The 144,179-nt window shown below is 38.5% G+C and overlaps 9 protein-coding genes and 1 pseudogene across 9 annotated transcripts; 4 read left to right on the top strand and 6 right to left on the bottom strand.

Annotated features, from left to right (window-relative positions):
* Positions 1-15,148: 15,148 nt before the first annotated feature.
* On the bottom strand, positions 15,149-28,466 carry LOC144662034 (uncharacterized). The gene is made up of 16 exons (XM_078522770.1): positions 28,391-28,466; positions 26,404-26,574; positions 25,055-25,181; positions 24,346-24,437; positions 23,877-23,960; positions 22,828-22,970; positions 21,382-21,508; positions 20,825-20,938; positions 20,492-20,668; positions 20,084-20,200; positions 19,209-19,310; positions 18,600-18,679; positions 18,012-18,106; positions 17,129-17,370; positions 16,385-16,477; positions 15,149-15,436 (listed from the first exon to the last, which is right to left on the bottom strand). Exons 1-16 carry the CDS (start codon positions 28,446-28,448, stop codon positions 15,207-15,209), a joined length of 2,052 nt encoding a protein of 683 aa, XP_078378896.1. The 5' UTR covers positions 28,449-28,466; the 3' UTR covers positions 15,149-15,206.
* Positions 28,467-31,824: 3,358 nt separating this feature from the next.
* Positions 31,825-38,293, bottom strand: LOC144662024 (zinc metalloproteinase nas-15-like). Its single transcript, XM_078522760.1, has 9 exons — positions 38,170-38,293; positions 37,594-37,767; positions 36,929-37,055; positions 35,552-35,646; positions 34,790-34,873; positions 33,969-34,111; positions 32,888-33,017; positions 32,647-32,772; positions 31,825-31,898 (listed from the first exon to the last, which is right to left on the bottom strand). The coding sequence occupies exons 1-8, from the start codon at positions 38,225-38,227 to the stop codon at positions 32,666-32,668; spliced, it is 918 nt and encodes a 305-aa protein (XP_078378886.1). The 5' UTR covers positions 38,228-38,293; the 3' UTR covers positions 31,825-31,898; positions 32,647-32,665.
* A 12,635-nt stretch (positions 38,294-50,928) lies between these two features.
* Positions 50,929-52,093, top strand: LOC144663909 (somatostatin receptor type 5-like). The gene has a single exon (XM_078525308.1). The coding sequence runs from the start codon at positions 51,125-51,127 to the stop codon at positions 52,091-52,093; it is 969 nt and encodes a 322-aa protein (XP_078381434.1). The 5' UTR covers positions 50,929-51,124.
* A 1,345-nt stretch (positions 52,094-53,438) lies between these two features.
* Positions 53,439-54,350, bottom strand: LOC144663000 (adrenocorticotropic hormone receptor-like; annotated as a pseudogene).
* A 3,552-nt stretch (positions 54,351-57,902) lies between these two features.
* Positions 57,903-58,956, top strand: LOC144649565 (adenosine receptor A1-like). Its single transcript, XM_078509080.1, has one exon. The coding sequence runs from the start codon at positions 57,903-57,905 to the stop codon at positions 58,929-58,931; it is 1,029 nt and encodes a 342-aa protein (XP_078365206.1). The 3' UTR covers positions 58,932-58,956.
* Positions 58,957-61,561: 2,605 nt separating this feature from the next.
* Positions 61,562-64,880, bottom strand: LOC144649555 (adenosine receptor A1-like). The gene has a single exon (XM_078509070.1). The coding sequence runs from the start codon at positions 64,364-64,366 to the stop codon at positions 63,341-63,343; it is 1,026 nt and encodes a 341-aa protein (XP_078365196.1). The 5' UTR covers positions 64,367-64,880; the 3' UTR covers positions 61,562-63,340.
* A 14,870-nt stretch (positions 64,881-79,750) lies between these two features.
* On the top strand, positions 79,751-102,982 carry LOC144662013 (EVI5-like protein). The gene is made up of 15 exons (XM_078522748.1): positions 79,751-79,911; positions 79,992-80,235; positions 82,373-82,727; positions 86,371-86,487; positions 88,271-88,345; positions 88,430-88,555; positions 88,655-88,693; positions 89,339-89,443; positions 99,006-99,095; positions 99,444-99,541; positions 100,060-100,174; positions 100,711-100,743; positions 101,319-101,459; positions 102,228-102,398; positions 102,653-102,982. Exons 2-15 carry the CDS (start codon positions 80,108-80,110, stop codon positions 102,776-102,778), a joined length of 1,719 nt encoding a protein of 572 aa, XP_078378874.1. The 5' UTR covers positions 79,751-79,911; positions 79,992-80,107; the 3' UTR covers positions 102,779-102,982.
* On the bottom strand, positions 92,749-98,297 carry LOC144662003 (uncharacterized). The gene is given in 2 exon segments (XM_078522738.1): positions 92,749-94,466; positions 94,469-98,297. Coding segments are annotated over 2 exon segments (4,986 nt in total). The 5' UTR covers positions 97,974-98,297; the 3' UTR covers positions 92,749-92,985.
* Positions 102,983-104,414: 1,432 nt separating the features above from the next.
* On the bottom strand, positions 104,415-127,268 carry LOC144644205 (zinc metalloproteinase nas-15-like). Its single transcript, XM_078503640.1, has 17 exons — positions 127,146-127,268; positions 126,431-126,619; positions 125,666-125,789; positions 120,949-121,127; positions 119,301-119,536; positions 118,006-118,012; positions 116,442-116,576; positions 114,682-114,804; positions 114,033-114,167; positions 113,380-113,499; positions 112,117-112,185; positions 110,770-110,907; positions 108,599-108,688; positions 107,827-107,982; positions 106,440-106,537; positions 105,690-105,832; positions 104,415-104,541 (listed from the first exon to the last, which is right to left on the bottom strand). The coding sequence occupies exons 1-16, from the start codon at positions 127,249-127,251 to the stop codon at positions 105,695-105,697; spliced, it is 2,043 nt and encodes a 680-aa protein (XP_078359766.1). The 5' UTR covers positions 127,252-127,268; the 3' UTR covers positions 104,415-104,541; positions 105,690-105,694.
* Positions 127,269-135,422: 8,154 nt separating this feature from the next.
* LOC144649544 (uncharacterized) lies at positions 135,423-136,953 on the top strand. The gene is made up of 2 exons (XM_078509062.1): positions 135,423-135,470; positions 136,580-136,953. The coding sequence occupies exons 1-2, from the start codon at positions 135,462-135,464 to the stop codon at positions 136,925-136,927; spliced, it is 357 nt and encodes a 118-aa protein (XP_078365188.1). The 5' UTR covers positions 135,423-135,461; the 3' UTR covers positions 136,928-136,953.
* Positions 136,954-144,179: the final 7,226 nt, after the last annotated feature.

Below are 144,179 nucleotides of genomic sequence, written 5' to 3'. Positions count from 1 at the left end.
ACAATATTTTTTGTGAAAGGACTAAACTTGCAAGTCCATTTTTATGCAAATCAAACATATTTTCATATGAATGTCTTCGCACCATCAGGACACGTTTTGAAATAGCCAGGGACAAAGACCATCTCAACATCCAACAAAGGCCTTTTAAAGGCCTACTTTCTCTTACGGTTACAAATGAATAACTTTTAAATTGTAACTCTAAATCAATCTTTAATCCACAAAGCATTGCAATTTTCAATGATCATTTTCATTGTTTATCCATTTGATGTAGCTTTTACATTGTTACCTCTCCTTTCCGAGATTTAGTTAGTTATTAATTATCACAAAATTACTAATGTTTTCTGATATTAGTATCGGTAGAGAGAATACCCAGAGAGATAAGTTGCATTACATCGCTAAATAGCGAAAATACTATTTTAAGAAAAATAACTCCTTTTTGAATTTGATTATTTTATCCTTTCAATTTAGAAGTTATGAAAGCGAATATATGATATTTCTTATTTTGCGGCTGTGTGGGAAATTAGCTCCTAAAAATAGGCCATTGTCAAGATGCTTTTTGCCCTTATTTCAAAACGATCCTGGTGCGAAGCCATTCATATGAAAATGTGTTTGATTTGCATGAAAATGAACTTGTGAGTTCAGCCCTTTTAAAGAAAAGATTAACTACTACTGACAAGGCTGGGAAAACATTTTCCTTTTCCGTTCAAAGAAATTTTTAACGACCTGTTAATCATTGTAACGACCTGTTAATCATTGCCGAGTTTTAAAACAATATAAATTAGGTAGAATGAAAGAAAAACAAAACCCTAAATTAAAAGAGCAAAAAACTGTACCCACGTATTGGTATTGGTTTGCAAACTTACTCAATAAAAATGGATATTACCATAGTTTAAATTTCTTACGAAGCTAACTGCTCTCAACTTGATATTTTAAATTGAAATATTTATTGCCATTGACAAGGCTGGAAATACCTTTTCTTTTCCATTTAATATAAGCTTAATAAAAATCTTTAAATCATTAGCGATTTTACAATAAAATAGTAAAATCCAAGTAGAATGAGAAGGAAAAAGAACCCTTAATAGAAAAAGAAAAGAAAAAAACATTGCACACATGAGTAGGTTTTTATAAAGTCGCCATTCGTTGATTTGCAAACTTTCACAGGGAAAATAAAAATTACTCTATATTTGGATTTGCTACAATACTAAGCGCTTCTAACTTGTATGAAAATCTCAATAAATCTAACTGATATGGAGCAATCAAATAAATGAAAAAAAAAACACTTTTTACTCGCAATTATTCAGATGCGTTTTGTGAGACCGTTCCGCCATTCAGTTTTTCTTCCAACTGGAACGGATTGGTTGCCTTTGTGTGATTGCCATAAAATTCACCTCTGTGTATTGTACCTGTAAAATGGCTAAGAACACATCGTTAAGAATCAAGTGTAGGGTGTGAACTTGCCTTCAAAAACTGCAGTGACACATACTATAGAACTCTACTTTTATCGCCCCCCTCCGAGATTTATTATATACGAAAAATGGCGGGAAAAATTGTCCATTAACCAAACTGAAAACCAAAATACTACGATCGTTCCTTTCTAAATGCAGGAAAAATCCACACTAATTCTTTCTTTCATTTGGTTTATTAACGACATTTTTTGCATTTGAAAAGAAAAATAATCCTTTTTGTTGGTGTGATAATTTCTTAATTTTTTTGCAATGAACTATAGAGTATATTTATAGAGATAAGGTGCATTATATTTATTGGTAGCAAAAATGATACTTTAAGAATTATAACATTGCTTTGTGAATTAAGGATGATTTTAGCGTTATAATTTAGAATTTACTCGGTAGAGGCCGTATCAGAGATTAGCTAATTAAGAATAGGAAATGATTAAGATGCTTTTTCCATTGTTTCAAACTGACGACCCCTGGTGCGAAACCAGTCATATGAACATAGGAGTTTAATTTGTTTTGCATAAAAATAAACGTTTGAGTTCAGTCCTTCGAAAGAAAATAATAATGACTCTTGAAAAAGTGAGATAATACTTTTCATTTTCTGTTCGAAAAAACTTAATCAATCATGCGTATATACAAATTTTTGGAGCAGTTTCGTTTGGTCTTTCAGTGAAGATCTTGCTTTCATTAAGAAAAAAAATTATGATTAACGACTTTTATTGTTCTTGAAAAGAAACAAAGCTCTTTTTGTCTGAGTGATAATTTCTCAGTACATTCTTACATGAACTTAAAAGTAGCTTAACAACACAACGATAAAAAGAATATTTGATTGTTTACGCGTGAGCTGGAATCAATATAAAAAGCCTGTTTGGGTAAAACATTTGTGACGACTTTGGTTTGCAGTCCTGAGGGGCGAGACGTGGACGATAACCGAAGAGTCTTAGAAGACACTACACAACATAGGTGAGCAAACTGATATGTAATCAGAACTTTATATATTTCCTGACATGTAGCAATACAGATCTTTAACATTAACATCTTGTTGTAAATGATTTAAACAAATCTTCGAAGACCAATGTGATTTGAGGGCAGTGAACCTTCGAGTAAGACGCTAAAACACCAGGCAGTGACCAGGGCGTGCTATCAGTGGAAAGATTCGTTTTAGTCTTTTATTCTAGACTGTCCTTAAAGATTTAGATTTGATTCATTCTGAAAATGATGCAGTTTTTTCTTCGTCTGTAAAGTTCAAAGCAGATTGTGAAAAAAATGAGAAAACCATGTCTGGGAAATTTAACTAGCCTTCAATCCAAATATAGTGGCATATACTGATGATATAAAACGTCCCTTTTATGAACGCCCGTCCGGTAACGGTAGAAACAAATCTGGTTATACCAAATTGAAAAAAGAAAAAAAAAATGGAAAGCCATTCCATATTAATAATTTTTCTAGGAAAATTGCATTTTTCGCCCGCTCCAAATTTCGGCAAAAGATAATAAAAAGGATCACTCCGTTGTTGAATAGAAATAGGTAGAGAATAACTATCCGTTGAGTGTTGAAGAAAATAGTGAATTTATGAAGCATATTTGCTTTTTGCAATGTTTCGCATTGATGACAGGAAAAGATCAACTCTCTCTGACTCTTGAAAAAGTGAGAAAATACTTTTTCTTTTCTGTTCGCAAAAAGTTAATCAATCATGTGTACATTCAAATTTTTAAAGCAGATTTGTTTGGTCTTTTAGTAAAGATCGTCCATTACGATTTAGACTTTCTTCAAACTGAAAGTAATTGTTTATCTTCAAGAGATTGCAATGAAATTCATCTTCGTTTATAGTACTTTGAAAGAAGCCTGAGAACACCTTTAACAATCAAGTATAGGGTGTGAAACTTGCTTTCAGTACAAATTTATGCCGTGACACGTACTAAGAAACTTTTATTTGATCTCTTTCCACTTTCCGAGATTTACTATACACGAAAGGTAACGAAAAAATGTCAATTAACCGAATGAAAAAAAAAAGGAAAAAGAAAAAGCTAAAATTGTTACTAAGTAAATGCAGGACAAATCTGTTCTAGTTTTGCTTTCATTAAGATGAATAACGACTTTTATTGTTCTTGAAAAGAAAAAAAGCTCTTTTTGTCTGAGTGATAATTTCTCAGTACACTCTTACATGAACTCAAAAGTAGCTTAACAACACAACTATAAAAAAAAAATATTTGATTGTTTACACGTAAGCTGGAATCAATATAAAAAGCCTGTTTGGGTAAAACATTTGTGACGACTTTGGTTTGCAGTCCTGAGGGGCGAGACGTGGACGTTAACCGAAGAGTCTTAGAAGACACTACACAACATAGGTGAGCAAACTGACATGTAATTAGAACTTTATATATTTCCTAACATGTAGCAATACAGATCTTTAACATTAACATCTTGTTGTAAATGATTTTAACAAATCTTCGAAGACCAAAGTGATTTTAGAGCAGTGAACCTTCGAGTAAGGCACTAAAACATCAGGGCGTGCTATGAGTGGAAATATTCGTTTTAGTCTTGTATTCTAGACTGTACTTAAAGATTTAGATTTGATTCATTCTGAAAATGATGCAGTTTTTTCTTCGTCTGTAAAGTTCAAAGCAGATTGTAAAAAAATGAGAAAACCATGTCTAGGAAATTTAAATAGACTTCAATCCAAATATAGTGGCATATACTGATGATATAAAACGTCCCTTTTATGAACGCCCGTCCGGTAACGGTAGAAACAAATCTGGTAATACCAAATTGAAAAAAGAAAAAAAAGGAAAGCCATTCCATATTAATAATTTTTCCAGGAAAATTGCATTTTTCGCCCGCTCCAAATTTCGGCAAAAGAAAATAAAAAGGATCACTCCGTTGCTGAATAGAAATAGGTAAAGAATAACTATCCGTTGAGTGTTGAAGAAAATAGTGAATTTATGAAGCATATTTGCTTTTTGCAATGTTTCGCATTGATGACAGGAAAAGATCAAATTAACGTGTTCCTAATGACGAGAAAAATTCCACAAACAGATTTTTGATGTAAGTTTACGAAGTCATTACGTAACTTTACTTGCTGCAATTGAGAGGAGCGCGTAATATAACCTCTTCGTATTGTTGCTAAAATACTTTTGAATTGACGGCGACGGTGACGACAGCGTGCACCGTTTTTTGTGTTCCTGAAAAGACGCATTGCATAAAGTTCGTCAAACGAAAATTTTACATCAAATGTGCATGCGGAGCATTTAAATAATTTTTAATTCTGCGCTTGATGAAAGTACGTAAGATTAATCTCTTAATACTGGCTTGAAATTGATTCTAAACTGAAGCTAACTGACGACTCATTTAAAAAATTTTGACGTTCATATTACAAGTAGAATTCTAAAAAAAACTAAAAAAGCTGTCAGTTAGATAGAAAAACTAACCCAATTACTCGTGGTTTTTCGGTGTTGTTTTTTCTGATTTGGAAATCAGAATTGAGGATACGAGCCGATACTAAATATCGTATTCTTTTCCATTTTTGTCTTTTTTGGTGGGCGTAAGAAAAGTGCCCACCACATTTAGCAATAAAGAATATAACGAGAGATAAATAAAGGTGTTTTTCATTGCTAAATAGCGAAATGATATTTGAAGAAAAATAACATTGTTTTGTGAATTAAAGATTATTTTAGTCCGTTACAATTTAGAAGTTATTCGTTTGCGGCCATATCAGAGATTAGCTAATGAAAAATAGCAAACTGTTAAGATGGTTTTTCCTTTGTTTGAAACTGACGACCCCGGGTGCGAAGCCATTCGTATGGAAATAGTATGATTTGCATGAAAATAGGCTTTTGAGTTCAGTCCTTCCCAGGAAACTACTAATTACTACTGACAAGGCGAGAGTATGCTTTTTTCCGTCCAAAAAACGAATTAAAAGCAATATTTTTTAGTCGCAATAGAATAAATCATGTGTAAATCCATACTATGGAAGCAGTATTAATTGTTCTGTTAGTGAAGATCGTCCGTGATGATTCAGCTTTTCTTTAAACTGAAAATGATCAAACTGAAAGTGATTGTTAGTATTCATGTGAATGCAGTGAAATTCACATTCGTGTATTGTATCTGTAAAGTGGCTTAAGAACACATTGAGAATCACGTGTAGGGTGTGAAACTTGCCTTAAGTACAAATTAATGCATAGAATGTACTGTGAACGGTACATGACGGTAAAAAATTGTCGATAAACGAAATGGAAAGCAAAAAAAGAACAATAAGAACAAACTTAAATCGTCCCTTATTTAATTTAGGACAAGTCTGCTTTAATTTTGCTTTTATTAAGATGATTAACGAATTTTATTGTTATTGAAAAAATATTGTTCTTTTTATCTGGGCGATAATTTCTCAGTAAATTCTTACATGAACTCAAAAGTAGCTTAACAACACAACCATAAAAAGAATATTTGATTGTTTACGCGTGAGCTGGATTCAATATAAAAAGTCTGTTTGATTAAAAAAAAAAATTGTGACGACGTTGGTTAGTCCCGAGGGGCGAGACGTGGACGTTAACCGAAAAGTCTTAGAAGGCACTACACAACATAGGTGAGCAAACTGATATGTAATCAGAACTTTATATATTTCCTGACATGTAGCAAGATCTTTAACGTTAACATCTTGTTGTGCATAATTTAAACTAATCTTCGAAGACCAATGTGATTTGTGAACAGTGAACCTTCGAGCAAGGCGCTAAAACATCAGGGCGTGCTATCAGTGGAGAGATTCGTTTTAGTCTTTTATTCTAGACTGTCCTTGACGATATATGTTTGATTCATTCTGAAAATGGTGATTCACCCAGATCGATCACCGCAATACATCACGGGACAATTTTATCTAGCATAAGTCTCACTGAATATTCTGCTCTATTTATCCAAGCTTGAAATTCCATATTCATGCTCTGAAATAAATTTTGGTGACTATTCTAGTTTGTATTTACTAATTGTGTCTTCTGTGCTTATTCAGGCTTGGTCTTTAAATATATATGTTGTTAACGATATTTTCTATGACAATATCTTTTTGCAGTTAACCATGAGGCTCTCAGTGGTTCTCTGTGTTGTGGTCGTTATTGCTGTCGTCTTCGCGAGTTTCACTTATGCAAGTAATTATCTGAGAAGATATACACTATTTGTTTGATGACAAGTATATTTCAACAATCTTTAAACCTCTCTTAGGGCCTGCTTACATGATTCCGGAATGACTTTCATTCCGGAACGAGTTCATTCCATCCCCATACATTTCTCTGTATCTGTTTACATGATACCGAGATGAATGTCAAGTCATTCCGGAATGAGTTCATTCCGGTTTTCATTCCGGAATGAAATTTTCGTTCTGGAATGACATTTCATTCTGGTATCATGTAAACACAGAACGAACTTTCGTTCCGAGATGAACTCGCATCTCATGAAACCGCATACGGAGGCCACAGTTTGACTTTAGAGCGAAAAAACGTAATAGCATTTATTGTTTAGCCCAAAGAAGCAGCTCTATGGTCAAATTGCTCGTTAAATTTGCAGATAGGGCCATTAATGAGCACAAAAACATGTTTGCGTGAAACATGCGCCATCTTGTTTTGATCTCGCGTGAAACATGCGCCACCCTGTTTTGATCTCGCGCGAAAACTGGGCACGTGAAAATGCCTTTGGTTGCAGTGGTCGACTCTGTCATGTGAATGCAGAACGAACTTCATTCCGGAACGAGTTTCGTTCCGGAATGAAAGTCATTCCGGAATCATGTAAACAGGCCCTTAGACAGCAGTACGTGTATTACATTCCAAGGTGTTACTCAGAAATCGTTTACTTGTTGATTACGCATTATCGAACGACTTTTTTTTGTTTCTCGCGCCTAAAAAAATACTTAAATTTATGCAAAATGTGGTTCATTTTGGGTGTTTTTATCTTTTTGTCTCAATAAATCTCAAAGCCTAAAAATTTCAATTAAATACGTCCCGATGAAATACAAGCTTAATGGCGTACAGTGGTAGTCTCTTAAGATGACTCGATTGAAATAAATGACGTGCTGTATGCCTTTCAAAAAATTCTAATAACTTCACCATTTCTGACTCGATTTCCCTGAAACTTTCGCATTTTACTCGACATTTATCGAAGATTAATACGCACATTAATATGTCGATGTAATGATTGCGAGTTTTGCGCGATGTTACTTTTATTAAACACATCTATTTGGATAAAACTGCTATTTAAAGAAAATTGAGCGCTAAGATTTCGTTTAAACTACTGCAATAAGCTCATTATAACATCTTATTATGACTCTCTAAGTTTCCGAAAAATCGTCGAAACAGAAACCTCGATACAATTTGATCTTCAAAATATTAATCTCGGGCAAACTTCCAGGCTGGGAACGCTCCAACGCTTCCACGTTTCGCCCAAAAGTACCATAACCGAAGACAAATAAAATTAAATGCATCAGTTTTGTTTGCTCCAAATCACATTCGGCTATTTGCAACGATGAAAAAGTTTGAGCAAATATTATAAACTCACCATTTGCGTCAAAATGTAGAAAGGTCGCCAAATTTACGTTTTTCTAAATTACATGAAAACTAACCGTACGAACTGATTAAAACAACCAGAACATTGAATTGAACATCTTAGACAAACTTTGCGCTACTTTACGTTTCTGGAGCTGCCTTGGATTTGGATGAAATAATGTTTTAAAGTGAAGCACTACTCCAACTCTCTTTTGAACACGGCCATGTTGTCGTTTGATTTCTGCAGCTGACGCTATGCAAATTTCCATGGATTTGATAAGAATGTGAAGAATTTACACGTGGATAGGGGGGGGGGGGGTGCATTTTACCCCATAAAACAGCGGTTATTTGAATTGCAATAAACAGACTACAATGTGTTTATTTCAACTTTAGTACCGACCCTTTCAAATTTCGTGTCGCATAAATTAAGGACACCTCTGACATCAGAACATGAAGCAACTGAACACTGTCAATGCACCCCCTTATCCATGTGAAAATTTTTCAAACTTTTGTCAAATCCAAGGAAATTTGCAAAGTTTTCTTTAAATAGCAGTTTTATCCAAATAGGTGTGTTCAATAAAGTTAACATCGCGGAAAACTCACGATCATTACATCGACATATTGACGTGCGTATTATTTGTTGATAAATTTCGAGTAAAATGCGAAAGTTTCGGGGAAATCGAGTCAGAAATGGTTAAGTTATTAGAAATTTTTGACAGGCATACTGCACGCCATTTATTTTGATCGAGTCACCTTAACATTATGTATTATATATATTTTAGGCTCTTGAGGTTAAGCTATAAGTAAATTTGTTTCGTCTTTTAGTGAATTCTTCACTTGATTGCCATATTACATTTCAGTGTATTTAAGATCACTCTTGAATAATTGTCAGATAACTAAAAGCATTTACTGCGGTCCCCACTACATATCGGTACCTCAAACAAGTTAATTCCACAAGTTTATTACCACAAGTTTTCATAAAAAAGTAACGTTGATGTTGACACAGAAATAACGGTTGAAATATGACGTTTTTTGATGCGATCATAACAATTGTTTTTATCTGTTATTTGTTTTTAGAACAAAAGAAGTGCGAAAGATATTTAAAAAGATTGGAGCAGACGCAATGTCTGAAAGTTTGTAATGGAATCTGCAAATTTGCAAGGCCACCCGGTGGCGGTGGACCAGGTATTAAACGTTTTTAAATCTCCTTTTCATTATTAATATTATTTAAGCCTTTCTTTAGCAGAGAGAATTCCTAAGACCATAAGCTGACAGTGCTGCATGGAAAAACTAATAAAAGCAGTATAGCTATTTCTGAGTAGAAGTGATGGTTCGAGATGGTTTTGAAGTAATATATCAAACACGAGAAATAGTGTTTATCAGGATATCCAAACACCGAGAAGAGAGTTGAAAATACGACGCGCAGCGGAGTATTTTTGACAAAATTCGAGGTGTTTGGATAGCCGATGAAACACTGTCTCGAGTGTTTGATATACTGACTGAAAAAGGGGTCATAGCGGTGCCGGGCAACCGAATGTGCGCAGTAGCTATCGAATGGTTGCTAAGGGCACAGTGAATAGCTTGACAAAGTCATTGTCTAGTTTGCATGTCCTGGCATGAGCTATAGGATAAGTGGAGTTTTTCTAAGTTAAAGGCATAAAATGGTGTTTTTTTCGGGGAGTGGCCAGGGGCTCTCCAAATGCAAATTAGTCTAGCATCCAGGTCTTCTCGGTTGAATAAAAGCCTGGTTACCCATGTATTGTGATCGAACAACGAAAGTAGTAAACAGAGTAGTAAAGAAAATACTTGAGTGGTAAGATATTGGCTTTTAACTTAGAAAAACTCCACTTATCCTATAGCTCATGGTCCTGGTCTTGACCGTGCACAAAACACAATAGCTATTTGCATTTTGTTTGTTCTTTTGAATTTTGCCGGAAATCATAACAACAAACGGTGATAACGGTGTCCAGTCTTACAAAAGTAGGGCTTGCGAATTATACCAATAAAAAATAACTCCAATGATTCTGAAATGATTTACCATTTTTTGGTTGTTAAATGTCAACCGTGACCAATTTTTCGCTTTGTATTCCACGCCGCCAAAACATTCTAAGTGACGTGAAACATCAGGGGAGAAGTCAGTGGCGTGAAACATCAAACGCAAACACCGCCACTATAGGAAATTAACGATACATGTTATTGACAAGAATTTCAAAAATTCGCGTTAATTTTATTTTTTTTAAAACACGTTAATTAAAAGCATAATTTTAAATTTTCAAAAATTTAAGGTGGCTCTGAAACTGCTCCGGAGAAATTTTTTAACTTTGCAAAAAGTTACATCTTAACATGTTGATCATTATTCAAAAATAAAAAAATGGGGGTCACCGGACTCGTTTTTGAGTTATATGCACTTAAAGACTAAATTATGGGTGTTTTCAACAGGTTATACCGTTGCTATGGTTACCAGTGACGTCAAGAAAATAGTCATGATTTGTTTATCAATGATTGACCATTTGTTTGATATCATTTTTTGTAGTGGAAACTGATAAATGTTTGTAGTTTCCGTGACCAAGTGACTAAACGATTTGCGACTCCCTCTGGAGTCCATTCAACAATTTAACTACGAGCCCGAGTTTTCTATGAGCGAATAGTCAACGAGGCACAACGGAGTTGACTATCGCTCATAGAAAACGAGGGCGACTGCAGTCCAAAACCTACAATTTCATGTACTTTTAAGCCAAAACTTAAGAATATGAGTACTGCAGTACTGGAAAGTACTGCAAATTGTTGTGAGCCTCCTTAACTTCAGCAGATTTGTCCTGGATTAACTAAAGAACAATTTTATTTTATTTTTTTTTGCTTTTCAACTTGGTTAATCGCAAAATTTTAACGTTACCTTTAGTATATAAAAAAAGCCCGGAAAGGGAGCGGGGGTTAAAGAAGAGTTTCATCTTTTATGGCGCTTTTGTGAAGTCGAATTCACAAGTCGTACCGCAAGTCACTCCGGCGCAATAAACCCTCGCGAAATGTTGGGAGAACTCATGAAAAGCTTGTAAATCTCGAGCGGTAAGGCAAGTTTTTTTTTGTGTTAAAGAGCACTTCACATTCATCGGATGACGCGTTAAACTAATCACAGCCGTCAAACGAATTAAGCACAGGTTTAGCTCCACTCGTAAAAACCAAGGATCATCGTGAAGAAAACTCTAAAAAGGTTATTAAATTAATAAGAAAGGAAGGGAACAGAAGATGTTTTCAATGATTTAAAACTATACTGACGAGGATATCCAGCAGATTGTGACCGGAGTCAGTCGTCGTGAAAATTAAGGACCGCATAAAAAGTTTGCAAGTTTACAAACTTCACTAATTGGTGAAGTTAAGCTTATTTATAATAAAGGTTGTAAGTTCCAGAAACTCTGCATTGAGAGTTTATTCGCGATTTATTTACTAACGTTGAATACTATGAAGTCCGTATTTCTCTGTTTCTTGCCGAATGAAAAGTTCTTCTTGAAAGCTTTATGGAAATCCATTTATTTTATTTTTTTTATGCATACATTAGTGCTTGAGTAAACATAAAACAATAACTTGCAAGAAATCTTTTCCTGCTTTTTTAAGAACACAAATCGATCAGCCTAGTTAGCGGAAATGGGAACGCCCCCTGGCGTTAGAGGGAAAATTATTCTTAAGTTTAGGCTTAAAGGTACATGAAATTGTAGGTTTTTGGACTGCAGTCGCCCTCGTTTTCTATGAGCGATAGTCAACTCCGTTGCGCCTCGTTGACTATTCGCTCATAGAAAACTCAGGCTCTTAGTTAAATTGTTGAATGGACTCCAGAGGGAGTCGCAAAGCTTTTAGTCACCTGGTACTACGGAAACTGTATAAATAAGCTTCGACTTTACATTAATCTTGCCTTTACCCGTTCACACTTGTATCTAGTTTATTTTTCACCTGACAGTTTTTTCTTCATTGTTCTAGGTGGATGATGAGGTTAAATCTACACACAGTTGCCGGATACCACTCTAGACTTGGCTATGCTGTATAATATATTGTAGAGATATTTATGCTGCCTTTAATAGCAAGTTAATTTGGTTGGTTTTTTGGCGACTCGTTGTGTAGTGATGAATGCAAATCAGTATGGAACTCTCTTCTTTTCTATAATTCTGATGTCAAACAGAGTTTATGATGTTTACCTTTTAAACACAATCGATTTGTGAAAAGGTTGATTGATGCTTGTACTAGATGAAGTTCCTCACAAAAAAAAATGGTTGTAATAGTTCGGTTAGATGGTTACATGTTATATTCGTGGTTAAGGGGTGGATGCCGTCCCCCCCCCCCCCCCCCCCCCGTAAGGTTTTTTCCAAATTTTGAAAAAAGCATTTACCCTACAATGCTGAAACTTTCGGTAGCTGTTCATTCATCCCTTGCGGAAATTTTGATATGTCAACCATGTGTCCATGTATGCCATGGCAACGTCATAAATTCAAGCAGGTCTTAACATTTTTCTTGAGTTTTTCCAGTTTTTTAAAACAGAAGTGCAAGATTTGTTTATTTTTACGTTCCATAAGCATTATAGCTTGATTTCGCATCAATTTACGTTATTTTGTGACTTTCTAAGAAAATAGTAAAATATTAAAAAGCGATCTCTGGTTAAAAATTTGATGAAAAACGAGCTTTCGACTACCAGTCTGTAGACTGGTAGTCAAAGACTACAGACTGGTAGTCGAAAGCTCGTTTTTCATCATATTTTTAACCAGAGATCGCTTTTTAATATTTTACTATGTCTTACCCTGGTTACTAGTCTATTTCTAAGAAAATGTTGAAGTCCAAGATGGCGGATCCAAGATAGCGGATCTTATGACGTCATATGACGTCATATGACGTCACAGCCAATTAAATTTATGTCATCTTGTAGAGTAAGCTAAGGGCTTTCTTCTCAGAGCAAAATAATTTCGCTACGCCTTAATATTACGAAAATTCCGGGGAGGGGTTCCATCCACCCCCCCCCCCCCTTGTACGATGATGGGGGTATGAGTTTGCTTGTACGTCCGAGGGTTAAGATAGTTTAACATACTGACGTACCGTATTTATTCCATTAAGCGCCTTGGGCGCTTATTAAATATTTGGATATTGAGGGTGGGCGCTTATTCGAGGTGGGCGCTTATTAAATTTTCACCATTTTGTAGCAAGTAGTACGTTTATTTTGCAAGAAAAAATGTATAATTACTAAACGTAAAGGTGTGCGAAAGCTGAATTTTAAATATTCATTGAAAGTTTCAGTAAAAAACTTAAAAAAAAAACCCTAGGTCTTCGGGATAGTCTCTTGGTAGTACTTCAACAATAATCAAATTTTCTCTTGTGCTCTAATTTTAGGGGGAGGGGTAGGGGTGGGCGCTTATTCGAGGCTGGGCGCTTATTAACTTTGCCTACCTTCAGGGTGGGCGCTTATTCGAGGTTGGGCGCTTAATCGAATAAATACGGTATGTTAGTTACATAGTTACAATTACATAGTTGTATAGTTACAGAGCATACGTAACTGTGTTGCATTAAGGGCATATTTATTTAAATTAATAAGATTGGGTTGTCTGAGAAAAATTATTATTCTCAAAAGACAGAATAAAACTATTGTTAAAAACAACTACACTCTTGTTATGCTTTGTTTGTCTTTCATTCTCCTCGTTTAGAAGTCTTTAGCATAAAGGGGGCGTTCTTAACAACAGCTCCAGAAAATCAATGATATTTTGTGGCAAGCGTTTTGAAGCGTTATGTAACGCTTAATGCGGGATTTTATGGGGATCCGGAGGGGGGGGGGGGGGGAGACACTTGCTTTGAAAAAACTCATTGCGCGTCCGTAGCTGGAGCCAGTCGCAAATCACTCGTTAAAATTTAAATCCTCTTAACTTGGAAGAAAGAAGGTCGAGTTTCAATTTTTTTACTGATCAGAAATTACTTTTAGTGTTCTTTATAATCTGACGCATGTTATTGAAAAGAGAAACGCTGCTGAAGAAAGTCTGTAATTACGAGTGTTTCTTAAGTCTATGTTATTTTGGCAATGCGAAATTTCATAAAAACGATATGTCACATTAAGCATCTAGACACTTTTTATAAATTGGCAACGATTTTAATTTTCAATTCGTTACGCCGTGAGTTTTAGGTTTTTTTTGTTCTGATCAAGTGACTTGTCAAAAATGGCCGCGTTTTAAAAATCCTGAAGTACTCTTCAATGGAACAAACCTGTGCAAAAAAAATATCAGTGTGAGTTTGCTGATTAAGGGCCTGTTTACAAGGAAGGCGGGTGCCCCGGCTAACCGTGTTGCCCGGCTAACTGAGCTACCCTGAGCGAGCCAACCTTTCATACGTTTCTTTAGAAAACGCATTGAAGCGTTGGGGAAACCCGCCTTGCCGGAGCATTCGGTCTACTTGCCCGGGGCACCCTTCTAGGCGGGATAGCGTTTTGCCATGTAAACGGTTATGCCCGGGCTATCCCGGCTTGCCGGGATAAGTCTTCGTGCGTGTTCAAAAAAAAATTGAAGTTAATGGCATAAAATGTATAAATTCTGGACCCAAACAGTGTTATTTGACCAAAATTAGATCAAATTAGTTTTATCTGTAGGCTGGAAAATATTTCTTTGGGCAACAGCTAATTAATTTGAAATTTTCGTAGGAATGATTATCCTAATTCACGAAACAACAAATTTAATTTCAATTTGGCGGCCAAAGACTGTTGAATTTCGATTGAATTCCCCAAAAAATGGACGCACACACTGCTTGCACATCAAAGTAAAATAGGTTTGAAGACGGCTAGCCTTGATTATTCAGTAAAAAGTCATATTTTTATTCAATCATTTGGAGCTACAGGGTTTTCCCACGCTGAGACACGCTTCAATGACGCTGTCTCAACTCGGGTAAAAGGGCTGTGAATTCTGCATGTAAAGGCGTGCTATGTTTCATCCCTTCTAGCCGGGTAACTCGGTTAGCCGGGGCACCCTCCCTCCATGTAAACAGGCCCTAAGATACACATTATTTGATGATAATACTGATAATACGCGCCGTGCATATTTCACCAGTTGTGTAGTGGTTAAATTTTATATCATCATTTGTCTACTGTCAAAAAAGAGCAGGAAATTATTTTGATTCACTGCATTCTTTCTCAGTTTTCTTAGATGAAGGAGGACAAAACAGACATTAATGTTCAAAGGGACTTTTATTTCAGCAAAGGAATATAGTGCTGGAGACACGTTTATTATTTAACGTACTGGTCGATCCATTCTCTGAACACGGAAACTCGTGCAAAGACCGTGAACATGCGCTGAGCGTTGCAGTCTGCTGAGCCCCAGCTCACCGCGCCCTGAAGTACCCAGAATCCATCGGAATTCTTGCAGACAAAAGGACCTCCACTGTCTCCATGGCAACCACCCAGCCGAGTGCCCGGAACGCCAGCGCATAACATCGATCTTGTTATGCCATAACCATCTACGGATATAAGAAAAAGCGAGTGGGTAAATTACACTATTAGATGAAAATTGGACTGAGACTACCTCGTACGTTGACTCAAGAAATACAAAATAAGGTAGTGCCAGTTCAGGCAATCCAATACCTTAGAAGTAACATGCATTTTCAGCAAGACTTTTAAAGTAAGACTACGCCCCAAATTGAGATGCTGACTTGGCTATTTAACCCTTTTTTTTATAATTGTATCACCTTCTTTCAAATTAACGTGGTAGGTAAGGTGATGTCAGCGTTCGAACGTAGTGGCCCGTCGGGCCGGAGCTTATCCTGGTTTCCGTAGCATGAAGCGACAGGAGTATTTCTACTCCCCCTAGAATGAGATGCTAGTCCATCGCATTGGTTACCCCCTAGCATCGCGCATTCAATTCAAGAATACAACGCATTGTCCCGGTCAGGGCTCGAACCCGGGCCACTTGATCAGGAGACCAGCGCACTAACCATTTTGCCACCGCGCCTCTCATGCTAATCAACATGTGAATCACGATAATCCATCAAGTGAACCCCTTACTTGATGACTTCTTTTGTTCGCGCTCTTTTAGAGCGCGAAAAAAAGTAGTGTTTCTGACTATGTAATGATATTGAAAGGAGAATTTAGTTTTTGATCAGCAGTATAGAGCGGTTTTCACTTGAGTGTCGAAAGTAAATTGCGTTTGCTTTGGTTTTGCATTACTACTCTTAGTGATTGGCTTAAAAATCTCGCGCCACTTTCTTAGCCAATCAGAAGTAAAACCAAAACCAATCGTGACTCGCTCGCGAACGTTTTCCCGCGCTTCATGCCAGCTACATGTATTTGCTTCGAGTTTTTGATTGGTTCACTGGATTGTCAGTGTTCTTTGTGATTGGCTAGAGTAATTACTTTGGTTTTGGTTTTACGACACTCAATTGAAAACTGCTCTATAAAACGTGACTTACTTTTTCTTTTGCAATCCGATTCTGACACTGGAGATATTTTGGCCTGCTGAAGAGTGTGATGTGAGTTACCTGGATGTCTTATTTTACCCCAACCTGCAATTAAAAAAAAAAATCAAAAAAAATCGGTCAGTTAGTGCCAAACCTTAAGGAGTCAAACGCTTTTATTGCAAAGTTTCATACATCATGAATGACTAAAGTCATGCTGTAATATAAGTTAAAAGTTGTACTCCGTGTTTCTAGATTGTTTCTAATTCTTATATACTGTTTACAATTAGTCTTGTAGCTTAATGTAGGTCCACATCAGCCTCTGGCTGCCTTTAGTTTAACCTATTTCAAATAAAGTATGTATGTAGGTACTATGCAAAAGAAAAAACAAAACGAATCAAGTAAGCATTCTAGATCCCTATAGTCCTAAAGAACAGGATTAGACTTGTGGCACATAAAGGTTGGTGCTTTTCCTTACTCCGGTCACTGTAGTATTAGGCGTCTAGGAGTACTTCTTCTCCCCACCCTCCTGAATAAATCCCCGGTGCACAACTGTACGTAACCCCGGATGGAAAAAAGCATTAAAGTGCCTTGCCCAATAGAACACAACATAATGTACAAGCTCGAATATCGCGAACCTTCCATTTCCGAGTTAAACGCACCGTGCATCCCACTATGACTAGAAGTAATAAAAATACCTGTAAACATTGTAAAAAATCATTGAAAAACTACATTTGACCGTAAACCCTATAGACTGACCAGTGATGTAGCAATTGGTCCCCGGTGGAACAATGTAGTTTGCTTCTGGGAGACATGCCGGCGATACGCGGTCATTGATGTTGACAGCTCGCGAAAGCTTGATAAGAGCTATGTCATTGTTAGTTCGTCTGCTGTCATATGCTGGGTGTTTGATAACTCTTGAGGCGGCGATATTCTGTTCTGTTCCCTCGTTTCTGTGTCGGTTGTGATCTCCCAGACGGAGCACATAATATGAGGGACTCCTGGCGCACAAAACGAAATCGGTTGAGAAATACAGCCAAGGAAAAGACACTTTTATTCTTATTAGCACAAACCCACTTCTTACAAGATTTATCATAGCAAGTACTCAAATCACTGGAAAATAATGCAAGAAATTTCGCCGGTGTCATAAAAGAAGTGAATTATACCTACTTAATAGTGCTCTTAATGACTTCAGGTAGACAGTTAGTCCACCACAATGTCCGTTAAGAGAAGAGGTCAAATCAACTGCCCCAAATAGGGATTTTATCTAAGTGATACAACGGGTACCAGTCGTGCACCCCTTCACTATGAAAGGGGTACTAGCTGTCACTTATTGTATTCTTATTTGCCTTACTGTAAGAGACCCATTTCATTTCTAATAGACAGGCAGGTATGTCACGTAGTATTGCAGTGGAAAGACCCCTACCCCATTTATATACCAGGAGAATGGTTAAATGATGATAATGATGACGATGATATAGTTGGCGAGTAGCAGCCAGGATCATCACCTATTCCATTCAGTTACACAGGTACAAGAGGGGGGAGCAGATCCCCGCACCTCCAATGAGTAGCAGGCTTAATGGTAACCATAACCCCTTAAAATTTAGTCCAATTGTTTTTAGTCCCCTAAAATACAACTCACATGCTTGAAATGCAATGCGCTGCCGTGACAACCCATTCTGGTGTTATCAACGTTCCACCGCAGAAAAATCCTCCGCGACTGGTATGCAAGCCAACCTTGAGCGCATTAAAAGGAACATTAACAAAAGAGGCGTGTTAGGATCAAAATAACATTCATTAAAGGGGTTGTGTCACGGCTGATTAAAGTTTATTTTATTAAGTTTTGCCGAAAACTCTCTCTGAAACTTACTTTTTGAAAACAAATTACTTCTCTGGATCGAAATGACAAAACCATAGCTTCATTGCAACCAAATTTGTCTCCTGGGCATTATAATTTAAAGTTACAGGTAAACGAAGCTAACTTTGAAAACTGTTCAGCCCAACAACATTTCAAAAGACTATATCGCAATCCATTTCAATCTTCGTCACTTTTCGCCATCCGTACCTTCTTTTGTATTTGCTGTGTTGTTGAAATGTTCCTTCACTGTTTTAAGAAGCTTTTTTAATATTTTGCGAAAGTTGATGCTCATTTCCCATGCCTAAAATTAGCTTAAATCCGTGACACAGTCCCTTTAAGAAAAAAGCTAGCGGTTATGATTAGTTCACCAACCTGCCACGGCCAGGCACCTGGTGTAGCGTCATCTCCTCCAATCACACGGCTGTGTCCGAGTGGCGAAACGCCACAGGAGCCTGAGTAACAATGATAGGGATGGTCACTGTAAACAGACCTCTTTATGTACACTTTATACAATACATTTACTGAGAAAACTTTATTATTTAGCAAGATAATGCCCCCACGCATCATTACTATAACCTTCAGTTGACTTTGCACTAATGTTTCGAGGACAAATGAGAACGATGCTAATCACTGTAACATAGAGTTGAATTGCTCACGTTAGCTTTTCGACATGCTATTGCATCGACTGCAGCTTGTTTAGTTGAATTCTAAAAGGAATGTATTCGATGCCACTTTAAATTTATAGTTACTGTAATGATTCGATTTAGAGCCCTCCTTCCAATAAGCGCCCCTTTCCGAATAAGCGCCCCCCCCCATTCTGATAAGTGCCCTTATTCTAATAAGCGGTGGGTAGCTTTTAGAAACTGCTTTTGTGTGGCTATGATATTGAGATGACTAAAACCATACCCTTTATATCAGTTTCTGTTGTATGAATGGTTACTGTTAAACAAGACACGTACACCGAAAAAGTTGCTTACTTACTAGCAGGGGGTTGGTTTGTATTTGGAGGAGGCGGAGGCCCGGTCGGCGGCATGTCGGTATCTGGAGGTGGTGGTGGAGGGGGATTGGTTGGTGGCGGGATTACTGTGGAAGAAACAAAAGTGTAAGTTAATTTATTATTAAAGTGGACATGCACGTTAGCGCAAATCTAGTTTCTTGGCATGCCACTCAACCTTTTTAAACTTTTTTTATTGTATTCTCGAAGATGTTAGCTACTAATATTAATAATATTAGCTAAAAGCTACTGTCAAGTTTCGAGAGAAAAAAAGTTTACAGTTAATTCAGTCTAAAACGGACACTGTTGGGACCGGCTCCAACTGTCTGTCTTAGAGAGGTGCCTGTCTTATAGGGAGTTCACAGGAAAATGACTGAGACACGGCAGGGACGGGACCAACACTAGGTGTCCGTATTAAAGAGAGGTGTCTGTCTTATATATAGAGGTGTCCGTTAAGAGAGATTTGACTGTATGTTTTGTTATGTTATGTCATGTTATGCTATGTTTTGTTATGTTTTGTTATGTTATGTTATGTTATGTTATGTTATGTTATGTTATGTTATGTTATGTTATGTTATGTTATGTTATGTTATGTTATGTTATGTTATGTTATGTTACAGGAAACAATAATTTAAATAAACATAACATATTAAAAAACCTCAGCCGGTAGGAGGCTGACCAGTTGGCTATTTCCTAGGTGAGGGTTAGGAATAAATTATGTACTTATGTACTTTTATTGGCTTTTCAGCTGAAGTTTTGTTGATATAGGTTCGTTCACCAATCGTACTCGACGGTTCGAAGGTTCTTTGCCGTAAAAGTCAGATTTATTTGTCCTGAAAACAATTTCCAGTTTCACAATTACCTCCTCCACATAGACCGCAACTCTTTTTACATTTCTGTCTGACAATCTCCAGCCTGTCACAATCGCCACGAGGAACGTGGTAGCTACAATACCTGCCTGTGTCACGACAATCAGGATCTGAAAGAGACAATGGTGTAAATGAGAAGGGCAAAGGGGTACCTTAATTAGGAAAATAGTTTCCTCTAGTCGAATTTTTCAGCTTTTGGTGATCACCAAAGGAAATCGTTTCATAACGATCGTGACCCATAACCTAGAAGCAAATGTACAAGCGACAATTGCATTTTTCTCGTAAATGTAAAGTTTTTACCAAAAGATGTAAATGATCTATGAAGCCCCTATGAGTCCGGCTTTTTAAATGGATGCAAACGGACCTGGATGATTTATAAACCTGTGCACATGAGTACAGACCTGGAGGTACCGGAGTCGGCGGCGCGTCCGTGTCTGGTGGAGGAGGAGGCGGCGGCGCGTCCGTATCTGGTGGAGGCGGGGTTGGCGGCATATCGGTGTTTGGTGGAGGTGGGGTTGGCGGCATGTCGGTGTCCGGAGGTGGAGGTGGAGGAGGGTTAGTGTTCGGTGGCGGGGTTCCTGCAGGGAGGGAAAAGAGTATTGAAATAAAATTGAAGGAATATTACTTTTAGCATGGCCGTTTGATCTCTTTCCATACGACATGGAACTAGCTAGCGTGTATACTAAAGTTAATGTATTTCAGCTCATTGTTACTATTGTCACGCTAAGTATTACCTCCTCCACATAAACCGCAACTCTTTTTACATTTCTGTCTGACAATCTCCAGCCTGTCGCAATCTCCGCGAGGAACGTGGTAGCTGCAATACCTGCCCGTGTCACGACACTGACCTAAAGATAATTACAAAATCAATCAATAAATCAATCAATCAATCAATCAATCAATCAATCAATCAATCAATCAATCAATCAATCATCCATCCAACCACCAACCGACTAACCAAGGAAGCAAGCAGCAAGGAAGGAAGGAAGGAAGCAAGCAGGCAACTGACCAATCAAGCAGTCAGTCCGTCAGTCAGTCAGTCAGTCAGTCAGTCAGTCGGTCGGTCGGTCGGTCGGTCGGTCGGTCGGTCGGTCGGTCGGTCGGTCGGTCGGTCGGTCGGTCGGTCGGTCGGTCGGTCGGTCGGTCGGTCGGTCAGTCAGTCAGTCAGTCAGTTAATTAACCAAGCTTACAACGAAGCTTTTGCTTATACAACACGACATCGACAGCAGTGTAAATTTGTCGAAAAGAAAAACGTTTAATTTACTAGTCTAGCACACTAGCACACACGAACCTGGAGGTGCATTTGTAGAAGGGGGAGGGGGAGGATTAGGCCCACCACCACCCCCAGAACACTTGTACAACAGGTTCATCTGTTGGATGTCGATTTTGCTCAGGTACCGCCGGTTTCCAAGTGTTACCTGCCAAAAAAATGAGTGAAATTATTCTCAGCTGAATGCTCATTTTGAAGGTAGGGTGTGCAAGTGTTTCCTAGCGTGCACCAAAATAAAATAAAATAAAATGACCCATCATTAGTTTAACCCTCGGACGTACAAGCAAACTCGTACCCCCACCATCGTACAGGGGACTGAGGGGAGGGGGGGGGTGGATGGGACCCCTTCCTGAGTTTTCGTACTGTTAAGGCGCAGCGAAATATTTTTTTGCACTGAGTAGAAAGCCCGTAGCGAACTCTACAAGATGACATATTTTTTGTTGGCTGTGAAGTCATATGACGTCACGTGACGTCATTATAGCCGCCATCTTGGATCCGCCATCTTGGATTTCACCATTTTTTTAGAAAGTCACAATAACGGAAATTGATGCAAAATCAAGCCAGGATGAACGCAAAATATTCAAATCGTGCAATTCTCTTTCAAAAAACTAGAAAAATAAAGAAAAATGTTGAAAATGACGATTTTTGACAGGACATGCTTGTAATTATAACGTTGCCATGGCAACGTCAAATATCATGGACACATGATTGACGTATCAAAATTTTTGCAAGGGATCAATGAACAGCTACTGAAAGTTTCAGCATTGCAGAGTAAATCCTCTTTTTAAAAATTCGAAAAAACCTCAAGGGGGGGGGGGTGGTGGCGGCTGCAATGTTTTTTTTTAAATAAAATCTATCTATCTTATCTCACTGGCTTAGAGCGTACAGTTAATTCTGGGAATCAGCACTACCTACGATTGTTAACTAATTTGCTGGCAGATTAGTGAATAATCTGTAGGTGTTCGAATAAGTAAAGCTTGTGGAAATATTTTCAATATAATATACGACGTTTAAACATCATCAGATGTCATTGTCAAGTGAAATGTTTGGCGTTTGTTCTTGCATATAAATACGTATACAATTATGCAGACAATTTTGCTCTGATTGAGTCTGATTGTATATTGAGTGTTGGCTGAAATTCTCTGATATGTAACATTTCATATATCAGGCAGTCAAGTTTACTCTTGCATTTCTTTAAGATGGTGAAATGGTCTTCGAGGTTCTTTGGCTCCATATGGAGCCACTTGTGCTGAGATCCTTTGTCTTTATTTAAAAATTCGGTTTTTGTGTGATATCCAAAATAGTTTAGGTCTCGGTTTAAATGATGCCGTATCCGGGAAATAGGTCCATTTCACGAACAATATTATTAGGTATCCTAAAATACATCACAAACAGTTGACAGTCCCCAATGGGGACATCCAGGGCCTGCATCCATCTTTATGTCGCGCACTGCCTTGTTTTACTAACCCCCTGTTGCTTTGGAACAATAGTCGGCCGCCCATTCCTGCTGAAGGCTCTGGAGTCATAATGCATGACACTGCCGTAGTCGTACGGTGTTCCAAGGGAATCAATGGTTGAACGACCGTATTTGTTGAAGTTGAACTCCATACCTTAAATGCAGATGTAACACTATAATTAGGCGGGGAAACGTTAAGTTTCTTGGTTGGGTTCCCCTACATGGCTTTTGGTTCGGATTTTGTTGTGTAAAATGATGTATTGTCACGACGTTAAATTAAGGGACTGTGTCACGGCTCAAATACTTGCTATGAACCTTAGTGTTTGCTAAGAAATTATTTCTATGGATCTTAATGACAAAACCAAGACTTCATTGTAGCCAAATGTGTCTCCCAGGCGTTATAATTCAAACTTTTAAACAAACAAGACCGTCTTTCAAAGTTAGGCTAACTTTAAATTTTGAAAACTGTTCAGCCCAACAATATTTTAAAAACCCATATCGCAATCCATTTCAATCTTCTTCACTTTGGCCATCCGTACCTTCTTTTGTATTTGCTGTGTTATTGAAATGTTCCTTCACTGTTTTAAGTGGTTATTTTTGTATTTCACCGAATTTGATGGTCATTGCAGGGACTAAATTTGGCTACAATCTTTGACACAGTCTCTTTAAACTAACAGGTACGGTTAGAAAGTTTTGCTATTTTTTGTTAGTAGACAAATTCAGTTGACAAAAGTAGCCGATGGAACACTGTTTTAAAGCTTTAAATAATCACAATTTGCTGAGTTCTTTATTGCCGCTCAGCAACTTTGTTTTGTATGTAAAACGAAACCGTTGTAGTTGTTACCTTACAGTGTCTGTAAAGGAAACCCTAAAAATATCCAAAACAATTTCAAATTGTTCCCCATTGATTCATGACTATCGAATGCCAGACTATTTTACCTAATAAATATTAAATGTAAAATCAGACAATAACGCAAATAAATAGTGTGATGATTATAGAAATAAGGAAGGTGTAGCATAATTTACCGATTGCGTCAAAATTGTATTGCCATTATATTACCTCGCCGAATGTTTTGTCGATAAATGGTGACATACTGATCTCTGTCAGGCCTGGATTGTTCGTGGTAAAAACCAAGTGCGTGACCTAAAACAACACAGGTAAAATGAGGAACCGCAAAACGCCGTTAATATATTGAGAATAAAGCCTATAGAATGCCCGTGCACTGATTCCCTGAAAGCCGTAAATATGTAATTCTTTTTTTTTCTTTGTTTTTTTTTTTAGAGTTATATACGACTCCTAATATCCTTTAGAAACAAGGTTTCTAATGGCCTATCAATAAAACATGAAATAAACTTCTTTCGAAGGGCAGGAACTCCAATGCTTAGCAAAACCACTTTTGCTAAATTAAAGGTGCGGGCAGTGTGGATCATCTGACTTTACCCAACTTTCTATTACGATCCAACAGCCTTTATAAATGGGCTCACTTAACAAAAGTCGAAATGTGGTCGGGAGGAAGTGGTCAACTTACCAATCTCATGAGCTACGATTCCATTAGTCCAGCATCCTGAGGCCAGAGTGATAGCCTGCCTTCGCCCAGTCTGCCCTACCATCGATGAACACCTAGATAATTCCACGACAAATTGGTTAAAGAGAAATCTCAAATCTTATAACAAGTGGACATCGAATTGTTTGAAATATAATGCCTAAATTCAAAATTTTACAGGAAAATGGAGAAATAACCTTTTTTTAAAATAATAACAAAAATTGGGAAAGATTATGGATTTGGCGCCCCCCCCAAGGTAATTAATAACAAAGAAAAGATTCTCTGCTTCCTAACAATAAACAATGGTAGAAACCATTACACGTCAATAAAATCCAAAATGGCGGCGCGCGGGAAATTTAAAAGCGACAATCGTTTCCACTTTTTGTTGCTTTTAAATGTTATTTTCTCTTTTCCTGTTAGATTTCGAATTTAGGTATTATTTCAAACAATTCAACGTCAACCTGTAGTTAGAGTGGAGGTTCCCTTTAAGAATGTAAGGCAAGAAAAATTCTTTATGATGATTTGGTGTTCGCGGCCGAAAAAAGTTCGTGGAACGTGCTCGAAACCTCGTCGCCTATTCCTAAATTTTTTCCTTCCTAATTCTCTGCAATATCCAAGTTTTCGTCTAAATAAAGTCACCAAAACTCCAAAATTGAAGCTTATTTCGAGCTGCTTTTGCTTGTATTAATATTACCCTCCACCCGTTTGAAAGTAAGCGTAGCTTCTTTCGTTTCCTCTCCTTTCTCTGAACTTGATGCAAGTATTGTCAGACCACATTTTCATTCCAGCTCGAATAGCGTTCATTGCTCGAGAACTTCTACCTGTAGAGAGAAAAAAGAAATTGTAGAAAATTGCTATACTTTTATTTAGCCACTATGTAGGACTTGCCATTTTAGCTGATATTGTTGAAAGTAATTAATAACCGAAAGGTAAACTGCAGTGCAGTATTTTTATTCATACATAGTATTTTTTATAGAGAAGTATTTTAATATTAGTTAGCTTTGCTTTTTAAGTGTAGAGCTCAAGTTGCGGCCCACGTAAGGCTAACAACAAATTTTGTAATTGTTTTTTTTTTTTCACACTCACTTAGCAATGTATGCCTCTGATAAAGGTTAGTTTTGTCCAGCCGAAATATTGGGCCAAATAAAATACAAAACATACCCGAGGTGTTTCCTAAAAAAAGGCCCATGTCGGAATCGAGATTGTAAAAACGTAATTTTCTTATAATGAAACGTGGTACAAAGGTTGTAAAGAAAAGCCAACTCGATCTGCGATTTTCAAGAGCACTGTCAAGCATGCTAAAAGCAGAGCTTTTCAGTAACGCCTTTATTTATTATTTATTACTTCGGTTCATAGCATTATTGGGTATATTGCAGGCGAAAAACCCTATTTTTGACATGGACGATTTTATGGCTGCATTTCATGGCTGCAATATTCGATATATTGCAGCGAGAGAACAATACGATTTTGTGGGTCAGTAATTGTTTGCCTGAAGGCTTTTTGAAAAGCGTATTGCGACTTGGGGACAGTTCGTTCCATAGACAAGTACCACTGGAATGGAATTTTCTGAGGCCTGATTTTTTTTGCATTTAAGCGTGATAGGAGCATTCTTCTTGAAGTTCTCGTATTGTGTCCATAACTTCCCTTGACATAATTACAGGCTATAATCTAACAGGCTATAAGCTGAACAAGACTAAGGATATGAACCCATTGGATTAAATGTAAAGTTTAACGCTGGAAAGTTCAATGTAAAATACTAAACGTTTCGGCAGTGCTGCCTTCATCAGTAGTAGTAGTAGTAGTAGTACTACTACTACTACTACTGATGAAGGCAGCACTGCCGAAACGTTTAGTATTTTACATTGAACTTTCCAGCGTTAAACTTTACATTTAATCCAATGGGTTCATTTAAATTAACGCTGCGCAGGACATTTTCGCTTTTAAGGATATGAACCGCTGTCTCACTTGCGAACTTGAAAGGCGTTGAAACATTATACTTCATCCATCTATTGATTTATCTTTTTACAAGACTGATTAACTTACGCAAACTACTGGAAATTTCATAGACCAAAACTCCTTCTCTCCACAAGCCCCTCTTGATGGAGCCCCGGCTCACTGCGTCAACGTCCTGGCCCGCCTCTGCAGCGGCCCTTTGTTCACGAGTTAGGATCATGTCCCCTTCAAACAGATTAGGATCTCCAACTCCTATGTTCTCTATATACATTAAAGAGAGCATCATGAATCGCAAATATAGTCTTGACTTGTATATTGAGAGCCACCATCTTTTACTACTCAACGTGTTTTATTTAATTCTGATAGCTCTAAAAAATAAGATACCTATATCTCACGATCGTGCTTGTGGCGGTACCAAATCAAATATTGAAACTGAGTGGCAATTAATAAAGTAAACGCCAGGAGATATTTAGTTTAAACGATCTTTTGAATCTGCACTAACCAGTGACTTTTTAGAGCATTTTGATAATACGTAAATGAAGTTGGTACGATGACTGTAATATGCTGTTCTTCCAGGCTCAGTATCCATATGTTCCCAATTGCTTTTCTTATATCAATTTCGTTTAATTCGCCTGGGAAGAATTTAAGGCTTAATCGAGAGTTTTTCTTTTTACTCTCACGAACCGTTTATAATTTAATGTGCGGACTCAGACAGTGTAAAGCAAAAGCTAGAAATTTAGTTAGTTTGGAGATGACTAATAGGTTAACAAACAGGAAATCTGAGAAATGATCTTGACTGTACATTTCTTAAGAAAAAAAAATGAAACGAAACAACAAGCCGGTGCAGAATTCTAGCGAATTCATGATCAATGCAAACGTTAGGACACTTTTTCTTGTGAATACCACCGATTCCTGAGTAGACTAGAAGCTAAGGATAATTATAAACCTTAACTTATCACTATAACATATTTCATTGCAAAGCACTATAGCTAGAGCGTATCCCGGTTTCTTTATTTTAGCTAGTCCCCTCCACTTTGTCAAATTGCTCTAACAGTTCTTTGATGCCTAAAACTACCTACGTGGAGAAAGGTAATGACAGAACAAAGTGCCTTTTCTCAAGAAGAGAACGTAATGACCCAGGTCAGAACTCGAACCCGGACAGTGCGATCTAGATTGGTCCAAAGGTCTAACCATTATGTCAATTACCGCGCCTGCCAGATGTCAATACAATACTGAGGGGGACATTGGGGTTTGCGGTGTTGCAGTATTAGCCAATTTTTTATGCGATATTTCGGTTATTTTAATCTTGATTCGCAGTGTTACGGAATTCTCCAAACCCGCGGGATGCGTTTTCTTAGCTTAGCGCTTCTTTTTCCCACCATTTTTAGCCCACCCGTTTCTGGTCATTTTGGAAGCAAGCTGAAACAGCCCTAATTTGTCAAACATTTTAATCTACAATTAGTCTGTTTTGACAATCATTTTAAGGTCGTATCATTGTTTCCGCGGTCCAACTGTTCGATTTTTGCCTTCGCGTCAACGAATCCGCCCGCTATGTAGGCTTACTATGAAATTGCGGTATTTGCCAATTTTTTTGCGGTAGGGCCATCCAAATAAAATGTTTCGTTTCCCATCGCCCGACCGACCCATTTTTTTCGAAATGTAAAAGAAAATCCAGATTCACTAGTCAAAGAGGCAAGTACTTTGATTTACAAGCACACGATCTAGTTTTATTATCAACATTGGTATGATGTGATGTCCTTGTCTTTAATTAACATCGATACATCGATAAGTTTCAAAGGCTGTTTCGTGCCAAGGGCATTAACGCTTGTTCCAACATTCTCAGCGAGATCGACTGAAACAAAATCTTTCGGTTCTGCATCTCCTGGCTTCTTAAATGAACCCAGACCCCTTAAAGTATTCATTCTTTTTTATTTGCCCGACCGACCGACTTACCATCACAAGAGACGGGGCGATGGGAAAAGAAACATTTTATTGGGATGACCTAATATGGCGTGAGGGTGAACACCCCCCAATGTCCCCCCAATACTTTGCAGTAAAATAAGTCATTCACACCTACCTTCTGGGCTATAACCCAAGGCGCTACCCAAACACGCAACAACCATGAACAGCAACATTTTCACAGCGTTGGGTGAAGGAACCACAACGAATGTTTTTATTTTATATCATCGTGAAACACTTGTATACCCAAGACACCTGTGTTATTTTGTTAGCACAGCAGTATAGGACCTGGGTTCAAGAAGAAAAGGCTGACAATCATCATCACAAGAAACCCGCGGCTGCATAAACAAAATATGTGATGGTGTTTACTGAGGAACACGCGATTATTTACAAAGGACATGAAACATCAGCCCAGCTGAATCATGCAACATCACCCCAGCTGAATCATGCAAGTCCCTTGCCCGTGAAGCTTCAGGTTCCTTTGAAATTGCTTTAAAAATTACAAAAACAGTTGTGATAATCATTTCTTATTCATGTTTGTATGTTTTTCTTTCGGGGACATGTGAACACACATTTCGTATGCTTCCAATTTACTTTTCATAACCCAGTTCGTAGAGCATTGCACTGGTCGAGTAGAGAGGAGATAATGAGGTCAAAGCACTCCCCAGCTGAATGCCATGGATTTTTTTCAGGCTTCGTACTCATGGCGACGTCTTTCCCCACCAGGTATCAGGTTAAACCAAAAAGCATGCATCAAAAACTTGTAACTCCCCAAAGTGATTCAATTTCTTCTTACATACACAGAAGCAATATCTAGATGTTTTTCAACTAACTAGTTCAATAAAGTGTAAATTTTTACGTTTTGCTCGAGAAAATTTGGGAGTATTCGAAAGTATATACTTATGTAAACGATTGCTCCCACTGGCACACGCATAAACACGCGCTCTTACTAACGTTGAAGAATTTTATTATTCGAGTATATTTATTTGCGACATGGCATGACGGCGATTGCATGGTTGATTTATATATGATTTTTATATGTTTTGTTCCTCATGGTACAGTAATACCCCATTTACATCAAAACTAAGACACTTTTGCATGAAAGCTGTTTAGTTCACGGTTTAAAATTGTTTTCTTCGTAAAATTTTCTGACTGATGTTGGTCCACTTTAGATTTAGCTTAATGCATGAAAGCACAAGTTAGAGTTTCTCTGAACTTTATGTGAAATTCACTCTTTCAGTTCAGTTCGGTTGCTGATTTTCAATTTATTAAACCTGGTTCAACTAAACGTGTTCTGTTGGTGTGAATGGGGTATAAGTAAACATGAAAATAAGTTTACGAGCCTCCGGACGTTTTCCTTAGCACGAAAACTATCGTTTTCCCTGGATGAATGCTTGTTTGTAGCAGAAGGTACCCCAGCCCCCTCCACTAAGGTCTCCCAGGGTAGGGTTAGCCTGAACTGCCAGTTATTTCCACGTCTCTCGACCCAAACCTGGGTCAAGGAACAAGGGGACGACTAACATTTTAGGTTAAGAGTAGAGTGTGTCTTGCCCAAGAGCACACAACAAGGGCTGCAGCTTTGACCTCTGCCAGTAATCTTGTAGATATGGGAACGAGATTACTCTGCAACCGCAGTAACTGGTCCTGGTAACGAATGAGTCTCGAAAAGAGGTGCCTGCGCGTGCGCACCGTTGTTGCTTTAATTATTGTTATTATTACCCAGAGTGATCGAGATGTTTTTGTTGGCCTGTTAACTCAAACAAAAACAAAGGATTCTTTCACTTTCGCACTTTCGGTCTTTAAAGGTGCTTTTCGCGAATTAATTTCTTTACTGATGATATAAAGGGGTCTCACCCTATAAATCTAGGTAATGTCGACAAAATCTTCTGCAAAATTTTTCATTAAATTTTAAAATACATTACTTTTGTAATCTATAGAAATAGTTGCCATAAGGTAAATGCTCAAACCCGGACAGAAAACACGAAACAAAACCGATGAGGAAGGTAAAAGAGAGTGCAAGGGGGCTTAACCTCACATTTTTGTACCCCCAACCACTCCTCCCCTCCTTAGTTGTTCCCGCCCATTTTGACCGTTTCTGCCTAGCTTGGGAATCCCGCTTCCCGCCCTGTCTTCTCCCACCTCCCGTAGTGTTCCCACTACCTTTACACCCAGGCTCCTGCCCTGTACCCTTCCACTGGACAAAATTGTTGAAATGGGTTTTACCAAACTTACTGTCAGTTCCGTGGAAATCGTGGTTTGAGATGCTTAAAAATCCCCTTTGTTTGCTAAAGTTGTTTAAGTCACTTTTAAACACGAGAAAAAGGAAAGACGCGGCAGACGGGCGCAAATATCGCAACTAAAACTTGGTTTAATCTTATCTAATCGTTAAGCATCGTGTCAATACTAGTCGCTGGTAATACAGTTAAAAATCCGCTGATGGCAACTTCTCGATGCTAATGGCCTCCTTTCTATATGATGGCCATTCAGTTTCTTTGTCACGACCGTGCGTAGATCTAAATAAAACTGAGGGTCTCGATAGGGGTGTACGTTTGTCAGTTGACGGTTAAAATATCGCTTTTTGACGTGTTTTGACAGTTGACGGTTAGTAATACTTTTACCAAAGCAAACTCTCCCTACAACTGTCACCACCTTACAACAGTCAGTTGTTCGGATGGTCCCTGGTTTGCTGTTATGATGTTGTGCGACCGTATTCAGCATAACCCTGATGGCCTGGATGCTACCAGACCAATAGCCCTTATGCATGTTTACGTCAGAGTGGCTAGTTTCACCATCAAGCCTCGCTTTCGAAGTACAAACTTGTAAATTTTATCATGAACGAATTCTCAAAGCAGAAAAGTTGAAAAGAATACCCACGTGAAAACTGCTTGAAGGTGGCAGAGGGTTGAGGATAATTCGCGTAAAAGAGGCTTGGTGGTGAATTTTGAGCATATGACGTTATCATGCATAAGGCCTATTTTTACGCGCCTCTTCTTACTCTTTACCTGGTCTTTAAAACAATTAGAACGTGGAACATCGCCAATTGCAGGTTATAGAGCGTATTTACATGACGTCACGCGGCCATAAATTATTGGTGCTCCAGAATAATGAAACGGTGGCCATGTTGGTATACCGAGCCGATCCTGCGGGATTTGAAGTCTTTTCTATGTAAACGCTTCTTTTTGTTCCAATAAATTTGCATCGATGCCGGCCACGTGAGTGAATACGCTCTATATTTGATACCCTTTCAAAAACTCATTTATATTTCACTAAGAAAATACAAAGTAAATTAATGTTTAATGAGTGTCTTTATATCTGATAAAGACACGGCTAAATTTTATGTCCAACATTCTTGGCCAAAATAACCCAAAATCTAAATATCGGTGCAGCAATGAAAAGATCTACATCAGAGGTTTTTGAAGCCGTTCAATAAACTCGCAGTTCGTGCTTTATCAAGTCTAAAACACATTTGGCTGCTCTTCGTGTTTTTAACTTGATAAAGCTCTCCTGCTCGTTTATTAAACATTACTTTATTGCCGGATTGGCCACACAGTGTTGATGTTATATTTAATCATTTTATTTCATCATCCTCTGTAAGAAGAGATTTCCATGATACAAGCTGGGCCAACCTGAAAATGCACAATAAAGATAACAGTCTCATGCGATGAAAAAATTAATGAGAAATCAAGCCTAGCATTGTTAAGGGATTAAAGGTTAGGGCGCGATTTATTCACACTTTTGTTATGCTCATAATTGATTCAAAACACCATGGACACATTGATAAGAGATTTATGAGTCTAGTTTCAAAGTAACCAAACGCTTCTGTGTAATTTTTAGAAAATTTTCTAATATTACTCGAAGTGTAAACCCTTATTTGCGCTTTTATTCATACGATTTTAAAGATTTACACCACGAATGATTTTTAAAATTTCTTTCAAAAATGTACGAGTGTTTAGGCGTGTGCAACTTGAAAAAACGATCAAATATCAAGAGTATTGTAAATTATGTAAAATTACTCGAGCTTTCTGATGATTTCTCTTTAAGAGAATTATGAACGCGCGCGAATTAATATGCACTAACGTAAAATTTATGATTAAATGCCTACCCACAGCCAATCACCGCGAAGGAATTTTTTCAGTCATAAAAACTAGAAAAAAATGTCTTTCATATAACAATGAAAAATGGCTTTGAAATTTGCACCCTACTGATTAATTAGGTACAAGGAAGAAAAAAGCAAATTAACAAGGTGTTATTGCAAGGTAAAATTGCATCTTGCATCTTAAAAGTAAAAAGACGACTAGAGATCCAAATTTCAAATCACAAGGCTTTCCTTTCAGGTATTTAAAACCGCATAAAATGTTTTATCTTGTAACTTACCCTATCCAAGTGGTTCGTTTTAACACAACCCACAGCTCTTTTTGCACTTCTCTCTTACAACTTGCATTCTTTTGCAGTCTCCTCTGGGAACATGGTAACTACAGTACCTTCCAGTGTCCCGGCAATCTGAGAAAAAAAAACCGTCTCATTTTTTCCAAAAATTCCTCTACCCGTTTCCGAAACACGCTGTATACTATTTTACTTTTATAATATGGCACGTCATTTATCAAAGTAACCAAACCTGTTGGAGGGGGAGGAGGGGGAGGGTTAGGTCCACCTCCACCGCCACCACCACCCCCAGAACATTTGTACAGCAAGTTCATCTGCTTGATGTCAATTGGGCTCGGGCCTTTACGGTTACCAAGCGTTTCCTGCCAAAAACAACGTAAAAGAAAACTGTAATCAGCTAGTGAGTGAAATATTTAATAAAAAGTGTTCACTGCATGACCATGCTGGGGGGAAATTTTAGCCATAGCAATTTTAATTTCCTAATCATTGCACGACCTATAAACTTACGCAGTAAACAAGACATACTTCAGACTTGCTATGCTACTGTTTAATCAATTTAAAGGCGAATAATATAAGGTAATTGTTGATTCACTTGTTGCACCTTGTTGCTGCTGTTGTAATGACGGCACTAAAGTAATTGAAAAAATTGCTTTTAAAAAATATGCTTGTAAAAATGGTTTATGACACCAAAACAAAAGTAGGTACTGATTTCAACCGCTGAACATTTCTTCATGTGATACATTCTACAGTAATTTGCACGTCAATTAATGTGCGAAAATATTAGCTCAGTACAATGAGCGCCAAAATTGTTAAGACACTCGGCACTTTTTGAATACCTAAATGGTCAAATTTTATCCCTCAGCCCTTCGATATTACCCCCTCCCTCCCGAAACAATGTTGGATTTACTATCTGCAAGACTTGCCTCCGTTTGTATACAGCATTGAAAAAGGGGGAGGGGAAGTGGCACACAAGCTGCACCGGATTTAGAGTGGAAACTGGGAATGTTAAATTTAGTATTTATTTCAATCAACTGTCTCATGGACTTGTCGCTCATTGTAGCTTTTAAGCGTGCCCAAAGCGACTACGAGTGTTGTAGCCTGCGTAGCTAGCGGTATTTTTGGGTATTAAAGCGTATTAAAGCGTTTTAAAGCGTTGTAAAGCGCCCACCAGCAAGCGGCGAAGCCGCGACAACGAGCGGGCGCTTTAATACCCAACAATACCGCCAGCTACGCAGGCTAGAGTGTTGCAAACCTTCTTCCTTTGTTTAACACCCACTGCCATTTAATTGTGCGTGCTGCGTTGTCATACCTACCCCCTGTTTCTTTGGTAGAATAGTCGGACGCCCATTCCTGCTGAAAGCTTTCGATTCATAGTGCATGACACTCCCGTAATCATATGGTGTCCCAAGAGAGTCAATTTTGGAGCGGTCGTATTTGTTGAAGTTAAACTCCATACCTGATGGGAAACAAGTGGGAAGACATGTTCAGTATATGCACTACTAATTGTCCAGTAACTGCCATGAATCTTAAAGGAAAGTTATTACCAAGAGCATACTAGTGGCTAGATATCCTAGTCTTCTCGGATAAGGACGATAAACTGTAGGCCCCGTCTCCTGTGAGTGAATGACTGTGAGTGAAAACTTTATTAAAGTGTCAAAACCTTATAGCCTGGGAATAATACACCAAACTAATCAGGGGACACTGCTAAAACTAAAAAAACTACACTAATACTAATATCAATACAATATCCTGCATCTTCGGTATAATTCGCTGCAGGGGACTTTAGAGAACTAAAACACATATCAGCTTATCGCAAAGAGTAGGGCACAAAGTTCCCATTGTTGTGGTCTGGTCTTTGCCTGTTCGGTTCTGTCAAGGTTTGGGGTGGAAATGCTTGGAGACATTAGCTGATAAAGCTTCTACAAATCCGGGTCTTGCATTGTACAATACCATCATTCTAATACCATTTTTATTGACTTTATCTCTTCTTTGTTTATTGGGTATATCTTTCATGTAAACATGTAAAATAACTTTTAATATAACTGGTGTTTAAAATTCTTTAAAAATTCAATAAGTAAATAATTTATTAGATAGGAAAATCCCGATTAGAAAATAGGCTATGGTTAGATCATACCTCCCATAATGTTTTGTCGATAAATGGTGACATACTCATCTCTGTCAGGCCTGGATTGTTCGTGGTAAAAACCAAGTGCGTGACCTAAAAGGGAAGATTCCATTACTGTCTGTTGTATATAGGCCCAGAATCGTTCTGTTAAGATCCAAATGATGAACTGCTGCCAAGAAGACAAGAGGCATTATAGGAAGGACAAATTTTGGCAATTTGAGGTGAAATGGTCTTACAACGAATTCTACTCCTACTTTCGCATCCTACTCATACAGTTGAATCCCGGTTTCTTGAACCCTCGGTTTCTCAAAAACTCCCGATTTCTCGAACAAATTTTCGTTACCCTTGGATAGTACTTCTCTGTAATTCCCCCCCCCCCCCCTGAGGGTCGAGAAATCGGGATTCTATTGTACTAATCATACTTAGATTTTCTTGTCTAAGAATAAAATTTAGACAGGATTGAGAATCCCTTTTATTTCTAAAAAAAAACAAAGAAAAAAAAACTGCAAAATATTTCCATTACCAACTCAACAACAAAGCAGTTAAGAGTACGCATTCACCCAATCGTACATTGCCGGAGAAAATTAAAAATGATTTCAGACAAAACTACGTAATGAGACAATTATGTTACACTGTTGATAGTTTATTCTATTCGTGTGACCTCTGTTTGATAAATTATGTATTACTTTCATACTACAAGAACAAATAATATGTTTTATAAACGGTGATTTCAATGGTTACAGACCACTGTGCTTTATTTGAAGTACTCACCGATCTCGTGTGCAACTATCCCGGGAGTCCAGCATCCAGAAGCTAAAGTGATCGGCTGTTGTCTTCCAGTCAGTTGACCAACATATGAAGAACACCTGTCCATATAGTAACACAATCAGAGTGGCAGCAGATTCAGCGCAACATTCGTTTCTACTACGCCAATAATCGTCAGACTAGGAAGAATAATTGGGACTACTCGAGGTCTGTACTAGCCATCCCCATTTTTAATTTGGTTTTTGCATCCTTGTGTATATGCTTTATATTTGGATATCTTTTTTATTATTGTTTTCTTAGGCATTGCAACTATATTTTACCTCGAGTCTTCCCTCTCCTTTGTTTTTTGTACTCTTACTTAAATATACCAAAGGGTTTATTAGGTTAAAATAGACGCCACTAAGAATAACTCTAAAAGGAAGTTCACACGAGTTTTGTAATACGATGGAACTCAGAGAATATGGTATGTCTACTTTTTGACTAGCGTTTTTGAACCTTGTTTCCCGTGACAGTATTTACACTTGCTTGAGCGCATATTTCCTGTGTACACCGATGCAACTTATTTTGCGAAACTCAGGGCCTGTTTATACGGAGTAGAGTTGTCCCTGGCAGGAGGGTTAGGCTCTCCCCTGAGCCATCTTTTGCCGAGTGTTTAAACTGAGAAAAGTTGTCCCTGTTGACCGAGCCAAAACTTTGCCCTCCAGTTTAAAAGACTGGCCGGCGAGAATTGTTTAAAAAAAATCTAATATGGCGGCCTTTTCTAAAATTAGAAAGATCAAGGCCATTGTTTGGAGGAATTTACAGCAGACTTCAATTTTAAATTATCCTCCATTTTGTTGGCCGATTGAAGCGTTTGGGCAAAGTGTCGACATTGTCCTGGTAGGTGGGGCAAAAATTACCAAACTGTTTATATGGAATAAATTTGGCACTCTCCCCAGGGTCACCCTACCTTCAAAGCGAGTGACCCTCCACCCAGGGTCACCCTGCCCCCCGAGCCAACTTTGCAATTTCTCATATAAACAGCTTGCAGCTATTTAAAAAGAAACATATGAAAAGCTCTCTCTCCCGGGGTGGCTCGGTATGGAGGGCAACCCTCTAACCCTCCTTCCAGTGGCAACGCTTCTCCATATAAACAGACCCTCAGAATCAAACGAGCGAGAAGTAAAAGATTTCATGGGCTTATGGATCCGCGATGGATAGATCGATAGATCGATTGATTAATGGACTGACAGACTGACTGACTGACTGACGACGGACTGACTGACTGACTAATTGATTGACTGACTGACTGACTGACTTACTGTTTGATTGATTGATTGATTGATTGATTGATTGATTGATTGATTGGTAGAGGTGATTGATAAATGCGTCCCTGTAACTCACCCTCCTCCGTTTTTAAAGTTGGCGAAACTCCTGTCACCTCCACTAGCTTTTCTGAATTTGATACAGGTGTTTTCACTCCACATTCTCATTCCAGCATTAATTGCACTCATCGCTCTGCTATTGCGACCTAATTAAAGTGCAAATTACATTATTTTAGTGAAGTCACTAAAAATAGCCTAGAAATACAAGTTGAAACGACTACGAATTCAAAGGTTTAGTAAGGGTGCATAGGGATAAAGAAAACCCGAAACTGAATACAAGTTCCTTATATGTCAAATCCTCCAAAATAAAGAAAATTTGAGATGAAGTAATATGGCAAAAACAGGATGTTCACTAAAGGGATGCATGCACAAATGCAGCAGTTTCTGAAAAAATCCCATTTTTTAGGGAACTTAAGGACTTCGGAACGATTAAGCGTTATTAATTGTCCTCCATAAAGGAAGGCACGGCGACTTAATGGTTAGTGCGCCGGATTCCCGATCGAGCGGTCCGGGTTCGAGGCCTGACCGGGGTCATTGTGTTGTGTTCTTGGGCAAGACTTTTTACTCTCAAAGTGCCTCTCTCCACCCAGGTGTATAAATGGGTACCGGCGACATTATGCTGGGGGGTACCAGCAAGATAGGAAAAGTGAAAATTAGTGGAAATTTGATGAAGATTCGACTTACTCAGACTGCTGTCGATTCTGTAAACTAAAACTCCTTCTCTCCACAGCCCTCTGTTTATGGAGCCCCGGGACACTGGGGCATCCACGTCTTGGCCAGCTTCTGCGGCGGCCCTTTGTTCAGCTGTCAGCAACATGTCCCCTTCAAACAAGTTAGGATCCCAAGCTCCGATGTTTTCTATATTATAGTAAGGAAAACTTCAGTTTAATTTTTTGTCAATAGTCTCCTATATATTTCTGTAAAGAAAGGAAAAATATTAGTTCTTTTATAGTCATAACTCCCTCATATATTTTGAACGTCTTTTATATAAACGAAGCAAACACGCATTTTTTAATAACTATAGTTACCAGCGCAGGTTACAGATTGAAAAAAAAAAAAAACTCGGACGCAAATTGTACAAAAAATTTCCGAATATGGTAGCTTTCTGAAAAAGACAAAAACAAAACAAGCTAAAGCTTGTTGGTTGGTTTTAGTTGTCCAAGATGGTTAGATTCAGTGATTCATTCTATTCAAATGAAATTTTTGATTCAATGTTCTATCAACAAGATTAAAAGTAGGTAAAAGATTTTTTCCAAGTACCTTCAGGATTGCTAGAGAAAGCTGCCCCGAGCAGGGCGGCGGTAATAATCAGCCACATATTACTGCTAGTTGCTTTCAAGCAAGTAATAAAAAATACTAGATAATATCTACTTTTATAGCTAAGAAGTGCCTTTTTCACCCGTGTTGGTATATTGTATTAGCTGCCAGAAAGCTTTAAGTTTGTGCAACAAAAGTTTACAGTTAAGAGACTGTTCAAACAAGGCATACTGGGTGACTGATATTTCATTCCAGCAAATATTTGTTTTTCTGGCTAGCAAAGGCATTTTTTTGGCCTTTGCTGTTACAACGTGATGAAGGATAAACAATTTCAATTTCTAGATTCTCCGAACTGTTACTATGCGAAATATGGAGAGATCTTCATGGAGAATTCATTCGTTAATACTGGAAAAGGGCAAAGGAAAAGGTATAAAAATAAAACAGAGCTCTTTATTCATGGGTGTCATAAAATATACTGATACTCGAAGCAGTTTTAAAATGATGTTTCTCAACTTGCGTGCTGATTAAACATAGCACAGTCCAAAACATATTGCAAGGTGTCGACTATATATTTATATAACCTGCTGATGAAACAACAAGCTCAGTCAGCCACAAAGCAATATTTATTTTAAGAATAAATAAAGGATAGAGAAAATGGTAGGTGTCTTCCTGATAAAAAAAATCTGGTTTACTTGGAAAATATAAGTTCTAGTTGTATGGACATAAATAAAATAGTCTATTAAAATTTTCAGCGTGAAAATGGTCGATAGCCACGTTTTAACTTCATATAATTTCAGTTTTTAGCAGAAGTAACAATATGAGGCATCGTCCCTTTCATAGAAAAAAATGTTTTCCTTTTGCCCTCAATGTCAATTTGGTATGCCGCAAATATTCAGCGAAACGGCACATAACTTGATATAGAGATTGAGCTTGTCATAGTGGCTATAACTATAAATCTGTAACCTTTTCTGGATAAAAAAAGTGCGTGATGCATTGTCTGGCAAATTCACTAGATAGAATATTCGGTTTAAGGGACAAAGTTTCACCGTTCGAGACTTCAACCGCCGACTGCCGTATGGTAAGACACAGGCTGGACCCTTTGAAACAGGGCCGTTTATATAAATAGGTAAAACCCAGCGACGTTTATTGCTTGCGACTCTTTCGACCGATGAATCTATGATTTCACTTTTCCTTTCTTTTTCTCAGGGCTTGAGAATAAAAACATTTCTTAGATATGGTGGACTTTGGCTTGTTGTGTTTGCATATTCTCTAATCCGACATTTTAAAAATGTATAGCAACCAACAAAAGAAGCAAAAACTACTGAAAGAAGCAGGGACACATATAAGGGAGCAAAACTCTTGGGGCTTTCTATGTCTTGGTAGTTAAAATAAAGCTTACAGCACATTTAGCAATTAGCAAGATTCTGTGTTTCTTTAGTTCAAGATTTTGCCTCGCATTTTAGACTGTTTTATTGCCACAAACTGTAACAAAATAGCAGTAAACCTTTATGTAACATTGTGTTTTTAGGACTCAAGATCAGGAGAACGTTTTTTTGAGAGAGAGACTCTTCTGACTCTTCTGAAAACAGCTTGCAACGAGAACAAAATATTGTGACTATTTCGATGTTAATGCAGTTCACCTCTGTGGGGGAACCTCTAAGACAAAAGTCAATTTGGAAGTATAGTTCGTGTGCCCGCCAAATTTATTTCAAATTATAAGTTTTCTGTTATAGACAACTCTGATATCCTGGGCGAATTTTTTTTCTTATTTTCGGTAAACCGAATCAGAGTTTTAGATATACGCAATTATTCTAAAAAAGCAAAACGGATCATTCATATGTTATGTTTGTTGCTACCTTTAAAATATGGAAATATGGAAGTTTTCCAACCGTAAAATTAAAATCAGCAGTTTATGAATATTTTTTACACCTTTCCTCAAACTCGTCAAAATAATACATCGAAACATGACAGTCAGGTTTCAATTTTAATTTCTTGTTGTCTCTTCAGAGGGCAAGCTTAGTGTTTAAGCAAGAAATCCAGTTTTAATCAGTTTAACTACCGATATCGTAGTGTATATCAGGATTCAAGATCGCCTGATGTACATGTGTTCTTTATAGGTCTGCGGAATATCTAATGGACATCCGTGGGTTGGACACATAACTGGCTCTTCTTTTTTCTTTGGTGCAAAGATGTCTTTCTTGGCCTGTTTGATGACCATAACGCAAAGAACAACGTAGATGACGAAGTTTATGAAGTAGATAATGTAGTCACTGTGGATTTCCATCTCGCCTGAAATAAAAAGAAAGAAAATTAAACCGGACGGAGACGATAATTGAGTTTTACTCTTCTCGCTCGAAGATGGGTCGCTGGTGTGTCGACCGGCGCGTTCCGATGTCGGTTGATGTGATCGGATTCGTTACCTTACCCGTGGATAGTTCGTTGCTCGGAAAGTAAAATAAAATAAATCTCCAACGAATTTATAAAAGAGAAAAACAAATTAAATTTCCAAGCTACACAAGAAACCTTTCTTTAGAAGATAACATTTCAAATGCAGCTTCTATAATTGGTGTGCCATACGCTTATAACATAAACAACTTTCTACTTTTGAAAGGTGTTTTAACACGTTAAAATGCAAACAAGGAAAACGCAGTTAACGAAAACAGTAGAAACAAAAACTTACAATTTAAAAGATGAAGGACTTGAACAATTCTTTAAACCAGAGCTTTTTTGAAAATGAAGACAGCTGAGGTTGAAATTTATTCGCGTCAAATGCACGTATGCTAATGCCCATAATTACACAACGACGTCAGGAGTAACAGATTAAGAATAGTCTACAGGAGATTGGACAATAGAAGTGAACAATTTCTACGCTCTAGCCATAAAACAAAAGTCTCCTCCCGAAAAGTCGACAAATTAGCTCCAGCAAAAGCTGAAGGAAATTAAAGCAAATTTTAATTGACTTTTTTATATCAAGAAACGCTCGGGCCCAGATGGTCTCACGTTTCGAAGACGAGAAGTGAGAAATAAAGTAAAATATTTGTTTAAGCTGAAGACATCTCTGGCGGTAAAAGAATACGAAGCACTGTGTTATCTATCTATATTTCTTAGTGTCAAAAAGAGAGTCCTGTAGGCTTAAGCGTCTATTAGTGCACAAAAACGAAGAAAAAACAAAAATGAAATGATCTTGCAAACATTAAGCTAGCAATTTTTGGACTTATTTGTTTAACTTTGTGTATAGGCGTACCAAAACGCTCTCTAAATAAACTATTTTGATTTTAAAGTAAACACAATTAAGCTGTGAGTCGAGTAATCTTCAATCTGGGGGAAGTTTTCGAATTTGCCTCGCCAAATCGGCAACGATCATATGAATATTCAAAAGCAAAACACTACTTTCCTATTCGGAAATCAAACGCAGTTTTATAATTTCGATTATAATTGCAAACGATTTTATACCTTTTTTTTCTAAGAATGCTTAAAACGTAACGAACGAACGAACGAACGAACAAAGAAAGAACGAACGAACAACGAAAGAACGAACGAAAGAATGAACGAAAGAATGAACGAAGAAACAAAAGAACGAACGGACGGGTGGGGATGATTTGGACAGTTTTTGTAAAACTTTAAGATAAGTCGGGAAAAATGACTAAATATGCGTTAAGTTTGAACTCGTTTTCATAAAGCTCTCTTTGGTAATAAAATGCGATAAAGGCTGACGAAGGCTTCAGCACAAGCAGAAGGGTTTGAAAATAGTCAGCGTCAAACAATTAACTTACAACCAGAACGAGAGCATTGGTACATATATTTATTTCTTTCATTTCCCCCACTTAGCTTCTTCTACAAGTACAAACAATTGAAAAACCTTTTTCTTTTCAAATTTGACATTGAGGTTTGAAAGTCAGAGTATAGTTCACATCTAAGAATTAAATTCAGTTTACAGGTGTTCACGACAAGTGCATGTTAACGACGCCGCCACAGCGACCAGTATTACAAAGTTTGTGTTTATATACAGTATATATTCACTGCAGTTTCCATTTTGTCAAACTGGAAGAAGTTCAAAACTTTACAGCTACCCTGTCAGATTGTCTTCTTAGTTTTTAAATCCGGAGACTTTATCTTCTTTTCTTCTGGAAAATACGATCGCCAGATATCTTTCACGAGTGGCCAGCATTCTCGAACCAAGAACACTCCAGCAATAGTGTAAAATACGACGATACAAGTCACCATCAGGCGAACTTCCCAAGTTACTTCGTCATCCGAATAACGAGACATTATTTACTCGGTTAACTTCTTGTACTCTCTTAAACGCTGAATTTAGTAAGACAATAATCGAGTGCACCAGCGAACTAAACTATAGAAGCCGTTCCCAAGATCAAAGATTGTCCATGTCGTTGCTGTTTTCGAAAGTTAATGCTTATTCCACAAAAAATGTTGTTTTTGAGGTTTAAGCGGCTCAGTTTCTTCCAAAAGATATCCCAGGCGATTCGGTTATCCTTGTAGTTAGGGTAAGCCTGCAACCGCTGGATAAATTCTAAAATTTCATCTGTAATATCTGACTCTTGTCAGCATGAAAGTTGTTTCCCTGCATCCCTCTTAAGATATACTCATTTGTTTTAACCAATCAGGGGAAGCATTTCCCTATCATCTAAACAAAGAGCAGTTAGAAGTGTTGGCTGCCGTGTGAAGCGTCCCCCTTAGAATGCAAATAATATAAATTTAAATTCAAATTTTGACAATCGTTGGTAACAGGCAAACATCTGTTTCATAAGTTTATTGTTTATATACAGTTTCCAGTTTTCTTAAATATTGCATCTCAAAAGACCTTCTAATTATTTCAACTTTGATATGGTTGAGTATTGTTAAGAGTCTTTCAAAAATGATTCATTGAAAAAATGTTAGATATATAGAAAAATGCTCTTAATTTGGGACGCTATTAACTCTTAAAAGGGGTTCATATTTATTCTTTAGGCGTGTGGTAAGGGTAAAGGTAAAGTCTGCATACGAGCGTAATGGCGGTTTCCGTAGCATGAAGCAACCAGGAGTATTTCTACTCCTCCCTGGATGTGATGCTAGTCCATCGCGTTTTCCACATGGGAAAGGGGCACAGATAGATATATAGATAGATAGATAGATAGATAGATAGATAGATAGATAGATAGATAGATAGATAGATAGATAGACAGACAGACAGACAGACAGACAGACAGACAGATAGATAGATAGATAGATAGATAGATAGATAGATAGATAGATAGATAGATAGATAGATAGATAGATAGATAGATAGATAGATAGATGGATACTTACGAAAACTACATTAGTTGAATAAGGTTTCTTTTTTTCAGTGGAGTCATTTTAATTGATCGTTCTTTTGATAATGAGCTCACAAAATCAACTTTTATTTCACTAAGCTATTCAGCAGAAAGTAAAATTCCAAATTTACCAATTAAAAGTTCTCGAGTGAAGCGAGTAAGAAATGTGAGGGTAGACTAATAACCAATGATGAATGTCAAACATTGTTAAAACTTGCCCATAAGGAAAAACTCCTGGAAATGATGTTTTTAATAACAATTTTGCAATGTCTTTGGGTCATCAATCGCAGAAATCTCGGTTGAATATCTTAGTGACGCCTTTGAAAAAAGAGAGATGTTTTATTGGCAGAGGCAGGGTGTATTGACACAAGGATTGTTGAAATTTTACCAGAGATAATTCACAACGGCTAGACAAGAAAATGTAAGAAAAAGTTTCAGGTCGATACGTAGGGGACGCAGTTTTTAATTTTTATCTTTATTTAAACTTTAAAAAGGTCAAAAAAGTAAATAATTTCGTTTTGGCCGGTACATATATTTTCAGTCTTGTAATTAAAAATTTGATCTTACAGTGATATTTACCGGTAACAAATATTTGAGCCTCATTAGTTTTGTCATTCGAGTTTATCATCTGTTTAACAAAAGAACTCTGTTGCAATAGTTAATCAGTGTTTGGCTTATACATTGTAAAACTGTGCATTTAAAGTTTCTATAATACCAAAAATTATGATGTTATCCAGAGGAGAAAAAGGAAATTCAGTTTTTTAAACCGCTCCTAGGTGAGCAAGTCAGAATCTAGACTTGTTAAGGTAGATGTTTGAGCTTTAAGATAACACTTTTATATGCAAACAAAATCTACAGTTTTGTGTGGATGTGTTTCTCTTGAATTTATCAATTAATGAATATTATATTATTTATATTTGGAATTAAACAATTGTGGTAAGAATAGCTAACTCCAGGCGCTTAGTCAAGCAACAAGCTATGGTAAAAAGAAATTAAAATGTCCTTCAAGCATATATTTTTTCTACACATTTTCGTTCACGATCTTTGGTGGAGCGTGGTCCGCGTAGAGTTATGGAAATCATCCAAAGGCAACCGCTATATTACTGCAATTAAGATCGTGGGCACTGATTAATTACTTCGGGGCGTAGCCAGCTTTCTGGATTTGTGGGCCTAGTCGCCTCTGGGGGGGCTGGGGGGGGACGGGGGGTCCGGGGACATGCTCTCGATAAGTGAAGACTTCCAAAAGTGCAGTTTGGCAAAAACTGTATTTTGACATTTTGTTACAGAGAATGGACCAACTTTCACTCATTGCTAAACATATATACGCACTTGCCTTAACGACATATACCTATCACTTGACTACTCAAGATGTCACCCGAGTTTCTACGTGCTTGGGTCTTGATCAATTGCGATATTAAGCTATATTAGTTGCGATATTTATGATGCATATTGCTTTCCATTTCCTCTTGAAAGTGCTTTTAAGCCTGAATTGCTCTCTATTACACATTTTAAAAATGCGATAGGGTAAGAAATTTGTAGGCCCGGGCTTAAAAGCCTATAGGCTAGCTAACCCCCGGAGTCTAGTTTGAGCATAGAGTTCCCTGGATAGCTGGTCCCTTTTAGCGACTTTATACGCGCGGAAATATCACGTGCATCAGCCTTTAGATCAGTTTATCGGCTGAAGCATTAAGATGAAGAAAACTGGTACTTATGGTATTATTGTGTTTAAGGGGGGAAAAGACAAAAAGGCGGGAAAGAAGTTTTTCTTTTAACACAAATGCTGCGCGGGGAACAAGTAATCATCTTTTCTTAAATGCGATGGTTTTGACCAAATGTGAACTAACTCCTAAATTTCCCGATCTTGTGCGGTTCAGTTGCTATAAGTTATAACTTTCCTAAGAATTTCTGCCCATCAACGACCACCATGCCTTGACAAAACGGGAAGTTGCCTAAAGGAGGAAAAACTGTTCTTCAAGAGTACTTAAACCACCTAGCTCGCCACTTGACCTATATGAATGACTTGACCAGCTGTCAAACCAAGAACGGGAGATCACTTTCTTCCTAGTCGGCTCTCGCCTTTGGAAGCTTTACAACGAACGGTTTTGTAGATTCAGTACTTTCCTAACATTTCCTAAAAAACATTTCCGTTTGCCGACCGACTTCCTTTTTCCGCATTTGCCCGTTGTTGTAACTTAAATTATGTCTGAAATCACCGGTAGAACAAAACGGTTGTGAAATTAAACCATGCGGACGTTCCTAAAACCAGCAATTTTTTAAAGAAATTAAACCACACATTGCAAAATGATCAAAGCAGTAAAAACATGCTCTTATTTGTAAATTAATCTTTCGTGAAAAAATGCTATCTAAGAATTCATTTACAATGTCCTATTATTACAGGCGGGCACTTTGTCCAAAACAAGAAGAAAAACACTAACGACTAAATCGTTAAAACCAACAAGTATGACAGCTATTAAAATAAGGTCTGTTTTGACAAGAAGCGCAAACGGAAAAAAAGAACTGTTGCATATTATTATATATTTCAGTCAAGCTGAGAAAACAAATGAAAGTCAATCGGTGTGGTTATGTTTCCTCTGCACCCGTCAGAAAAGTGGGGTTTTTTCACTGTGGTCTTCTGAAATGATATTTGTTTTCTTTTTAGTATTACTAAGATAAAGTGATGATTTTCAGCTTGATTCTTCTTACTAGTTGGCTTGGCAATGTACATGACATCGTAAAGAGATTTAGATGAGATAGTAAATAATAAAGATGGTAAAGTTTGAGCTCGGTGATAAATAATAAAGATGTATTTTTCAACAATGACACGAGCATGGGACAAGAAAAATTCTGAGTCCCGACGGGCCATCTACTAGGGCCATCTACTAGGTTGATATGTGACGTGTCACATATCAACCTAGTAAATGGCCCAGCTCACTACGAGTCTCTCGTAGCTCAGTTGGTTGGAGCCCCCAACCGGTATCTGGGAGGCCATGAGTTCGATTCCCGTCGGGGACTCAGAATTTTTCTTTCTCCCATGCTCGTGTCATTGTTGAAAAATGCGTCTTTATTTATATTAGATTTAGATGAGATGTTGATGGCCCTCACTACCAGGGTTCACCACACCTTTTAGAAAGGCTAAGCGGGTTAAACAATTTTAAAACTTAAAAAAACTATGGTGGCCGCCATTTTCTTTCGTTATAAACCATCACTGCGCATCCCGTAAGCTCACTTTTCAGCTCGGGCTGAAATTTGAATGCGATTACATGATGTTGTTCAGCACGTCTGCCCGGGTTGAAATTTCCAGCCCAGTTAAAAAAAAACGGGATGAAAATTTCTTCATGTAATCGCAACACTTTTTAAGAAGATTTCTTCTGGAAGCCGAGCTGAAATCTCAGCCCGGTAAAACCGGGCTGGAGATCGCCATGTTATCAAGCCCCAAAACTCCATCTCGCCTCCTGTTTTGCGCTGGCGTCCAGTTATCAAGCGATTCTTTCCTCGCTTTGAACAATTGTAAAAAATGAGGAAGGCCGTGAGCAGTCAGTATGCTAGCTGGTATCATGTCAAGTAATTTGGTGTAGGCTTGTAGAAAATAATAATGGAAAAACAAAAAACAAAACAAAAAACTATTTTCTCGAAGAAGCATTAATAATAAAACAGATAATTCAATAAATTTGAATTCTAATTAAATTTTAAAACGTTTTCAACTGGTACCTGTCCTTTTAACAATAAATTCTTTGTCAAAATTATGATTTTACTGACGTTTGGTGCAGTATTGAGAATATTAATGCATTTATTCCACAGAAGAATAATTCAAAGTCAGTATTCTCTCAACTGTACAAACTAAACTTGAAAATAAACAGGTTTGCTGTATACAGTAATTACTGGTATAGTAATACTTTTCACGTTGATGAAAATAAAATATTTTGTCGAATGCCAAGTTTCTAAAAAACACGAAGCCGCGCACAGTCTGTGGTCAAAACAATCCTCAACTCCTCCAAGTATAGCAACAGATATGATTCTTCCCATCGTCAATATGGACGTCACACCGTTGGTTCAATTCCTTGTTTTTGTCTCGTATATTGGACTTGTATACGGCCTTTCTGTCGAACTAATTGGAACTAGTCCACTTCGTATGATGTGGAAAACTGGTGAAACTGTACGTCCTCCTATTGAAACCGAAACTACAGAAGAAAATACAATTTCTGATTGAGGTAAGAATGGAAACTTTAAATCGTCGGTCCTTTTCGACGCTATTTATTCAAAAGTTCGCGAAAATGTTTGTTTTTGTTCAGTTGTATAGATATATCACACAACCTTTTAGTAGTTGCATTGCCGGAGACTATTAAGTTAGATTTTTAAAACTGTCGAGCTTGCTGTTATTCGTAAACACAATTCAAACGATTTCCGAAATAGCATAAGTCTTCGTGAGACTTTCATGTAGCGTCCATTTTCTTTGTAAACGCGCGTGGAGAGTCGGAGCCGATATGAATGATAGGAATGATAATGCATTTATATGCGCATCCATTTTCATTGCTATAATAAAGGTCTGCTTTTAATTAAGAAAAATAAAAACCTGAAAACAACATCATGGAGAGAAGGGATTTATATTTGTCAATTCATAAAATATTTGTGATTTTGCCAAAGCAAAATTAGTAAAGCTCTTGAAATTGAGTTATGAAGCGCTCGTACTAGCAATCGCTATAGCAGGCTGAGAAAGATACATTAATTTGTATAATATACGAAGAACATTTTTGTCTAAAGTAAGAAACACCCTATTTTCCTTATACTTTCACCAGCGTTCGATTTGTTTTCATTGGCAGGAAGGGTTTATCGGCCTCGATTTAATATACTTGATAAGATCTTTTACTCGCCTATGTTTACCAATACGCTGAAAATTAACTTTAATTTAGAGAGAGGCCTGAAGGGGTAGAATAAGAACTGTGTTTTGGGCAAATTTTCCTTGGAAAAATTGGATTTAGGTCACTGCGTCTGGGAATCACAAAACAATGGGACTGGGATTTAGGCAAAACTGTTAGGGCTGGGAAATGGGATTTGGGCAAATTTGGGCTGGAAAATGGGATTTAACCCCTCTTCCCCTTTTCAGGTCCCTCTTTAGAGGCCAAGAACGTTTACCACTAATTTCCATATATATCTTTTGCTTATACTTTTCTCTTGGCAGGTTCTGATCATTCGTACCAAAGTTTCAGAAAGACAGGAAAGACACACAACGGCCTGATAAATATAAGCAAACTACACTGAAAGCAATTTTCCTCCACCCGGCTGTGAACTACTTTTCAACTAATCCTTCATGCAAGGACGTTAGGACGTTAGGATAAGGAGCTTATTCTGCCATCAAGATGAAGATTCATAATAAACAATGTTTTTGATAGCAGCAATGCACTGACAAGGGGAAATAAGGGATCACTTTCAGAAAAATTAAATATCGATTATTAACTCGAATGATCAAAAACTGAACAAATTGAAAATATAACACAAACAGCGGTGATAAACATGAAAAATCGCATTTTTATAAACTTGACGTTTCGTATGCTAAGCTACATACATTTTCAAAAGTAAGACCGTTAAAATTTTGGCAACTATTTATATATTGTTATGAAAGGGGTCTGGAACCGAGACTGAGACAATTGATCTTCAGCAGTAACTTAATATTTACATTTAGGTTAATAAAGTAACAACCTCTCACTGCCGACATTGGCATTTAAAGAAGGTTGTAGTTCATGAATGTATAAGGTCTCTTTAATCTTGCAGTGGAGGTCAGTTTTGCCTGACGCAAGGATTTCAAAGTGATCCCATTTGATGTTATGGCCTGTGGTTTTTATGTGATCAGCAATAGCTGATGGATGGTCGCATTTAGTGAGGGCCTTAAAGTGTTCAGTTTTTCTGTCATGCAATCGTCGTTTTGTTTTCCCAATGTAAACATCGTCACAGTCCCAGCAGCTAGCTTTGTAGATGACCTTAGATCGTTGAGAACGGTTGAGGCGGTCTTTGTACGGAAAGAAGGATTTGATGCGGCGTGTGTTCTGAAAAATGATCTTGAGGTTGACGAAAGAGTAGAAGTCGGATACACAAGATTTTTAAAAGTGACTAAACGCCTTAAAAGGCGTTTAGTGATTTGGATGCTCGAAAGACCTATGTAGCTTAGCATACGAAACGTCAAGTTTATAAAAATGCGATTTTTCATAATGTTTATCACCGCTGTTTGTGTTATATTTTTAATCAAGTTACGATGCATGGCTTAAAACCAAGAGTCTATATGAACAAATTGACTTTATTAAAGTGTCAGTGTATTTATAGTACTACTGTGCAAGAAAAGTAAGCGAGAAATATAATGTATTATTTGCGACTTTAGAGGATACCATGAAATGCTCCACAACTCACCCGAGACCCTTGTCCCCATTATATCACTGGGATTGTTCCTCTGCGAAATTTTTTTTAATAAAGTTTCTTTTGTTGGCAATGAAAAGCGCCTTATTTCCCCTCAGGAAAATTAAAAAAAATAAAAATTTCACTGCATGAATTTCTGCGTATTCAAACGGTTTCTGAAACTGACTGCAGCATTAAGACTCACGACTGTTCTAAAAAGCGCTCATTTCAAACGTGCATGAGTCCTCAGCACAGTTACAATAAATCTATTAGTCTGAAAGGTCATTTCAATGCCCAATTTTTATCGTGAGTTCAGCTGGGGTTGAAAACAGGAATCAGAAATGGATTCTGATGATATTTTTATTTTTTTTTTAGGAAATTTGTTCATTGCACCTGCCGTTAATTTATCCAAACTTCTGATTAGTTTTCATTGCTCCATTCAAGCATCAAACTGTCATAAAATATAAATAACTCTTATGAAAGGCTTTTAGCTTGATCTGTCAGCCGTCCTGCGCGCTGCCATTGAAACTTTGATTTCTCTTCAGAAAAGGGCAAATAATAACTGTCACATTCGCACGCTCGTGCTTACTAACAACATGTAAATACGAGGATGGCTGATTTTTTCAAGATCTTCCAAACTCACTAAAGTACTTGCATCAAGCTATGTCAACACAAAATGGCACTTTTGTATTTCTTTAATTCAATAAAGCAAAGAAATCTAGCGTGACGTCATAAGCCTGTTTTTGTCTTCATACACGCCAACAAGGCAACCAATAACAGTGTATGCTATAAAGACAAATTTGCCTAGTACAATTCACGGTAGAATTATTGTGAAGCCTTGATATAAGGTTTTATTTATTTAGTGAAAGGTTAAGTATTTTTAAAGTAAACTTTGTGCACTGCTCCAGTATAGAATGGAAAGCAAAACTGCGAAATTAAAAAGGGGTAATGATTATAATAAAAAAAATTACACAATGGTTTATGACAGCGTCAAGGATGGCAAAAACAGCATAAAAGGGGAATCGTTCAATCACTGTATATCTACGACAAAGACTTTTCAATTAATGAGGACTGCTTGTGGCCGTAAAATCCAACTCTTTTTTTAAAATGCTGTGGGCACAACCAGATGGCCTTTTGAACAAGAGAGTAATTTTACACTGAACATTGGAGGATTTGAATTTATTCTACTTACATCACTTTAATACCCCCACTTGGCTTCTTTGGTTGTTCGAGTAACGTTGTTCTTAAACCACAGAACAAGTCGGAAAATGTCCTACCCACCGTACTCAGCCATGGATTTGATCGTCTTGCCGATCCATGTTTTAATCATACTGGTCGGAACTTTTGGAAACTCGTTAGTTATTACGGTCGTGCGAAGAACCAATACCATGCATACAACCATCAACTTTCTCCTAACGAATTTAGCCGTAGCCGATCTCCTCACACTTCTGTGGCTTATACCAGCAGAGGTCTTCAAATTCTTGGATCATCCCGGCGGCAACCTTGGCAATTTTCTCTGCAAGTTTGTAACCCAAAACAGCCTGCCGATGCTGACATTATCTGTATCAGGGGTGACACTAACAGTTATTTCCCTCGAAAGGTACCACGCTCTACTTCGCCCAATGAGCACAAGATTTCGACTCAACACAAACAACGTCAAATACGGGATCGCTGGAGTTTGGCTGTTTTGTATTTCCGTTTTAATACCGTTTCTTTTCTTCATTGAGTACGAGGAACAATCAAAGACATGTGTAGATAAATGGGACGAAATACCGGGTGGAACTTTTTATTTTGCGTTTCTTGCTATGCCGATGGTCATTTCCCTGTTTATTGTGTGCTTCTGTTATTTTAAACTGATAAAAGAATTGTATTTTAGCAACACCATAATGTCAGAGTCAGCAGCATCGAGCGAAGACGACGCTCGTTCCAAGCGAAAAATTGTAAAACTTCTGTCGATTTTAACATCCGTATTTCTTGCTTGTTTTGCGCCTTACATATCTTCAGTAATAATTTATGCCGCAACGGCAAAGAGCCCACTGCTGTTTTACAAAATCTCTCTTACATTGCTGTACAGTAACTCGTGTGTTAATCCAATAGTTTGCGCATTTCAAAGTTCAAACTACAGAAATGGGTTCAAAAGTGTTCTGTGTGGCTGGAAGCAAAATGGGAGAATCTCGGAACTAAATGTGGAAGATCTTCAACGCGCCTTTCGAGGCAATATTTTTAGGAAACATTGAGAACGTTTTACAAGATCAAGGTTGTGTTTTACAGGAATATCAAAACGTTTGAGTCAGGATCGTACATTAGAGGAATAATCCTCACTCTTGAGATTCCGGAAAATATAATCCAAATAACATAAATTTTTAATTATAACTTACAACTGTACTGAAGAAAAACCCGGATTTTTGCTAAGATACGCTTCATTATCAGAAGAGTTTAAATAAGTGGCAGGTTAATTAGCAGAAATAAAATCACTAAATGGAAACAAAACAAGCAGAAAGAAAGGCCTGTCTGCGAGTGAATAATAACATTCAATACTTAGCAAACGTTTTAAGGCAGGTACTTAACGAAGATTCGAGAAGGCAGCTCAAGAACGTCCTGTGATAAATGGTAAGTTAAGGGAATTTTATCCAGGAAATAGGAAACGTCTGCACGAAGTAGACACTAGGTAATCCAATTTGAAAGAGCCAAATTTGAAACTTAACTTCCGTGTTCTCAAGTTAGACCATCTTATTAATTTCAATTCTTGCTATCGTCTGTCGCCCCGGCTTCCTAGTAATGGGTTCCTGTATGTTTATGATTAATGTTGGGTTGGTTAAATGCTCGAACTGCACACAAGGACAGAGAAAGGAAACGTTTAATGAAGATACCCGAGCCGATATATAAAGCCGCCAAGTATAATTAGTTTTAATTATTCAAATGAGATATCATGAAATATATCGTCACAAGTTACAAAGATATAAAATAAACAAATTTAACCAAGCCAAAAAATGCAAGTGGCGTAAGGACGGACGGACTGACGGGCATCGGAAATGGGTTTACCAAATTTTCTCAGGTATGGGGTTCCGCTCCTAAAGCGCCAATCGGAAAATGAGTGTCGAGATAAAAATGGATTCTCTTAGCAATTAAATAGATATAACATAAACGCCTCACAGTTATTCACACTGTCATCTATTGATTGATAGCTTGAAGAACGCGTGGTAGTACCAGCCGAAGGCAGATCAGTAATTCAGTTTGGTAAATATGCATGCCAGTTTTACGTTTGAAGGTTTTTATTCGTTTACATATACGACAAAATTTAAAAAGATATATTATTTGTGGATTTAAATAGTCGTTAATATTGCTAGCAATAAATGGTTTCGATTCGCGTGGCTTTTACTGAAAACGACTCGCTTACGAGAGATTTCCCGGAAGATACCCTTTAGAATTTAACCAGTAATCGAACCCTACTTGAATAGTATCGCTTTGCAAAGAACTTATAAAGCGCTAGATATCTCGATTTCATGTTCATGAGCCGTCTTTAAGAAACTAGACTTTACAACTTTTTACATCTTCTGTTCATTTCTGTTACATACAGGACCGTCATTCAAATTCATTTGACTTCAGGTGAAGAAATTTCACAAAAGCGCTTTTGAACTGTGGAAGCCTCCATGCGTACAAGTACGGGTAATACCTGAATTACAAAGAACGATTATAATCCCCAAATCCCGCAACCAGTGAGCCATCAAGCAGCTGCAATGTGCGCAAAAATTTAACAAGTAGATCATAACACAGGCGGGTAGGTAGGAAGCTAAAAAGGCGAGAAGAACAATCACCAATGCCTTGGCTGCTTTGCGTTCCATTTTCGTGTCAACGAAGTTGTTTCTTTTTTCTTGTTTGTCGGATTCGGTACATTCAACTGCTCTTCGATCTCGCCAATATGTCGATTGCTCACGCAGGCGATTAAGGATGCCTACATGAACAAAGATGAGAACCGCAAATGTTGACAAAAACGAAGGAATACGCGATGAATCCGACTTTGAAGTATATAAAGGAGAAGCCCAACGCCGCTACCTAAATTGACACCGATGTCACAATGGCGCGTTTGGACGTAACCATTGTTTTATACTTCACTGATGAAACTACGGCCACATATCTGTCCATTGTAAGAGTAGCTAGTGTTAAAATAAAGGCTGTACTTGAGATAAAATATAGACTATGCTGAATTTCAATGTCTACAACGTTTAGTTGAAGTGCTTCGTTGATGTGAAATGCAACTGCCAATGGGTCCATGACTACTCCCACCAGTAGGTCCGTTACAGCCAAACTCAGCAGGAAATAATTGAATGGTGTTTTCAAGTTTCGGAAGGGATCTTTTATGATGGCTAAACAGACAAGGAAGTTGCCTGGAACGGTAACCAGAGCGAGAAAAACTGAAAACGATGCTGTAAAGTAGGAGAGACTTTTTGGAGAAGGAACGCCTGCACATAGATCGTCGGGCGCCGGGAATGTCATCGTCCGAATTGGCAAACCTCCTTTGTTTTGACACTGACTTATATCACAACTCTCTGCTGGGTACGATTTCACTCCTTTTTGTAGCCGTTTTTTACTAGTTGTAGTTTTTTTATTATTTATTCAGGGCATATTTTGACATCAGCAGCATTTGCTCTTGATTGGACGATCCTGATTAAATAAAACTGTTTGTCACCTTGTCGAAATATATGTTGAAAATTATTTGTTACAGCTTGTCGAGCCGGCATGTTACTCTTTAATTAGAATCCAAACTGTAGATGCACCTGCGGAGATATTATATCCCTAAATCCTTTTTGCATGTGTGCCAAGTAAAAAGGTTTTGTTTTCGTGGTTGTTTTTGTTAATTTAGAAAGTAAAACCTTCTTTAACAAAATTTTGACAAGTTTTATGTTAATCGTGTAGAGCACAGCAAATAACGCGACTAAATGTGTACGTTTACCTGTTCGATTGTTTTCTGTTCAATCCAGGCTTGTAATCAATAAACTTTAATCCGCGTTGCTCTAGAACGGGTTACTGAGCTTACATATTCGTCGAGAGTGTAAAATTACTGAATGGATTAAACTAGCTAAGAATTTTTCTATTAGAATACAGTTGCGTTAAACCTGCGTGACATCTATTTTTATTTTATTTTGACTTCTTTCCTTATTACTCTAAAAGAACTATTTCAGCCAAAATCATTGTTTGCTTCAGTTTTTTGTTTTTGATAAAATTAACATGGAGACAAAATTAAAGCAGACCGTGTGGCGCAAATGTCATAGTCAGGTACCCTGGAGTCCAAAATGTGACACCCACGGGCATTTTTGTCTGATTTTTGGCAACATAGCTATTTTTACTAAATCGAGTACGCTGATTTCGAAAATCAATGTTGCCAAGCTTAATTCTTGCGTTAAGATGATGTTTTGATGCATTTAATTATGACGTCATGGTCCAAAATAAGGAATTTTCTTTCCTTTAGCTATTTTAAGCATAATTCATCTAGAAATTCATTTAAAGCATTGTTAGTGTGCTGTAAAAATGATTTCAAGAATTTTCTGAGAGTTTTTCCGCTGTTTCTGTGAAAATCAAGCCCTTTTGTGACAATTGACCACGCCCTCTCAGCAAAGGAGACGTTTTTGAATATTACAGTGATCTTAGTGGGAGACGGAGATAATTTCATACTTTTCTAACAATGAAAACATAGTATACACCTGTATTAGTCAAGAAACTGAAAGAACTGCGCTGCCCTCGTCGTCCCTACTTTTTCAAGATGTAACAGGGCAATCAATTCACTGTAAAAACAGAAGCATTTATAACACAGATATAAATTTATTTTCTCACGTTTCACGTCTGGTATGCCGAATTTTGTAATAAATTTCCATTACGTTATGTATTATCCATGAAACGGCCTGTTTTGGAAAAACGAGCAGATTAAAGCCTGGTTTACACTAGCGACAGAAGCACAAGCGCAAGCACAAGCGCAAGCATAACAGCTCTTATTTCATAGTGAAAACGGCTTCGGCGCAAGCATAAGCACAAGCGCAAGCACAAGCACAAGGATCAAAATTTTTCCTTTTCTTGTGCTTGCGCTTGTGCTTGTGTTCCTGTGAAAACGAAACATCGCATAAGCACAAGAAAATTGTTTACGTCTGGCCGTGTCTGGCCAATTAAAGCACTCGTTCCAGCATTTCAACAAAGTCGCAGAGGCCGCGGTTGATTTTGATAAACGTTTTGTCGAGGCTGTTCGGAGGAGGGGAGACAAAAACACAAAAGACACAAGTGTGGGATCTAGAAGGGAAAGAAATAAAGATATATTCTTTTTTTAAAAAATTATCTATAACCCCAAATATTTCTTTTTCCTCCATTTTGCAGTCGTTTTCGCTTCTTTATCACAAGAGTAGAAGAAACAACAACACTCGACGCCTGAGAGTTTCTGCCGCAATATTTGCCGACAGTACGGAGTCGAGAATGGAGTCTTCTATCTTGTAAACATCATATTCTAATGCCAATGTGCTTATATGCTTATGTAGACGTTCGTTTTCACTTGGCACAAACTACTTATGTTTGCGTTTGTGCTTGCGCTTGTGCTTGCGTCGCCAGTGAAAACCAGGCTTTAACTAAGGAGAAAATAACATAAATAGGACGTCGTATCTTTGAAGTCCCAAGCATTTTTTTTCCTCATTGTATTTCTGCAGATGAGACCTATCATCCACGAAGTAACGCTAGACAACGTGCAGATCACAGTACATAGCAACGCAAATTTCTCAGTTTCATGACCAATACAGATGCACGAATTATGTCTTCTTTTTTGGGTAATTGATGCAAGAAAAGTTTTAAAGTATACATCAGTTCCCACTCATATCAATAAATATTCAGTAAAATCTGACCTTCATTAATGTTCAACTGCCAAAGTCTGATTTAATTTCCTTTGCGTGTTACTTTTTTGGAAATCACACATTGAGTTAATTTGACGGAAGATGTTATGAGTTTTTTATTGCTAGTGAAATCAATATGTCACTATACAGAGCCTTTTGTCTTTTTTGTATTTTCTGGGTATAAAAAATATAATAATAAATTATATGTTAAATTTAATGCACTATATTGCAAAATCTTAAATATGAGTTTTGATAACAAGTTCAAAGACAACGTGAAAAGAAAAAAACAACTGCTTTTATTATTGATGTTAATTAAAAGCGAGTTCAATATTGCATGCCTCGTCTTTTAAGAATACGTAAAATAATAACTTGAACAAACAGGTTACAATGCACTTGTAATTTGCTGCGCTCTACATGATCAAAAAACATAACACTCAATGAGATTTTGATTTCGTAATAAAATTATAATATGAAATAAACATATATATGAATCCAAAACTTATGCAGAATCTTTTGCTTCTTGTTTTTTGGCACACATGTGAAAAGAAATAGATTTTGGGATATACACATTATACTAGTCTGCATACTTGCCCCATCTAAGATCATGACAACGAATTACAATTTTCTAATTTTTAGGAAAACTGCATGACATATTTGCTATACAATTTTCCTTTTCTTCTTCAACGGCAAATACGAATGTAATTATACGGTAACAACCGACAGCGATCTCGAAAATGTGCAGATGGTTTGACAAAAACAACAAACCAACAAAAAGAAACTATATAACGGAACAAAACCAGAGAACATCTCCACTCTGAGCCAAACCGGAAAACCAAAGCCCTGCAGAGAATCATGCCGGCCACGAACATGTCCCCTGAGATCTGTTAGGTAAAATAAGGATGATGAACCACAGGAGATTCGCAAATATTACTTTATTTACGCCATAGAATTGACCGTTCTTGCTACTATCGAGGAAGCGACTTTTGGTAATTGTGGACGTGCTTGCTGATGATTCCAATCTTCAGATCTTACGTTTAAAGAAGGTCAATTGCAAGTCACTTAAAATCCTATCCAGCAAGCAGGGAGTTATGGGAGAATTCAGTATCAACATAAAATATTAAGAGACTAAGGAAATTATAAATTCTTATTTACAACCCTGAAGGTTCAAACTCGAATACTGACGATGACCTTCCCGACGCCCAACAGTCTCTGTGCAACCGTTCGCCCTCCAACAAGTCTCTCCTACTTCACAGCATCCTTTTCAGTTTTTCTCGCTCTTGTTACCATCCCAGGCAACTTTCTTGTCTGTTTAGCCATCATAAAGGATCCTTTCCGTAACTTGAAAACTCCATTCAACTATTTTCTTCTGAGTTTGGCTATGACGGACCTTATGGTGGGAGCACTTTTGGACACAGTTTCAGTGGCGTTTCACATCGACGAAGCACTTCAACTTAACGTCGTGGACATCAAAATTCTTCATATGTTTTATTTTATCTTGAGTACAGCGTCTATGTTAACACTAGCCGCGCTAACGATTGACAGATATGTCGCGGTAGCTTCACCAGTGAAGTATAAAATAATGGTCACATCCAGACGAGCCATTGTGAGTTCTGTGTCAATTTGGGTTGCAGCTTTGGCCTTCTCCTTCATATACTTCAAACTCGGTTTTATCGTCTACTCTTTCGTTTTCGCCAACACCGCTGTCGTCAGCACATTTGCAGTTCTTATATTTGTTCATGTAGGCATCCTTAAACGCCTTCGTGAGCGATCAAAGTATTGGCGAGATCGAAGAGCAGGGGAATGTTCCGAATCCGACAAACAAGAGAACCGAAACAACCTCATCAACACAAAAAAAGAACGAAAGGCAGCCAAGGCATTGATGATTGTTCTTCTTGCGTTTTGCGCTTCGCTCACACCCGCCTGTGTTATGATCTACTTGTTAAATTTTTGCGCACATTGCAGCTGCTTGATGATCCACTGGTTGCGGGATTTGGGGATTATAATCGTGCTGTGTAACTCGGGTATCAACCCATATTTGTACGCATGGAGGCTTCCACAGTTCAAAAGAGCATTTTACAAATTTCTCCATTTAAATCCACGAGGTAAAATAAGCGACGTTCCCACTGGTACACATGGCGTAGACAAGCCGAAAAATCAAAAGCCCGAGTATCGTGCCGGTCATGAACATAAAAAGATATCCAGCGTTAAATAATTATTGTTTCTAAACAGGTCACAGGGTCACGAGAGCACAAAAAAAATCAAAGGCCCATTGGCCTGTCTCGTACTGAACACGAGACAAAAATTGCTCAGCTACTCTAAAAAAACTTTTAGTTCGAGAATCCCGGATTGAGATTTCTGAATTGGTGAAACCGATGGTTTGCTTTTGTCTGAACGCGGAGAAAAGAAAAAAAAATATTTAGCTTGAATTATTAGGTGAACAGGTCAAAGCAACAATTTGCCACAAATAAAGCAATTCTCAACATCATATGTACTTATAAATTAAGCACAACATTTTAATTTGCGTAACCCTTTCACGGCTAAACGCGCATTAGGCTCTATTTGTTGGCGCGGTCATTGAACAAATGTGACGTCGTCAGTGTGAAAGTCAGTGGATTTTTGTGAAAAGCAGCTGATACAGCTAGGATTGACCTTTATACAGGACTGTTCATTTTGAATATCGGTTGCCTTCTGAAAGAGCTAATCAAAGAAAAACACGATCCGTTTTAAGTGCAAAAACGGTGCTTAAAAACAGGCCAATACACCTGTAATTGATTAAGATCGCCTTTTCAGGGTTTTCCAATGATTACGTCAAAACCTTTTTCAGCCACAAGAAAGGATGTGAAGAATAGAAAGTAACGAGAATAAGAAAGCCGAAAAACGGAAGGAAAAGGAGCAAGAAAAAAAAAGCGGAACGGTTCATTGTGCATTTTGTACATTTTTACATGGATTTTTACATGAAAGTATTTACGCTACAGTAGTGAAACGTATATTGTACATAAAACTATTAGTAAGAGCTAGGTGGAACTGAGTCGAAAAACGGTACGTTTAGACAGAACAGCGTGTAAAAACATGATCATCTTGGAACTGAACTTCAAGCTAGCCACCCGAGAGTAGAATTAACAATATACATAATGGAATGCATGCGTGAGCCGTTGTACAAGAGCGCTGTAAACAAGTATATAATGTAGTGTAGCTGGATGATCAAGTTTTAATGTAAATAAGTACAAAACTTTGACAGCAACCTGTCTGATGAGATTCTGAATTATACTAACTAATTGAAAAATACACCACTTGATCTATAGAAAAAAAAAAACAATGAAGCACTGATAAATAGCTGTTATTGAGTTGAGCCTGCGATAATATATTCTTTTGTTTTAAAAGAAGGTAAGCGAAAACGAGTTAAAATAATGCAGAATGACTCTTTCGCCTGGTTTGTAAGTCAAACTGTAGAGAGAACTGCAATAACAGGTATTACACAGAGAGCTGATCAAGACACAAATTCAATCCGCCTTCTTGAAGTCTGACGTTTAAAAGTTCATATTGTCCTCATATTCGTGTTAATAAACATTTACATATAGATAATTTGATAAAGTGTCGGTAATGAAATAGAAATAGGAATAAAAAAGCAAAAATGTGAGTTTTGTGCAAGCTGTCAAAACTGGTTGCCATGGACACGTCAGATGTGGTGAACATGAGACACTATCGTCCAAAAATTTCAGGATACTTAAATCTTTATTAAGGGAAATTATACCAGTTAGGGATTGTGTGCAATAACTATCAGGAGAGGGGGGGAGTTTTAAAACGAGTTGAGGGGGGGGGGGAGAGTGTATAAAGTAATGCACCGAAAGAGGGGGCAATGTGTAAATTATTCAATGAAAAGAAGGAGGTGATATTTAATTTTCAACAAAAAAACACGTTTTTTTTCTTCTTGTGTAAAATGTATGGAAAATAAAAGACTGAGAGGGCATCGCAGGTGATTTTGTCGCGTTTTAAAATATTTTTACTTTTATCAGTCCTTCCATTTTATACCTTCTTGTCAAGTTGGTTTGTGTAAAAGCTCCTGAACCCTCAAACAGACTTTATCGCCGGGCTAGCGTAGTAAAAATGGAAAGTGTTTTCAAATCGACTTTATTCTAAATTTGGTGACACAATACAGCTTAGTGTCATAATCGCCATCTTAATAAATAAAATAAGTAATAAAAATATTACAAGCTTATAAGCTTATATATTTTTAAAGATATAAGAATAAAATATAAAAGATAAAATAGTTTCAATTTTTGCGATGCAGGCCGGGGTTTGCGGAGGGGGGTTGTACTTTAGTTATTAGATTTAACAGGGAGGGGCGAGATGCTGTTTCAGCCTAAAACGTATGACGAGCCCAAAGAACGTCTGCGAAGGAAGCTACACTAAAAGTGGTCACACTTTTGAGCTCCTTGTTGCAAAAAGAACTCCAAACGTTTTAGAAAAGGCCCTTAAGATAATAGCGGGATTGCTGTTTATAATATTGGGTCGGGTTAGTCAACAGTTGAATCCCTAATCATATTTCAGACCCCAATATATGAATTTTCCATATTTGGCCCTCCTAAAGTCAAAACGACCAAAAAACTTCATCAATAAATACAGTAGAGTACAGGAAAGGCATTGTTTTCTTAATATTCCCCTTGTGTTTCAAGGTCCTATAATTTATCCGTTGAAGAGCTGTACAATCTTTATATTTTCGCCATTTCACAAAAAATTGACGCGCAAAGAATGACCTTGCGTGACTATTTATTTGAAAACATTGGATAACTTGGGTAACAACACGATATCTTGCAGACTACAGAACTTTGCATTAAAAGACAGTTTTCGCAAATAAAATTTATTACACATTTCAGGTTTACAGTTCAGCAAATTTTGAAGAGATAGGACTGGAGACGATTAAGTTGAGCAAAATCACCGCACTGCTAAATACTTTTTCTGAAAAAAAAAAAAGAAAATAAATTAGCACCGATACAAGGCATATAATATCCCCTACCAAAGGATGCATAACCATGGTTACCGAGACAAGAAGGTGAGAGACGCATGGTGCAGAATGTATGCTTTAGGTTTATTTGCTTTTACTTTCAGTAAGACGTTGAAACACCATCTATTAATATTTATATAATCGTATTTCTATGCTTCTCTTTACGACCGTAACGCGATTCTTTTTCTCGTTTATATCATTTTGAAACGCTTTTTTGTCTATTAAAATGAAGCCTTTATGCGGTTCAACACAGTTACATTTTGTCAGGTTTCTTGCACTACTAATATTTTTACGATCAAAAGAAGTTCCATTACGATACAAGACGGGGTTTGCGTTGCGTTTTAAATATATCTGACGAATTATAAACAACAAGCAGCAGTCAAAATAAAGTAAGCACGAACTATAATATTTCCTGTACTTAAAAATTAAAAAGTTCCCAAATAGGATTTGTCATATCCACAGGAAATATCTCATTGGCCTGAAACGTAAATATCGAGATGTAGACAAGATGTCGGACACTGATAAAATGGAACACATGCAAGTCGCCAAGTTGTAACCAGAAAATACGCCTAGTTTAGTTTAAACAATTGCAATTTTAACAACAAAAATTACTTACACTTAAACAAACTTTTTACAACCAGAAAATCTTATGATCTTTCTAGAATTTCCTAATTCTTCTTTATTGACTATGCAGCTATATTAACATATTTCATATATTATCACGACATATATGAGTTATTCACGGCCCAGTAGCACTGGATAAGTAGCATACCGAACTGGTAAAAGGATCAATATTAAGAAAATAATTTATCCAAGAAAAGATTATGGTGATGATATAAAATAAAACAAGATAATTTACTAAACGCCTATATCTTGTTAGCGACAAATGCGAACAAAAAGTCAATAGGCTTTCAACGAAATAAAATTTTCCCTGAAAATAATACATTTACTATCATTGTTTTTAAAAGTGATATAAGATGACGCTCGATCATTCGATAATGAGTATCAAGGATTGTCGAGTTTTTAGAGCAAATTGATTTTATTCTTTAGTTCTTGGTAATTAAGTGAAAATGCTTAAGTCCCATGCCAATATTGTAATTATTCTGGATGAACGGAAAGCAAATAGATTACTTCCCTTACGATGAATGTTTGTAATTGATTTTGTTTGGCAGAAAAGGCCCCGCGGCTGCTCGCTCCAAACGAAATACTCCATTTTTACGACTGCAAAACGTAAACGAAACTATCCTTTTAATGACTAAAATCAGGACTGTAATAACTAGACCTTTGCAACAAACGAGGCAAGATCTCGCTAAAGGGTTCTGGGTGTATGCCCTCCAGAAAATTTTGAAATGTAAAAGCTCTGAAACTCTTTCAGAGACATTTATCTTGAGGTATTTCTTAAGCAACTAGGGATTATTTTCCCAACAAAGCATATTCTGTTTTTAATTTTGACACATTTAGGCAAATGCCTTGTCTTGCCTATTGCTAGTTACGGCCCTGCTAAACTGTCTAACACTCAAAAAGTCCAATATATGATTTGAGCCAATGTCAGTTCTGTAGAGAAGCTGCAGAGCGATCTTGAGTTTACCCTTTCGTGACTGAGCACAGTTTAGGAACTATTAAACGCTGGATATCTTTTCACCCTCATTGTCGGCAAGATTCTCAGGCGTTTGGTCGTCCGGCCTGCCTACGACATGAGTTGATGTTGTGGTAATGTCACTCACTTTGCCTCGAGACTTCAGGTGAAGAAATTTGTAAAAAGCTCTTTTGAATTGAGGAAGCCTCCATGCGTATAGATATGGGTTGATACCCGAGTTACACAGCACGATTAAAAACTGCAAATCCCGCAACACGTGGATTATCAAACAGCTGCAGTTTGAGCAAAAATTTAACAAGTAGATCATGACACAAGCGGGTGTAAACGAAGCGAAGAAGGCGAGAAGAACAATCATCAATGCCTTGGCTGCCTTGCCTTCCCTTTTTGTGTTGACGAGATTGTTTCTGTTTTCCTGTTTGTCGGATTCGGTACATTCCCCTGCTCTTCGATCCCGCCAATATTTTGATCGTTCACGCAAGCGTTTAAGGATGCCTACATGAACAAAGATGAGAACCACAAATGTGCTGAACACGGCGGTGTTGGCAAAGATGAAGGAGTAGAATATGAAACCGAGTTTGAAGTAGATGAAGGAGAAACCCAACGCTACGACCCAAATCGACACCGATGTCACAATGGCGCGCCTGGATGTAATCATTGTTTTATACTTCACCGGCGTAGCGACGGCAATATATCTGTCCACTGTCAACGCGGCGAGTGTCAAAATAGACGCCGTGCTTAAGATAAAATAGAAGATGTGTAGGACTTTGATGTCCACGACGTTAAGTTGAAGTGCTTCGCTGATGTGAAACGCCACTGAAACTGGGTCCATGATCGCTCCCACCATTAGGTCCGTTACAGCCAAGCTCAGCAGGAAATAATTGAATGGTGTTTTCAAGTTACGGAAGGGATCCTTTATAATGGCTAAACACACAAGGAAGTTGCCTGGAATAGTAAGGATGGTGAGAAAAACTGAGAAGGATGCTGTGGAGTAGGAGAGGCTTGTAGGAGGAGGAAAGTCGGCACATCTTGTAGATGTCGATAACATCATGCCATCGCCAAGTGTCGAAATTTTGTGGTGTTGTAAGGTGTTGTAAACTAGTCCTTTGATGCTTACTCAGAATAGAACACCTCTCTGCTTGCTATTAGTTCAGTCACGCCACTAGATTATGGTCTGTGTACTGTACTTTGCAGAATTGATGTCTATACTTTGCAAGTCAGTCGTTTGATCCTGAACGACACAAACAATCCCAAGCTGTTTGTTTTTCCCGTGTGATAATTAGAAGAAAACGGCTTATTCCGCGTCACTGCGGTTTGTCGACTTGAGACTGGTTAAGTTCAAGATGAATTTAGATCACCTATGGTTCATCATGCATGATAAGAGGCGGCTTCACACAAAGACGCTAATATCAGCTAAGACTGAAGATATTACCCGACTACAAGCTTGAGTGATTTCTACTGAGTCGCGATGTCGAAATATAAGTAGAATATTTTTTCATTACTGTCGCACCAGCTGCATCAAGCCCCTCGGAGATCGTCGTCAATTACATCTCCAGTCCTTTCAAGGGAAAAAAAAATAAACAAAAATAAGTCAAACTATGTTCCCCTAGGAGAAGAAAATCGTAATTGGAAAACAGGTGGGATCGAGACTACACAAGGACTATAGACCGAAAATATTTTAAAACTGTTTATTTGTGCCAAGGGAAAAAAAAAGATGCGGTCCCTTTATGAGATTCGACCAGCAAAAGATGTATCGTATTTATTTAGAAAGTTAAATAAAATAAACACATATTTCTGACAGGTTTTACATCATTCGTGCAGAGCGCGACTGAATACACATTCACAGAAATAGAGGACGCATCAGTAATTACCGATCCGGCTTGTTAGTTTTGTATTTTAGTTGCGCCTGGCAATGTATTAAATTTATTGTTTTAGGTGAAGTTACAGTACTATCTCAAACGCTTATCCGTAAAAAATACACGCCATGTAAGTGTTGCCTAAGATGTGAGTTTTTAGTAAATTAGCATCCTGTTTGGTCTAATTTTTTCATTAGTCAGTCTAAAACACATTTCTTAAATTCTAGCATGTTCGACTTTCTAGGATTGTTATGGAGGGGAAATAAACTCAAGATCGAAAAATACAAGTCACATTAATTTTTTATACCTCATTCAGTATAATAGTTATAGTGATTAACTTGGCCAAAGTGCCGCTTTCCTCAAGTTTGCTTTCAATTCTATAAGCTCTGAAACAGGCGTCACACATATTCCAAACTCCTCTGATATTCAATTTCAAAAACGCAGTACTATTTTTATTCCATGACACTTCTCTGCTATTATTTATCTTTCTAGCATTTTCAAATAGCTGCATCAATATTAGATGTAATTTAAATGTTTTTGTTTTGTTTCATTTAGATTACGAGACACATTATCTCTATTAGGCGTCAATTGTAAAGAGCTCGCAGCAAATTTACCCATTTTAATGTTTGCTTTGCTAGTTTTCCATAAAATGGAAAAGAGTTATTTTTCAGGCATCGTATTTAATTTGACAGTTAATTTTTGTATTTTAATCAGACGGTAACCGCAGACACTAGGAGAGGGGGCTTATGCTATTAATAGGATACTCAGATAATTATTTTTTTTAAGTTAATTTAAATTTTCCCGGAGAGAAATTTCCCGAGAGCGAAACAGTCAACCAAAAGTAACTTTTGGTTATTTTCATACTATTCCACTAAATTTACAATAATGCCAATACAACGGATCCCTTCCATCCAAACATCCAAACAAACGTATTGTATTTTCAAAGTTAACTACATATACAGCCTAAAATTGTAAATGAAGGGATCGTTTATACGTTGTTCCTAGTCATGTAACATGGTTACCAAGATGCCAGAGGGGCGCATCTGTTTTTACGTTAGCACTTCACGGATCTTTCTTTTAGTAGATAGCGAAAACTTCAGTTCTACAATAAATTTTCTGCGAATAATCTACCGCTTGAAATTTAAGGGAATTGATAGCAATTTACAACGTCGTATAAGTTGAGCGGCTCGTACGTTGTTCATGTGTTCGCGTTGCGTTTGTGCCAAGACATTCTCCGGAAAAATTAAAAAAAAATAGAACTGCCTTTCATTTAGACAACGTCTGCCTCGATTCAAATACTTGAATCACTGAATCTTACAATCGGCTCCTTTCCTCCAAAAGCCCTTACATGCAGGTTTTATCGTTAAATTACGTTTTACAGCAGGGACTATGTTACTAATTTACATGTTCTGACTAGTTATAGCGGAACACACACACACACACACACATGCACACACACACCAAAAAAAAAACAAATACTGAAAGCCTACCTTTCTCTGCGAGAGTTACTACTTCAGTCCATAGAAAGGGGTGCATGCAGATGGAAATACAGTTTGACTTAGTAAAGGGCAGCTTTGTTGTTACATTTCGATCCCGATCGACCACGAGCTGGGGAACTAAACAACAGGCAAGGAGATGTGGTTACTATTTGTAAGAAATGAGATTTTTTTAATTGAATGCCGATCACTGACAGCCAATTTCGGGCTTACAGCTCAGCGGCATATTTAAACAAGATCAAGATGAATCGGCTCAGCTGGTACATTAGATTTATATTCAGATTTCAAGTATCTAGCTATCGAGAACACGATAAACGAGACAGATTTGTCAAGTTTTTAAAGTAATACAACCACAAGATTAAAGTTATAAAAAATCTAATCAGAAAACATCTGATGGCAACTTTCTAGACGCAACACATCTTTGCGTGATTCTGGCTAGAGGAGAGAAAACGAAACAGTTGGTGTTTTTTCCTACATTCCCACCAATTTGGACGGTGTTCTGCAGTTTCCAAAACGTAATTTGCGTCTCTTGTTTCCAGTCACGATAGGATTCTTTCTGAAACGTTTAGACCAAAATCAGAAATTAACTCCCAGCTGCACTGGATTTCACCGAAAAGCTCTTATAAGCTGTCTTTCAGTAGTGGCTGTTTTGGTTTTCACGAGATTATGTATCGGAGCTTGAAGCAAGGCAAATGTACTACATAGCCGAATGTGGCATTTAACACCTAGCTACACTGTACTTAACCTGAATTTCAGACGTCTTTCTCTGTCTGAAATTCAGGCTACACTGTACTTAATATTCTTCCGTGCAAATAAATCCGGCAGTTAATAAAATTTTGTTTGAGTTTAATTGGCTTTATTTCATATCCCGTTTGAAATAAATGATATTTTGCCTTTACTTGCTGCGAAATTAGAAATACGTACTATGCATTTTATTTTTGTTAAATTTGGTTACTCAACTGAACAAGTTCCAGCTGAGGCATAAAAGTCGCCACAGTGTCAGTTCTTACACAAAATCGAATTATTATTTTGCACTAAAATAAACTATACGACATTTAGTTCCAACAGTTTTAAGTTTAAGATACCCAGTTGAGTGTGCATGTGACCGGCTGCTGTACGGTTAAAAGCACAAACTTTTGGCGGGTTATTGCGACAGGACTGCTTTTGACTGATGGGCGTTTGGTGTCATTTATGTTTCAACGATTCGAAGATCTCGATGTCTTGCTATGTTTCTGGGGGTGATTAAATCAACTTTCCTGCAAATTCTAAGTGTTATACAATCACATCGATCTTTTGAATCAAAACTCCTACGGGCAGCTAATCTGTCGACAATCTAAACTTGTTATGACCTTATATGGACGGCGTTTTCTGCTACTGCGGACGGCCAAATTTATCTCGAGCTAAATTAACAAAAGAGTATCTGAAAATTTTCATATATTAACAAGTATTTATTAGTAGTCGTTAATGTTGCAAAAAAAAACAAAAAACAGGCTGGGCGGATATTTGCACAGAAAATTTGACGTCTCTTCAGAAATACGCACCCGGTGGATTTTACCCTGTACGGACAGCCAGGGCAAGCTAGAAAGCTTGCGTTAAATTTTGGAAACATGCATGAGGCCTTCCAAGGGGGTAGCCATGCCGCAATGTCACATGTTTCTGAGAACCGAAGTCGTCTAGCCAACAGCTGTAAATGTCGCTGTCATTTTATTCACTATTGTGTTGCTGTCGTATTGTGTCGCTCTTGCATTTCAGTGCCATAATGATGTCACTTGTCGCTGTGAAAATGTTCCTGTGTCACCAGTATTCAGGGTCATGTCGTTTGTCGCTCTTACCCCTTGGAAGACCTCATGCAAAACCGACCATAAAAAGAAGCAGATATTAGTACAAACCGGAGAGGTGCAGCACTTGTAAGTAATTACTTGACATAGTTATGTTTGATAGTTCTCTATATACTTTAGTGTCAACGGCAAACGTTCTTTGCCTGGAAGAAATGTTAGACGACATGTCGTTGATATAAATTAGAAATAGAAGTGGACCTATAAAGATTATGTCTTGGAAAACACTCGAATTCACACAAGACCCGGATGAGTAGGTGCCTTGAACAGCAACACGTTGTAGACGGTCAGTTAAAAAGCTTCTAAGGGCCGGGCCAAACGTCGAACTTCACATGAGGTAAAGCTCGACCGTTGGGTCAAACGTCGGAACAATTCTTCGAACCAACCGTTGAGCCAAATTCAGAGCAGCGAGAACAAACATTTCGAGACTAAAATACAGTATCATAAAATTCTAAATTTATTCATTTATTTCGTTTCATTAAGATCAACTAACACGTTCTATTCGTCTGCTTCAGACGGATAGAACGTCGATCTTCACACCGAAGTCTGAAGCAGACGAATAGAACGTGTTAGTTGATCTTAATTCAGTCTGACGAACTCAACTGAGTCAAACGTCGAACTTATCATGAACGTAATTCGCTCAGCTTAGTTCGTCTGATGTGAAGCTCGACATTTGGGCCTAAGCCAGCGCAGCAATGAGCCGTTGATCCCGAGACATTTTAATTTGAGCAAGAGACGTTCATGGTGTACGGAGTCAAAAGCTTTAGAGAAGTCTAAGAAGATGACATCTGTGGGTCAGCGGTTTGTTTGTGATATAGTGTATGTATGTGACACTAATAGCAGTTTTTTTTACATAATTTGCATTGTGCGCATTACCCCATCCTCTCACAGTTCATCTACAATGCATTAGAGCAATTTTTAATCGAGTGTCAAAAGTAATTCTCTTTTGCTTTTGTTTTATTTTAATGCCTGCGTAGCAGGCGTTTGTGTACTTTTTTAGTGCGTTTAAAAGAGCGCGCGATTGCGAGAAGGCCGCGCGCCTTTCGCGATTCGCCGCATACGCGCGCTCGAAACTACATCGGCTGCTCTGCAGGCGAGACGTAACTTGGGGTGACCGTGCAATGGGGCGACATGACCTTCTACCGTCGCGCCACCTCGACCAATCAGAGGTAAATAAAACCCAAGCCATCGTGACTGGCGCTCACACACATTATCCCGCGCTTCGTGTCGGGGAAATGCCAACTGCTTCCAGTTTTGGCTGAGTTCAATGGATTGCCTGTTTCTCTTGTGATCGGCTAGATTGGTTCCTTTGGTTTTACATGCCGTCCTTTCACGAGAGAGGTTTACTGTGGTAACTGTTTACCTCTGTTTGGTGACGTAACTGCAGTTATTAGAGAAGATTATTTTATCTCGCTAAATGAGGTTTTGACAAACCAAACAATGCGGATCATGTGTACACAAGTGAATAGTGCTTTGCGCGCGCGCTGATTGGTTAACTCGGCGGTACCGAAAGTGATGTATTGGTCCGCCATCACTATTCACTTCCAGATGACACCCGCAGTCGAGTGAAGATCGATACCTGCGATATTGATTGACACCTCGATCGACCCGCGATCGAGCGGGTCGATCGAGCGCTCCATGTTCGACAACGGTCGAGTGTCGATCGATACCAGTGATAAGACACCTCGATCGCCATCTCCGTCGACAATGCGGTCGCCACTCAAGTTAAAAACCTCATATAGGGACAGTTCACTTAAGTTCTGCACCAAGTCTCGTGTTCCCGGTCTATCGACAAATCGCTCGATGGCGGTTAACGCAGTATTTGTTTACTGAGTTCACTGAATTCTTTTTTACGTACATGGGATACTCTTGAAATAAATGTATCATTATTGTTTACTACAGATAGCGCTTCTCTCGATTGATGAAAACGCACAGAAAATGAATCAACGTACGGGCCGATTTTCAAGCTGTAGTTTGAATAAAAAGAAGCCAAAAACATGCCTTAATTATGGTTGTAGACAACTGTTCTTACATTTAAAGAAACAAATTTGACCTTGAAACCAATAAGTTAGGTGTTAAACTCATCCTACCTGACTTTTCTCTGGCCAGTATTTCTCTGACCTTTTCTCTGGCGTAAGTGATCCTATCTTTAGAGCTGTTATTTAAATCAAGTAATAGTAGGGCAGATGCTAAGATGTGGTCTTTCTTATACTTCTTGATAACACCTCGAATTAGGTTATTGGCCTTACACCTGTTACAGGTCTCACATGAATTGTGACCTTCGAGAGAACAAGAGAAAAACACCAAGAACAATACCCTTTGCTGCAAAAATTAGCTATAGCAACTGCTGCACTAGAAGTCAAGTAAAATCACAAGCTTACGACTGTTTTGTTAAACTCAACGTCTTTATTCACGGCTTCTGGTGTACAAACAATCTTTGTTTCACAGCTTCGATTCTGTGCGTGGACTTACAACTTTGAGCACAGCGAACACGATGCGAGTCACGTGACGCTCGCTGTAGGGTACCCACGGGGGTACAATTACAAGTCAAGTTTTTCGGTTTCCTACAAAGTCTACCCCTAGCCTGGCCCTGCGGGTGTAGCGGGCTGTAACATTCTCCCCACCTTGTCCTCTATCGGAGAGGACAACACTGCGATTTGGCTTACTAACAGGAACAGTACTAGTTTCACTATGAACAATGTTTGTTTCATTCTTCTCCCCACCATGCAAACGAACTTCTTCAGGAATCACTTGTGGGGCTGTTGATTCTACTTCTAATTTGTGTAGACGCTGTACCGGTCTGCGTAGAACACTCTTCTCAGTTCGTACTGTTGCCGTTCGCACAAGTTTATCCCGTCCAGGGTGAACTTCTTGAACTATAGCCAACGGCCATTTTCCACGAGACACATTATCATCTGAGATCAGCACAATATCTCCTACTTTTATGGGGGCTTCTTCTTTATGCCACTTGTTTCTCACGGTCAACTGATGCAGGTACTCTTGCTTCCAGCGCTTCCAATAGTGGTTGAATAATCTCTGCACGTAAAGATACCTCTCCATAATTTTCTTACTGGACATCTCAAGGCTGTCTTCATTAACATCAGGTAGTTGGTTAAGTGATCTGCCAATGGCGAGATGGGCAGGTGTAATTGGCGATGGATCTCTGTGATCATCACTCACTGCAGTCAGAGGTCTTAAGTTGATGACACCTTCTATTTTAATAAGCAGTGTGTTCAGTTCAGTGAAGGTAAGAAGTGCTCTTCCTAGGACCTTACAAAGTGGTTCTTTGACTGCTCTACAAAATCGTTCCCACCAACCACCTCTCCATGGCGAGCGCTCAGTGATAAATTTCCACTTGATCCCCTTTGATGATAACTCAGACTTGATACGATCTAGATCCATTGCATCCCACATAGATTGGGTTTGTGTCTTGTGGTTGGCATACAACTTCTTGATTTCATTACTTGCTGCTACAAATGTTTTTGCGTTGTCTGACCACACTGTATCGCACAGACCTCTGCGATTTGTCATGCGACTAAAGGCTTGTAGGAACTCATCTGTTGTCAGGCTGTTTGTTAGCTCTAGGTGAACCATGCGAGACGATGCACAGGTAAATACACAAATGTATGCTTTCTTCACACTTGATCCCTCTTTCACGTAAAGGGGCCCAGCGAAGTCAGTACCAATGTGTGTAAACGGTAGTGAGGGTGTAACTCTCTCCTCAGGAAGCAGTCCCATCTTCTGATCACAAGGGCCAACACGCTGCTTTTGACAAGTTACACATTTTCTGATTATTCGCTTGACTTCACGTCTTCCTTGGGTTAGCCAAATTCTCTGTCTCAGGGTTGACAATATGGTTTCTGGACCAGCATGGAACATCTGTTTGTGGACATCTACTATCATCTTTGCGACTTCAGAATGTCCATGTGGCAGGATTACTTGATGCTTTGTTTCTTCAGGAATGTCAGCGAAATGCAATCGTCCACCTACTCTTACTACTTGATCAGCTCTGTCATAGTAAGGGTCTAGCTTTAACAGGCGGCTGCTTTTGGGCAGTGCTTCTCCAGCTTTCAGCTGCTCGTAGTCTTCTTTATATACATCTTGTTGTATCCACATACAGCACTTCAACTCTGCCTGTTGCATTTCTTCAGCTGACAGCTCAGTCACGGGAGACTTGCATTTTGCTTTGAACACCTTTACAGCTCTTAACACGTAAGCAGTTACTCGGATCAGCTTCATCCATGTTCCGTAGCGAGACATATCGATTAATGGCTTCACGGTGACTGATGTGAAAGCATGGGTTACTCTTCTTTCCTCCTCACAGGCTTTTGGTGGACTATCTTCACTTTGATGTTGGATGGGTTGATACTCAAGAGGTAAGGACAGCCATTGTGGTCCATTCCACCAAAGTCCACTTGACATCAGCTTGTCACAATTCGATCCACGTGTCAACAGATCTGCAGGATTGTCCTCGCTAGCACAGTAGTGCCAACACTCGGGATCCCATGTCGACTGGATTTCTGATACTCGATTTGCTACAAATGGCTTCCATTGTGAGCTTCGTCCTCTAATCCAGTGAAGCGTCACCATACTATCTGTCCAGCATACAACACGGTTCATCTTGATTTGCAAAGTATCTACAACGAACTTCAATAATCTAGCATTGACCACTGCTGCTAGTAGTTCTAATCTTGGAAGTGACACTTCCTTGATAGGTGCAACTCTGGATTTCGACATCACTAGCTGAGAGGATGCTTGTCCCAGCTTGTCAATAACTCGAATGTACACTGCTGCTCCATAGGCCTTTGGGGAGGCATCTCCAAAACCATGTAGCTCGACGGTAGACTCCGAAGTGACACTTGTTCCAAACCATCTAGGTATGGCCACCTTCTTTAGCTGCAACAACTCTGACTTCCATGATGACCACTCCCTTTTAATGTCACTGTCCAATGGGTCATCCCACTCTAATCCTCTCCGCCAGAGCTCTTGGAAAAGGATCTTTGCTTTCACAGTGGCAGGCGAAATCAGTCCCATTGGGTCAAACACTTTGGATGCTAAACTTAAAAGACTTCTCTTTGTCATTGGATCATGGGATGAAACCATTTCGTTTGGTGCAATGAATCTGAAGCAATCAGATGTCAAGTCCCATGAAACACCAAGTGCTTTGAGTGGTTCACATGAATCAAACTTCACTAGTGGCGATGATGCTCTTTTCTCTGGGTCTATGCTATCCATTACGAGCTCTGAGTTGCTAGCCCATTTTGTCAAGTTAAATGCTGCTGTCATCATGATTTCTGACATCTCTTGTTGAAGCTTCATTGCAGAGTTGTCTGTGTCGGCTCCCGTTAAGCAATCATCTACATACATGTTATGTAGAATTTCCCTCACAGCATTAGGGAATGTCTCTGCATACTTATTGGCATGAGCATGCACTGTTGCGATGGCAAGAAATGGACTAGAGTTCACTCCAAATGTCAATCTTCGCATTCTGTAAACTTTAGGTACTTCATCTGTCCTTAGATCCCTCCACAAGTACCTGTGAACGTCTTGATCCTTTGGTGCAAGTTTAATCTGAAGATACATCTTCTCTACATCTGCTATCATGCCAACTCTGTGCGTACGAAAACGAATCAGGACAGATGCAAGGTTTGGTTGTAGTGCAGGACCAGGAAGGACACACTCATTGAGAGATGCACTGTCTTGCTCTCGGGCAAAAGCATCAAATACGATTCTACACTTTGTGGTCTTTCTGTCAGCACGGAAAACAGCATGGTGCGGTAAGTATCGGACAGTTCCATCTTCACTGCTCAAGTCAGTTACTTCCTCTGCAAAGCCTTTCTCTACATACTGGTTGATTGCAGTGGTGTATGCTTCAGCTTTCTCAGGGTCTCGTTTTAGCTTCCTTTCGATACTTTCAAGTCGTTTCACAGCGTGCGCATAATTGTTCTCAAGTTTTGGACGATCTTTCTTCCATGGCAATCGAACTTCGTAGTTTCTTCCATCAAAGTTCAGTCCATCATTGAAGTCAGTGACTGCATACTCTTCTTCTTGTGACATAGTTGGATTCACAGTTTCAGTTATGCCAATTGCTTCTAGTTCCCAAAACCTTTTCAGACTTGTGGTGATCTCTTTATTCTCTACTATTGTTAGCATGGATGAAATGTGCTCTGAAGAACTGTCTACAGGTCCTGTAAGTATCCATCCAAGGTGAGATTCTACAGCTACCAATGATTCAGGGGTTTCTCCTCTCTTACAAATTCCAGTTACGAAAGAGTAGTAGTGATCTGCACCGATAAGAACATCTACTTGAACTGAATTGCGTGGGTAGGAGTCTGCAAAAGTCAAACCTTGCAGGTGAGGATTGTTCTTAAGATTCAACTTGACAGGTCCCAAGGGATTACAAATCTTGGGTATAGTAAGAGCTTCCATTTCCACAGTTCCTGTTGGATGTCCCTGAATTGGCGAAAGAGTAAATCGCACTCTTTGAAATCTCTTGGTTTCACTTGTGTCTCCTCCCAGGGTTGCAACACTTAATAATTCTGAGGGGCCTTGCAGACCAATGGATTCTGCAATGTTCTTTCGGATGTACGACCGTTGACTGCCAGAGTCAAGTAGAACACGAACTGTAACCTCTTGGCCATTCACTGATAGCTTAGCTAACGCTGTCTGAAGAAGTGTCTCCTTCAGAGATGAAGAGGGTTTTGAAGCAGCCAATCCAGTCAATGTGGTATTGTTAGGATTCTCAGTTCTTGCGACGAAAGGCTGACTATGCAGTAACTTGTGATGACGTTGACCGCAATTTACAACAGAACACTTGGGATGACGACAGATTTTAGAGAAATGCTTGCTGTTGGTAGGCTTTAGACAATTGAAACACAACTTGTTTTCTTGAACTAATTTCCATCTTTCATCTACTGGTTTGCCATTAAACACTGGGCAGTTAAGTGACCCATGATTTGCTTTGCAAAATCTACAACTTGGAATTGTTGGTGGTTTTGCCTCACTGAACAAAGCAGATGCAGTTGACACTTGTTCTCGGTCACTCACTGGAATGAACGGTGGCTTTCTTGCTTTGTCTCTTTCCTTATTTGGACTACGACCTTTTGGGCTAAGATTTGGTTCTAGGTTCCTCTCTCCTGCCTCTTTGGATACAACTTGTCGATTGAGGAACTTAAAGAACAATTCAAGACCAATCTCATCTTCAGGGGTGTCTGCAAGCTCCAATTCCCACTTTTCTAGTAACTCTGATGGCAACTTGGTCTTAAACATTGGCAACAAAATACAACCATGACTCATTGGGTTTTCTCCCAGAGCTTCTAAAGCCCTAGTTCGGTTCTTTAAAGTGTCATAAAGATCTCGAAGGGATGCTGCAGTTACAACAGATTTTGCATCCATCTTGATGACTGATTTGACAAGGGATGAGATTACCACACGTTTTCTTCCATACCTATGCTTGAGACATTCTACTGCCGGTTGATAGTTCGCCCCAGTAACTTCAAACCCTTCAATTGATTGCAAAGCAATGCCAGTCAGCACTGAACGCAGGTAAGTGAATTTCTGGACATTGGGCAAATCATCATTGTCATGCACTGCAGCTTCAAACTGATCCCAGAAGTTTTGAAATTTCAACACATCACCATTAAACTTGGGCAACTCAATTCTAGGCAGTTTAAGATTAGATGATTGGTGACTTTCCTTTTGTACACTCCCTTTTGAGGACTGTTCATTTGAATTGGACTCCTTATTTAAGTATTCATGGGCAGCATCAACAGCTCGATCTATCATATCCAAGAATTCCCTCCAACAGCTTAGCTCATCGTCAATTTCCTCGTCTGAGAGTAGTGAAATTATACGATCTCTCAACTGAAGATATGCCATGCGAAACTCTGTCAATCTCTCGATTCTAATCTGTATCTTGACCTTATTGCCTTCACTTTCGCTCAGCTCTGAAATATCACGAATTAAGGCCTCAATATCCCCCTGCAATACTTTCGCTTTACGTCGAATCGAAGTAATTTCCTTCGACTGTTCCTTGCTAACGGATGGAGGAAGTTCTTTGCTAAGTTTAGCGAAATTCAAATCTTCGTGTGATTCTGACAGCTCTGATTTCACAGCAGTCTTTGACTCATAATATGCGTTTACTAACCTCTGAATCAAGACCTTTTTCTTTCCAGCTGTCGATAATCCCTTTTCTTTGAGTAATCCACGTAGTTGCTCCACTGATTTTCGAGATAGCTCGTCTTCGATATCACTGTCACTTCCACTGGCGGCCATCTTGTTGCCCACGTGGTTTCGAGTGTTGACTGCACGAAGTCTCACAGAAGTCAGTCAATCCACAGCAAAATGTTCTTGCGATCTTCTAAATCCACAGCTCGAAGGACCATTATGTTTTGTTAAACTCAACGTCTTTATTCACGGCTTCTGGTGTACAAACAATCTTTGTTTCACAGCTTCGATTCTGTGCGTGGACTTACAACTTTGAGCACAGCGAACACGATGCGAGTCACGTGACGCTCGCTGTAGGGTACCCACGGGGGTACAATTACAAGTCAAGTTTTTCGGTTTCCTACAAAGTCTACCCCTAGCCTGGCCCTGCGGGTGTAGCGGGCTGTAACAACGACATCTCCCATGGGTGACTGGCTGCATAGTCACCGCGATACACTCTTTTTTTATAAGAATCTAGTTTATAAGAATATCGAGGCTGAAATTTGTGATTTTTAAAAAATATTTTACGAATAATTTCGAGGCTGAGATTTTGAAAAGAATATAGTTTTGAGTTGAAAATTTGTAAATACAATACAATTTTTAGTTAAAACAAAATCAGGTATTTTCATTTCCGTCTCTTTATCTCTGTGAGGAATGCTTTGTTTTAAGCCAAAACGGCCAAGTGTCTGACGCGACATTTTGATCTTGCTGGCTGCAGCGAAAAGCAATGGTACATGTGCACAATGTAACACGATACAGATCTGGACACCAAACGCTTGTAATTGATACCTCAATACATACTAAAACAGAAATGTCAAACGGTATTATCTAAGAATGTTCACAAGAATATTTTCATCCTAAAATTGAATGAAAAATAAGAATATTCAGCCTGGGTCGGAAAAACAATATTCTTATATAAAAAAAGAGTATCATGGAAAAAGAGTTTAACGAGCTGGAGTGCTTAACCGACTCCCAAATTCGAGTTCGTTTTTCTTCTAGCACAACTGGTACTCTGCGTTTTATTCTCAAATCATATTTCTTGTTCATATAGTGATATAAACATCACGACCTGTGCCTTCCGCTTCCTGAACTTCCGTTTTATTTACTTCCGTTGTTAAGTTAAGTGACGTCACGTTGCTATGGGCCACGTGAGCCATGTGAGATGCGAGGATTTTCAATCGAGGTGATGAACACAAAACAATTGGTTCATTGATTGTACTGGTTTACCATAGTAACGCAGTGTTTGCCGAAGACATTTTTTTTACTTTGTATATTTTAAAAAAGACAACTGAATTTTCGCGATCAGTCTGAAACAAAATTTTGAAAACGACCTAGACAATAAAAAGAACTCTATTCAGTTATTTGTTCTAAAGCCTAAAAAAACCTTATTATGGTTGTAGACAACTGTTCTTTTTACATTTCAAGAAAAATATTGACCTTTAAACCAAGTTAGGTATTCCACTCATCCTAACTGACTTTTCTCTGGCAAATATACAGCGAACCGGCGTAAGTGATCCTATCTTTAGAACTTTTATTTAAATCGGCAAGTGATAGTAGGGAATATGCTAAGATGTGGTCTTTCTTATACTTATTGATAACACCTCCAATTAGGTTATTGGCCTTACACCTGTTACAGGTCTCACATGAATTGTGACCTTCGAGAGAACAAGAGAAAAAACACCAAGAACAATGCCCTTTGCCGCAAAAATTAGCTATAGCAACTGCTGCACTAGAAGTCAAGTAAAATCACAAGCTTACGACATCTCCCATGGGTGACTGGCTGCATAGTCACCGCGATATCATGGAAAAAGAGTTTAACTAGCTGGAGTACTTAACGGACTCCCAAATTTAATTTCGTTTATTCTAGCACAACTGGTACTCTGCGTTTTATTCTCAAACCATATTTTTTGCTTATATAGTGATATGAACATGACGACGACCTGTGCCTTCCGCTTCTCGAACTTCCGTTTTATTTACCTCCGTTGTTAAATTAAGTGACGTCACGTTGCTATGGGCCACGCGAGCCATGTGTGATAGCTCTAAGCGAAAAAGTAAATAACTAGGATATTATGACATCGATGATCTATTGAACCAAAATATAATAGTGTTACAAACTATATTTGCAAAACTCGCGCAGTATTTTTTTAGAAAGGCTTTTTACCTTGCAATCATCGTCAGAGCTGGAGCTGTCATCCATATTTGTACGGACACGACGACAAAACACGTGATGGAAACGGTGGGTCATTATTGGTAAACAACAACCCATTTATTCTACCACCACCCCTCCGTACCTACCCCGTGTAAATGAATTTCTTTCTGATGCGATGTAGCTAAATTTGATATAAATAATTTTTAAAGAAACCAAGAGAGGATAACACAATAGGCTATTTCCGAGTTACCCTTCGCCTCTGTTTCAAAACGAGTCTAAGTGCGAAACTATTCATATGAAAATGAGTTTTACCCACTGGTTCATTTTCATGCAAATCAAACTCATTTTCATTTGAATGGTTTTGCACGTAGACTCGTTTTGAAACAGAGACAAAGGGTAACTCGGAAATGGCCTATTTTATCCCCATTATTCCTTTTTTTGTAATTTTTTTAAAATATATTTTTGCCGTGTTCCGAAATGTTCCAGAAAGTTTCATGTTCCTGAAGTTATCGACGACCTGCCAGATGAGGCGTTTAACTGTCGATCAGGAACCTAGATTGGCTTACTTTTGATTTTGCCGTCATTCACAGCGTTTTACGATTAAATTTTTTTGCATTAGTTCTATTCAGTTAAAACACCTAAACACGGGGTCACACTTGAAAATCACTCCAATTTACACTGAATTTACCGTAGCCTGCGAGCAGACTCCCGATCTAATCGGCGAGCCGAGAAGGGACTTGGGGAGGAATAAAAACCCTTCACCCCTTTCCCTTCTCATTCTCGACCAGAGAGCCTGTTCACAGGCTAATTAATAATTGAAAGTGGTGAACTGGAGCTCTGTTGGCATAAAAGAGATTGGGTCCTAGTTATTTTGGTGTTAGAAATCCGCTGCCAAGAAGTAACGCTGGCTTGGAAAGTATTCACTTGGACTTTCTTCTCGTCTGCCGTTCAAATCTGTTTTGGTTCTTTTCTGGCCGCTCGGTGTCTCGTTTGCTGAGTATTTCACAAGCACTTCGCAAAGAAAAAACCAATGGTTCAAATATTGAGGATATGAGGTAGTAATTTTTGAAAATGCGACGTTCTTAGAGGAAACATGACCTGCTAAAGCACCGCATTTCGCTTTCATTTTCTGCAGTAAACCAGGGGATCGCCGGCGGCCGTGATGTGACCTTTATAGCCCGTAATTCAAGTTCATGGCAGCTATCTCAGTTTGCCAGCGAAGTTGCCAGATAAACTGCTGCATTTGTCACTATGGCTAGCAATTTAAACGGAGATTCAGAGGATGAAAGCAGTCAAGAGAGCTTGAAACCGCCTCCGCGCTCAAAGTCGCGAACAAAATCCGTCGACGAACTTGTCGCCAAGTTGGAGGAGCAAAATAGGTGAGTTTCTCGCATGTACGGTCCATTAAAGGTTTCTTCTGGTGTGTGAGGACAATATACACTGTAGTATAAAGGCCAATACATGTCACTGAAAAAAAATGGAAGTCAGTGTGTTTTTGTTTTGCTCCCCAGTTGCCTTTATAGATGTGGACTGTCAATAAAAAGACAACCTTTTCGTCGGCTATTGCTTTCCATTAGCGATTATTCCTACTTTGAGATGTCCCTTTTCAAAAGCCCTAATTTTGCACTTTAAAATTGAGAGCAGGGTTTCTGCGATGCATAATTTATCTTCGGACCAAAAGTTCATTCATTTCACTTTCATTAATTGTTTTGTTTATTTGTCCATTTCAACAATAACATGCACAGCCTAGAATCTTTGGGCGAGCTCATTTTCGTGACGCTATTTCCGGCACATTCTCTGAAGATATGTTTATGATTTTAGAGGCCTACAGTAAGCTCCCGTAAAGCTATGCAATTTTTTAAAAAAAAATATCAACAAAAGAAAAGGAAATATATTGAGAATAATTTTGTCCCCTCTCAAGTTGTTAATTAGATTATAAAATGGACAATTGAGGTCCACAAATTTGCATTTTTCGCATTGTACATTAGGGAATAATCACGACTTTGAGCTGCTAGGCTGACAAAATGTTCTGTCAAAAAATGAAGCTCTTGTTTGTGAGCACCCAATAATTGCTTCAAGTTGAGCATGTGTGAATAATAATAATTTTAAATAAAGTATTAGAAGAAAAAGAATAAAATGAAACCTTGATGGATTAAATTGAATTTCTTTCAGGCATACACATATTCCCACAATTTAAAATTTAAAACGATTTTTGTTTAGTGTTCCATGTGCAAAACATTGTGCATGAGTGCACTACATGTGCTTTGTGGCATTATTTTGTCTTGTGCTGTGCAGTTACAGTATTGAGGCCTTCGAAGGGGGGTAGCCGTGTTGCAATGTTGCATGTTTCTGTGAACCAATGTTGCCTAGCCAACAGCCGTAAATTATGTCGCTGTCATTTTCCCCGTATTGTGTTGCTGTCCCATTGTGTCGTTGTCCCATTTCAGTGCCGTAATGATGTCGCTTGTCACTGTTAAAATGTTCCTGTGTCGCCAGTATTCAGGGTCATGTTGCTTGTTGCTTTTACCCCTTGGAAGCCCTCAGTATTCTGTACATTGGTTGCAAAGCTGTGAATTTTTTGGCAACTCTGCCGGTGTTTAAATATCTGTGGGATGTAAAATTGCAGTAAGGGGGTTGCTTATTTATATATAACTACCCTAAGCATCAAATCCTGATTTGTCCACTTTGTAAGTGCCACAATTTTTTAATTACCTGTAACTCTGAGAAGCAAAGACCTTGCTACAGTGTATATATGTATGTATGCCCTGTGAGGTTGTGATGGGCAATATATATATTTTTTTCATATTATTGTAGAAAAGAGTAAGATTTCTGCTAATGATTTGCTCTGAAAAAAAAAAAATAATTAAGGTGAAAAATTAGTTTGTAAATGTAAATGAGCTTGCAATTTAGAGTAGGACAGTCCCCTGGGGGCTAGTGGAGCTTTTACACAAGTTGGTCTGGCAATCCATAATTCAGGCAAATAAAAGGACTTTATTTGTAAGATGACCTTTTATATTAAATCAAAGCAACTCACTTTTGAGAATTTTTTTTTAATCAGGAATAGAAAGAGCCTATCAAAATAATCTACTATGGAAATTTTCCACAGGTGGCCCAGACGTTGTATTCAATCAACATGACATATTGTTGTTGGCGATTGCATAACATTTTAAGCCGTAAGACAATGTATGAGAATGCTTCGAAAATTGCTCTAAATACTACCCGTACATGTGGAAAATAATTGAAGTATTAGTACTATTCACCTCTGAGCAGCCAAAAAGAAATAAAATTGCCACGCAATAATATTATTACTTCGGCTAACAAAAGTAATGTTTTTTTTTCTTGGCTGCTATTTTATTTAGCTTGTGTGATACTGAAACAAAAATATTTACCTGGGTACCAGTGAAAGTGGCTAATTGTGGCTTGGTTAATATCCACCACTCTATTTACCTCCACTTTGGTGAATAATTGCTAATTAGAGAAAATGAATATTTCATTGACATGTAGTTTTGTCATCAGGCTGTTAACCAATGATTCTAAGGCACTGACAACAATACCAGATTCTCCCTCCCCATCCCTGGGGGCTGGCAACAAGAGATGGTCAACATGCAGTACAGGAAGCAACTCCATAGATACTACAGCTGATTCTCCAGAAACACCAGAAAATTATGACGAGGTATGTGGTGAAGCAGACAATTATCATCAGTGGGGACAACTCATCGGCAACTGGTCTGATGCTCAAAGGAAGAAACCTAAGTTTGTTAGGGACATGGTCAGGAGAGGTGTTCCCAATGCTTTGCGTGGCATGGTCTGGCAGCTGCTCTGTGATGCCAGAGATTTTCCACTGAGAGAACAGTATCCTGTGCTCATTAAGGTAATTTTTGAATAGCCTCAGACTTAATACTATATCATTTTGGCTGTGAAAGCACATGCTTTGACTTAAATAACATATTAATCTCTATAAAGATTGCCTAGGTACGAAAAAGTGGTCGCCTTGGGAACAAAAGGATATTAAATAGTTACATGCATGTATGTGTATGGGGACTGACTGGTTATATAGCCCACATTATTTTTAAATACATGCTATAAATACTAGTTACAGCATGTGTGCAATGTTTTTTAGTTGCAAACCACAAAATGCCATGATGATGAGTGACTCCATTTTTAAGTATACACAAAAGCCTTTTGGCCAGTGTTTTTGTTTGTTTGTTTGTTTGTTTTTACAGGCCTTCTGATAGGGTGTGGCAAAAAAGCAGAAATCATGCAGCATTTTTAGTGCAGATTATGCAGCAAGAAAGTACTATTATGCGGCAAATTATGCGATTTTATCTAAGCGAGTTTAAGCTTGATTTACAAGGTTTCAGGAGATGAAAATCCATTTTGTGCATTTCAGAAAATAATATGAGCATAAAGGAATGATAAATATCGGTATTAGAATGAAATAGATTATTTTCACCTCATTTGCATTTATTCCAATGTCAAATGGCTTTCCATGTACACTACATGACGTAGTAGAACGTTGAAGACTTTTGGTGACATAATATATGAAGTGTGACATTACCCCATTAATGAAGGCGCACATGTTAACGTACGGTGTTGAACGATCGAACACTGTACAATGTTTTTGACTTCATTGAAGGATTTAAACATTCTGAATTCAGCCATTTTGCCTTGTGTGAATGTTGTTATGGCTAAATTGAAACTGAAAAAGGAAGTTGCCTGCCAGAAGTAATGTCGTTCATTTGGAAACCATATCAGAGGTTTTCCAAGTTTTTTTGACAGGTAAACCACCTTGAAACCAGGCGGTGTGCGCACTGGGATCGCTATGCATTGTGGATGTAAAATTTTCAAGATGGCGGCAAAGCTGGGAAAATTTAGTAAGTTACAAGCTTCGTTTATCGATAGAATTATTTCTTTTCTGAGCTCCTTTTCTACAGTTACAAAAACTTATACTCACTAAGATTGCATCTCTGTCAACAAAATAAGCAATGTATATTATTTTCAGCAAAAACGCGGACAACGAAAATTCGTCCCGTATGAGCATGTAATTTGAATCTGTCTTTTCTTGAGCTATAATTTTTCGTACATTGCACATTGAACGAAGAAATTGGTATAAACTGTTTCTACAATGCTTGTTCTAAGCCAGGGATAAACGCTCCCAAACGCTCCCCTCGTTGTGTTGTAGATTTTCCGATTAATAAGACAAGTTTTGGTGGCAAATATGGGTTCGAAGAGGTGACAGATACAAGAAGTGATCGCATGGTGTGACTCGTTTAATCATGAGATAGCGACGAACCGTTTCCTCCAACATTGTTTAGATTACCGCGGTGCTTAAAATGTTTTACATCGGGGCATGGCTGATAGAAATCAACAGGCTAACCCAAACTAAATAAAAAAAATGTATTGGCTTCTTGTGAAACTGGCAATTTGATGAAGTTATCCGAGTTCATTTTAGTCAAAGGGAACGATTTATCGTTATTATAAGTCAAAGATGTGTTTAAAAGCTGAATCAAACTCTGTGGGGAAGTTCATTCAAGGGTATTTTGATGTTGAACAAAATTCCCAGATCATTTTCTTAGCTTCCAGGTGTCTAAAATAAAGATTGAATAAATTGAATGAAAGTCTGTATGCTTGACTTGTGTTCATTGTTTACTTGTATAAGTGTGCCCATTGAGATAGGTAATTGTTAAAAAAAAAAAAAAAATTTGAATTTAAGTGACGGCATGATAAAGATCCTTAGATGACAACAGAGATACTCAGGGATTTGCTTATTTTGGTAGGCAGAATGTATACTGAGTGCTAAAATGTCACCAGGTGAACCAAGGGCAGGGAAAACAGCTATTGCTATAAATAACTGGCATCAAAGCAAGTGCAGTCATTGAGATCAGTGCTAATATGTCAATGATGAGAGAATACATTCAGATGAGAGAAATGACTTGCAAAAAATTGCCTTAGATCACTACATTCCAAGATCCAGGTGCTGACACCATTTTATAATTCAATAAATGGGAGAGGGAAGGAGTTAAAAGGCATGAAAGAAGACTTGCATCATAATTTTGATCTGGTTGCTATTTATTACACCTGCTAATGTAGGCTGATCTAAAGCTGAAAGGTTATGAGTATGCTATTCACTGTTTTACAATTCGGGCAAGCATGTGCTCTTGTGTGCGAACCTGTTTCAGGAGGTATGTAAACATGGGAATGACTTGTAGGCTTTTTGAGACACGTTTTGATAGCCTAATATAACCACGAGAGAACTAACTGAACATAAACTATGAAATTCCCCCAAACTCTCCTGGTGACTCCATCAGGCTGTATAAGCACAAATCCATTGCTGTTTCATGGCTATAACAAAACAGTTAAACTACTTTTCATAAGAATTGTACCAAAAACTGGCAATGACAAATAAAATACAGTAAAATCAGTTTTTCTTTTATTTATTTAAACTTTCTAAACACCTGTTACAAGTATATGAAGTGTTCTAGTTAAAAAGAAAAGCCCATGGGAAATGTGCTAAAATTTCTAAAATGTATATGCAGGAGGAAGTCAAACCTCAACCGTAAAAACAAAAAAGAACGCAAAAGAGCAAAAACCTGGAAAAGCTAAATAAAGATCTTGTTATAACATTTTGTACAACTTTTGATCAGTTTGTATAAAAAAAACAAGAAAATAGTAATCTTATCATGAGACTATTAAAAAAGGAGCTATAAACCTTTTTAACGCAATATTTCTACAGTTGAAAGCTCAAACGATATATTTCGTGGCACTGAAGTGACTGACGGAAGAGAAGTCAAAATTAAAGGCCATCACCTTGAGTTGTCACATTGTTTTGGGATCACTAATTAGGAGAGTCATGCTGACTGATCGTGTGATCGAACAAAGTGATATTGGGCCCAGGTATTGAGTCGTCTTGCCGTATCGACCGCTATCGATGCACCGGCAGGGCAGATAATTTATCCTTCGCTCACATGGACCAACATGCGAATGTATCAAGAAGCGAAGACTGTTTTCGCAACCAAACTCGAACTTGTTTGTTCATTAACTTTCTTTTAAAGAAAACATAGCAAATTCGCTGATTTTCGCAGCGTATTTAACGAATACAGCTCGCCTTCGTCGCCTGCCACGAGATGTGCACTTATCCACGACTTGACACAAATGACCAGAATTTTAATTTCGACCATGATGCATAGCGATCCCAGTGCGCACACCGCCTGCCTTGAAACAACGTTGAAATTGTCTTAGAACTTAGTTAAAGCAAGTATTTCCTTTATCTTTTCTCAAATTGTGCGATTTGGTACAAATTATGCGATTTTTGATGAATTATGCGAAAAGTTGTGATTTTAAGTCAATTCTGCGAAATCGCAACATCGCATAATATCAGAAGCCCTGTTTTTACCACGGTACAACTCAAGCAGTAGACCAACTGGTGTACATTGTACATACAAGTTGTGCAGTGTTGTAGATTTTGTTATTGTTTACGTCAACTTCTTATTCTTGGTAAATTTGTTTATTTGTAGAGTAATTCAGCCTGTGAAAGAATGATCAAACGTGACATCGCAAGAACATTTCCAGATCATTCCTTCTTTAAAGATAAAGATGGCATTGGGCAAGGAACCCTTTTCAATGTTATCAAGGTAAAAATAACTGAATGCTCGCTTAAAATGAAGAATTCAATGAAGTGCATGTAGCTGTTAACTAACTACAGTTGTCTGGTCCAATGTAATGGTTTCATTAGAATGTTCAACCAATAGTTTAAGCACTAGTGTGGATTTTACAGGTACTTGAGGGATATTAAAGGGGCCATGTCATGCAATTTTAGGCAATTTCAGCACCGACTAACTGGACATATCTAATTAACTGAAATATCACAATTACGCAGGGCGTAAAATTAACTTTTTTCCACAGTAGCCACTTGGCTCCTAAATATACCAAAATGGTAGCCAATTCCAAAAATTTGGACGCCATTTTTTTTTTAAAAAGAAATAAAACACTTCTCATTCTGTCATTTTACTAGATAGACCCTTTAAAATAGATTATTTTCATCACATTTGCATTAATTTCAATCTCGAATGGCTTTTTGTGCTCAAGAACTGGGAAGACTTTTGGTGACATTACATGAGGTACCAGAGGAAACCGCTGACCGTATCAAAATAAGCGCATGTGCTACGTACGCATCGAACACTACACAATGTTTGACAGTCGTTTGGCGATGTTTTTTACTTCATTTATGGATTTAAACATTTTGAGTTGAGCCATTTTGCCTTGTAAACTTCAATACAATACAAAGAGCAAAGATAGAAAGCAAATTCATTGTGTGACTGTCTTGTGTGGCTAAGTTGAAACTGAAAAAGGAAGTTGGCCCCCCAAAATAACAACGCTCGATTGCAAACCATATCAGATGTTTTCTTAAAGTTTTGGACAGGTAAATAACCTTCAAAACCAATATAATTAGCTAACATGTAAGATCTTAAGATAAAGCAAGAAGTTATTGTGTACTTTGCTCACCCTGTGCGATTTATTTACGTGTTATGCAGTTTTTGATGAATTAAGCGATCCGATGCGATTTGAGGTCGATTATGTGAGTTCTGGTCGCCAATTTGGCGACCAGCTTTCAGGATTTGGTCGCCAAAGTGAAAAATTTAGTCGCATTGGCGTCTGTATTAGGCGCAATTTGATGCCCTGTTACGGCTTAAAACTATAGAAGAACTCAAAAGAAACACAGAAAGGCCAAAAAAGGGCATGGATTGGCAAAATTTGAGAAGATTAAAACGGATTGCATTTGGGTAAACTTGAAAAAAGTAGGCCTGACTTTTTTAAAGTTTTTAAAGTGTCATTTACAATGCTTGGAAATCATCCTTGTTTGTTATGTGGACATGATTGCTAATAAAAGACTTTTGCTCTGCCAATTTGAACTTTAGAGCTCTTAATAAACAAAAAAAAAATAGAATTACCTTAAATACCGTGACCTAGCCCCAAAAAAGTACTGGAAAATCTTGATATTTTAAACACACTGTATTAACTATTATAAGAGTCGATGGCAAGATTGACAAGTATCAAGGTTAATTTACAGTACTTTACATGTATTTACTTGAAATTGGTAAATTAAAGGACCAATCATTCATTCAGCTCTTACACTGTATGTTCTTGCTGTAACAACTATGCCACTACTCTGTATAATTGTCCATAGGTGAGGTAAGTCTGTGCCCATTACTAGGGTACTATAGAGGCCTGTTAGACCAGAGCTTATCCTGGTTTTCACAGCATTAAGGGACTACAGCGTAGAAGTATTTCTACTTCCCACCTAGATGGGATGCTAGTCCATTGTGCTAACCCTTAGGCCACCACACTGTCCATGCAACTTAGAAATCCATAAATTATTCACAGCACATTGTTGTCTTTTAATCCTGTTTAATTCAGGCATACTCTGTTTGGGATAAGGAAGTAGGATATTGTCAAGGAAGTGCATTCATTGTTGGCATATTGCTAATGCAGGTAAGGACACTACAGTATTAATCTGTTTCATTCATTTGCAGCTTTGATTGCATAGTTTTCACACTATTTTTTCTTCTGTTATAGATGCCTGAGGAAGATGCATTTTGTGTATTTGTAAAGCTCATGCAGGATTATAGAATGAGAGAAATATTTAAGCCAACAATGGCAGAGCTGGGACTTTGCATATTTCAACTAGAAAGCATGTTGCAGGTACATGTATATTATTCACAAGATGAGAGTATTGCCAAAGAAGTATGATTTGAACTACAGCTGTAATTGTCACTTACCATGTTTAATTTTTTCTTCAAGGAAAGCCTGCCTTTGTTGTATTCACACTTCCAAGCCCAGGTAATTACGTGCACAGAATACATATAGTAATACATTAGATCATATATGCATGGATTTTGCGCTATAGAAATAATAAAGTTATGTTATACAAGTACACCACACGATACCTTAGTGCACTACAGTGGTTGTAATAACCATTTTACTCATTCAAGTTTTATACAAATGAATGTACTGTTCATAAAATGAATGTACATTGTACATCTACCCCCCATTCAATGGGGGGGCGCCCGCGAAAAAAAAGAAATTCCCAAAAAGGGAGCAAAAAAAAAAAACTTGGAGGGTGGCTGATAAACAAGCCAAACCTCTTATAAATGCGACAACCCAAATGCAAGAAATCTTTACTGCCATTTCTCAGTACTACCAATAAAAGAAGGAGGAGCTCAGGCAAAGATCTGAGCATTTTTGGAAGAGGGAATATTCGGTCTGGTGTGTAGATGTAACTTAAAGTAAACTATGGATAGAAGAAGGTGATAAGCAACAAGAAAAGATTAGAACATACCTTTTAGATTTATTTAAATTGGAAAACGCCTTATCCAAATTCCAAGAAAAACTATGGACATTCCCTTAACAGCTTATTATAACCAGTTATGTTGTCCCTGAAGGCACGGCTAGTAGAATTTAAATGATAACAATCTTTATTACCAGGGATTCCACACGGCTATGTATGCTTCATCATGGTTCCTGACGCTGTTTGCGTCTGTGTTTCCTTTGAATGCATCATTTAGGATAATGGATGTCTTCATCTGTGAGGTAAGAGGCAGGGGTTTCATTAATATTTTAAATAGCAGGAGAATAGTGTAAAGTAGCCGGAGAATTTTTTTTTAAAGAGCAAAGCTCTTTCACGGAACGAGCATAGCTCGTTCCATACTAGGGGGGTCTGGGGGCATGCCCCCCCAGGAAATTTTGGATTGTTGAATCCTCTGAGATGCCATTTCCTGTTATCTGACAGCAAATTTTAATTCTCTCTAGCTAGCGACTAAACAAACAATGCACACCTGAAAATGGTTCTAAAGTGTTGAGTTCTTCTTTGCATTAACAAGCAAGTACTGTTCCACAAGAGCTCTAGCTCTTCTTCTCCAAGAGTAATGTCGTATACCAAATAAAATCTGAACATTCGAATAAAAGCTATTTCTCAAAATGCTGCAAACTGATCAAGGAAATTCAACATTTTTCCTCATTAATGATTGGGTTAATATTCATGGCAATTCCAGCGATTCGTCTTCTTCGTCTTTGTTGTTGTTGTTGTTGCCGCTGGTTGAACTTGCATTTGAGCGCTTTCCACTACCACTGCTCGTAGGAGCAAAAAAATGTGTTATTTTTGACATGGTCGGTGAGAAATCCTTTCTCTTTCTCTCTGAGACAAGTATACACGTTGTAATAATAAAACCTATAAAATAGCACCGCACGAGACGTGAGAACAGATTCCCGCTTTTTGATCAGTCGGCGACAACCGGGCGACAACACGCCAGACGGAAAATAATTGAATGCATTCGCTCTCACCACAAAAGTCACAAAACTTTGCGTGTTTAGTTTAAAAAGCAATTTCTTGAATGAAATGAATTACAAAGTATTATCAATAAATATTTCATCTTTGTTCCCTGTACAGTAATAAATAAAAGTTAACTTTTCTCAAATCATAATTAAAACAGAAATGACCGAAATTTGCATTTGTCTTAGCGGTAATTTGACACTCATATAAGATATCGTAAACATCTCCAATTTGCATACTAGCGCACATCACAAAAATAGTTTTTTCCGAATTGAAGTTTATTGCTTTTGGCTTCTATTTAGTCCAGTTTTCTTTCGTGACTTTGTCGATTTCAGTTGTTCTATTTTAAGCATTAACTTCTATTTTAAGTTCACTCTATATTAAAAACAAGACTGTCGCGCGTAAAATAACCCGCTAACCAAATTATCCACACAAACCGTTGATAAGTTTTTCTTTTATTAGTGTACCAAATTTAATGATTATTATTTTAGTATAAAGCCAGAGCTTAATCAATGTCGGAAGACGTTTAAATTACTCATTACTGACAAAGAGGTTTTAATGTCCGTGACATGTCTATTTCAGCAAGATGTATATAAACAATTTTCAACGCCGTACATTATTCACATGAACGAAAAATAATTTTTTTGAAAGGCTCCACATCTGAATTAAAAAAATGGCTAAAGGCATTGAAATTTAGCCGGAGAATTCTACGTAGTAGCCGGAGAATTCTCCGATCCCCGATGCCTAATGAACACCCTGAAGAGGTGATTGGTAATTGCGGATTTGTGTATTGACTTCTGCTTACAAATGGTATACAGTACAGTGTACAGTACCGCTCAAATGTAAGTTACCATCTCTCGTCTCGTTTCTCGCGAGACGCGCCTCGTTTCTCGCGAGAGTCAGTGAAGCGTTCAGTATGGAATATATTACTCGCAAGAGGCCGTTTTGTATCAAAGATTTCTGTCTGTAGTGCGTTGCCAAATCGATGAAACTGAAATTAAATGTATCAACAAAGAGCTCAATTGACCCGATCATTCGCAAGGAAAAATCAGTTTAATAATCTCCGACATTGACTTTGCTTGGGCTCGAAACGTGTTTTTTTTTTCAACAACAAGTTTTCGTTCATGTAACTATGATGTAAATCGTTGAACAACATGTAAAGTTGCGTATACGGTCCGGAAGGTTTCTTTCACATCTGCAGATAAGATTTCTTTAAGAACAACAAACATGCTTGTGTAAATATAATCTTCCGAAAGAATGTCGCCGGCCGCCGCCGCGCCGTCGAAGCGAAAGTTATCTGAAACATATTTAAACGAAATTGTAAACCTTGCAAAATTTCCGATTCAACAGATCAAACGTTAGGAGTTTTGGAAGGTAGGGAAAATGTTTTCTCACATCCGACAGTGTATTCCCCACAGGAGATGTCTTCAACCAAATCAAAAAGCGCTTGATATTTGCGTACTATCAAGCCAAAAAACATTTCTGGGACACTTGTTGAATGAAACTTAAGTCTTGAATAAAACGCTTATCGATAATCGAATGTTATAAAAGCAAAGATGGCCAAAAGCGGAAAAAATGAACCGTGACTGTTTATAGAAATAGTTACGTGACCGTCCGCAAATTCAGCTCACGTGCGACAATTGCGACTTATTGTTGAACCCAAGCAAAACTAAACTCATGGTGTTTGGCAGCAGGCAAATGCATTTCAGACTGGACACTCCCAGCCTCACTTTCATGGGAAGAGAACTCGTACCAGAACACACCGCTAAAGACCTTGGGGTGATTTTGGACAAGAACCTAACCTATGACGAACACATTACCAAAACTGTCTCCTCCTGTATGTCTTGTCTCGGTCAAATTAGCCGCACAAAGCACGTTTTTGACAAATGCACCCTACTAACTATTATAAATGCCTTAGTTTTTAGCAAACTTTTTTATTGTTCGAACGTATGGGCGAATACATCAAAAAGTAATATAAATAAATTACAAGGTATTCAGAACTTTGCCGCTCGAATTGCGACCAGTACGCACAAATATGATCACATCACACCAGTTTTAAAAGAGCTTAAATGGCTACCAGTTGCGACTCAGTTATATTTCAGGAGCGCTATCATGGCCTTCAAATGTCTAACATCCCGCGTGCCGGAGTATCTGTCTTCCCAGTTTAGTAAGCGAGGAGAAATAAGCGGACGTGCCACAAGAAGTTCACAAATGCTGAACATTCCTCTTTTCAAGTCTGCCAGTGGTCAGAGGACGTTTTACTACAGAATAGTCAGTATCTGGAACTCCATGGATAGCTCTCTAAAAACTCTCGCGCCAGTAGTTTAAATGGACACACACTCGGTCCCGATGAACCGTAAGCTTTACCTTTAATGTAAGCGAAATCTACTCGTAACGAGAACTAGATACAATCAAAATGGCGGACGCCAAGGAACAGCACGCGTGGGCTTTTATACCACAATAAACGCCGCTGGCCGATTACAGCGAAATGCCGCTGAACAACCAGCCTACTGGCGTGGCTTCTTCTTTCCTTCTAAAATAAATAATCGTGCAAACAAAGAAACTCTAGTCTAGGTGACGAGTTGATATGAAATACACACACAGAGAAATTACTACTGACTGAGGGACAGACTCTGAGCTACGAGTTAGACAAGAAAACAAACTTAATCAGTGAATTGACCAGCTAAATGTCTAAATGTCTAGAATCGTCCGGGCTACTTTAATTCGACTACATAGCCCTGAAGATGCTGCAGGATGTCTAGAATTGAGCCGCTAAATGACTAAATGTCTAGAATCGTCCGAGCTACTTTAATTCGACTACATAGTCTTGAAGATGCTGCGGGAGACGCCGCTGCCGGGTAGGGCGCTTGTTCACCGCAGGGCTAACAATTGGAGAGAGGGCAGGGATAACCTCGACGTCATCTGGCGAGCCGGGTTGGCTATCCTCACCATAACTCGGGACATCTTCTGGTGGTACAGAAGCGGAAGGTGGAGACAATATCTCGATAGGGATCCCTGGGGCAGGCGGAGGTAACGGTTGGCTTTCTGGGGGAGGTTCCTCGTCAATAGGAAGTCCACGACCATCAGCGGGTAAGCCCTGGTCGACACCAACAACGTCAGGATTGCAGTCGCTGGAGTCTTCGTCGTTGAGGTACCTGGGCGTGTGTACACTGAAGGGGGCGACCTTATAGCACTCATTCTTCTTCACACGGTACGAAACGTTTCGTAGCTGTGAGCCAACGAACTTGCGAACATTACACCACTCACGGTCAACTGAGACAACGAGGTAACGGTCACGACTTTGGGACTTGTTACGGTCACAGTAGAGGTAAACTAAGTCACCAACAGATATTGAAGGAGAGCTACGCAAGACACCACGGGGGGCTTTCGACGTTTCACTGTGAGGATGGTTTTCCAGTCTTTGCAGATGTTGCTCGCGTATTAGCGCCTGATCTGTTAGGGGAATCTGAGAGTTGGTAAACTGGTCTCGTTGAGTCCACATTTCTCTAGCAGATAGGCCGCGGGAGCGGATTCTTGAGTTCAGGTTGGCAGTGGCTACGGACAGAGTCCTAGGAGAGACAGGACCACCTTCCGGTTGCAACCGCAGGAGCTCGTGTTCCAACTCTTGGATTGCTTTTTCAGCGACTGGATTCTTGTTCTGATTTTTCACGCGACCAATCTCAAGGCTAATCTTGTGTTGCAATAGAAGCTGGTCACTCACAAGGGCTTTGAAGGCGGGAGCTGGATCACACCGAATGACAGCGTTAGGTCCATCAAGGGGTCGCAAGCCGACGCATAATTGGATTAACCCATCACGTAAGGTCCCATGCTTCTCGTCTACCACGAGGAGGGTTGAAGTATAGGAAGTGACGCACTCTCGGAGTACCAAAATAAGTTGGCGAGACTGCTTCAGGATATCGGCTGCGAAAGATACACCCACTGCTGCCGGAGGATCAGAAGTTGACTGTTCTATAACAGCGTGCGGGGCGTGGCGAAGTGCAGCGCATGAATGACAACCAAGGGAAACACGCTCTATTGCCTTGTCCAGGTCAAGGGCGAAGAAGTAGCGGCTGACAACCTTCTTGAGTTGGAGACTTGATGGGTGAGACAACCTGAGGTGCAAGGCTGTCAGTAAACCATCTAAGACCTGTCTGGGCACTATGATACAATCCCGAGAAGGAGCCAAAGGCTCAGTCTTTTTCACGACTAAGAGGCCATCACTGGAGATAGAAGCTACTGACAAGTACCTTTTTACGTCCTTAATGTTAGTCAGCTTCTTGGAAGACGAGTCCCTTGTATTAGGTGAGCATGTGTTCGACGTAAGTCCGCGCACTCAGATTGGATAGACAACCAAGTATTTCGACTTGTGAAAGGAAGGTTTTTCTGACCAGATAAGACATCCTGGGCAGATAGGTGTCGAACGACAGACTCCTCAGCTTGGGTGATGAACTTGCACACCTGACAAGAGGGATCAGAGCAGTCCGGTGCATTGCGGCTTGCAAAGTCAGAAGGTAAAATTGCAGCACCAGCAACATGCCTCACGTTGGCTTGGAAGCGGCTGACAGTAGACAAATAGGTCGACACTCGTGGGCTAGCAGAAAACTCTCCCCTGCACATTTTCTCGAAGGCCTGGACACAAGGCTTACTGTCGGTGAGCACACAAGCCTTGTGCCTGGATTGTATTATGTACGGACTGAAGTGTTTTATAGCAACCCCAATTGCAAGAGCTTCAACTTCACACGGTAGCCAAGACACTTGATGAGCACGTAATTTGGCACTAAAGAACCCAGCGAGGGCTAGGTTGTCACCCCTCGAGATGTAGAGAGTGGCGGCGATTCCGGGTCTCTTGACAGCAGCGTCTGTCACAATCCATAATTGGTCATCGGGCTTTGGGAGAGTGATTGTGCGGCTGGACGCAAGAGAAGCTTGGGCAGACTTGAAGGCCTCAGTAAGATGTTCGGACCACACGATGTCATCCTGAGACTGTTTCCCAGCTACGGCCTCGTCAAGGGGGGCTAATAGAGAAGAACAATGTGGAACAACACGAGCAAGGACCTTGAAAGCACCAATGAAGGACTTCATGCCACTAACTTTACTGGGAGGACTGCAGGAGGACAGAGTTGAGACGCGATGAGGGTTGGCGCGAAGAGTGCCTTGGGACCAAGTCCAACCCAGGATAGAAGTAGTTTTTGGATTGATGATGGTCTTCGACGCCGAGAGGCGTAGGCTAGCTTTATGAAGAGCTTGGAGAACAGAAGCCCAATTTCGGAGTAACTCGTCTGGGCTGTTGCCCCCACAGTACAGATCATCTGCTATCTTGGCAACGATACCAGCCTGGAGGAGGTCACCCAAGACGCGACACATGAGCTCTTCCAGTGCGGTTTCTGAGCCAGGTATACCCATGGCCGACCGGGCATAAACGCGTACTCCTCGGAATGGGGTAGCAACTCCGCAGTACTTCATAGACTCACGGGCGAGTGGGATCTGATAGAAAGCGCTGGTTAGATCTGATACGATGATGTGTTTCCACTGGGCTATGCAGCGTATGGTAGAATCCACGTCTGGGAGCAGGGAAGGCTGGGGTTTGCTATAACGACCCACGTCTGCGAAGTCAGTGACGAGTCGAAAGCCACCCGACGACTTTTTGACCAAGAAGGACGGGTTAAGATACTCTACAGAAACATCTATGTCTTCAGGGCGACGGAACACGCCAAGGTTTTCCAATTCGTCGAACTTCTGTTGGAGCTCGACGAGTTTATCTCGGGCGTACAGGGGAAGGCGACCTTTCCGTTGAGGAGGCTCGACCGGGCCCATATTTACCTTCGCTTGAAGAGGACCAAAGGTGCCATTGTAGCCGGTAATTGCAGGATCAAAGACAGTGTCGTACTGGACCAAAAGGTTACGGAACTTGCTTGTGATGTGAGGGGGGAGGAGATTGTCGGGGTCCAGTGCCACGCCCTGGGAGTACTTTGACTCTGAAACTGGAACTGAACACACCTTGTGGTACGGAAGGTTGCCAACTGGGATGGAGGACTGATCTTGAGTAGTTGGAAAGAAGACAGGATTGACTTGGCAAAAGTGTTCATTTCGTTTCAGGACATAAGGCCTATCTGAGAGGTTAGGAATACGGACTCTACCAGCGACGCTTGTGATGAGACAAGGAGGCGGCCACACATCAGCGACTTTGGCCATACGGGCGTTAGTGGCGTCAAATCGAGGCTCTAGTGCGTACTCAGCATCAGACATGGAATCCTCAGCAAGAACTATTTCGATAAAGTCGCCGGGCCAGATAGTTGTAGAAGTAGAGGGACCACGTAGTACTTGTGCACGGCGAACAGCATTGTCAGTCAGAGGATGGTTGACAGAACCGTAAGTGAAGATGGTGCCATCCCCGAGGATAACCTGGCGTTTGGCTGGACGAATGGTTATGTCATTCGTTTCCATAAATGGGGTACCAGCCAAGACATCTACGTCCAGATTCTCCACAACAAGACCTTCAAATTGAAATGAATGGCTCCCACGTGTGAGGCTCAGGCGTGTTTCCCCCAGCACTTTTAGAGGAGAGGAGCCATCCGCTTGATGGGCAGACTGAGAACTGTGCGAAATCCCTGCACCGAGCCTCTGAACAGCAGAGAGCCTGATCATGTTACCAGTAGCGCCGCTGTCAATGATGACTCTAGCCTGATGATGGCCGACAAACGTGTCAATGTACGGAGACTGACGTACAAGAACCCTTCTGGATGCATCAGACGTAAATGAATCACTCTGCTCAACCAGATTTTGATGACACGGCGGGTCAACATCATTAGAAAGAGAATCCAACTCAGCACTGTTGTCATCTAGAATTGAAACAATCTGACGAGCTTTCAGAAGGTACAAACGGTCCTGCTCGGGAAGGAACCCACATTCGCTTAAAAAGTGACCGTGTGAGGTACGACCAGCCTGTTTACAGAGGGGGCATTCTTTCGTCTTTGGAGAAGAGCGACCCTGGAACCTGGCAGATGATTTACTATAGATCGGTGTACTCCTCCGGAACGAGGACTTCTGAGTGGAAAATGAGGCTCCTGTGCGCATGACTTTTGTTTCTTCAGCAGAACGGATTTCATCAAGAAGTGAGTCCAGCGCCTGGGAGATCTCAGGCTTTAAGGACGCCAAAGTGCGAGATCGAAGCTCAGTTCCATATCGTTGCTTAACAAGTTTAGGTAAACCAGGGTTGATCAATCTAAGCCATGTTAAAAAAACAAAGTTCTCCAACGTTGGAGACAATTCCTCTTCCTCCTCAAGAACAGAACCGTGATGGAACAAGGTGTGAGGTTTAATTAAACTGACCTCCACAAAAGCCATAAGGCGCTGGAAGAGATCTTCCGGGCGCTCATCGGGGTTCAAATGAATGTCATCCAGGTCTAAAAAATGACCCCCAGTAGTTTGGAATCCAAAATGAAGTCTAATTGTCTGCCAAATGTCCCCAATACAAGTAGAATTCTTGACAATCGTATTACGAGAGATAATTGGGCAATAATTAGCAATCTGGCCTAACATGAGTTCGAGCATGTTTACCTTTTGGATGGCCGTTCGCCTTTGAGCAGCTGGAACCGGCTCCCCATCGTTAGTGAAACCGCGTAAAGGGCTCGCCCTAGTCTTTTTCAGCCACGAAGACCCTTCGGCCAAAAATGGCGCGAAATTGGAGTCCAAAGACAAGGTGTAGAGAAGATTTTGTTTCCAACTCTCGAAGGAGGTTAAAGTTTCGTTCTTTGAGAGGCACCACTGCTTGGGGGCTCTGTTAGAAGACATCGAAGCTTACAGGATAAGATGGTATTGACAACCGACTCTTGGCTGCTCGGGAATCCCGACGAATCTGTCGTAAAAGTGCGTTAAATCTGACGAGGACGTGACGATTCGAATCTTTTCCGCTGCCACCACGCCAGTAGTTTAAATGGACACACACTAGGTCCCGATGAACCGTAAGCTTTACCTTTAATGTAAGCGAAATCTACTCGTAACGAGAACTAGATACAATCAAAATGGCGGACGCCAAGGAACAGCACGCGCGGGCTTTTATACCACAATAAACGCCGCTGGCCGATTACAGCGAAATGCCGCTGAACAACCAGCCTACTGGCGTCGAGAAAGTATCTGCTTTTAAGTTTTATCTTAAACGTAAACTTATCAAAGATTTTATAGATTCTTAATCCTAGTTAATTAATTTTAAGTATGAATATCATCATGTACATGTAGTGGTGTTTTAATTGTTGCTTCAGGTTCGGGGCTTAGGCCTGAGAATTCAATCTTGTGTAGGTACATGTAAGGCCCTAAACAATGCACTTTTCTTTTCGGTCCCTTTCTCCACTAAGGTTTATACTTTTATATAGGGCAGGGCTGCAAATAATTTTTTTTCACTTGAAAGGACATATGTCCTACTAAGACACCATCTTGGTCGGACAAAACAAAATTGTGGTCGGACAAATTTTTGTTCATCTTGCCGAAAAATGACAAATGATCAAAAAATTGTCCGGACATTATGTCCGACCACACTTGGGATTTTGTCGGACATGAGCAAATTTTGGTCGGCCAATGACTGTTGACCGACGGTTATTTCAAAAAACCCATATAGCAATTCGTTTCAATCTTTATTGCTTTTGGCCATCCGTACCTTCTTTTGTATTTGATGTGTTATTAAAATGTTCCTTCATTGTTTTAAGAGGTTATTTTTATATTTCAACGAATTTGAGGGTCATTTCCCATGCCTAGATTTAACTAAAATCCGTGACACAGTCCCTTTAAGAATTAAAGTTTGATTGGTTTGTAATTTTGATTGCCATTTAGGGAAGAGAAGGACTCTTTCGCGTCATCTTGGCTATGCTGACGCTGGGCCAAGAGGAGATATTGGAACTGGACATGGAAGGAATGCTAAAGGTACATGTGTATGTTGCTCAGTTGCAGATTTTCAATTCACAGTTGTCACATTATCAGGGCTGCAAATAATTTTTTTCACTTGGAAGGACACATGTCCCACTAAGACACCATCTTGGTCGGACAAAACAAAGTTGTGGTCGGACAGAATTTTAATACATCGTTAAATGATTCACGATCAAAAAATTGTCCGGACATCATGTCCGACAGACCACACTTGGGATTTCGTCGGACATTAGCCAATTTTGGTCGGCCAATGTCTGATGACCGACTGTTATTTGCAGCTCTGTCATGATTGTAGTTATTGCAAGCAGGGCTGTCTCATGTTGTTCTTTCATGTTTGGTTGTTAGTATTTTCAGAAAACAATGCCTGACAAGTACGAGAAAGACATGAATGTTCTAATGAAGGCAGCTGCTGAAGTTAAAGTGAGCACGAAGAAATTAAAGAGGTACACTTCTATTAAAATTGTACTGTACCTTCATCACAGTCAACTTCAAAAATTCTGCAACTTAGTTATCTTGGCTGTATCATATACGATTTGGACGTACATGCAATTGTTACAAGTTCAAGTCACTGCTGAATCTTAAAAGCGGACTGTACTTCACTTTTACTATCTTTTTCTAATCTATCTCGACGGTATGCCGCACATATTAGGGACCTTTAGATCGGAGTACGAGTACGAGATCGACTACGAGTAAGACTTTCGAATTTCAATCTAGTCACGTTCCCAGAGCCCTCACTCCTCCCTGTTGCTGACCAAAAAAGAAGACTATCGCGCCGGCGATTGGTATTAAATGTGATGAACAAAAGCGTATTGATAAACACTAGGTTTGACAAGTCGTACTCGCACTCGCACTCAATCTCGTACTCGTACTCCGATCTGAAGGTCGCTATTGTGACACTTGGTACATCTTGCGACCTGCTGTTTCATTGTTAATAAGAGCCTCTGGGCTGTCACGTGTTTAGGTTAGAGAAGGAATACACGCGTGTGAAACACAAGGAGGCAGAAGACAATGAGGAACTACGACGATTAAAAACAGAAAATAGACTCCTGCTTCAGAGAATCGACGAACTCGAGAAGGTAAATAAAAGAGCTTGGATTGCTTTCTGTACTTTGCTCCCCTGACGTGATGCTTAATTTTGTGAACGTTTCCCTTCTTTTGGACGAGGAGATCAATAATCGGTAAAGTAATCTTGCGCAATCAGATATGCAATGCCTGGTATTTTTGTAATTTCTTTCTTAAGGCCCTTTTCGCGCTTATCCGGATTGCTTTTAAAACAAATCTTTTTTTCTCCAGTTTTGACTTCCTTCCACACTAAAACGGCGTTTTTATCACCCAAAAGGAACTTGTTGAAATCGATGACGTCACAAATTCGAGCTTAGCGAGGGAACATGCTTTGCTATGCATTAGTTTATACATGTAAGTGTTTCTGGGGCCGTGGCGGCTTCCCGTTTTAAAATTTGTCCAGACTAGTGTCTATGATTAAAAACAAGAAGAAAAGTGATAACATGAAGGGGAACATTCCTTTTTCAAATATTACCTGGGTTACATCTACGTATAGTGTAAACGGCGGCTAAGACCAAAGTGGTATAACTCTTTCTGTTCTCGTTCACAGGAGGGTGCCAATTTAGCAGATAGGTTAATACAGGTAACGTGATTTTCGTTTTTGTTTTGTGTGTGTTCCTGCTGAAAGTTATATCGTGCCTTTACTCTGGTTGGCAAAACCGAATTTACTTAAATAAGCGCCGCATTTGGGACAAAAACGCTTATAGTCACAGGAAGCACCGCAGTCACAGGAATTCCGTATAACTGTAAATAGCATTACAAAGCAACTTTAAAACAGCCTTGGAAATTCCTTTTCATCAGAAAGCGATGCTTCGCAGTTCAAAGTTATTATATTTCACCGCTCGCCCATTATTTTTTTCTATCCAAAATTTTTACAATACGTAGTTCTCTTAACGTTTTGAAGGCCGTGAACTATGTCGGGACAGCAAGCGCAACAACTCCCTCCGTAGGAGAATCAAAAGATCCCTTTTTTAGTTACTGTAGAAGTTTCTTCTAGATTAGATTGTTTGTGGCGTCCAATTTTTGAATGAGCTCCGCCCTCGAATAAGCGCTGTACTTGAGGCGCGAAAAATGTAATTGTTCGAGTAAATACGGTTACTCTATTGCAGAGGTCTCATGATGAGATTCTTCACTGAACAATGCTTCTCTTAACGTTAGGGTCAAATCACTCGAGCAGAAGAACAGGAAAAAATATACGCTCTCAAGCGAGATCTTGTAGTTACAAAAAGGCACGACGAGGCAACCACAGCGGCTCTTTTAGAAGCCAACAGACGGATAGAAGAGCTTATGATGTTCAAGGTATTTATCTTTATTGCTTTCACTGATTACGTTTGCTGTGGCTTTTGACACACGTTTAGTGGTTCATTACCGCTACATGTGCCAGAGACTTTTAAACTGCACTGTAGTGACAACAGGCCTTTCGCGACAAGCACGCCCTCATAAGTGAAAGGGACGGGCGGCAGTCATACAAAGGGAAGCTTAACAAACAAACAAACAAACAAACAAACAAACAAACAAACAAACAAACAAACAAACAACAACGTTGCAAAAAATAACCAAATGTTTCAAGGGGTTGCATCCATAAACAACAACGACGACGATGACGATGACAACAACAACGACAACAACGGCAGCAACAACAAAAAAAACCACTGCCATAGCCAGGGTTGCCACAGCTCAGAAAATGCTCGAGGAAAGTAAGATTCTTGAACGTGGGGGAAAGCCAGAGAAGTTCATTTTGAGTCAGAGAAAAATTTACATTTTGAAGAAAAGTCAGGGAAAATTGACATTTTAAAACCTCTTGAAGTCATTGTGATCTGATCAATGTTTTTATTTTCTTTTTAATTTTCTGGAAGCGGAAGCTAGAGGCCACTACTGTATCAGACATTTTGGTTAGGGAAATTCAATTTTTGTCGTGGAAAAGCCAGTGAATTGTGAAAACGGATGTCTGTGGTAACCATGATTATAAGATAATAGTTCTCGACGTTCTCAAGCACAACCGTTAAGGAACTGTTTTTTTTTTTTAATAAAAGCCTATTTCACCGAATGTCTTTGTTAACTTCGTAGAATCACATTATTAACGAGATGAGTGGGCGACAAGATAACACTCCTCCCTCCCCAAGGGACGTTAAGATCATTGCATTAGAGGCAGAGCTGGAAGAGTACAAGAAAAGAGACTCGAAGACAAATCAAATTATCAATGATCTGACGAGGAGGTCACGAGATTTAGAAAGCGAGGTTTGTCTTGTAGAATTTACTTCATGTTGCTTTGATTAGGATACCGAGAGTTGGAAATAGACAGCATATGAATTCGTTAGGGACAGACGGCGTTTTGTATTATGTATAATGCGAAGGTTTATTCCCGCGGAATTTTTATGCAGCCTCACAGTCATAAGATCATACTACCGTCATAAGATTATACCTTCCAACTAGTTCAGCTTGCCAAAATCACAAGTGTTGATTGCAGATTTAAATGTTGTCCATTTTTTCAGCTCTACCTTGCAAAAGAGGGCACAGGGAAAGCGTCCTTTCCTCAAGTGACCTTCACTGGGTCAGAGGAAGACACCAACGAAGTTACAACAAACGACAATGGTTCCTTTGAAAGCAGGGCTAGCTGATTTGGGTCATTTATGTTGGAGTGGTGGGGCGTTTTATAGTCACATTGCGACAAGTATTGTCCCTTGAAAGGCCTCAAGACTGAATGCTCCTAGTTGTCAGCAAATTTAGTGCTGTTATAAAATTGATAACTTCAAATTATAAAAAAATAGCCAAATGGCGTACGAATTTAATGAAATTATGTAAATAATGTGTTATCCATGACACGATCCACTATGATCAGTTTGTCATTGGTGCTTCAATGTTCGTTTTGAAACTCTTTCTCGGTCTCTAAAGTATCGAGTTCTAATAATGGTAAGAGATTTCCTTAATGCCATTGGTTTGGTACGTCTCCAGATGCCAGACATGCCAGAGGGAAGGGGGAAGGGCCTTTTTCCTCCTATATGGATTAAAAAGTTATTGCCTTTCTCTGATAGATGAAAAGGTGAATAATTTTTGTTGTTGACAGTATCGAATTCTATTAATGGTAAGAGATTTCCTTAATGCCACTGGTTTGGTACGTCTCCAGAGAGCAAACTCATGCCAGAGGGAATGGGGAAAGGGACTTTTTCCTCCTATATGTAATAAGAAGTTATTGCCTTTCTCTGACAGATAAAAAAGTGAATATATTTTGTTGTTGTTGTTGAAATTACTAGATCTAAGTTCGTTGAAAGTTTCTATTTACTAGCGTTTTTTCAGCCGCAAAAGCAAAAAAGTGTAAAAAAGCTTCTAACTAGAAAAATAATCTTTTCTCTAATTCGTAACCTCTCAAAATGTTCCTGTCACAAAAGTAAATTGTAAAATATGAATTAAAACAGTAAAACTATTGATAGTTACGGTAATTTTAAAAAGAAAAAATAATAATTACTTGGTAAGATCGATGTTCTTGTCAATCCATTTTTGGCTGAATTAATGAATTAAATTTCTTGGTAATTAATAAATTTCAAAATTAGGGGTAAAAATAAATATTATTAGAGTATTATTTTAAGAAATTTTTCAGTAATGTTTAATTTATCAAGCGTTTAATTTTGCAATAGTTTAAGTTTTTCATTAAGTTGTATCAACTTTTATAAGCTCTTAAAATGTTCAAATTAAATGAAGGAGAGAATACTCCTTGAAAAAATAAAGCACTGTTTTCACGGGAAAACACAACCAGTAACGGGACCCTTTGATAACATTATTTAGGTTTTACTTCAAGAAAATGAGCTCTACTTGATTACTCATCATATTGGTCGAGGAATGGTCAATGGATGTTGTATGAAGCGATGTTTATTGCCCGTTAATTAATGTTGATATTATCATTGTCGAAATCTCTACATAAAAGACACTGCACTGTGTCAATAAACAGAAAATACAACTTGACCTGTAACTCGAACAAGAATTTTAATGTATCAAGTCTTTAAACCCCGATACAAAGTTATGTACAAATTCTTCCTTTTTCCCTCGTTCTTCATAAATTGATTATCATCCTTGATGGGACACTGATTTGATTATTTATAACATTTCCCTTCGGATCCCTGATCTGTTCCAATATTGACAGTATTCTCATGACGTTCAGGTCTAAGTTTGTATTGTTATTTTTAGGAGAAATAAAATGGTGATCGCTCATGGAGCTGAAAGGGTTCATTTGCATTAACAAATGTCACATGACGATTTGCGTTTTAACTGTGCAATTTTATTTTAACTTCATGTTCATTATTACATCGGCGTGACTGATAAACCTTTGCTTTACTAGGGTAAGCTGATTGCTTTAAGTAACAGCTTTTCCTTTGAAGAAGTTGAAGAGCTGTAAAGGGAAACAAAAATAAAAATATTAATACGTTCCTTATAATAGGAACATTCAATTTTGATAGTTCATCCAGAAGTACCAGAATTATTTATTGACGAAACTAACTGCCTGTAAATTACAATGTATGTAAACAATCGCATACCACGGAGGCACAGGCAAAAAGCGTTATCCTCAGTTCTTGGGGTTTTAAGGAAGAATCCCTATAATTAATCCCTAATAAGCCGTGTGTTAATGCCTTTTTAATGGTTGCCGATAGGTAAATAACGGCAATGTGCGTCTGCGTATGCTTACTACACACACGATCACAATGATAGGTCCCGGGGGGGGGGGGGGTACTCCTTATAATGCCCTATACGGGGAGGCTCCGCCCGAAAGGGGCCGGGTACCTTTTTCAGGCTTCAGGTATATAAAAGGGTAGGGATTTCACGAGTTTTAAAAGTATATGAAAGGGTATGGAAATCTGTCATTTGGCTATTCAAAAGGGCCTTTAATAAAAAAATATTTCGAACAGACGCAATTATGGCTGTATTATTTTCATTTATTAAGCACTACATAAAAATGAGAAGAAAACGTCCTATTTTAAGTCCACGCCATGTCTCTTAGGTATATGAAAGGGGTACTTTTTTCAGTTAAAGGTATACGAAAGGAGTACAATTTCTGTCAAAAATGGTATATAAAAGGGTAAGGGGTTAGAACTTGGGGCGGAGCCTCCCCGTATAAAACTTTTTTGAGTACCCCCCCCCCCCCCCCGGGTGATAGGTTCGGGAGATAGGTTGTCAGCATTTCATCCAGAACGATTCTTATTAAAGCAGTAATAACTTTGTGGTGTCCATCAGTACAGTGTTTAGGTAACTGCAATGATTTATTGGGAAGCTATGCCCAATAGGCATGTGTAAACTAGACTGTTCACAGCCTCTTCTTTTGTATTGTCATCCGACATCACAAAAGAACGCAAGAGAAACAGCGTGGGAGCGAGCGCGATTGCGAAGCACGAGGAGCTCTCGCGCGATTCTTTCCCTGTGTCCAACGATGGAAGAAAGATACGGAAGGACGGGGGGAGGGGGGGGCTGTGAACAGTCTATGGAGTGTCAACGATTCATGCTGTCGTTGCTTTGTGTACGTGGATAGGACCTAACTTTACTCACCCCCGTTAGGCGTCGCATCCATACAACTCGACCCTCATGCATGGATATGAGGATTTCCCAACAAGGATCTTGACATATCTGGCCGTCACAGGGGTGAATGTGTTCACCACTGGTGTGAAATGATCGCAGTTACCAATGAAGTTCTAAAATAATACAAAAAAAAATTAATTCCCGTGTTAACGGTTAGCACCGTAGCTAAACACGTGCCATGTAATACTCACTTTCTGGATGGAACCTTTTCACACAAGCAAGAGGTCAAGGACTTCTTATAATAATTCATTTTCGGGGGAAGGGTGTTGGTTATTTTAAAGTGGCGATCGGAAAGTAAGGTAATGTAGAGTGTGGAAAGAAATTCCCACTTTTCTTGTAGCGATGTAAGTCTACTGCGAACAAAGTGTTCGTTTGTATGCGATTTCAGCGCCCTAGAAATCATGGAATCCTTGCTAACTTTCAACGACGACAGCATTCTCGAACCCACAGCTCTTGTAGAAGTTCTCTGGGGTCGAGAATACGACGACAGCATCTGTACTGTGCAGACTGGGACTTGACGCATGCGCTTTAGACCCCCGACGGCGATATGTGACTGAACGCGAACAAGAACGAAGGGCAATTTTAAACTTGGGTTCCCTTTGGGAAACTCCCAAGTAAAAAACTGTAAATTAATGTAGTTGAAGAGCTTATTTTGTATTTTTGTAACGACATAATGTGTCGTTACAGACACTCGTTCTACACATATTTAAGTAGTCTGACCTTTTCCTGGCCATTTTCCTGGTAAATCTGGAAGTTGGATCCATCGTTACTGAAGGCCAGTTTGTATTCTTTGACGTGTTCGTGAAAAACGTCACGACCTGCAAATAATCACAAGTGAGGGTAATGTTAAAAGCGTAAGTCGGACAGTGCCTGTGAATATTTGCTGGAGAAAGCATTTCGTTATCCACTTGACCTATTTAAGAGGGTCTCAATGGGGTGGCGGCTTTTACGGTAAACGGTTAAAATTTGAAAAGAATATAAAGTTGGCGGTGCTTTGTTTGGATATCGTTTACTTGTTCTGCTATTGCTTTTCATTGCCATTCTGTCTGGCATCGCCCTGTGAATGTCGTTGACTCTCATTTTGAGTATGGTTGCTGGTTTTAGTTAATCTGTTTTAGACTACCTCTTTTGTCTGCTTTTCTTCAGTTTCATAGAATAGTGATACACTTTTCCAATGCTTAATAATTCTCCTGTCAAAGTGTTATAACTACAGTGTAGTTTAAAGTTTTTTGCGAGCTGAAGGTTTAAGTGAACATTTACTACGGTCGCGTGAGAGGCGCGGTGGCCTAATGGTTAGCGCGCTCGACTCCGAGTCGAACGGCCCGGGTTCGCGGCCTGGCCGGGGCGCTGCGTTGTGTTCTTGGGCAAGACACTTTACTCTCCCAGTGCCTCTCTCCACCCAGGTGTACAAATGGGTACCGGCGAATTTACTGCTGGGGGGTAACCCTGCGATGGACCAGCATCCCATCCAGGGGGGAGAAGCAATACTCCTAGTCGCTTAATGCTACGGAAACCGGGATAAGCTCCGGCTGTATGAGCCTCATGGCTCGGACACAGACTTTACTTACTTACTACGGTCGCGGAGCAAAACATGGAGGAGAAGAGAAAGAAACTTGTTCCGGGAAAGTTTGTTTGGCTGGCGGCCCTGGGAAAGTGAGTTGCAAAGTAGATTGCTTAAATATCCTTGTAGCCTCTTGTAAAACGAGAGAATGACGTCACGATCGCTGACTAGAACCCAGGTTTTCGGCTAGAATTTTGCCGTGAAATGGGGAACATCAGACGCGTTTCAAAAATATGCTCTCGATACTTCAGGCGAATCGTTTCCCCAACAAAATAGTTTTTAAAATTAATAAGAATTCGTCGGCAGCTGGGTTTGGTATGATTACGGAGGGATAATTGTTACACTATCTTTAAACATAAGAACGTCTATTTTTAGGCGAGGCCATACTTTCCTATGTTTGAGACGATCCGTGCCTGGAAACGTTCAAAAAGCTGTTCATTTACTTGGTTTTTTGGGGGGCCGGGGGGGGGGGGGGGGGAAGAGGTGGGAGATTTTAAAGTTCGAGGGGCATCGTAGTAAGTCGCTCTAAGTCGCAGTGTGGTTTACCTTGTGTGGCGATGGCTCTAACTTTCTTGATTTTACCAAGATCAATCTGTAACCACTGATTGTCCCGATCATTTGCACACCACCCGCCAATCCTTTTGTTATCTTGATCATCCTCAAAATACAGACGAGCATTGTCCGCCGATGCTCTGTAACCATCTGTACAAAAAAAAACAAAAAAAATATAGTTATAATATAGAAATTAAGCGTCCGTTTTTATGCATATACGAGTAATGAAGCCTCTATTTATGAATTAAAAAATAAATAAACAAATAAATAAATAAATAAAAATATAGATAAATAAATAGACAAAAGTGAATGTTGTCAGTATTCAGAACAAGCTTCGGTTTAGTAAAGGTATCTAGAAGCAAACGACAACAGCGTAAGCAACAACAAACAAACAAACAAACAAACAAACAAATCCTAGAAAGATGACAAAACAACATTGAACCTTTTACCCACGTGGACTGACTCTGTCTCAGTAACTGTGGAATTTTAGCATTTATGAGCTGGATAGTGTCAAAAAAAGAAAAAGAAAAAGAGGCCCCCCAAAAATTAGGCAAGAAAATGGTGCCTGCGCGGTCAACTAATTTATACTAAGAAGAAATAATCATACAGAAGAGTAGGGCATGAAGTTCACAGTGTTGTGGTCTGGTCTTTGCCCGTTGTACTGTGCTTACTGTGAAATGCTCGGAGATTTTAGCTGTATAATCTACTCTAAAAATCCGAGGGTAAATAAAAAGTGATGATGATAATGATGATGATACAAACTAACCTGGACGGTATTCAGTCGAGGCACTGAATGCACTGTCAGGAAGCGCGTAATTTCCAGGCCATCCCAGACCAAATGCTTCAGAGCAGGTTCCTGGATATTATACAGTACAGTTATTTTCATGTTGTAATTTTTTTGTCAGCAATGTAATTTTAAAAAAAATGTGGCAATTTTGTAAGGTTCACTTAAAAGTTGTGATACTGGCTGATTGCCTTTTTTTATTCGTGGTTTACTCTCCGTTCTGTTCAACCCCAGGAGGTTGCAGGCTGTCACGAAGGTGAAGGAGACTGTTCTCAGAGACTTTCTCTTTGCTGACGACTGTGCCCTCAATGCCAGCAACGAGCAAGAAATGCAAGCGGAGATGGACAGTTTTTCCACAGCCTGCAACAACTTCGGCCTCACAATCAGCACCAAGAAGACAGAAGTAATGTACCAGCCAGCCCCGAACAAGCAGTACCACGAGCCGCAGATAACGGTGAATAGTCAGACACTACAGGCAGTTGAGTCTTTCACATACCTAGGAAGCACACTCTCTCGCAATGCAAACATTGACGCTGAGATCAACAACAGAATCTCCAAGGCATGCAGCGCGTTTGGGAGACTGCGGGAGAAAGTCTGGGAGAGAAGAGGAATCAGCCTCAATACCAAACTTAAAGTCTACCGTGCTGTGGTCCTCACCACCCTACTGTACGGTTGCGAAACCTGGACTGCGTACAGACGGCATGAGAAGCTGATCAACCACTTCCATCTGAGGTGCCTCCGAAACATTCTCCACATTCGCTGGCAGGACAAAGTCCCGGACACGGAAGTACTGAAGCAGGCAGACCTTTCCAGCGCCATAACCATCATGCGCAAGGCCCAGCTGAGATGGGCAGGCCACGTCTCTCGCATGCCAGACGATCGCATTCCAAAGCAGCTCTTCTACGGAGAACTCTGCTCTGGCAAGCGCACAGTTGGAGGGCAACGAAAGCGCTACAAGGACAGTCTGAAAGTCTCCCTAAAAGACTTTAACATCAGCACTGAGTCCTGGGAGTCTCTTGCCTCCGACAGACCCTCCTGGCGCCAATGCATTTCAAAAGGAGCCCAGGCAGCAGAGAAACGCAGGTCCCGTCAAGCCGAGGAGAAGCGAACAGCACGCAAGGGAAGAGCCGTCAGCACAAACAGCACAGCCCCTACCCACTTCTGCTCCACATGTGGGAGAGGCTTCCTTGCCCAGATTGGCCTTATCAGCCATCTGCGGACTCACCAAAGAATCTAGATGTCTTATGGTCATCTTCGAATACGAAGGACGAACAACACAACACAAACACTCTCCGTTAAGGCACCTCAAAATATCTTTATACAGTAAACACAATTACTGGTGTCTCGGTGTGTAGTAAGCTGTTAAGCCTAAAAACTAAGACAGATCCTTAATTGGAAATCATACATCAGTGTATTGGGAATTAATACCTTATTATAGAAATATAACGAAACAACGCGAACAAAATTCACGCGTAATAAAATTAACGCGAATTTAAGAAAAGTTATGGTTAAATCCTTATAGTAAACAAGTTTACATCAATAAAATTAACGCGAATGTTTGAAATTCGCGTTAATAACATGTATCGTTAATAAATTAGAGGACCTAGCTACATCAGGGTGCGTATTTGGAGTCAGTTTTTAGACATCATTACATTAGTTCGCGGTCTACGCCCATATAGACTAGTGGTTGAACCAGCTTCAAACACAGGGCACAGAGGTGTTAAGTTTTTCCGCACAAGTTCCATTTTGGAATACCCAATCACATACTAACCCTTAGATGTTAACAGAGCGATTTATAAGGGAAGTGGTCATAACAAGTGTACTCGACGAGGACCCACCTTGTGTAGGGGTAGTGGGGTTATGCAATATACCACCTGTCTGGTAAGCCAAATGGACAAAATTTATTGGCCTTAAAATTTGAGTTGAGACTCATATTAGGTGAAGCTTGTCTTGCTGGGGAAATGACAAAAGAAGGTTTGAATCTTTTTCTTAGTTTCTACTCCTGATAGAGTGGGGGCTATACAAACAAGACACCATCTTTTAAGGTGGGGAAAGGTGGGTACATGAAGAGACCACCTGTCTTTTTGCAGAGTGGTGGGTCTTGTCTGAGTAAAATAGTTTTGACCATTTCCCTAAGAAAAAATCATCTTTACCATTTGGCTTGATTGGGTACGTGTCGCACCGTGTCCCGCAGCTGATGCGGCAGGCCATTTCTGTGTAGCCGTTTGTTTTACAATCTCCCTGAGCAGCCCATGCTGGACAGCTTTCACGCTTGTCAACACATATCAAACCTGATGAAGGAAATGACAAAATATTACTGTTTCTGTTGTACCTTTTTTTCTAAAAATTACGAGAGCGCAGAATTGTAGTTAACCCTCGGACGTACAAGGGGGGGTGGATGCCACCCCCCCCCCCCCATAAGGTTTTTTTCCAAATTTTGAAAAAACGATTTACTCTATAATACTGAAACTTTCAGTAGCTGTTCAATCATCCTTTGCGGAAATTTTGATATGTCAACCATGTGTCCATGACATTTGATGTTGCCATGACAACGTCACAAATACAAGCATGTCTTGCCAAAAAGCGTCATTTTTAAATTTTTTCTTTATTTTTTCCAGTTTTTTGAAACAGAAGTGCAAGATTGGTTTATTTTTACATTCCAATAGCATTCTGGCTTGATTTTGCATCAATTTCCGTTATTTTTTTACTTTCTAAGGAAATGTTGAAATCCAAGATGGCGGATCCAAGATGGCGGCGATTATGACGTCATGTGACGTCATATGACGTCATATGACGTCACAGCCAATTAAAATTAGGCCATCTTGTAGAGTAAGCTAAGGGCTTTCTTCTCAGTACAAAATTATTTCGCTACGCCTTATTATAACGAAAACTCCGGGGAGGGGTTCCATCCACCCCCCCCCCCCCCCTTGTACGATGGTGGGGGTATGAGTTTGCTTGTACGTCCGAGGGTTAACTGATAGTAGGGAGTTTTATGTATGTGCTCAACTGGGCAAAGTTGTTCAGATTTTACCAAATACCAAAACGTTACAATGTAAACTCTAGTTTTCCGCAATAAGGGTCAGATATTAGCGCTTAATACGAATTTAGCTTATTGTAAAGCTGACAGGGGATGTAGTAACTTAAAGAAATTGCCGTCAATCAGAAGAGTATTTGGTTAATCATCATTGGGGATAATTGAAATTTCGAGCCTAAAACAAAAACCTTTACTTTTTTTCTAAAATAACGAGATCGCAGAATTGTAGTTAACCCGATAGTAGGGAGTTTTGTGTATGTACTCAACTGACCAAAGATATCAGATATCAGATATCAGAATTAACGGTCAAATATCGGAGTTATGAATTTGTCAAGCTGACAGGGGATGCAACAAAAAAATTGTCGTCATCCGGAAGACTATTTTGTTAACCACCGAATTTTTGAGCCTAAAAAAGCAAACTTTAAGCAAATGCAAACATAGACGATGAAAGAATGGACAGACTCACCCACTCCAGTCCTGTTGGGCAAAGTTGTTGGCACGGTGGGAATTACTGGTGGATCAGTTGGTGCTGGTGCTGTGAAACAAGATAGAAATAAAAATAAAAATAAAACATGCTTGCAGTTTGGCTGCGACCCTCGTGCAGAAAAATGCACGAACCGAGGCATTTCCTGAATAACCAAGGGGGGTATAATCAAGCTATGTGATAGTAATTTGTATCTATATTTTTATTAAACCCCCCCCCCATAGAGAAATGTGTTTCGCTAAAATCAGTGGAATAGCAGCAGGCAGCTCCGTTTATCGTGCACTACCAAAATGAACCTGAAAGGGAATATTGCCGTGCCTATCGATCAGCTTATTAAAATTCACAATTACATTATTTTTTTCAATAGCTAGGACATAGTAAACGATGAACTATACTTTTGAGACTTCAAGTTCGTGGCCGTATTTTCAAAATATAATTGAGCCTCTTTTGCACCGTGGCCTCGACTGTCATAGCTACTTTTCCTCTGTTTTGGCTCTGACATAATCCATCACTGGAGGAGGAGCCTTCACTCTATTTTGACATGGCCGTAGCCAATCAGACTTTTAGCATAGACGAGACAAGATTGTGCTAGGAAGGTCTGGGGGCCTACCCCCAGAAAATTCTAAAGTTCACAAGTTCTGAAACGCGTTTTTAAACATTTTTTGAGAAAAAAGTTAACTTGTTCAACTAAGGTTTAAGGGTTGTACGTGAAGAAGTCAAAATACTCTTATTCTGTGATGGATGTCTAGACCGAACAGGAATGAAATTATAACAGCGTCTTTTAGAGGTAAAAAGGTCGAGCTACGCTAAGATTGGTCGTTTCAAAATTAATTTCGTCCAGTAAACGCGAGAAAAGGTGGTAGAGGAGAAATTTCGGGAAGGTGCAAAAGCGGATATTTTTGTCTGATGGACGTGAGGTAACATTTACGTAAAGGACATTAGAAAGCGAAATATTGCACTATTGAATGACAATCATCTATATTATCCCCCCCCCAGCGGTTGATTGATTTTACTTGACCAGGTCTCCCGATAAGTCGAACTAAACCTGGTTTCCTCTGCATTTGCTTCATCAACTTAAAGTCGAACATTTCTCGAACACCCGAATTCTCGGACGAATTTTCGCTTTCCTTTCATTGTTGTGATCGAGGTGGAATACAGTTACTACACCACTCCACGTTTTGTAAAATTTTCAGAATTTAATTTAGGTTGTTAATATGACCGCTTACGAGAGGTTTACCGACTCACCTGTACATTCATCACAGTAGCCACACGTATAAGGACATTCCATTTCCATAATGATTTTATCGCATTCACCATAAATTGCAGCGCGCTTCTTACAGTCGTTTTTAACATCGAAGCAGGCATCTGTGAAAACGAACGGCGTGTCACATTCAAATTTTGTGTCTTTTATGACAGATCACGTTAATGAAGGCTTTGTAGGGAAAACGTCGAGAAGAAATTTGCAAATACACCGTAAAGCATCAATCATGCCTGAAACCTGATATCGACAGTAGTGTAATCACAGATTGAAGATCTCCTATACTATACACTAAGTAAGTGCAAGTAGGTTGACACACACTCCCAAAACCTATATGAACAACATTAAGATTGCTCTCGAATTGAAACCCTATTGAGGGTTCCTGGGAGAGGACCCACCAAAGCAGTCCTGGAGGAGCTGCACGCTGGAGGATCTGTGAGCATAGAACATGTCTTGGCTAAAACCTAAGAAAATTGCGTTGAATAGAGTTTGGTGGAGAGCTACGGTGGACGCTCATAGGGAAGGAAGAAGGCAAAGAGATAAGCACTGAGCATCTTTACGATTTACAAACAACCTGGACTTGAAAGGGATACTCTTAGGTAACTACCAGCAGGCAAAGTTTTATTTTGAGCGGTTCTACCTGATAAACAAAAACCGCAAGTCTTTTTGCAATGAGTGATCATTGCATCATGCGCGGTGCAAAACCCACTGGACTTCCAACTTTCGCAATCCGCCGTCAATGTGTTATCCTTGCAGAACGTCTCTGATGGGGCTGCTGCAAAATTAACGCCGAAAATTAATATTAAAAATGCGTCCAAAAATTGTCATGGCTCAATTTTTTTTTATCAAATCGCGGAAATTACACTTTAATGGTGGATTTCCACTGACGCGTAAATTTTTACGTGCGTGTAAAAATTTAGAGACAATGTATGAACGACTTACGTAAACGTGTACGCAAGTCGTTCATACATTGTCTCTATTTTTTCACGCACGTAAAAATTTACGCGTCAGTGGAAATCCACCTTAAGCCGTGCGAGGTTCAAGGCCAGTCGTCATCCGTATACAAAATTGGTTATAGCAGTCATGTTTTATATTATTATTCTCTTGCAATAAACCATGAGTTCACTGTATGTCGCTTATGTCAACTAATAGTTTTTCCCAGGGTCAATCTCAAGCTTCGTTGCTTCTTCCTGTTGCCCGTATAAACGTCTCAGCCGGGACGACTGAAATAAATAAATTAGATCCTGCTTGCAGCCCGAATATCCATGAGGTTTCTTTCATGTACTTACTCGTGCAGGGTTTGCAAACATTACAGGTATGGGGGCATTCCTTGTCCATGTTAGCTTTATCGGATGAGCATTTTCCTTCCGTGGCCCATTTCTTGCATTCAAATTGCTTGTCCATACAACCATCTGTAGAAAGCAGAAAAAATAAAGTTGATGGGTATAGTTGTATTTTTCAAGAAAATGAAACTAAATTTGGGCAAAGGAATTTGTGTTTGTTTATAAGTCACTTTATTTAAAAGTCATGACCAGCAAGAGAATGACAATTTTTTTTCGAAGAAATCAAGTGTTTAACTTAAGGAAGTCCTGCATAAAAAAAGCGCGTGTAGCTCTGTAAGACAATAATTTTAATCCACAGTATTAATTACACAACACCATAATAAATTACTGCTCTTTAAGGAGGCTTGGTCATGGTAATTAATTATCAGCTCTGAACTTCGAATATGGAGAGCAAGTCTTTTATTGTCAAAAAATGGCCACATGAGTACAAAATGAGTCAAACACTGTTCACGTTTACCTGTTAATTCATTTTGAACCTTTCCATCTATGGCCGGAGACACTCGTCGACAGTTTTTGTACACTGGGTGGTAATTTATAACAAACCTGGGCCATTTACACTGAAATGTTTCTTAGTTTTTGTTTCGTTTCCTCAGAAACGATACGGTATTATTTTGGATTCGAGGTGAACTATTTACACAGTGGAGGCTACTATCCAATCAGGAGAACGCTCGCAACCACAAAGTAAATAAGTTTGACCGAAGGCAATTAATTTCGTAAAAGCATGTTCTTCAAATATCGGAAAGATAATCCTCAGCATGACCAAAAAATATTGAGATTCCTTACAAATACAAATATCCGACGACTGCAATTGTTTTAGGTTTGTTTAAAGCGATGTATTGGAAAAAAATTAGAGTAAGCTCTTTTAGCGTTTAATTGTAAAGTAAACATTCTAGCGATTTTCTGAAACGGAAGAAAACTTCCACCAATCAGAGTGTTTGCAACGCAAACAAAAGCGTGATGACATGGCATATCCGCCGTGTTTGCTCGCACGGAAGGGCTAGCGTGCCCCGAAAACGGGCAAGTTGATTGTAATTTTCAAATGAAAAATAACTTAAAAGCAATTATTTTTACCTGTTTACGGGTTTTAGGCACATTTTTATTGGTTTTGAGTATTTTCCAGTAATTTTGGGCGGTTTTCTGACGTTTTGGAAAAAAATCGAAATCCAAGATGGCGGATCCAAGATGGCGGCTGTTTTGACATTATGATGTAATTGTCACGTGATGTGACATATACCAAAAGATAGATTTTGAGACATACTATATATCCTGTAAGTTTCATTGTGATTGCTTAAATATTCTGGAAGTTACGGAGGGGGGGTCTGAAAAGACCAAAAAAAGCCCGGTCTGAATAGGGTTAATGGAAACCGGCTGTAAGGGCTGCATCCTATGCTGCACATAACGCCTTTCAAGTCATATTTTTAAGTCATAATTTTACAATTAGTTAAGATTTCAACATTTTTTTATATCATAGATTAAAATAACATTTTTATATCACTTATATATATTTTTATTGTATTGATATTAGTATTAGTGTAGTTTTTAGTTTTTAGCAGTGTCCCCTAATTGGTATGGTGTATTATTCCCAGGCTATAAGGTTTTGGCACTTTAATAAAGTTATCACTCACTTCTCACTCACTCACTCACTCACTCACGCAAATGGATTTGCTGTTTTTACGATGATTTTAGGAAGGGCTTCTAATACTTACTGTTTGAACAAAATCCACAGGTTTTCTTGCAGTGATAAATCATAGACGAGTGTTCTGTACAGAATCCAGAATCTCTCCAGCTCTCGCAATCAGCCGTGTTGGCCCTGTCTGTGCACCTTTCGGGTGCTGTATAGGCTGAAACGAAATAGATCCGTATTTATAACAGAGAGAAGATACGTAGAATATAGAGGCATTGTCTATGTATTAAATTTGTAAACAAAACATTACATGCGATAACACTTCACTATAGCTGCAAGTACACAAAATATTTTACCCAAATACATGTACAAGATATTTTCATCACTGGAAAGTGGTAATAGAGAACGATTATTTACCTGATGCTCCTCTTTCCGTACGACCTAAGAAGAAATACATTTATAAAAGAGAAAATAAATAATAACAGAAGTACATAATCTAGAAGTCCACATCTCTAGTAATGGGTCTTGTGCTATCAGATTCGCGTGTAGGGCTATTTTTAGAACAGGCCTCGCGCGCGAGACGCGCGAGAAAATTACGTAGACGGCTTTTGCCGCGAACTAGTAACCAATCGCGTAAAAGTATTTTTTACAGCGCGCCTTTGATTGGTTGAACAAATTTTTGAAGTTGAGCAAGAAGAGCCGAACTGCTGAAAACAAGCGAACGACACCACGAAATTTCTTACTGTTCAAGTTGTTGTTTATCAAAATGTGCATTTAGTGAGGATTTAAACCAACCGGATACGAATCACTGGTCTCCTCTTCTGTCGATGATTACAGCATTGAAGTCACTAAAAACATTGGAGCATCTCCAGTAGAATGTGTTGTGTTTTGGAGTCAGAGTAGAGTCGGCAGCGAGCGTAAAAGAAACTGACTGCTTCGACCGGCTCAAATTCAAAATGTAAAGACACTTCAGATAAATGGAACCCAAGAGAAAAAGACGGCTATTACATATTGGAGATGCCTTTTACATCTTGGTACAGGTTTATTGCTATTGTAAAAAGTCCGGCTGTCCCTGAAGTGGTTAAAATCGAGCGCGACGACTATAAGATACACTGAAAGTGCGAACACCAGCCGGGATCCATGCATGTGACAACAACTTTCTGCTTCAAGATCAAGCCCTTTTTCGAAGCCTAAAAGGACAGGACGGCTACACAAGAGAAAGAAACATTTTGGTGACTATTTCTGTGGTTCTAAAGGTGTCTTTGGAGTCGACCTTATGCGAGCAGAGCGGTGAAAGCACAATATTTCTAGACCTGAACTCAAACAATATTGCAAGGGAAGCCCGAGTACCGCATTTTAGAAATGCATGCCGCCCGCCTTTCGGATTCGAAAAATGGAGGTTCTTTTTGAGAAGTAAATCTGAGAACTTTAATTTAAGGTAATGTACTTGTTTATATATCAATGAAAATGCGAGTTTAATTCACTGAACGATCATGTTTTCATTTATTTGTTGTTCAGTAACTAAATACGACGAAACTTTATACTTTCCATATAAAAGTTTAAGGTACTTATGTTCATAACTCTCTCGTTAAAATACAAATATTCCGCATGTTTGTTTTGGGAGCTCGCTTATGGAAACCGGCGACCGGTTGCCTTTTCACTTGCCTACAAACTTCAAATTTCAACACTGTCAGACGCGTACGGTTATAAATTAAAATCAAAATTTAAGAGAAATACGACTGTCAAAACGCTTGAGTTAAAAATAATGGCCAATGAAAATAATGTGTTTTCAATTGTTGTATCGCTCACTTTCCGAAAATATTCCCAAACAATTTCAGTTAGCAATTTTAATATCGAAATTCAGAAAACGAGTATTCCAAACGAGCTTCAAGTCGTGGTTGTTTTTGTAGCTCAGGAGCAACACCTGGAGCAAGACAATATTATTTTGTTGATGTTAAGACGTTCAGCAAAGCGAAACATACTTTCTTTAACCAAAAACTAAATATTTTATTCTACCAAAGGTTTCGTTTTCTATGGTTTTTGTTCCCCCTTCGAGGGCGCATAATTTGCCTGTGTAATATTAAATTCAAGGAGTTTATCACTGTATTGAAACGGAAAGAACCTTTTTCATCTCTGGTTATGATCGGATGTTTTTCCATCACAGATCTCATAAAATATAATTAGATCGATGCTTCCCCTTTATTTCGGAGTATTTTTTGAATTTGTTTTCAATTTTAATTTGTTTTCTGAGTGAAATGTTGGCAAGGTCACACGGCATTTTCTCGCGCGTCTCCCGCGCAAGGATGTTCTAAAAATAGCACACACGCGAATCCGATAGCACGCGCCCCAATGCTAGATGTGGACTTCTAGATTATGTACTTCTGATAATAACTTATTGAACAGTTTTCAATTGAGTTACGTTAAAACAAAACCAAAAAGTATCACTCTGATAATCACAAAGGACACGGGCAATCCAAACTCGTGAACCAATCAAATCTCGAACCAAATACATGTTAGCGCTAAATCTTTATGATAAGTTTGTTCTAAACTAAGAATAGGTAGAATATCAACTCAGTGACGCAGCTGGCTCTCCACTACTTTAAATTTCCAAAAAAATTGAAAGATGGGGATTCGGGATGCTGTTTGCACACATTTTTATAATTATAGTAGAAATATTAACTAAACTACAGTTACCTTGGTATTTCGTAAGCATAATAGGTTTAACTTTCCTCGCTCTTATACGGGGTTAAGGATGAGAAGAGGCTGAATTTGTAAGTAATTTATCAAACACGTGAGACAGTGTTTTCATCGGGATATCCAAACATCGAGAAAAGAGTTGAAAATACGACGCGCAGCGGAGTATTTTTAACGAAATTCGAGGTGTTCGATTACCTAATTCAAAGTGCTTTCTTTTTTCCCATATCTATCTGCCTATGAAAACATTTCGTAAACTCTTACTGGAACATTGGTACATCCTGCGTGCCTGCAATGCATCATCGTCACTTAGTCTCACATACGGGGTCTTTCCATTGAGGTGGCGGATTGGCTCCATTGTCATTTGACCATTTTTGGAGAAAGCGGTCCATGGGTAATGCATGATGGACGAGTAATCATACGGGACACCATAGTCGACTACTTCTGTTCCTTGAACTTTCTTTTTGAAGTTGTACGCCATGCCTGAGAAAACCAATATTTTGAGAATATTTTCAAAATGGATAGTCAATAGCCCTTATGCATGTTTACGTGAACCTGGCTAGTTTCACCACCAGGCCTCGCTTTCAAAGTGCAAACTTGTAAATATCATCATAAACGAATTCCCAAAGCAGCAAAGATGAAAAGAATACCAACGTGAAAACTGCATGAAAGTGGCGCAACGTTTAGAATAATTTCCGTAAACGAGGCTTGGTGGTGAAATTTGAGCTTATGACGTTATCATGCATAAGGCCTATTTAATAGAGAATGAAAGTCAGAGAAGGACCATCCCTTCTTCCTGATAACTGTTTCAGCCTTATTTATTAGCCGCGTAGCATCTAACGAAAGTTACTATTATCCCGTTATCATAAGCTCGCATGGCCTGTGTTGTTGTAATATCCTGGACGGTATTGCTTCTTGGGGCCCCGCATCTTCTCTGTGCAACGGTTTGATAACATCGAAATACACAGACAAGCTTTAAAACAACGCAATAGGAAAGATCAACCCTTAAAGATGGCCCAGATGTATACAGAGATGTTGCAGCTCAGTTATTGCCATAAAAGGAAAGCTGGGTGGATGTGATTATGAATTGGATTTATATTAGAGAATGACTAAAATAATTGACAAAAAGTAAATAATTATACTTAATCAGTTCAGTTGTTTCTGAAAGCGGGCAGACTGAAAACCCAATTTCAGGAAATGCGCCACCGAATAAAGAAAAACGAAACTCATCTTTTGTGGGCAAAAATTAGACGACTATTTAATAACATAATTCGGCAGCAGAATAACAACTTGACATGGCGGCAAGCAAGCAATGTCCTTATCAGTTCACCATTTCTATCAGCCGCCTCAACAACCTAGGATAAGTCATCTTCAAAGAAGGTACAAAAGGTATAAAAATCTTGACTCAGATTCAGATTAGAAAGGCGGCATAGCAGGCGCGGTATTGAGCTTATTGAATTTATCTTACATCGTTTGTCATGACGTATCTGCAATTTCATAGAACTTCTTGCTTTTCTTGTTAATCTTATACTCAAATCTCGAATTTTACGTAATAGAAATACGTCCAAATTAGCCTTAAGGTGGAGCAAAATTAATTATAACCCTTTCTTCCTCCACTCGTATCTGTGTTCAGAAATGGAAATGAAGGGTCTCAATTAATAGTTAACAAGTATTCACCGAAGTGAAGGTGAGGTAAATATACAAGTTAAATAACTAGCGGACCAAACATCACAGTTCGGTAAACAAAGCTACGCGCGAATGCAGTTTGTTTCTCTTTAGCTGCTTGGAGGTGAATAGTAATTTGCGAAACACCTCTGAGTTAACCAATCAGCGCGCGCGAAAAGCACTATTCACTTGTGTGGTATATACTAAAAGCAATTATTTTATTAACTTACCTTCAAGAATGTTTTCCCAGTGGATCTTCAAGTAGTTGTCTCTGTCAGGTCTGCTCTGTTCGTGCCAAAAACCAATCGCGTGTCCGAGCTCATGAGTCATCACGTGCTTGTATTCACAGCCATGTCCAATGGAGAGCCATGTTGCACGACGGTGCACTTTACCAACCTCGCACCAGCAGCTGTCGGGAAAAATGACTACTTTTAGACGGATTGAAGATAGCTCTGTCGTCGTTATAATTAAAGCGGTTTTCACGTGAGTGTCGAATGTAATTTGCATTAGTAGCGGAGCTCCCAGCGGCCCGAAGGGCCGCAGAGCTGAGCCCCCATACCCATAGAAAATTAGCCGACCCATGCTTTTGGTTTTTCATGGTCATCATGGCTAGCGGCATGGCTCGCGGGCGCGTGCGACGACGACGACGACGAAGTTGCCCCAACATGGCGGCCATACTCCAGAAATCGGTTTAAGGTTATGGTTAACGCCAGCTTACACCTTTGATATTGGACATCCATGTCATAGTCAATTGACAGCTGTCAAAACAAGGTATCAGCTGACTACAGCTGACCACATCGCGGACTCACATATAGAACTCATCGAGGTAGAATTTTTTTTGAAGTTTATCGCTGACCAAATAATGGTTTACATTGGATCTCAGGCTCGAGTACTGTATTTTTTCTATCATTGGTCAGCAGCCTCGTCCCCAGTCGTCCCCGGCGAATTTGGATGTGACGTCACCCGCCAAGCTTGTCGGGAAAGTTCGCCTAGGACGCCTGGCGATAAACGGCAAATCCAAAATGGCGGAGCCTGTTCAACGATTGAACTTCAGTCAAGACCTTAAAAACGCGTCAGAATTAGGCTGGGATTCCTTCATCCATGTCTGCCAGTAAATTCGTGAAGTTATTGGAGATTTTGTATTTAAGGAACCGGTGGTAGAAAAATTAAATATCGATTTTTATGCGCAGCAAATTGTTCCATCTAAAGAGACCTAAAGAGCTTGAAGAATATGGTCCACTAACTGTTACTGGTGATGGGACCTGTTTCTATCGATCAATTTCTCTGTTCGTGAACGGAGATAAAATAGTGGCCGTTCGTGGAAAGTTCCCGAAAGTTGTATGATGAGTATTTTTGCTTCGCGCTAACACAACAACAACAGCGGTGAAAAGATAACAGGCTCAGAGCTGGTAATCCATCGATACTTTCGACTGTGCTTTCGTGTGTGCTTTCTTTGTTCCTTTGCCTTCGCTTATTTCGAATATTTTTCGCATTTTTCTCCAAGGTAACTGAAGTTGTAACTATTTATTCGAAGTATCAGTAGCAAAATATTTGACTAAAGCTACTTATCAAAAAATTAGAAAGCTGTGTAGTGGTTTGTTTTCTAGGAAACAGACGCTGCAATTCGCCTCGGTGACGACACCGAGTTGTGATGTGTCAAGTCAGCTGCCTAACAGATTCAACTTCTCTCTGCATACAGACTTGTGAGACTCTGTAATATACCAAATTCCCTTCGGCCACTAACCATTGACAAGATGAATGCAGACTATTTTAAGTTGTTGAGTCATTTAAATTACTGTTGAGTTACTTTCCACCCCCCCCCCCCCAAAAAAAAAACAAACAAACAAACAAACAAAAAAACAAATTCTTTTAACACATCTATTGTATTTTATGATTGTATAAAGGAAACAAAAAACTGTTCCTAATGGACTGGTATCAACATGTTTGGAATGGCTACATTTCAGTTTAAAAGTTGTTTGTTACTGTTAGTAAATGTTACTATACTAGATATGCATTGTACTCTATTTGGATTCATTGAAGACCTTTAGCCACTTCACTTGGCACAATCAATCAAAAGGCTTTATTCTTCTCTTATGCTTTAGAAAGATGGGTTGGTACAAGCAAATCAGGTTTCATCAGCTTGAGCAATGTCATACATTTTCGTATGGACAGACGTCAAATATCAAGAGATTATGAAAACATAATATTGTACTTCCCACTCCTTGCCTCCAGCTTTCCCTGCTTATACTCCCCCCTCCCATATCACCCCACCCTACCAAATGCACTCCCCTAATTTCCAATTACTACTAGTTTTAGTATATATTGCAAGAGTTGAATACATGCAAATACTTTTTATACTGTACTGCATTTATGTGTTTGTGTGTGTGTGTCAGTCAAGCACAGCTTTAATATCTCTGTAAGACATAAAAAAGTGGTAATTTAAGGAATGGGAAAATAGCCATCGTACTCATGTGAGGAAAATATAAATAATTTTGGGCTATCAAAAATGCAGAATGGGGTTCACAAATTAAATAGAAGCTGGCCTGAAAGCCGCAGTAACCAGCTGTTTCTGGAGGGGTTCAAACAATATTTAAACATTATATATTTTGATATTTATTTGCAAATAAACATATAAACACAGAATATATATATTGCGTTTATGTGTTTGTTTGCAAGTAAATGTGAGAGAGAATAGCAGAAGAATCATACTTTGTTAAACCAGCTGTGTCTACAATGATACAGTAAGGGAAAGCAGTGCACTTCTGTTTCTTTTTGGACATGTCAGCAGGTGAATTTGTTAAAACTACATAAAATTGGCAACAAAATACATAAACTTCAGTTGAAATGCTTACTCTGCAATTGAGGGAAATTGCTGATTTAGTGGTGCTACACAATGGATGTGTCATCAATTCACACTTGGAATCTGCAATAAGTCATGACCAGCTGTAATTTTATTTAATAAGCTCATTGCATTGACGAAAATGATTGAAACATACTTGTTATATATTACTTGAACTTGGCCCAGGATTTGGATAAACATCTCCTGCTAATGAAATTAGCCAGAGTATACAAGAAAAAGACAGGCTACAACAAGATCAAATAAAGTTTTGGTTTACGAGAGTTAGATTATTACTCAGTATTAACAAGATCAGCCTAAAAGGCGAAATAAAAATTCACAGTACAAGTAATCAGTGACAAGCTTACATGTATCGGGGAATTAGCCCTCTTCTCTCAAGTAAGCTTAATTGTTTCTTTGTTTTCGCACATTGTAAACAACAAAGGTCGAAAATCCCGACCCTAGCTCTATAAACATTGAGATCGACGCCCATTTTAAATAAAACTAGCACAGTTACTAGTACCCGGCGAAAGTAATTTGCTTACCACAGAGAACTCGTCCCATGCCCATCTCTAAGAGGCAAGCCATTGCTCTAGATACATGTATCACTACGAGTAGTACTGAACGAAAACAATGATAACACAATATTTTTTAAAGCTTACATGACCTTACATGTAATTTTCTTGACTTTAATACGACTACCATTCTGCAAGGCAGGAAAAAACTGCATTACAGTTCGTCTCCGCCATCTAAAATGGTCCACAAATGTTCAAAAGAGATGCAGTTTTCTCATGAATCAGAAATATTCCCTTTTCCTCACAGAAAAACGTATATTTTTGTCGAGCTACATCTGGGACTTTTTCTCGCTAAACTGGGACTTTTTTGCCATTTTGTGCCAGGCCTCGCGCTATCGCGCTCGGTTCCAGTCCTCCTCCGCTCACTCGCATAGCGCGGTATGGCCTGGGGACGAGGCTGATTGGTCAGTAAATTGGGAGCTCCGCCTTTAGGCTTGGCTAAATCTATTTAATAAACTTAGTGTTTGGTTGAAAACTTTGGCGCCACTTTCTCAGCCAATCAGATGTAAAAGTAAGACCAATCGTGACTCGCTTGCGCACGTTTTCCCGCGCTTCGTGCCGGCTACATGTATTTGCCTCGAGTTTTGATTGGTTTACTGGATTGTCTGTGTTCTTTTGTGATTGGCCAGAGTCATTACACACTTTAGTTTTGGTTTTACGACACTCAATTGAAAACTGCTGTAACTTATCCCTTAACATGCTAATGACGTCACCAATTTACACGTCGGCAGATTTTTGTGGTGTGCAACTTATAGAGTTTGGATAGATCTTTCCACAGGACTGTCCATCTTGAATATTGACTGCATTCCGACAGAGCTAATCGAAAAAAACGTGATCAGTTTTTGGTGTAAAATTGGTGCTAAAACAGGCCAATATACCCGTACTTGATCATGGTCTCCTTTCCAGGGTTTTCCATTGATTAAGATCAAAACTTTTCAGGTCAGTAGAAAGGGTGCACAGAGTAAAAGATAGAGAAAATAAGAAAGCCGAGAAAAACGAAAAGGAAAGGAGCAAGGAAAAAATCGGAACGGTTCAGCAACAACAACAACAAAAAAAGTCCAAATTTTGGCTTATGCGCATGAGCCAAAGTAAAATATTGTACATGGAAATTTCATCAAAAACTTACTGCAGTGTCGGAAAGTGCATTTCTAGCAAAGTTTCGAGAAATTTAGGACCGTAGAGCCAAGAAAATCGATTAACGGTAAAAAAAAACGTGGTTTTCGGAGTAATTTCAGCATATTAAGGTCATGCTTATCAGTGCTATTTCACAAAACGAGAGTTGATAAAGGAATGAGAATTTTTGTTTACGAGAAAAATGCTTAATTTTAGAAGAATTCAAAGACGCATTCTCAGTACGTTTCTCGTGTTATAACTCAAAGTACACGATTATATATATATATATGGCGACACTAATTAACAATTAGACTACGAGCCCGAATTTCTACTAATGACTGTTAACGTGAATAGGTTGCCATTTTTAGGTTTAGCTTTGCCAGCTATTCAGGTCAAAAATTAAGAATTGTATTTAAGCCTTACCCCATTCCACGGTGGAACCACAGGTATTCCTTTTCAGTTGTTCTCTTCACGAACCTGATGCATGTTTTACTCTCCCACTCGGCCATGGCTTCCATCGTGGTTCGTACAGCTCGATCGATACTAGCTGTGAATTACAACGGCTTTTGATCAGTGATATTTTAAAAAAAAAAAAAAAATTGACAACGGAACTGGCTCCAGTATAAAAACGGCCAATGCCAGACTTGCTTTGGTTTGTAATCCTTTCTTTTTCAATTGAGTTCTTAATTGGTTCAAGGTGACCTTGGATAGTCAGCGAATTTACATGACTTATACTTATATATCGTGCGATCTTTGACTTGGTACCTTTTTTGACCTGTCTCAATTTTGATGTTCATTTTTCTCGAATTTATCAGTGAAAGGATTTTCGCTTTTCCAGAACTGAGAGAAGGAAGAAAATATTTTCCGTAAAATAAGAGTATCAAGTGTTATTTATGGGGTTGACCTCGGTGTAAAAACCTGTGGAGTTTTAATTTGTTTTGGAACTATTGTTTTCCTGTTGTGTATTGATTTGAGATTCTTTTTTGCCTTGTTCGCTCTATGTTTCACGTCACTGATTGGTTTCACAAGTTTTTACACCAGGATGAGCCTATTTATGAGACAAATGCGATGTTTAAGATTAGTTTGCCATAGCAAACGAACATGTTTTTTTGCTCACCACTGCTGCGTAAGTATTAAATCGTCCAATGTAGCTGTAATTTAAAATACCTCTCACTTGGTAAGACTAACCTACACTACAATCAAACTCGTAAGGAATAACAGCGTTGGGCCACTTAATCTTGTCAACATTAGTAGCAGCACGCGAGGGAGATCCATCCGGGTTTCCAAAAAGGACGTTGTTCAGCCGCTGTCTTTCTGACAATCTGATGTCTCCTTCGTAGAGGTGGGATTCTGAGTGGCGTTTGCTTTCTGGCATGTCTGCATCTAATATAAGAGTGTACTGTCGTTAACAGTGATCTTTTAGATGTGTATTTGTTACGTAACATAGTGTTGTAGGCAAAAGGCTTGTATCTTTTAATGTCTTCTCCAGCCATGTAGTGCTGATCGGGTTATGGTTATCTGAATAAAAATGCTGGTAAATATGCTTTGTTTACACTGCGAAAAAATTTACAATTTGGCTCAGAGTTTAAAAATAAGAAGTATACTGAAGACAGTACATTGAAGACAGTATGTACCTGTACCTTCTTATAAGATAGAGCAGTTTTTACTCCGGGTGGAGTGATTATTTCTAACGGAGAGTTAATTATAACTGGAATTTTAAATAAAACCCTTCGTTATGAAGCTCATTTACACAGTTTAACTAAAAGCAACGGTACCTCATCACAAAAGGAAACAGCTTGTAATTAAATCAGGAGTAGTACTCAACAATACTTCTAAATCACTTCATACTACAAAAACCGAGTTAAGGTCCAAATAGAAATCATTCACCGTGACGTTAACTAACCTTTGCCGAGATTTACTTCAAGAATCCTTTCAAAGGCTCCTTTCTCTCCCAGGCCTCCTTCGGCCAGGAGAAGAGCACCAAGAACGAAAAGCGACAACGGGCCCATTGGTTAAGACGGCGCTATATGTCCTAGTCAGTAAAGACAAAGAAAAATTGGTAATCTAGGAAGACAACACCCAGCAATCCAAAATGCAGAACAAAACATACTTGTGTTAAGTGATCGAATGAGCTTAAAATATCGGGAAATGATTTTGGTTTGCACCCTATGAAAGAGCAAATGACATTATTTAAAATAAAATATCAAATAAAGTTACTATGCCAAGTTTAAAAGGAAAAATCTAAACCTGTTTATCAAACCTATACTGATAAATTTCTAATGTTTCAATCCATGCATTGTAACTTAAAATTTTTCCAGGCTAAATTGATTATCCGACCATTTGCCAGTAAGGAAGTGATGAGAACATATTCAATATCGCCCTTTATACAGGACATCAGGGGTCTGGCGTTAATAGTTTCGGAGGTGGCCTGGTTGCAAATGGGGTCTTTCTTGGGCTACTCATAGTTTTCTAATCCATTTCTTGCCAGTTGTTCATTAGGAAAGCAAAAAATAGGGACACGTTAATTTATGGAAGACAACCGAGGCTTCTTTTTTACTTTTTTAAACTGTAACTTTGTAATTCTGTTTAAGCAAATAATACTTCGTGCATGTAAAGTACTTAATTCAGTCCCAAAAAAAAAAAAATAGCGCACGAATGTATGGTGCAATTAAAAACTATCTCTTAACGACAAAATTTGAGTTAATTCATTTTTAATGTATTTTTAGTGTCTTTGCGCGGAATTGACCTTTTATTTTAATACTGTTCCGAAGGATAATAGAGCACTCAGCCTCTTCTTATGTCGGTAAACGACGTAATGGTTTGCTATTACTGAAAATTAATCTGTTTTTTAGAATGATACGATTTTTTTACCAATAAAGAGCCTTAGTTAAATTTTAGGATGTCGTCAATTTGTTGTCTTGTTTAAAATGTAGTTAGCAAAGGGAACACCTGACGAGACAATATTTCTTCTTAGTTTCAGTAGCTGAGCAAAGGCAATATCACCCCCACTTTTAAAAATGATTTTTTTTTCTGGCCGTATCATGTTCCTTTTCATATACAAAGAAAAAAACGTAAACGCGCTTTCTACATTTAATATCTTGGTGGGCAACGATGCAATGAAAACCGGAAACGAACCTAATTCACTCAGTATTGAGTTTCTGAGTGTTTTTATTAACTATTCTGCCATCCACTTACCTGATTTCCGGGTTGTGAGACGTCGTCCTCGTATAGCAAGTGCTGAAAGAGAGCAGTGTGTTTCTCTTTTCCTTTAATGTTCATTTGAACAGTTGTCGATCTGATTTACTTTTTATGAATCAACAGCTTTCACCAAAGCAGGGCTGTGTTTGTAGAAGTAACAATGAGAAGTCTGCCTGAACACATTTTTGACCCTGTGATTGTATTTCTAGATAAAGGTTGTGAAATTTTGTGCGATGTGGGTTTGTCTTATCTCATTTTTTACTGGTTTTGGGACAGAATTATGAGAAAAAAAAACAGGAAAGAAGATCTGTATAGGTTCTCAAATGTGAAAATAAAGATAGAGAAATTGATTTCAAATATTCATGGCGCTCAGTCGTTGTTGTTACAAGAAATGTTCCAAACACGGTCAACCTTTTTTATCATGTCTTCACGCTTGAAACTATACACAAGTTCTAAAAGGTAGAGAACGAATAAAAACATAAAATATAATAAACAGCGAATATACCATGTAAAGTAAACGTCAGAAAACTTCACACATCATTCAATATTCCTCCTTCAAAACAACATTTATTGAGGTGTTTTATAATTCGTATTTATTATGTAAAAAAAACAAAAAAAAAAACAAACAACAAGCTCTTTCAGCAAGTATTTGCGTCTTTTTGCGACCCAAAAGCCAAGTCAGTTTTGTATATTAATATTTACTCACTTTTCAGTGTAATGACTAAAACCCAATCCCTTTGAGACGATTTTGGCAAAATTGGAATTTAATATGATAATCGTGAATTGAAAATTTGGTGTGATATTACAACTGTATAGTGTATTAATTTATTCCAAACTTTTTAGAATCATTAAATAATGGATAAAAATCTTGCAGAAATAATGAATACTGGTTTAAAATGATTAATATGCTAATTTTATAACCAAGGAAAATTAGCACTGTTCAAGAAAGTGATAAATATATTTAGTGTAGACCCAAAAGAAAATCAAAATTAAATACTTGTGGACAGTCGAAAAGAAAAAACGAGACTGACAGATATTAAACTTACTAAACAAGTTACGCAAAGACATAATTTACAAATGATTCAAACTGAAATTAGGGTAACATTAATATTGTATATTCTTGTCTGGAAATTGAAAAACACAAAGAAAGTGTTTGTTCAGATTTAATGCTGGATTTCCACTGATACGTATTTTTTTACGTGCGTGAACAACCTGCGTAAACGTGTACGCAAGACGTCTATACATTATCTCTATTTTTTTTTTCACGCTCGTAAGTGCACGTAAAAAATTTACGCGTCAGTGGAAATCCACCGTAACAGAACTTTAAAAAAAATCTCTGATATATACAGCAGTCAACAAGAGTTCGTGTTTTATTTGTTTATCAAAAAACGTTGCTTAGATACAGATATTGAACTCAAAAATGAAAAATGCATAGCTGCTTATACATAAGCAGAAAACTGATACTGGCTGAAAGCAAATTACAAATATATACATCAACGAAAAAACAAAAGAAATTCTTAGATAAAAAGCAAATGTTGATTATGTTATTTCATCATTAATTACGGCGTGCTCCATTTCACGCAGTTCATGAGCGTTAATACATATCCAAATAACATTTCGTAAAATTTTCTTTCTTTTTTCGATTTGCCTTCTTTATTACCTATTATCGTTCAATAAATTTAAATAACATGTGCAAAAACATGGGTACGTGACGCGCGAAAAATGACAATGATTTAATAAGAATACCCACTCAATAAAAGCTAATAAAATGTTTGTCCGTTTTGCTGGGGAAATCCTGGGAGTCTGAAAGAGAAGTAAACAAGAACGAGGGCAAGTACCTTTGAACATCGAATTAGGTGTGTTCACGATATATACCGTATTTATTCGAATAAGCGCCGCCCCCGAATAAGCGCCGCAGTGCCAATGCGGTGCTTATTCGAGGAATTCCGTTCAACTAAAAACAGCACTACAGAGCAACTCTAAAACAAACTTGGACATTTCTTTCCATCAAAAGCGATGTTTTGCAGTTCAAGGTGATTGTTTTACCTTCGCACATAAGTTTTCTATCCAACATTCTTACAATACGTAGGTCTGTAAATGTTTTGAAGGCCGCGAACTTGCCAGGACAGCCAGCTAGCGCCAATTCTCTCTTCAGCAAGAAACAAATACTGACTATCAAAAAAATGCAATTTTCAATTACTGTAAAATATTAATTTCTTTGTGGCGCTCAAATTTGAAATAAGCGCCTCCCTCAAATAAGCGCCGCACTTGAGGAGCGAAAAATTTATGCGCCGCGGCGCTTATTCGAGTAAATACGGTAGGCTTATTCTTGTTTCTTTTAAACTTGTCTTCTGTTCTTTCACTTAGCTTAGAGAGCTGTTACAATTTCGTACAAGCAGTAAGCTTCACCTAGCTGCATTATTGATCAATTTCTGCTGTTATATTAGAGACAGTTTATTGTCCCGCGCCCCTCCGTACCCCCTTGTGTGTGTGTCACGTGATCTAGAAAACCGTGTGCTCTTCGCAGTTTGTGTGTGCGAAGCGATTCGTAAAGGTTTGATAGTTTGATCGCCTTTTCTTTGTTTATTTGCCATCGATGTTCGATATGAGGCCGATGCCCCAAAAATATGCAAGTCTTCGTTTTTAGCGCTTATTTGTATTGTTTTCTTTCGTAATTCGGTTTTCTTTTGGTTCGAATCGCAAGCGTTGTATTTTGTAATTTTCAGCTGTACGGACAACAATGACGACAACTTCGATGTCTTTGATAACTCTACCGATGTGCGTGTAACAGATTAAACATCTTTCAGTGCCCAAAGTTTGTCTTGTGGCTTTATCCAACACGTGCACTGCCTTTGTTCAAACGAATCGTCTTTGTTAAAATTGACTGGCTTTTCACATAAACATTCCTTTCGCCTTAGACGGATGCGAAAATGAAAGGTTTCCTCGGCGTAAAAAAGGGCGGCGTATAAGCTCTTAAAAATTTCACTATTTCTTGATACAAATGTAAAGGAGTAAACAGCTTATCAATGAAGACAGCTAGCTACAGCTATTAGCTACAGTGGGCTATATTCATTTCCTTTGAGTCAGTTCAGGAAGATCATTTTTACTAAAACTTCAGGGAATCTAAAGTGATGAAGGTATGTTACAGCGCAATGGATTAATGGTTTAGGTATGTTGAATGGAAACCTCCCACAAATTAATTAATATAACCGATGCTCGCTCTTGTCTAAAATTTGTAGAATGTCGCCATGTTTTGAACGGCTAATGACACTAAACAAAAGACCTAGTAGGATCATAAACTAATACAGAAGGAGCGGTTAATTAAATAATTTTAGTCGGGCTATTTTGAGCCCCTGAACCGGTAAATAAGTTATGCTTTAAACTCAGAAATACCAAGCAAAACAAGGCAAAACAATGCAAAGCAAAGAGAAGCGCTGCATCGTTTTTATTTTACTATCGCTCCGCCTCGCTTCTTGTCTGTGAAACAAAAAATTGCATCAAACGTAATCAATATTCACTATTTCTTCTGTTAAATATGTTTTTTTTCAGGGAATTGCCTTTTTTGCTGTTGTGATTCTTTTGATGTCCAATGAAGCATCATGTCAGCTACAGGTTTGGAAAAGAAAAGTCAGCCATCGTCCCTAACCTGCCAGATCCGACCGTTGCTCCAAAGCCACATTCAGTGGACAGATGTTGTGTCAAGAGGAGGTTTTACAGAGATGGCAGAGCCTTGTTCAAATGCAGAAGTGAACATCCCGACTGTTTTGTAAAATCTGATCCTAGAAGCCCATTATTTGGGCTGTGCAAAAACGTAGTAAATAGCAAAAATGCCGTTGTAGGTTGTCAGTGCGCTGCTAAAATGTAAAATTTTATAATGTTTTTTGAAAGTGAATCTTGCAGCTTACGCTTAACAAAAACAGTGATAATATCGACGCTCGGTGCACAGCCTTAAAGAAGTTATTATCATAAAAAAAAATCCTCTCTTGATCCTGTTTAAAAAAAATATACATGCAAAGCGTAAATATTGCCATTGAAGTGATTCACAAAATGGCTCATTTAGACTGTAACACGAATGTTTAAATAAAGTGTCAGTTTTAATTGTAGTTGGAATTAGTACTGTTGATGTTTGGCCAGTAAAAGCGATGTAAACTATTCATAAAATAAGCAATATTTCGAAAGAGTGCTATGCTACAAAGTGGAATCAGTATAATTAGCCGAAGTGACTTAGCTATGAATGGCTAGAATCTCTTTGAAATGCCGGGATTCAGAGAATATAGAAAAATATGGGTGATTTCTTTTTCACTAGGCAGTGTCATAAATAAATTAAGGACGTTATTGTTAGCAAAGAAATTCTAATTAACCGAAACGTGCCGAGTGCTGAAAAAGAAACAGCGTTGTGGGAAATATTTTCTCTGCTAGCACATTATTATTCAAAAAATTGTTACCGCATTCCAACACATGGTCTGAACGTCCTTGTCACACATCAGTCATGACAGCTATACTGCGGTATCTTTAGTTTGCCATAATTCTTTGGAGGTGTGCTCATAAAGTTTCGTTTTACAAACCGCTGCCTTTGTCTATTGTAGCTTTGGAATATACGATTTTGTTAACAATTTTGTTTAATAGCACAGTTATACTGCAAAACTTACACATGAGGAGTATCGCCTGATTTTTACAAGCCATTGGTTTGTAAAACTACGTCCGATGTTTAACTTTAAAGATTATTAAAACTTCAGTTGCATCACGCTACATGTGTTCGTTTTTAGTAAAATTGGAAATTAATCCGAATTTGCTTGCTTTTTGCGGGCCGGGCACCTAATTTGAGTGTCGCGGATTGCGTATACGCTGCGCGCCACGTTCTAAAAGGCTAGCTGCAAAGCGGAAGTTAAAATTTTGTTCTTCCACCAAGAACGATCAAGATGCAAAATTTAAGTCAATCTCAACAGTTTGTCACATAAGATCAAGCCTTCTGTCACATGGAAGATTGGAAACTACGTTTAGCCGACGTTGTTTAGACGTTGGTTTTGAGAAGATTTACTGTGATTGTATCACAGATAAACCACGGCAAAACGAATGATTCCTTACAACATTGACAGCATAGCGAGTTCACCGACCAAACAAGATCACATCTCGATTACACCGCCCTGTGTACACCCGTCTCGTATCGTGCTCCTTGCGTGACGCGTTACTTGGTATATTGTCTTTTGGCGGGTCATTATTTTGTAGGGGGGGGGGGGGAAATATGTTCAAAATTCCTGTGGCCCCCCCTCCAGGCCATGTAAGTAGCAAGTGACCCCCCTTCTTTTTCATAGTTACGTGATTACCCCCCCCCCTCCCACCTCATATCTCCCTTTATATGCCTCAAGTAATTATTAATGCATGTTACATACAATCTTAATTGCACACTTGATCTAATGCAAAACGGAACGAAGTGACAGTTTTTACAAATTATGCTCTCATGGTGAACACAAATGTAATATCCATGCAAAATATACATTCCTTTCACAAGCTTGATTTTCCTAAAGTTGTAACAGGGACTACTTTCTTGTTGTTATAAATATCATGTTTCTATTACTTCTTGGGCTATTGCAGTGATAGTCATTTTGTAAAATAGAAAATTATTTCAGTCAAACCAGATATTTAGGCAGATAGGTCTGGTTTCTTTATTAACTAAAATTAATTTTGAGATAACAATGGAGTTTAGAGTGCAAACAGTATTTCTGTAAAATACAAATCACTAAAGCTGTACATAATAGTGGAGTTTAAACAAAAGAAAACAATAGAAATACTTATAGCCTAAAATTTCGCATCTCACTGTTTCACATATAGTGTTTGCACTCTTCTTTTTAACTATTTTACCCACCTCAAACTGCTTATCCCCCCTAAACTTCTTTATAAAAATTTTTAGCCCCCCCCCCCCCTCTTGCCACTCTGAAATAGCCTTGACCCCCCTTCTTTTTTTCCCTCCCCCCTCTACATAAATAATGACTGGTCCCTTATCAAGCGATTTATCGACACTTCTGAGAAATTTTCGCGACCTATCGGAATAATTACCGGCGTAAAAATGAGGTGACCTAAGTTAATGGGTAATGAGTCGTTCAAACAGGAAGTTGAGAAACGTTTTCGATTAGAATTCGAAGAAAGTGTCAACAACATTTGTCAACTGAGATCGGCGCTTCTGTCAGATGGAGGTGAAGGAAGGTGCATCTAGGCCCGCACTTTCTAGCCTGTGGTTACCACTAGTTTTAAAAAGCTTGCCCTTTGTTGAGTATAAGGCAAGGAAAAGAAATGTTTCAGGCCTCTGTAAATCAGTTTACTATATCGCTACATGTTCCTATTTTAGTTTAAAGATGTCTCTTTTGTTATTATTATATATTTCAGCAAGGGAAAGCACCCTTGATCATATACTCGCCACATGACACACATCGTTCGATTGGAAAAGTTCCAAGGCATCTGGAAATCAGTTTGTAATATCGCCACATGTTCGTATACTAGTATAAAAGAGTTTGGCTTGTTATTGTTCCTTCAGTCAGTATGAGGAAGCATCCATTGATCATTTACTCTTCACATTTCATGCATCCTTTGAGGTTGTCTTGTAAAACTATTCTATAAACAAGCACAATTAAGCATGCATGTTTGTGGTAGCTATACCTTTTCCCTAATAAGGTTGTCACTAAAGCGCAAGTTCAATAGGTAGTAAGCATTTTACCTTAAACACGAAGTCTTCCCACCGTCATGTGATTTAGCGGAGACGGCGTTTTAGGACAGAGTCAGCACGGAGTTAGTGTGCAAGAAATATTAAAAATATCTCCTGAAGTAATGCGAGCGATAAAGGAAAGGCAACATAGGAGTTCAAGCAATGCTAAAATTACCCCCTGGAATGACGTTAATGCGAATATATAGCTAGTTTCCTATCATGAAGACAACCATTACAACGATTAGTTGAAGTGAGCTCGAGTGACATCATCCGTCTTCCCTTAAAAAAAGTTCCTGTTGACTGATCAAAACGCTTGAACCAAAAATGATCAAGGTATTGCTTTTTTTTAACTTCTAGATTCTATGTTGGTTTTTCTGATACGTTTATTTTTACTACTAATTTTAGGAATGCAAACATGGGAAACACGTGTTATTTGTTTCTTGGATTTACTGTTTATTTCCCAGTCAAATACGAAAGGTAGCAAATTAGGAAGTAAACTTTGTGTTCACATAAGCCTGGTTCTCATATGATCGTCCCGTCGTCTCTGTCCTTCTGTCGCTTCAAAAGTTTGCTTGCTCCAATCACCTCGACATTGCCGCGGCGACAGGACGATCGGGGCATTCATGGACCAGCCTTATAAGCTTCATTAGCCACAGGCAATTAAATGTGTCCCTTTCCAGATTTAAGATTGCGATGCATCAATTACAAAAGGTCGTGTCGTAAATTGGCTAATAACATACAGCCAATTCGAGAAAGGTTGTCGGAAAAAAAAAGCACAAAAGTGCACACGACAAGACCGAAAGGTGGTCTGGTTATTTACTTGAATTTTGCAAATTGGCCTAAAGAAAATGTACAAGTTTCTATTTTTGCACGTGAAGATTTGTTTTTCTCTCAGCAGGCCTTTTTCTGTGGTTTTACTTTTACTGTTGAGTTTTGAAAATTCTTTGTTTCCACGTGTCTGAAGAGAAAGAAAACGTGCAAATTTGCGCGCGTTTGTCATTTCGCCATCTTATTAGTATTCAGCACGTGCAGTTGCTCTCTTTTTCTACCCATACCACCTTTCGGTCTTGTCTCGTGCACTTTTGTGCTTTTTTTTTCCGACAACCTTTCTGGAATTAGCTGTATGTTCTCTCCTACGCGAGATCATGATAAGAGCAAATCGAAGTCAGGGTGGTTTTGTATATTAATTTATCTAGCAGGCAATCACAACATACGAAAACGTCGTTTGAAACTGCTTTTGTATTTTATGAAAGTTGAGCTAACAATTTTCCTGTTTTACTTTTACATTTAATTGTGGCGCGACTGATAGTGTAAACTCATGATGAAAAATGGCTACTTTTAATGACTCTTTTACAATTATATGAAAACAACAAACTGAGCTTGTTATTAAATATGAAGACAAAATGCTGCAACCGAATGACATTTCTTTTACTGATACACAGGAAGCTGCAATTTTCGCCCTTGTTGTTATTTTTGTATCCGATGAAACAGCCTGCTGGCCACACGATCGGAATAAGCGAGGCCTTGAATACAGTCTTCTTCACAAGAACCACCATCTTGCTTCGGAGACCAACTCTTCAAGGACTGATAATGTCACGTCACGTTTCAAGCGACATATACCATTCGACAAGTGCTGTGTCAAGAGAAAGATTTACACTGATGGCAGAGTCACGTTTGAATGCAGGAGTGAACATCCCGACTGCTTTCCAAAACGAAGCTCATCATTTGGGCAGTGTGAAAGCATTGTTAATAGCAAAAACATTGTTATTGCCTGCCGGTGCGCAGCTTAAAGGAAAACATTGTCATAAAAAATTATATTTAAAAGTCATTGACAAATAGTTATTGTTAAATAAGTGAGAATGTCATGGTATTTGTGAAACGCTGAAGTGGAAAATAAATTGTTGAAATAAAATCACGAAACCGTTTTTTTAAATGGAGAAATCAGTCAAGATATCCGAGATAAAGCTCTATTTAGAATTCTGTATCGACTCCAAGGTAGCCTTCGCCGCAGACGAAACTACATCTTGGTTTACTGGCCGGGGTTAGGTTACATCTGCGACGCAGGCTACTCCAAGGAGATTTGTCACAAGAAAAATATCGATGTCTAGACAGTTTCAACTTATATAGCCCCGATAGCACCCTATGTCAGGCATGATAACGCGTACCCTCGCGATCGAAAGAAGTAGGGAAAGGCGTTGGTAAATCCCCTTCTTTGGGTTTTCGTTGTAAGAATACATCCTAGTAGCTTAGCTTTGGGCCTTGAGAAGATAGTCTGGAGCTTGTCCATCAGGAATAGACTGCTATTTACTCGCGATAGTGTCATTTTACGACATAGACTGACATAATTAAATCCGCCACCTACGATCGGCCATCTTGTTCCACTACTTCCTTTCCATGACGTCAGACATTAACATAAATTAATTGATGAAAAATTGCTCGAAGAGCAGCAATGGGATGTTATAAGGGAAAAATACCTTTATTATATAAACTGCAGTGGTATAGCGAGTGGTAGCAAATCGATAAAAATGGTATCACACATGTGTGATATTATTTTTGATAAATTTCATATCTCTGCAAAACCATGTATTATCCTCTATTAATTTCCCAGATGAATACGTGAAAACCTGTCATTATAACAAAGAGTTGTAAAATTAAGTACTGAAAACCTACATGTATGCAGTATTGTGCAATTGTTATTGGTTTTCAGAAAAAAGAAACAAACATTTTAGCTAATTTAAAGGGAACAGTTAACTTATACATTGGACAAAATTGTGACACATAAAATGCAGTGAATAGGGAATAAGATACTAATTTCCAGCTGTGTTGAGTCAGCGATCATGATGATTCAAACCGCTACAAATAAATTAATAAATACAAAATATGTAGTAATTTTGAAGCCAATGGAAATAAATATTGAGCTGTCCTGTATTCTTGAAGAATCCGACGTCTGCAATAAACTTGTTTGTAAACTTGAACTTTAGGAGTTGTGAAGTATAAGCTAAGCAGGATAGTTAGTTCGCAAATATAACATACATTTAATTAAAACTAGAAATATGCTGTCTCAAGTTGGTGAAATAAAACCTCATGTGTTTGCGTTGAATGTATTTAATTCCTAGAACCGTTTTAGTGATGTAAATCTATTAAAGAAAAATGCATTGTAAACGGAAAAAGAGCCAATATATAGACGCTTGTAAGCAATGGCAAAAGAAGCACTATTCGGTAGATGTGGTAATCGTGCTTTTTGTTACTGAGGTTCAGAGGACTTGCACTACGAAAATTACAATGCTTTTTTGAGTATTGGTGTATTTCAAGTGGGGGTATTGTCAATTTTCACTGTTATTAATCATGGGAGACCTTATCCAGGCCTTGCTATCAAGTATAGTTTTAACTAGGCCCTGGCATTAGAATCGTGCCAGATGACGGGTGCCTGGAATCTCTGGAGAACTGAGTAAGCGTTATTGAATACATTTTTCCTCATAAGTTTGCAACTTTGTGTAGAGAAGGCATCATGCTATATATACGGAATGAAAACACATGTTTGAAGAGCTTGCCGGTAAACTTATAAATTGGTTAAGCTCTTTGAGTGTAAATTTGAAAGGGATATTAGCTTTCAAAAAAACTGCTTAATTTCTGGCTGGCAAGAACGTAGCCACCCACACGATCGCCGCTAAAAACGACCGCGTGGGAGGCTAGCAAGAGCGCTAATGAGCTCAAAGATCCTTTGTTGTTTCTTTACCCGCGACACAGAAAAAATATTTAAAACGTCGACCTATAACTTATAGAGGAAGTTTAATAGTCAGCCATGTTCTTTCAATATTCAAAATTGGATTTCTTATAGCTCGAACAAAAACTGAAGCGCTCATGCTAATAAGGCAAAAGTTAAAAAAAAAAAGATTCCCCCACAATAATAATCTAACGAAAATAATGCGGACGAAAAAGGATTTGCAAAATATTTTCCATACTTTATGTGGAAATTTTCCTGTGTTAAATGTGAGCTCCATGTAACCTAAACTTAGTTTGACTGCAAGCATTCTCTAATACCACAAGTTGAACAAATGCTAGTAAAAAGTGATTTGTTTATTTCCTCATTGATCCATTCTGTTCATGAAGTCTGATACATTAAACACTAGTCATAAAGCGGGATGACGTTGCCCTCTCTTTTTTGAGTTATTTAATTTGTTGCGAGTGCCCCGTCAATTTAATATGTTGCTTCGTCAAATTCAATTAAATTTATTGGCGGTAAATATAATAGTACATTCAACTTCCCAAATTACAATAAAATCAACACAGTTTATAATTTTAAAAGTAAATAATTTAACTGAATGAAAATCTAACGTATTTTCTGGGAGGAGGCCTGAGAAAAAATGGAAGACTGAACTGGAAAACAACTCTACGTAGTTTTTATTTTAGTATAAAATACTAGTTTTCGAATTAATGCAATTTTATTCTTTCAGCCTGAAGGGGACGCACCAATTATCTTATGTGCTTTGTAGTACTGCTCTTGTAGTTCTGTTCTACAAGCATCAAACACATGTAGATTATACTCTTTTGAGGCAACAATATATAAACTTTCCTTTGTTAAAGGGTTCTTTATAAGGCGCTTATACAAAAAAAATTAGCATTTTCCCTTAAACGCGCTGGATTGAACTTTTAAAGTTCCCCTATAGTCGTATAAAAGTCCTAATGACTTAACTTCTCTGTCGTCATATGAGCGGTTAGGGAAATACTATAGAGTAAAATGTCCATTTTTAGGTTTACAAACAATGTAAGTTATCCCCCATTGCTTTACGAGAACGTATAAAAGCGGAAGGTTTCTCCATAAACAGCATAAAGGCAACCGTTAGTTGCAGTGTGTTTAAAAGACACAGCCATCCATTCTCCCTTTAAAGAAGGTATCTTGAGTGATCAAAAGCTTTGACTAAAATGATTAAGGTATGTTTCATTTAAGCTCCTTGAATGCTTCTTTGTATCCTTGTTTTTAGTGTTAGTTTTGCAGCTATATTTCGTAAGGGTTAAGCACCGCAACTTTTAATAATATAATGTGTTTCGCCGTTAAATATGTGTCATTGTGCAGATTAATATTGTAGTTTTAAAAAGACGTGTTATAAATTTGCAATAATGAAGAATGTTTACTACCTAAAGCAATAATTATCTTTAAGACAGATGTGTCTTAGCCCAAAAAAAGTATTTGTTTAAATTCAAACTAAAAGTAACCTTTAATAAACCAGTGCTCACTCCCCCAATAATTCGCTGCTTTCAATGCCTCATATGCAGATCTATGCGAAAACCAATAACTCAGTTTTAACACGAAGGCCAAATGGCATTTATTTTTACACAGGAAACCTCCGTTTTCTTCCTTGTTCTTCTTTTTGTATCCTACGAAACAAACTGCTGGCCACATGATCTTGATAATCAAGCACTCGACTCCAGCCTACCACGCGGGAACCACCATCTTGCTTCAGAGACCAACTCTAGGAGTAATGTCGCATCACGTTCAAAGCGACAGATAGCTATCGACAAGTGTTGTGTCAAGAGGATGCTTTACACGAATGGCAGAGTCTCGTTTGAATGCAGGAGTGAACATCCCGACTGTTTTGCAAAATCAAATGCTTCAAGCCCATTCTTTGGTCTGTGTGAAAGCGTTAAGAATAGCCAAAATGTTGTCATAAATTGTCGGTGCGCAGCTAGAATATGAAATGTTCACAGGGAAAACGTCATTTTGATGTTCAAATTATCTGCCATTAACTAAACAAAATGTAATGGAATCGATTTAATGGACTGGATTGTAAAAGATTGTCTCATTCTTTTTAAAATAAAGTACGAATTCATATTTTATGAATTATGGAATTCTGTTTGAATACATTGACGTCTCAATTTATCTTAAGTTCATTTTGAATTGTGTGTATGTTTGTACATGTTCCTAAGTTAAATAACGTTCTCTACGGTTAAGGGTGATTGGATGGGAAAGTGAGGGAAAAGTGATAATTACAAGATTGTGTTCAAGCTGACGATACTAATTTTTATAAAAAAATATATGAGGAAAAAAAAAAAAAAAAAAAAAAACTCCGAAGAAAAAAAAAAACCCCCCCCCCAAAAAAAAAAAAAAAAAAAAAAAAAAAAAATTTATATATAATAATTTTTTTTTTTTTTTTTTTGCGAAGGATAGCGTTCCTTAGCAAGTGTTAGAATTATTTGTTTGGTGTTTAAAAATATTACAACTTGCAGCCCAAACCAGACAAGGACAAAAATGTGCAAAATATACTGACACTACCAGAAAAGGACATTTATTGTTTTTTTAAATTAATTACAATTGTGGTAAAAAATTATTTACATCGCGTAACTAACAGTAAACATTTTTTAAGACAATTGGTGCGACAACCTGGGATGTCAAATAGTCTCTTAATTCTCAAACGCAGAGCGTGAAAACTGGCCATTGGCGGAAGCAGGTTAGCCAGCTTGTGATCTTCCTTGCTTACAATATTGTTAAATAATTTAAATGATAATGCTTCACGTCTGTCTGAAAAGTGTCAGTTCACTAAACGTAACGGCTAGCCACAGTAGCTCCCTGCGTTCCCCTTTACCAGTGGCCAGGAAACTCAACGGCTCTGGGCTTGATTGTGCGCGTGCGCAAGAGATGGTGGTAAAACAACAAGGTTTTAGAAGCCAATCAGATCCGGTCGCCTTTGTGTGGCGGGCTTTCTAATTAGCCAAGAGGTCGATCCCGATCCCTGGCGCAGACCAGAAGGCTCGCGGCCTCTGGGGACGAGATTGGAAACGATCTGATTAGCAAAATGCTGCCCATGCGCAGTATATGTCAGAAAATTGTGAGCGCTTCGTTATATTAACAAACTGATTTTTTTCTAAATCCCGTCATTAGAAATTGATTAATTTTTGCATGCTTTTGGTTCGTTTCCTCAGAAACGAAATGGTATTGTTTTGGATTCGATGTGAACTATTTACACAGTGGAGGCTACCATCCAATCAGAAGAACGCTCGTAACAAAAAAGTAAATACGTTTGACCGATCGAAGGCAAGTGTTCTTCAAATATCAGAAAGATAATCCTCAGAATGACCAAAAAGTATTGAGATTCGTTACAACTACAGATATCTGACGACTGCACTAGTTTCAACTTTGATTAAAGCGATAGATAAGCTCATTCAGTGTTTAATTGTTAGGTAAACATTATAGCTATATTCTGAAACAGAAGAAAATTTCCACCAATCAGAGTGTTTGCACGCGTAAACAAAAACGGGATGACTTGGTGTATCTCATGATTGCTTGCACGAAACGGCTAGCGTGCGCTACACTCCAAAACGGGCAAGCGATTGAAGAGAAGCAAATATGCAGGTAAGTTACAAAGTTAATTTTGCGTCATGTAACAAAGTAATGTATAAATGTGGGAGATTGCCATATTCTATTTGTAGAGGAAAATTCACATCTTTGGTCAAAACCTCTTTTTGCTATTTGGAACTCGAAAAAGAAAACATTTCTGGCTCATATAAAATCGTGGAGTGCGCATTCAAGTAATGGCTACGAAATACCATGATTACCGGGCAATTTCGTTTGATTCAGATCCCTCTTGTATTGACGCAGAAGTTTAAGAGTTTCTAGATGCAATAAAAGTTCCTTTACAAATTCATGTCCAAATCGTATCGTGTTTTAGTGAAGTGAGACCACACTGACAATTATTTTTCTAAGTAACAATTTTATACTGCGTCATAACAAAAATGTATCATTTTATACCGCGTCATAAGGGAAATGTATCTTTTTATACTGCGTCATAAGAAAAATGTATCATTTTATACTGCGTCATAAGAAAAATGTATCATTTTACACTGCGTAAGTATTTTTATATTGTGTCATAAGGAAAATGTATATTTTATACTACGTCATAAGGGAAATGTATCATTTTATACTGTGCCTTAAGAAAAATGTATTATTTTATACTCGTCATAAGAAAAATGCATCATTTTATACTGCGTCATAAGGGAAATGTATCATTTAATGCTGTGTCATCAGGGAAATGACTGATTGTATCATTTTATACTGCGCCATACGAAAAATGTATCATTTTATACTGCGTCTTTAAAGGGAAATGTATCATTTTATACTGCGTCATAAGAGAAATGTATCATTATATACTGTGTCATAAGAAAAATGTATCATTTCATACTGTGTCATAAGAAAAATGTATCAAAAGTACTCCCGGTTTCTTTAAATGAATCGCCTTTGACAGTAGGTATTGGAAGTTTATATAAGTGCCATGTTGTTTCAATATTCAGAATTTTTATTTTTTAATCTTGACCAGAAACTGAAGCGCTAATAATTTTCCTATCTTAAAACAAAACGCAAACGAAAAAAGAAGTGTAAAATATTTTTCTCACTTTATGTAGATATTTTCCTTCGTTAAATGTTAATTCCATTTTATCCAAACTTTATTTGTCTGTAGGTAACGTGTATTGCGTTTTTAGTGTTCTCTTTAACGACACTAGCTTATCAAAATGAATGAATGCAATAATGTTTTACCAAAGGAATTTTGTTTTTCATAGTAAAAGCCCGTTAGTGTATACCAAGCCTATGGGTACCACTTTGCAATTCTTTGCTGGCAACTTGAAAGAAATTTGATTATTTCTTCATTTCCCCTTTCTGTTCGTGAAATCTGATACATTAAGCACTTAATACGTTTTCTAGGTCATTCAATGTACAGTTTCATCACTTCGTATGAGCAATTTGCATTAAAATGCTATACGGTAATATTATACCGGCTGAACGTTCCAAATTAAAGTTTCCTCACCAAAGTTTATAATTTAATGGTAGAATGGTAGCTGAATCAAAAAGATAATGCATTTTCCTGTGGGAGGTTTTAGAGGAATTGAAAGACTGAACTGGGAAAAGGCCTATTAATACAAACTTATGCTGTTTTATATTTTAGTACAAATTATAAAAGTAACGCCTTATTGAAATTTTTTGCGTCCGCCTGAAGGGAAACACCCCAACCTCGTTCCTGGAAACGAGGTTGAAAGCACCCATGATTTTATCGG

The sequence above is a fragment of the Oculina patagonica genome, chromosome 1, assembly GCF_052425735.1.
Source record: "Oculina patagonica isolate OP01 chromosome 1, crgOcupat, whole genome shotgun sequence".
Lineage (NCBI taxonomy): Eukaryota > Metazoa > Cnidaria > Anthozoa > Scleractinia > Oculinidae > Oculina > Oculina patagonica.
Note: the sequence above shows the minus strand (reverse complement) of the source record. Positions and strands in the feature narration are given on the sequence as shown.

Coding starts and splice junctions, on each gene's coding strand:
- LOC144662034 (XM_078522770.1), bottom strand. CDS start 28,448: ATGTTGCTGTTCATGGTTGTTGCGTGTTTGGGTAGCGCCTTGGGTTAT. Junction 26,575..28,390: donor CTTGGGTTATAGCCCAGAAG/GTAGGTGTGAAT, acceptor TAATGTATATAG/AGAACATAGGAGTTGGAGAT. Junction 18,680..19,208: donor TACAAACCAACCCCCTGCTA/GTAAGTAAGCAA, acceptor ATTGTTACTCAG/GCTCCTGTGGCGTTTCGCCA.
- LOC144662024 (XM_078522760.1), bottom strand. CDS start 38,227: ATGTGGCTGATTATTACCGCCGCCCTGCTCGGGGCAGCTTTCTCTAGC. Junction 37,056..37,593: donor CAGAATCGACAGCAGTCTGA/GTAAGTCGAATC, acceptor CACTTTAATTAG/GTCGCAATAGCAGAGCGATG. Junction 33,018..33,968: donor TTCTACCAAAGAAACAGGGG/GTAGGTATGACA, acceptor TGTTTTTGGCAG/GAAACGCTTGGTAACCGTAA.
- LOC144663909 (XM_078525308.1), top strand. CDS start 51,125: ATGTCCTACCCACCGTACTCAGCCATGGATTTGATCGTCTTGCCGATC.
- LOC144649565 (XM_078509080.1), top strand. CDS start 57,903: ATGACCTTCCCGACGCCCAACAGTCTCTGTGCAACCGTTCGCCCTCCA.
- LOC144649555 (XM_078509070.1), bottom strand. CDS start 64,366: ATGATGTTATCGACATCTACAAGATGTGCCGACTTTCCTCCTCCTACA.
- LOC144662013 (XM_078522748.1), top strand. CDS start 80,108: ATGGCTAGCAATTTAAACGGAGATTCAGAGGATGAAAGCAGTCAAGAG. Junction 88,346..88,429: donor TTGGCATATTGCTAATGCAG/GTAAGGACACTA, acceptor CTTCTGTTATAG/ATGCCTGAGGAAGATGCATT. Junction 88,694..89,338: donor ATTCACACTTCCAAGCCCAG/GTAATTACGTGC, acceptor CTTTATTACCAG/GGATTCCACACGGCTATGTA.
- LOC144644205 (XM_078503640.1), bottom strand. CDS start 127,251: ATGGGCCCGTTGTCGCTTTTCGTTCTTGGTGCTCTTCTCCTGGCCGAA. Junction 121,128..125,665: donor TGGTTCCACCGTGGAATGGG/GTAAGGCTTAAA, acceptor TTTTCCCGACAG/CTGCTGGTGCGAGGTTGGTA. Junction 114,805..116,441: donor CTGTGGATTTTGTTCAAACA/GTAAGTATTAGA, acceptor TGCTTTCTACAG/ATGGTTGTATGGACAAGCAA.